The following is a 104,083-nucleotide window of genomic DNA, read 5'->3' as shown; positions in this document are numbered from 1 at the left end:
AATCCATCCAAGTTTGGTAGCACTCATTTTAGATGATGCTGGCGCTTTATTTAAAAAAGCTGCACAATCAATTTTAGAGGGGTGGTGTTCGAATGCTGGATTCACTTCGTACTTTGTGGGATTTGTGATAAAGGCAAACCATTCCGTGTGATTGCCTACAAGAGAATCAAATATTAATGAGCACTGTTGGCTTACGGCTGCTCGTGCCTATGAGGAATAAAGGTACTTTGGTCATTTTAGGTCATACTTAATTATTAAAAAAGAGAGAAAAAAAAAAAAAAACAGGTCGGCTTGGTTATAAAGTGAATATGGAAAGTGGAATGCTAACGTCTTTTGACTTACTTCCTTGGAAACAAACAAAAAATGCAAAATGTCAAGACCTCTAAAACTAATGGTGAAGTTCCTTTCATGGCAAAGTAGCCTTTCCTCCCTATGTTTGGCTTCTTCGATACTTTTTCTATGCTTTTTCGATATTTATTAAAACAATATTATCAATCAAATAATGTTATATACGCATTTTTAGATCCAACTTTTTATACCCGATTTATTTATTTTCTTATATCTTGATTTTATTCGTTTATAGCATCGTTAAATGGTTTAAATCTTATTATGTATGTTTATTAGTCACCATTACTATTATGCCTTAAGAAGTTCAAAATTGACCCGTCATTTTACAACTGTGAGCATCGGATTTAGTAAGCTTGGAGACAAAAGTTCTCAAACAAATCATGCACTTAAAAAAGCCATGCCATAATTTACTGTGAAGATAAAGATATTGTTTTTATGTGTCATAATCAAAAGTTTGTAATGGTAGGTGGCCCCATCAGTGGACTAACCTTGTCACTACCCACCACATATAATTGGTTACCAATTTTCAAACTTCCCAAAATCAAATTAATTAATGGATAAATAGTTATTCCAAAAGCTTGACTTGATGCTTCCTTTTCATCAAGTCAATGGAGACATCCCAGTATCCCAAAATCAGTTGATTTTTTTAACAGTCACCAAAATCCTTGGCATCAAGAATTTGCCTGTGAATATGGAAAACAATGAGTTCAATACCCAAAAAAATTTTTTGAAGTGCAGTTTTATTGTCTATAAGGATAGAAAACTGTTTTGAAAAACAGTTACCACACATGCTTGTAACTTCCAGCTCCCATAATGATGAGAGGTGAGTGTGTGGAGTGGGTTCATAGTCAGCTACATCGTACAGTAGCAAGTAAGGATGGGCCATGGCTCATGGTGAGATCTGAAAACAAGGGAGAAAGGTGGAAAGAGAAAAGGGTTTTATTTTGTAAAGGCCCCTTAGGGCCTTGGGTGTATCTGCCTGTCCTTTGCATGATATCTTCAATCAAATTGTGCTTGACAAAGTGGAGTGGACCCCATTCCTCCTTTTTTCCCACCACCTTCCAACACCCAATATTATCATCACTTTCTCTTCTGTACTCTCTACACTTCCAGTTTGGTTCTGACTTCAAAAGCTGTGGAGTGAAGAACCCACATCACTTCATCATCATCGCCTCTGTAAAAAGGTGCTTTTCATCTCCATCATTTGTGAAATTCCCAGTTTCCCAGAAGAGTTGAGAGTCAATTCTTAAACCCATTTTAATTTTACTGCTTAATTAATGATTTTGATCCTGAAATGGTTTTTCTTTCTTTCCTTCTTTTGGGGTAGAATTTTTTTCATGCATAATTTTTGAAGATCTTGCCTTGTCCTTCCTTTAGGGTGTTCTGGGTTTTTCATTTATTGCGGTGTCTTAATGAAGTTGTGAGAAAAGGGTCTGTTCCAAGTCATCTTACACCAATGAAGACCCTAATTTTTCAAAGAAAATATTGATTTGGTTATGATATTTCATGGGTTTGTTCCTAATTTGTGAATTTTGAACGGGCCATTAACCCATCCCGCAATCTTCATTGATGCTCTCTTCTTCATTATATGCGAAAATTATTGGTTTTCTGTGATTAATGTCTCTGTATCTTCATTAAATGGGTAAGAAATTTGCCTCTACTTTTTTTTATCTTTCACTTGTGTCAAGGATATAGGTCAGTTCTAAGTCGTTTGACCTGTGAGCTAGACAATCTGTGAGTCTTAAAACAGGTGGGAAAGGGGAAATTTTGAAGACACAGACCCTAGTTGTCAAAGAAGTGTTTTTAAAAAATGTTTGGGTGCTAATATATTTAGCTGGGTTTCTTCCCGTATATGAATCTTGCAGGTGTGGTTACTCCAGTTTATAATCTCCATTTTGGTCATTCTGATAGTCATTTTGTGTAGAATTATAGTCCATTGAAAGACCCATAACTTTTTTTTTTTTTTCTATATTTTTTTAATTCAGAAATCTTCCTGTATCATGCTTGAGACTTTTGTTTGGAGTTCATTAATGATATCTCTTATTTTTTTCATTCTGAATTTTCATTAAAATCTCATTAGCACCTGGATCTCTTTCCATTACTGCTTCTGTTTGTGAAGGCAGGGTTAATGCTAAGTCATCTCACATGCAACAGCATCATTCTTCATCATTTGTAAGTTTCCGAGTGCTGAATAGGGTTTGATTGATTAGAAAAAATATAGTTTGATTTTAATCATGAATTCAGGCCATGTACTCTTTTAATAGTTTATCATATTCTTGAATCTCAGTAGTGTATGTGTATGACAGTTTAGTTATTTCTTTTTGCATCACCTGTAAATATTTCATTATGGGTATTGAAATATTGTCTTCAGTAATATCTTCAAGTGATTAGATAAGGGTCATCTCTACCAGCATGGCAGTCAATACATGTGTCTCAGGAGAGGAGTGAACATGCCCAGAACCTAGTACTCGAGAGAGTGATTAGGTATTGACATCTTTCTGAATGGCATTTTTCTTTAGAGTTTGAATTTCTACTTTTTCTGTCTGTTTTTGCTTAATTTATGTTCTTACTTTGTGTTTGACTGATATATAATAACCAAAACTGGCTGCAAGACAAGGTAGAACCCTTGCTGGAGAGTTAGTGACTTCTTGAAATCTGTCAGTCCTTATGGTGGACCAACAAGTGGAATTCCTAGCTGATTTTGCTGAGAAATTTAAAGAATTTTCCCCTGATCATGACAGTTTTGATGATTTTCTTCAAGACCAGGTACTTAAAACTTCAGCATTTTTCCCCAATTAGTGCAGGGAAGACGCTTAAATCAATTTATGTTGGACAATCATGTTATCAATTTTTACATTTAGAGGATCCTGTTCATGTTACTTCAATTAATTGCAGGAAATTGTTTATCAATCATTACAAGCTAGCGGCCAGAATAACAGAAATAGTAATGATGATCATTGTGACCAAGAGTCCAGATATTTAGAAGACGGTCAATCTTCAAATGCTGAAAGTGTTGAATTTCAGCTAGCTTTTGATGAAGCTATTGCTAGATCCTTGGAGGAAGACTTTGTGAATGTATCCATCTCTGAACCCAGTGGAACTGCTGAAGGTAAAATAAGTAATTTTCTCTTCCATATGAGTCTTTGGTGGCAGTTGCTAAATTTGTTAGGTTCTTTTCAAACAATTTTCTACAACTTTGCTTGGCATATAACATATTGCTGTCATAATTGATTTCCCAGCCTATATTTTAATGGGATGAGTGCAATTAATTTGGTTCTAGGGATGCTTTGAAGGTGGACTATTGTTTGGCATGTATTCATATAAAGTTACAGATTAATGTTCTACTGCCAAATTACCCAATTTTCTCAAAATGCTCATAGCTTTTAAAGCCTTTCAGAGAAGCAAAGTGATGGCTATACCAGAAAATCTATGCACCTCAGCAATCTTTCAATGTGTATTTCGTACTTAAGTTTTGATATTGTTGTTGCCAAATTAGTCACAAATCCTAAACTCCAAAGAAAATTTGTTGTCAAGAGGACTTCATTATAAGAAAATACTTATTAAACTAGAAAGAAAAGGGAAAACATTAAATTTTGATTCAAGTGTGAAGATATGAAACTAATTTATGATAATATGAAAACTGTTGCTAGCAATTCATTTTTGAAACGTCACATCTTCCTTTTTTTGTTTGTTTGTTTGGTATGGTGAGTTGAAGAGATGAGAGACTATCCTTAGGTTGGAAATTTGTATGTGTCATCAATCAGGTTGTTGCCTGGTCTCCATCATTGAAGTCAAATACAAACTGCACCATCACCTCTGACCTTCTGCCAAGATATGGGCAGAAGGTTGGTTGAAGCACATTGTGGAGCAGGTGAGCCATTATGTAAAGGAATCCAAGGATTTCTTTCTCAGTTGGTTTTTTGTTTCTCAGCCGATAGAGTCTTGCCTTCTTTCAGAAAACTTGATTCTCTGCCTATAAGTTGTCCTCTCCTATTTATTGATGAGAATACCTGGAGGGGGATGTTGCGACAACCAATGTATAGGTACTGATATGGGTTGACAAATTTGTACTTGCTATTAGGTCTTGATTTTGGTAATGATACTCTATATATGGCGTAGATAATTGCTTTACCTTTAAAGGGACATCAGTCCATAATAGTCTCAAACAGACTGCATATTGGCAGCCAGTGTCCAGGTCCTTACATAATCTTATTAGGTAAAAAAGAAAAAAAAACAAAGCAACAACAATCTTTCCCGATACTAAGCCAGTGGTAGCCATGCCTCAAATTAGCCATCTCGTCTATGCTGCAGAGTTACTAATCTGGCTATTGGTGTTACACTGGGTTCATGTTTGGCTCAGATCTGAAATGCATGGGCAGCTATCTGGCAATATTTAGGTGGTTATTTGACCCTTTCAAGTATAATATTGGCTTTTTTTTGCACTGATATAACATCTCCTTGGTCTGGGCAATGATTTATTAAATCTTTCTAGGTACCTTATATATTGTTGGATGTCCTTAGTGTATTCTCACCATTGATATCCCTTGTTGTCATATTTTGGTACCATGGCCTGGTGAGTCTATGCCATTTGATATTTTAAGATATATTTCAGGACTCTGATCTCTGAGGTGTGTTATTCTTATCATGGGAAACCAATGTAGGCATGAACAGGGATACACTTTGGTGGGAATTTGTTAAAATTAGAAAGCCAATTTGGAATATTCATTCATGATGGAGTCTTATTATCCTGTTAAAGGATTCTTAATATCCTAATTGTTGTCATTTCCAACATCCTGAGCCCATGTTTCAACTTGGCAGACTCCCCTGCACTAACAACCTCAACATTCCCTCTCTCTCCCCCCTCTCCAACTGCCCTCTTAATTGCTTCCACACAAATCCTTCCTGACTCTGCCCTGATTCCAAATTTTGAACTGGTTAAATTTGCTGAATTTTTTTTCTATTATTATTATTCCTTTTTGGGAGGAAGGGGTTTGGCATACCTTTGGTTAGTTTTGTTAGCAAATGAGATATATTTTCAAAGTTTAATTTTATACCTTCTTGGTTGAATTGGATCAAGTGAAAGAATAATATTTAGATTAAGACTGTTCAATTTTTCTGTATTCCCACTTCACTCTTGAAGTTCACTATGCATTGCAATTCATTCTTCAAGCTCCTACCATTATAACTAATTGTGAGATGTTTGGGTTTTTCAAGCAAATATCACTGCTAATAACCCCATTTTTTTTACATATCCTTCAGGGGACACAGAAGTTACTGAGAATGCGGAAGTTCGTTCTGTTGAAACTTCTGTTCCAGTAAATACTATATGACTTTCTAATACCCTAGTTAACATTTCTTGTGTCTTGAAGCTGTGATCCATATGTGATACTAGGCATTTTTGCTCAATGCAGGCTGTGAATCAAGATAACATTAATCCAGATGATATGACTTATGAGGTGGGCTCACTGATGTGACTGCAGTGTTACATATGTAAATTGTGATTCAAATCAAAATGCCCCTAGATTCCTAATGTTCCTGCATAGTGGTCCAAATGATCATATACAACAAAGTCATGTGCATTGGCCTACTGATGTATCTGTGTTTTTTTTCTCTTGTGTTAGGAATTGCAAACATTGGGAGAATCCATTGGTGTTGAGAGCAAAGGTCTGTCAGTGAAGCAGATTGCGAGTTTGCAACGTACCAAGTTCAAAGAAAAGAAGGGGTTCTTTACGACTAAAAGAATCCATAAGGAGTAAGATTCATCTAAGTCTCCTCATTACATGGCATTATATGACAGAACAGAAGCTAAAAGAAAGGGGAAGAAAAGAGTAAAAAAATCACGCCTGGAAAACAACAAGCTTATTTCCAATGAAGAAGCTCAAAATTGTGAAATCCTTGTAGGCCTATGTAGTGAGATAACCTTGAGCAACACATGACATGATCATATATGCTAATAAAGAGAAGCCTGATGGGCTATTAAATCAATTATTAAACTTCCCTTTCATTCAAATAAATAAATAAATAAAGCCACTAATATCATTCATCTGCATTGCTACATGAAGGATGGTTCCTACTTATATTGGGACTGAACTCATCTTGATATACATATCAGCGCAAGTATTGGGGAAGTTAAATGCATTACGATTGAATCCAATTGCCCTTCTCTCTCTCTCTCTCTCTCTCTCTCTCTCTTTCTCTCTATGTGAGTTCTGCTTGTGAATTGAGCACATGCCACCCACCCTTATATCCATGTACCAACTGCATGAGCCCATAATCATGTATCTGGGAAAGAAGATGAATAACTTGAAGAACGCATACAAACAATTGATATATATACTAAGTGATCTATATCAGAGTTTGTTCTCATTTCTATTCACCAATTTTGGTGTAAAGGAGTTCATGCCAGCACTATGGCTCCTCTAGGATGAGGCATAAACCATGCACTTCTGATTTTCAACTCTTAACTCCTTACTATTCCAGTCCATTGATATAGCTTGGGAAAAGAACACCATTGAAGTGGGTTTACCCATGTCTGGTTCCTCTCTTTTTAAAAATATTTTTACTCATTTATTTGCTTGATAGCAGTAAATTGTCTAATATTCACAACAATCAAAGAGCAGATAAAATTGTTCATTTAGATTTACTATTCTTGTTAACTGGAGCTAGATTTTTTGAATTAAGATTAATGTTGATTGTGTTATGGATGGAGAATGATTTCCATTTTGATGAGAAGAATTTGTGTCATGATTTCTTTTTGCCCAAAGTCTCATGTTACATAGAAGAAATTATGTTTTGACTGAAACTGTGGATGACTTTTAACATATTGGACTTTGGATTAACATTACTAATGTTAGTTGTGATCTTAAATTAGTTATATTGCCGTATACTATTTTACACATAGACAAAATGCACAAGATTATATATTACAATTTATGGGATTATTTTGTGCTTGAATTTATTGTCATAAATCAATTTGAACTTGAATAGAAAGTTGAAAAAGGGGAATTTCTTATGCCTTTAAGAGGAGTGAAGTTTGAACTTGATTACTGCATTGTTGGGTATTTTAGTTGACAAAATGTTTATACTGAATGAAGCCCAAGATTTTTGAAGCATTGTTTGTGTACTAGTTACAGCCTACATTGCTGTTGAAACTTGGATGATATATGATTCTATCCTACTTAATTCTCTGAGTGGTTGATTTCTGTAATAGAAATTTAATTTTGTGGGTTTAATTAAATTTTATAAAAGGCTGTTGAATGAAATTAATGTTAAATAATTGATGACTTAATGGAAAAAAAAAATTACTCATTTTCATAGCGAAATGACATCATTTGCCCTATCATTTAAGCCCATAAGCAAGTGTTCGGTGGAGAAATGAATAACATGAAGGTTTATGCACATGCTCACATGCACACATGTAGCTCATATTTATGATTTTTCTTATTTTTACTGGGCAATTGGGTGAGGTTATTTTGCTGTATAGGTGTTTGTGGCAGCACTTCTATTGGGTTATATTCATCACATGTATATCAAGATATTTTTATAATTTTGGTTATTATTTTACTGGGCAATTGGGTAAGATCACTTTGCTGTATAGGACTAAATGACAGGACTCCTATGCAGTCATTGTATCACTGAAAAAGAACACTGCAGAACTGCCTGCATCGAGAGGGTGTATCTCTTCCTAGGACAGCTTGTTACATATGCTCCAATCCAGCCTTCTTTATTTCTATGTTAGGTTTTGATTTCTTAAAAGTATTACCATGTATTTGTTTCTCTGATAACATTCAATCTTCCCTAATAGTTTCAACAAGTGGAAACTTTTAGCTACTGATTTTGAAGCTGGTAAAATTTTGAGCCAACCAAGTTGATTCATAGCTTAGATCAGTACTTATGAGTAAAGGTCTGAACAAGCTCAGATGAGGTTCAGGGTGACCCACTGATTATCAGAAAACCTGGTTAACTATATGCAACTTGATTGTATCACGTATAAGCCAATTAAGACTTAAAACTGATCTTGTACCATCTGAGGTTCAACGAGGCATTAGAAAGTTAAAATTAGCTTTTTCAACTGACAAATAATCTTAGCTTTTCATTGCCTATTTTGAGTGGTCAATGTCCATGGTGTGCAGCCATTTGATTGTTCTGGAATTCATGCATATCCTTAAGACTGCAAAACTGGGAAATTTTCTAAACTAGCTGCAAGAGTTTCCTGCATTATTTATGAGATTCATGGTATTTTCTGATTAATTCTTTTGATAGGTGTGTTATATGCTGTGTGCAATTCAAGCACAACGAGGAGTTGATTACTTTGTCCTGCAAACATGACTATCACAAGGACTGCATTGCAAAGTGGCTGGAGATCAAAAAGGTACATTATAATGTTCAACGTTCTTCAGATTGACATTCGTTCCTTGGTCCTTGTTTAGCATTGGCTGCTAGTAGTCACGAAATCTCCTAGAAATAAACTATGTTGTTCACTGAATATGAAGGTTTTGTATCTCTGATGAAATTCAGGGTAGTGTTTGAATTCACACAGATTTTAGACTAAGGATTTAAATTTGAGTCCCCAAATCCAAACTTCTTATGTCGAGATCCATGCAACTGAAGATTTAAATTAAAAGAATTGCTCAGGTTGTTGGTCGATTTATCGTGATTTCATCTTGTTCAAGAGTTTAAACATGTGAAAAATCACATGTTTCAATTCCAATAAGGTGCAATAATATTTCTCTCTTTCATATGCAGAACTGCCCTGTCTGCCAGAGGGAAGTGGAGCTGCCCGGTTTCTGATCAAGAGAGGCTTGCTGGATTCTGAAATTTGTTCATATGTAGATGAGGGTAGTCGTTTCTGGTTTCAAAATTTCCTTGAAGAGCAGTGAAAATTTTCGAACAACAGAACAGTATAAAATGTTTCTTCCTTTTAATGATGAATTGGGTTTCCTTGAGTCTTTCTCAAAATGAATGGTTTCAGGCGGGGCCAAGTTGGCTTGAGCGTTTGCAGTTGCATAGACAACAAACTTTGGTACATAATTTTAATTTTTTCAGATTAATGTATTGGCCTGAATTGAAGCTTTCTTTTGTTAAGTGTTTTCATACTTGCTCACATTCAACATAGGCTTTAAGAAACACCCTGATTTTCAGCTCCAATCTTGGGAACATCTCTTTGAATTCCTTATTTGGTCTGTCATCTTTTTTCAGCCCAAACAGTAAATGATGTTGCAAGGTGAGTAAGAGTGTGTTTGACAATGATTCTAAGAAACGTTCCTAACCTTTTTATTTTCAAGTGTTAGAAAGATTAAGAGTGCGTTTGGGATTGATCCTAAAAAGTGTTTCTAGCATTTTTAACACTTGAATGATAACAAATTTCAAGTATTAGAAATATTAAAAACGCTTCCAAAAATCACTACCAAACGGACTCTAAAAACGTTTCCTGAAATTACTACTAAACGGGTTTTAAAGTTGGGTGGAAATAAAATATATTTATATTTTTAAAGTTTGTTTTACATTGATTATAAGAAGTGCTTTTAGTTTAAAAAGTGGTTTTTTTTTTTTAAAAAAAATATTTCCATGTACATTGTTTCCTCTACTCATAGTTGTGTAGATGAGTTGGTGCAAATTGGTCATGTGCCCTACATGGATATTTGTTACCAGAGAACCTACTTAGGTTCTTATAAGAAGCAACCTCACTTCCATTCTCATATGAGTAAATCTATCAAGTGTGTCTTGCAACTAAACACACCACCCATAAACGATATGATATTCATTAAGAGTTTGTGCTCACCCTACCCCGTTATAGAATATGTACCATATGTACACCATAGGATGTACTCTCATATATAAATAGCTAATGGAGCACAACACAATCAACAAGTGACTTGTTATTATCCATGTTAACCTATTTCTTGGGATCTCCATTCATGTAAGTTGAGTTACCATTTCTCATGACTTTATATTAGACATGAGTCTCATCTCCTTTGATGTTTCTTCCATTAGTTTCTATTTAATGGTTTCATTAGAGGATCAACTAAATTCAACTTTGACTTAAAAAATAACGCACGATATTGTGCTTTAGACGTATATGTTTGTTCTTTCCATTATATATCTTGCTTTTAGCTTTGGTTATTATAGCCTAACTATCACAATGTGTAGGCATAGAGAGTGTTGATCTCATTCATAAAGGGATATCCATTAAGATGTTTTTTATTCAACTTCATAACTTAACTTCTTTAAAGCAATAAACTTAGTCTTCATAGTCAACCAAGTAATGTAAGTTTTCTTGGCAAACTTCTAAGAAACCATACCTCCTCTAAGGGTAAAGACTTGATGAAAGACCCTTTTTGAAGACATGTCCTTAACAAGAAAGAAATTAGAATAGAAATTAACAAAACGTTATTTTCATTATAGAATTTTAACTCAGTAGATTAAAGGACAAATCAAGGACATGAAAAACATTACAAAGAGAGACAATTAAGGGAGATAAAGGAAGTGAAATAGAACTAACACGATAAGTATAAAGTTGTTTTATCATTCCCAATTGTCACTTGGTCATTGCTAAGAGAAGAACTTTCAAGAATTGAGATTAGCTACATTTGGAGCAGGATGACGAGTGGTACTCAAATTGAGCAACCAAGCTTCATTGATCACATAGGAGTGGCCAACATAAAGTAGTGAGATTGGTTTGTGAATGATAGAAATTGGTATCAAACGGTTAATAGCGAGACATAACAACATGACCAAATTTACTAGAAATTTGACACTGTAGATTCAGAAATGTAATGTTATGTCCCATTTGAAGCGCTTCCTAAAATCACTAAAAAAAAAAATGTTTTACAAAATTCATAAAGCACTTATAAAAATTTGAAAATCACTTGAAGTGTTGAAAAATCACTTAATAGACAATTATCCTAAAAAATACTAATAGAAAAAAAAAATATTTTTATTAAAAATACTTTGAAAAAAAACATTGCCAATCGCATTCTAAGAGTGCGTTTGAGAATGATTTTAGAAAGCGTTTATAGTATTTATAACACTTAATAAAAAATTTAAAGTATTAAAGGTATTAAAAATGCTTTATAAAATCACTATCAAATGGGTTATAAATCTTGAACTATTTGTTATTATTTCGCACCTTAATGTTTTTGTCATTTTATATATTTTAAGGTGGAAGATGGTCTTAAGATATTATAATTGATTTAAATGCTTACTACTTTAAAATTAAATGTGTATGAAATTTTAATCATTTTATTTTATTTTTTATTTTTTTAATCAAAATTCAGAGTGGATGTGAAAAAATTTCCCAAATTTATTTTCATTTTTAAATTTAGCGCCATTTCCTTTCCTTTCAAGTGTCTCTCCCTCTCTCTCTCTTGCTCTCCCCCTCTAGCCCCCGATGGTACTCCACCACCAACTCTCTCCCCGGAAACGGCCCGCCATCAATCACCCATTTGTACCACCCAAAATCCCTAAACCTAAACCTAAACCTACCACCACCCCTACCACCACCAATGAAGCCGACCAATCCCAGAGACCCCAAAACGATGTCGCAGAAGCCACAGCCATCGACAAGATGGTGTCACTGCTGGCAGACGCAGGTTGCACCCTCTTCCACCCCTCCGGTCCACCATGTCTCCCCTCCAATCCTCACAACTTCCGGCGCCACCTCCACCGCCTCTTCTCCTCCTCCTCCAACGCCTCTCCACGCTCCGCCTTCCTCTCCGGCTTCTCCTTTTATGTTCAATCTTCTCAGAATCTCCACAGGTTTGTCAATCCTATGTCTAATTTCCAATAGAACAGAGGAAATGGGGTGGAGATTTGAGTTTGGAATACTATGTTATGCTCAGTTTGGCTTTTGGAAAAGTCGATTTAGTCGACAATTTTCCCTTTATTCACAAAAAATTTTGTTAATACTTTGCTAGTGAAGCTAAGGAACTGGAGGAAAATTTAATTTGGGATATCAATTCTTACAATGTCTGATCTTAAAAGTTATTAATTAAGCAAATAGTTCAAATATTTGATTTCTTTTCTTTTTCCTTTATTCCGCATTTTTTTTAATCTTCCGTTTGGTTGCCTGGGAAACAGAGGCATTTCCAATATAATGTTTTTCTGTGTCTGGTTCTGAAAATATCAATTTCACCAAACAGTTCAATTCTTTGATTTCTTTCCTCTTCCTTACATTTGCTCGGCAAAAAAAACATAAAAAAAAATAAATTCAATCATACTTGATAAAATGGTAGCAGGAGGAAAAAAAAACTAGGAATCTTATTTCTGCTGGAACAAATTTGCCAATTGCAAGATTCCTATCTTTGTTTGGATCTCAGGAAAGAACCAGAGAAAGGAAAATGATATGATGGAAGTTGTTTGAGTGAAGGAATTCAAATTAAATAAACTTTTCATTGTTTTCCTGTCATTTTCCTCATTCAGACAAAAATAGCTTTATTGAATCTTCTTGGCCACCCGACGAAATGTAATGTTTTGTTTTTGAAAGAGTAATTCTTCAGACAATTCATAGAATCTAAGCTATTCAAAAGGAAAATTTTTCCGTTAATCAAGTTCAACTAATTTTCATTTGGATGCTGAGAAATAATTGGAAAGGAAACAGGGAACTTGAAATCTCAAAATGTTGGGGGAAGAATCTGGGGACTAATGCTGCATTGGTTAATGAAAAGATGCAGGAAAATAAACGAAACCTATATTTTCAGTTTGAAAATTTTCTTTGCCTAGCAGTCTAATACTTCCATTTGGTTATGTTGACATTGGTAAAATATAATACTGTAAATTTTATTTTCTTTTCCATTTATGTTTGATCAGAAACTGAAATGATTGTGACCTAACGATTTACATACTCTTCAGGGTTCTTTTACCTTCAAATCGTGATGGTTTGGGTCCAGCAACATGTGAGAGCCTGGTCCGACATCTCTTACTCGTTCCTCCAATCCAATTAGATCTTCAGAACATGCTTCTCGAGAAGCTTCCAGAATATTTTGATATAAATCCAGAATATTCTGGAAGATCATCTTCACTTGATGAGGACGTGGCCCGGCTTATTGTTAATCATTTCCGCTGGCTTGATTTTCTTGTTGATTCTTATGCATTTACCAATAAATTGATGCAAGTCCTATCAATTTGTCCTTTACACTTGAAGAAAGAGATTATTGGATCTTTGCCAGAGATTATTGGCGATCAAAACAACAAGACTGTGGTTGATTCACTTGAAAAAATGCTTCAAGAAGATTCTGCTATCATTGTGTCTGTGCTTGATTCTCTTTCCAATTTGAATTTGGATGATCAGTTGCAGGAGCAGGTTTTGTATTTTTTTTTTTTTAATGTAAAGCTCTATTTTGTTTCTTGGGAAATTGAGGGAAAGAGAAGAACAAAACCTTCCATGTTATGTCTTTGGTATTTTGGTATGTCATAATAACTCAACCAAGCAAAGCAGTTGAGTTTGAATTTTTTGAATGCCGTGTATTTATTCTGCTCCTTTTGGATGCTGAGAAGCTGAAGGAAAGAATAAAAGGAGAAATGAAACATTTTGTGTTTGTGCCTTTTTTTCTTGTTCTCATTCCTAGAACCAAAAATCATTTTAATAGAGTATTGTGGAATTATTTGGCCAAGTTAGATTGAGTCTTGCATTCTGTTAGGATACAGACTTCTCTGTTTTGTCAAAAAATGAAGCAGAGCCTTCAGATTCAATTTTTTTTTTCTTTCATCTTCTTTTCCTAAAATTTTCTTTGCAACCAAATAGAGTCATAAGCTTCCATTAAGCACAGTATGATAATAACAAGCTTTACCTATTTTCTGCTTTGTGAAGGTTGTCACCATATCATTGTCATGCATTAGAACAATTGATGCAGAGCACATGCCATATTTACTCCGATTCTTATTTCTTTCTGCAACACCAACAAATGTTCGAAGAATAATCTCACAGATCCGAGAGCAGTTAAAATTTGTTGGGGTATCAAGTTCACGCACAGTGCAGCACCGTAAACTTAAGGGAAAGTCAACTTTGGGCAATACAAATGCTTCAATTCTTGATGCCTTGAGATCAAGTCTACGATTTAAGAATGTATGTTTTATTTTCATTGTTTGTTTATCTTTCTAAAATATTTTTTTTACCTGCCATTTGGTTGCCTAGAATTTGGAGGAAAATAAATGAAAAATAAAATTGGAACCTTATATCTTCTGTTGATTTTGTTGTCAAGAGAAATGAAAAAAGAAAAAAAAAGAACCAACTTTGATGCTTCATTTTGTAATGAATAGAAGGATAGAAAAATATGATGCCTGAAAATTTCTTTTGGCTTTTGTTTTCTTCAGTTTTATTGGCAGCCAGATAATGTTAATGTTAAGATCTAACATAACTTTTTATTGGCTGGAATCATAGATGCTATGTCAGGAGATCTTGAAAGAATTAAAATGCATTGAAAGAATTCGGGACCACAAAGTGATTGACATATGGCTGCTTATGCTTATATACATGAATGGTGAGTCCTTGCAAAAAAGTGTTGAGAAGATATTCAAAAAGAAAATTATTGAAGGTTGTATTCATGAAGCTATGGTTGATCAGTGCATTGGTGGAAACATGGAATTAGTACAGGTGTGTATCTCTTTCATTCATCTTGAAAAGAAGAATTTTTTTGTGGCGGACCATATGTCCAAGAGACCCAGACTGACTGATGTAGCAAGGAGAAAGGAGACATTCAAAATTAATGGGATAATGGGAGTTGTTTTACTGTTAAGTGGAATATAGAAATGTTGTCCACATCATCTACTGTGGATTTAGTATAATTGTTTCTATAGCTTTCACTTCTGAAACTTCTTTGAGTCTTGAACTACATTTTTGTTGATACTGTTTTACTTTCTTGAATCTTGCACTTCATTTATGATTTATTTTGAGTTTTGAGTGTTACATTGATATCATTTAGGATTATTTCCCCTCATTCCTCTCCTTGTCGGAGTACTTATTGGCATGCAAAGAACAAAAAGCAAGGGACTTTGGCATTCACATGTATTCCATTCTATTTGAAGAATTTGTTGATACTTATTCAAGACAGGAAGTAAGTAACCATTGTCAACTTTTTCCATTCATCATCTATCTTGTCTGATTATCAAGGCCTTGTTCAGATATACTTGTTGGAATATGGCTTCTGTTTTTTAATGTTGTGAAACAGAATATCTGGAGAAGATATACTTGGTGCATGTGTGTTTTTGAAAGAAAAATGAAAGCAGAGCCTGAAAAAACTTAAAAAAAACAAAAGAGTTGTCTAATTCTTTTTCATTTGTGCAAAATATGTCGTTTCACATTTTGGAGTGAATAAGTAAAAGGTGGTGCAGAAATGAACTCACTGAAATGAAAATCATAAAACAAAAGAAGGTTTTAAAGACAAGGAAAAAAACAAAAAAAATGGAAAATGAAACACTGGCATAGGGGCCCTAAGAATATGCAGTCTGGGGAGTGTAAATTTCTGTGGTTTCCTAATGCAGATTCTCGGTGCATTAGTTACTCATGTGGGTTCTGGCATTAGTTTTGAAGTGACCTCTGCTTTGGACACCATGGTTCTGCTCGTCTCCAAGTATGCACATGAATTGGTTCCACTTTCTTCTCATATAAATGGTATTTTAACCACTTCGAGATTGTGCACTTAGTCTAAGTGATCCTGTGCTAAGAGCCTCTTTCCTGATGTGTTTTCTATTCTGCTATTCAGGTGTCTTGGATTACTTGGAGGGATTTAGTGTAGAAAATCTGCATAAAGTAGGTTATGCACTTTTTCTATATTATTCTTGTAATTATAAATTGAGTAGTTGGTCCTCTGTTTCATTGGCTTATCCTCTGCAGGTCTATGAAGTTTTCAGCAATCTAGCAATATCGGCTCGATCTAGTGCAAATTTTTTTGGATCATCCATTGCAAATGAACTTTTGATGATAGTAAGGAAGCAGGTATTATGGTTTATGAGTTGAGTTGGAGCATTTTATCAGTGTTTCTTTGAACTGAACATCTTTATTTCCGTTACATTGATTACCAGAATACAGTCTCTTCATTGATTTTGAATTGTTTGTTTTATGCAACCCCTCCAACGGGGCAGGTCACCAGTCCAGATTTGAAGTATAAGAAGATGGGGCTAATTGGAACTCTGAAGATAGTTTCTTGTCTTGTGGATGCTAATATTTCTACCTGCCCTGGCCCATCTCAGGTACGACCCAGTATCAATTTATTTGCATCTGATAAGATTGATTATAATTCATTTGATATTTTTTTCTTTGTAATATTTGGTAGTCTTTGTCACCAGAGTTCTATCAGTTTATTCTATTTCAATGAGCAGGAGTGTGTATTTATAAATTTCATGTCCTTCCTAATCTCAGATAGGACCTAGTATTGTTTTATGTCTAAATTCTCCATTATTATTTACATCTACTGATAGTGATTATTGTTCATTTGACTTTTTAAATATTGGCAATTTTTATAGCAACCCTATCCGTTTTTTCTACTCCAATCAGCAGGTGCATGTATGTGCGTGACACACAAATATGTAGAGAGATAGATAGATTGATAAACACACTCATTTAGATTTAAGTTATGATAATTGTTTAAACTTTAGTTGAAGTTAATTTATGACAAGTAAATTTTGAGGTATAAATATGACCACTGGAAATGTTTAATATTGGAGATAAATTCCTTGTTAAATTTTACTTTACATGAGACTATTTTCCTATGAATTCCTCTGATAGAATACTGAATTGAACAGAAAATGAATTTTTCTTGTTGGGGCTCACTGAGGCTATAGCCTATATCTCTCCCTGCTGTTATAAAGCTAAAACAATTCCTTAATATCTTTTAACATTCCGATTTAATGTCTTTTTGGTAATTTCGCTCAAAATTCAACCATCTGATCTTCTTTTGCAAGTGAGACCACATAAATCTATCATACCGCTCAACTCCATTGTTGTGCACTTGAAAAAAGAAGTTAAGTAGATTTTCTTTTAGAATGATGATCAAAGATCGGTGGTACAATAATTATGAAAGTTGAAGAACATAGTTGACTTCTTAAAATGAATATGGTTTTTCTTCTATTGGGTTGGATTAGTGTTCTATAAAGTCATGAAGCACTTGAAAAGAGATATTAAGTGGCATCTCGACTATTTGCTAAAAGGGTGTTGAACAACAGATACGATAAAAATGGGTCAATGATAAAACGCATTTATAGATTTAAGGGGTGTTGTTTACAATTATAGAACTATAGTTATGAGAAATACAAAATTTTTCTTTATGATTATTGATGAAAATCTTTCTTAGTAAGGTTCTAAGAGTTACACATTCCCTTTATAGGTAGCCAATGGAATGGGTGTTTGGCTCAAACATGTGGCATTCCTATAGTGTGGAGTCCATGCCACAAGTAAGCTACCATTGGGACTGCTGATTTTGGCTATATATACCTAAAGAATGAAATATAATTATTCTTAAAAATATCTGCTATATGATGTATGTAGTGTCAAAAATATTTGACAAACTAATTTTAATCTGATGTTCATGTATGTGGTTGATTTCTTTTGGTATTTCAGTAACCATTATATTTTTATGTTACATTTTCTCATATAGAGCATCTTAATTAATGGGAAAAGTTTAATTGATCTAATGCTTTTCTTATGCTGTAGTTTCTCCTGTTTTAATCATGGTCCTAGATTCAGGGATGTGCATTGACCATCTTGAAAATCATTTCTACAGCAAGCAAACTCTGCGGAGGCTTTGGAACTCTTGAAAACATCTTTGGACTCTTGCAAACAGTTTCCAATACCATTGATTCTGTTTTATGATGAATTAGTCACAATGTTGGACTGCAGAACAGTTCAACCTGCAATTGTGGATTGGTGCGTTAACCTCAACAGACTGTCACCATAGTAATTAAGCTTGTTTTGTCATTTAGGCAGATATTCCAATAAATATGTTTTATGTGGGAGTTGTCCATATCCTGTAGGATTGGCAAACATGTTGGAGAGTTTGAATCTATGTTTTTATCTGATCTTGAAGGTGGGCAGTTGTCTGTTAAAGACTTGCATTGTGGTTTAGAAGGTAAAGTCATGCATTCTGTAATTTCTTCCTGGTTATTAAATTTGTCTGAACTGATATGGGAAATCAAGTTGGGTATGGATTACAATTTCCTTTCTTACTCTATTTGTAGGAGAACTAATGATGAACTTGGATGGTGATATATCTCCAATTTGTCTGAACATTTTGCCACTGGTTTCCTCATCCTTGCAGTAATTTTTCACCATATTCTCCTGTGTAATATACTATCTCTGTCAAACTTGTGTCAATATAAGTGACTGCTGAAAATTTTCATTTTGCTGTATGCAGGTCCTCTTCGAATTTACAAATTCTTCCTGCTAATTTTGTTTTACTATCTACAGTAAGTGCATGGTCCCTTGCGCACTGGAAAATCTTAAGTGATGGAATAAATATTTGAACTTGATTGATTGTTTGCAGATTGAGAGGTTGGCAAATCAGGGATCTCTAGGTGGAATTGATGCACTGCTTGGCTGTCCTTTACACCTTCCTTCATCTAAGGTGAGGCTAAGTCAGATGGTCATTAAACTTATTAATTTGCTTTGGACCTTTTGTGACATTGTCTTATAGTGTTCTGCATTTGAGAGATATTACATTGACCAATGTTGCCAATTTTGACAATGTTAAAACTCTGTTACCACACTGTTGGAATTAATTCATAGTAATTTATTTCATATTATAGAAGTTCAAAAGCAACTTTTGAACTGATTCACTTGTGAACTTCCAGATTCTTTGGCTCAAAGATTTGAATTGGACCACAATGACCAATGATTAAAACTTTTGTTTCTTTGTAATCTCATTTTTTGGGTTAGCATGCACATAAGGGAAGACTCAATGCCCTTGTTTGATTTTGTAGAGTGGGTGGGGTCTCGTTGAGGGCCTGGGTGATTTTGTGCTCTTTTTGGATTGCTTGCTTTAGGTGCTCCTTGTATACGGTCCTGTGTACGTTGGTGTACTTGGCTTCTTTTTCTAATTTATATATTATAGGAAATAAGAGGAGAAATTGATGATTTTTTATAAAAATCGATAAAAAATGAAATACAACCTAGGCCTAAATAGAAATCAGAAGTCAGTTCAAATTTGAATCTGACCAGATTTCTTTCGTACTTCTATGCAACTAACTTTGAAAGATTTAAAGTTTACAATCATTCAAGTTTGGATAACAATAACTGAAACTAAATAAACTTCAAACTAAAATTAGATAATCTCCTAAAATAATTAAACAGAAACCGGATTATTCAAATGGAGATAATTTGGGATTATCTCTAGATTTGATTTTCCATATTCCCCCTCAAGTTGGTGGGAAAATATCCAACATGCCCAGCTTGGAACAAAGGTCTTCAAAAATGGGCCTAGGTAGACTCCTAGTAAACACATCGGCAACTTGCTAAGTGGTTGGGGCGTAGGTCATGTAAATGATCTCCTCAATTTTTTTCCTTTATGAAATGATGATCGACTTCCACATGTTTAGTTCTATTGTGGTGAATCGAATTATGAGCAATACTTATTGCAACCTTGTTGTCACAAAATAATTTCATAGGACCATTAAACGGAATCTATTTGATACTCTTTATTTGAACAACAAACTGAGTACTGATTATCTTGTGTAAAGCAAAGAAAACAGAATTAACATCATATTAGTTTTCCAAAAGGTATAACCAAGTGGCATGAGAACGATCATTAATGAAAGAAAAAACCAACAAGCTCCAGTGATATTTAGGATCTGAGTAGTCCAAATATTAGTATGAATTAATGTAGAGGGATAAGATGATCTATTATTACTCTAAGGAAAAGGAACTCGATGATGTTTGGCCAAGTGACAAACTTTACAATGAAAGTCATTAACATTCAAATTCTGGAATAATAAAGGAAACATAGTTTTTAACAAAGAAAGGGAAAAATTTCTCAAACGTAAATGATGTAGCTAGATTGGATTTTATTTAATGAAAAACTTGAAAGATGAGATAAAGGTATGTGACCATTGCCATTCACTCTCAGCATCAAGATAGTAGAGCCATTCGTCTTCCCTAGCATGACCAATCTCCCTCCCCATATATGTTCTAAAAATCACAATGGGATAAGAAAAATGTTACTTTGTAGTTTAGATCTTTGGTAACTTGATGAATTGACAAAGAATTTGTTGAGAGTTTAGGAATATGTACTATGGATTTTAGGAAAAGAGATGGGGTAAGGGTAATAGTCCTTTATCTAGCCACAATAGCTAAACTACCATAAGCTACTTCGATTATTTGGTTTCTCGGATATGAGTTGTAAGATGAGAAATGATCAAAGTTGTGGGTCATGTGGTCAATAGCATTTCAGTCTATAACTTAATTTCCATGCCAAATTTTTTTTGAGGCATTAAAAGAACAAGTGATGGAGTACTTTCTTGATCTAACCAAGGAGCATGATGTGTTGGACTCGTCTAGAGAGGTGGGGAAATTCCAAAGTCTTTCAATTTCTTTCTTTTTTAGACCCTCAAACTCTAAACTGTTTGAATTTCTCATGGCTAAGTTTTGCCTACAAAAGTGTCACATATGCTTAGTCTCCTCATTGTCCGAGCTGTTGTTGGTTCCAATTTCCACATTCCTACTAAGGGACTTTGGTTTCCCATGTAACTTCCAACAAATCTCCTTTGTATGCCTTGGTTTTTGCAATGATTACCCCATAGGCTATCCTTGTTACTTGGTTGTCTGAATAGCTTTCCCCTACCAAAATTTGTGCTATGAATTTGACTGTTTTGAGAGCTTAAAATAGAAAGGCCAGACCCTTTGCTTGTTATAATGTCCAACATTATACTCCTCCTTTCTTTAGCGCCCTTATGATCAAGAATACCTCATTCAAGGATGCTAGTGAATCCTTTCCAAGTACTTGATCATGTTCCACGTTAAGTCCAACCAGAAATTCAAATATTCACTCTCTTTCAATAAACGTATGAAACATAGCAACATCCTCACCATTCTTCATTTTAAGATTATGATAATAGTTCAATGCAAACTACAATTCTTTGATAGTAATATAATACTCCATTACGGATGAAGTGCCTTGCTTTGTAGAGTGTATCTTGGCTTTTATCTTGTAAATTTGAGCAACATCTTGGACTTTGGAGTTGGTCTGTTTCATTTTTTATTTTTTGATAAATGGAGTTGGTCTGTTTCATTTCCTCCCATATTTTCTTTGATGTGGTCTGGAACATACATGCTCCAATGATTTTGGGTTGCATCATGTTCTATAGTTAGGACATGATTGTTGAGTCCTCTTCATCACAAGTGGCAAACCTGGGATTATCTTCACTCAACACTGGTTCAATCAAGTGACCGAGATTTCCTTTTCTCTTCAGAAACGTGCACACATGTTCAGACCATATTGGATGGTTTTGGCCATTAAGTTTGAATGAGGGCTAAATGTTTTGATAGGAACTGGTAGATGGACTGTTTTGAAATGTAGTGTTTGATGTTGGATTTTTTTGAGATTTTTGACATAGTTGACAACAAAATAGAGACATCAATGATAAAAAAAGGCTATTGAGAAGGAAAAAATGATGATGGCAATGAAGGCCACTAGAAACCAATGGAATGAAGACCATCAGGAAAAAGATTAGAAGAGAACTTAGAGACCTTGAACAAGCTTACCATGTGGAAAATAATGATTTTAATCATTGTATTTATGAAAAAATGGTACAATATTTAATAGTATGCAATCCTGCAAAATTAGAAAACTAAATTACACAAAGAAAGTTTACCAATCCCTAGAAATACTCTATTCTACAAATCAAGAAAAATAAAATTGGAAATATATAACTATACAATCTTGGAAATTGGGGAATTATACAGCTATACAGTCCCAGAAATCAGGGAATTAATTCCTTAATATTTTCAATCAAATCTTAGAAATTAGGGAGTTAATTCCTTGGTGCGTTTAATGAAATAAGTTAACATCATTGATGTGGTAACTGGCCTCTGGATGACCCTTTTGTTTCTTTATCCAAACTTGTTTCTTAGAGGGGTGCTTGAGTAGTGAATGCTTGGTATGATAAAGGGGGTTCTAGTTGGGGGAGTCCTGGTTTCTCAAGGAATTTCTATGATTGAGAGTTGCAAATGGTTGAGGTTTTCATACAGATTATTCCTTTAGTGAGGATAATGGGCATTCCTCATATGAAACAGTGTGAAAAATTCCGAATAATATGCTTTTTTTTTTCCTCCCTCTTTTAGGTCTTATTGTAAACTTCTTTCCATGGGAGTTTCCTTCAAGTTTCCCCTGAAGGTGTTGTGTCTGAGGGGCTACCTTGAAAGTTGCTTTCTCAGTTCAAGAAGCAACATGAAAAAAAAATGGTGATAGATCAGTTGATAAAGGGCTTTTGGGTGAACTGATGTTGTTTGCCTAAAGGCAATGTGGAAACAACAATTTTCTCTTTTTATGGGTTGCTTGGGTAATAATGCATTAGTTAAGGGGTTATTACTATGTTAGCATGGAAGATTCATGGGGAAGAGATGGTCGACAGTTTGGAGGATGGCACTGCCATACTTGTTCTAGTGCATTTTGAAGGCAATAGGAGAACTTCTGATTCAGAAGTTCTGAAGACCCTGAAAACTTGGATTGGTTGTTGAAAACTCTTTTTTGAATTTGGCTTTTCGTTGGGCTAGATGTGTTGTGGGTTTTTGAGAACTTTTCCTCATTGGATTTTGTTGATTATGCAGAGAGGGTCTAGGTCAGTGTGGGTTTTCATTTGTCTTCTTAATTTTGTTGTTAAGCTCTTTGAATACCTCTTGTATACTTTGGGTATGTCCTCGCTTTTGGTAGATGCCATTTATGAATTATTCATTTACCTATCAACAAAAAGAAAAAAAAAAGGGAAGAGAATGTGATAAGAGAGTTCAGAGTTCTCTTCCACCAGGCTTTCTTATATATTATAACTGTCATAAATTCCAGGTCATTCGACATAATATATAGTAATATCTTTTGTGATGTTCATCATTGGATTGTTAGTTTAATTTGGAATAGGTTGCTTTATTTGTTTTGCCTGTTAAAATTTATGGCATGACCAGTTTGTGGGCATGTATTTGGCTTGTGTCATGGCAGTACTTCTCAGGAGATGGCTGGCAGTCTCTTACAGGAAAACAGAAACATGTCGTGTGCCTCTCCCTCTATTATGCAACTAACTGGATAAGGGAATTGGTAAGCCGAGGTTCAATGTTTTTACCCTTGGGTTGTTTGTTTTCTAATGATTATTTGATATGGATTGTAATACCTACCGCTTATGATGCCATGAGTAGCTTAATGCTTTCTGTACACAAGTCGTCGATGGTAGATTTGCATGTACAACTCAGGCTACAAGAGAGGAAACAATTGTGAAGCTGTTGAAACGTTTGAGGAACCTCTTGTATGTTTTCTCTTGCTCACTCTTTAATAATTTGTGCATGATTACTAATATTTGTTGTTTATGCTGATTGCTGATCTTCTATATGACCTGGTTATTTGGAGAAAAAAATTTAATTTTGACCACTAAACATCACTTTGATCACTAAATATCATGATGAAGAAAATTAATGTCAAGCAATTCAATATATCACTAGGTAAATTTTTGAAAGTCTGTAGACTCCATAAATGATATATGCAGTCTGCATAAAACGAGGTGCTATCCAGCAAGAATTTATGGCTTCTTGTCCATGGTGTGTTAATATAGACACTTCAGTTTTGCAGTTGTATTTCTAGTAAGAACTAAAAAATTAGTTCCTCCAGGTGGCACTTTAAAAGAAAACAGGCAGATACAGAACCATATAAGAGTACTTGCAGCACATAAAAAAGAGGCACCTTTGTTTTGTTCTGTCAATGCTGTAATTTTTACTATAACTTTTTTCAAGTTTGTAAACCACATTGAAGTTTAATTTCGTGTCACAACACTGAAATATCTTTGTTTCTTTGGCCCTGGTGAATGAATTATTAGTGCTGCATTGTCTCCCTAGTATTGCAAATATTTCTATTGTGATAAATTATCAAGCAAAGGGGAAAAAACGAATAACTGAATGAGAATTCCTTCCGTAAAATACAAAACCTGATCAGGAGATTCAAAACAGAGGAAAAGAAATATAATCCAATTGACATCAAAACATCTCAACATTGCTATTTTAACCCTTTTGATCTACATATCGAAAAAATCAAATCAAGTTGAATAATGTCGAGAGGTATGCTCTCGAAAGCTGTAATAGTAGAGGCTCAAATAAGATAAAGAGAAATACATTCTATCTCTATAAATTGATCTCTTGACTTCTTTTATTTGTATGTGCTGATGGGAAGAGTAGCTATGCAGATTTCTGGAAAGCTTGTTAAATAATTCCCTCAAACAATATCCTCTATCTCTACCTGAGCTCCACCTTCATGTGGAGCATTCTGGATTTCATCCTAATCTTGTGGGGCATGTGGAAAAGAAGAATGAGCATAAGAAAACATATGAAAGCTTCTCATCAAACAACAAAAGGAAAGATAGAAAGACGTCAAAGGCATCAAAAGATTCAGGGATTGATGGAAAACTCAGACAGCCTACTATTCTTGATGTGTTGAAGAAAGCAGGAGTCACAACAAGCCAGGGAACGCCAAATGATGATTCGTCTGCTCTATCCCCTAAATGCAGGACATCTGAATCAGCAGATCAACATACCTATGACACCAACAAGCACATACTTTTAGAAGTGTCTGCAGTTTTCAAGGTTCTGGAAACACAGAGATCCAAGTTCCGGCCTCTACTGGTTGATTGTTTTTCCATTTTTACATTTTCAACGGTATTTGCATTTACACCCTATGCCAACGTACTTGCTTTATTATGTTAAAGTCCTTTTGGCTGCCACATGCAAATTGTATGTTTCATTGGGCTTGATGTGGGATATTGCTCCCTCTAGCATGGAGCCACTTGAAGAACTGTTACTAAAAAACAATAACTCATTGCTAAAAACTGCCCTTTTATTGGTGCAATGGATAAAATCAATTTCAAATACTAAATTGCTTGAAATCCTGAAAGCAGCCCTTTTATGTTAATTTCTAATAACACATTGCTTGAAATCCTGAAAACGGGCCTTTTATAGAGCAATGGATAAAAATGATTTCAAAAACCACATTGCTTCAAATCCTAAAAACTGCCCTAGGATTTGAAACAATGAGTAGAAAGATAATGGAAATCATTTTTTTTTTTCCTTTTCTTTTTACAGTTTATTAATTTGAAAAGAATAATAATGGAAATCGGATTGGTCTTTTTTTCCTTTTTTTTTTGGTGGAGATGCAGAATCAAGATTCCTGTTGCCCTGATCCTGCAGCTGAGGTACCATGTTCATTTTTACACATTGCAGTTTATGAATTCTTCATGAATGTATGAGTTTGCAATATTGATTGATCTTTTGCTAGTTACCCCTACATCTGTACCTTCTACGTGATATTCGCTACAAGTTGGATTTCTTCAGTCCTCCAAGCAAAGCATTTTCAGCCCGACACTTGGGTTCCCCACCTGGTCTCAGTAGAGTGACACTGAGTCAATTCTTGGCCAAAATTAAACCACTGTTTCTAACATTTAAGAAACATTTTAATGCTGCAGTTTCTATTCTTAAAGAAGGTAAGTTGGTAGCATCAAAATTTTGTAGCATGAACATTACACTGCTTCATTTTCTGATGTCTTAGAGTAAATTATTGTAGGTAATGAAAATTGTGAAGAACATTGGAAAGTTCAATCTGCTTCTGCTGGGAATCCAGATATACCCAATCTTGTGCTTTCAAGATCTTCTGTTTGTACCTCAGTATTTAATGAAATACTTCATTGCTTCAATATGGTAAGTATTTGTCCTCTCCCTTTGAAGTCCATCCACATATGATTATTTAGAGGAGAAGCTTTATTTTCCAAACTACTAATAAATCTTTTATTCTCTTTCCTGATGGCAGATGTTAAGACTTGCTGATATTAATCTGGACAAACCAATCCTCACAGGTCTTCTTGAAGCCTTCCAGCCCATCAAAATGCAAGATAGTATTTTTTCAGGCTTACAACCTATCCCTCTGCCTGGGACCATAGAGTATCTATATTGTGGTGCTTATTCTTTTGTGGAAGATGTCTTGGACTTAGGTATATAGCTTTTGTCTGTTTCCTCTTGGTGCTTTATGGTGAATACTGATTTTATAGCCTCTCTGACTGCTTTTGCTTCCTGCAGCATGTTCTTTCTCTTTTATGCTGGCTTCTGAAGCTCTACTTACTCTTGAATCAATTGTAACATCAATTCTGAAATTCAATGATAAGTTAATGGAAGGAAATGATAGAAGTACAAGCATGGGATCTATTGAGGCCGTCCTTCCTACTTTGCGCAGCAGACTTGGCACTTCTTCTCGCAAAATTCTAATGCATAATTGGGATAATGAAAATTCTGAGAATGGTGTGAAGAGAAAAGTAGGACATCTATGCTATGTTTTCAGTCGTTTTTGTCAAAATATGTTTGTAGCAGTTAACATGATTTTGGCCCTTATTGCTATATTTGCTTTACCGCCAGAGTTGGATATATTGCAATCTAAAAAATATATTTTTTTTTCTCAGGGAGAAATAGTGCAGAGGATACTGCAAATATACCTGGGGAATAGTGAGTCCACTTCTGATTTGTTGCATGAGCTTGCTTTCTCTATCTTACCTCAGGTGCTTAATTTTCTCTCAATTGTTTTATTATATTATTCATAGTCAAATACTGTAAGCCAATGATGACTTTCATACCATTATGCATGCATCTTAATCATTAGGCATTGATGTAATGGCTGGTCAATGATTAAACACATACAATAGATTTTGGAAGCTCAGATCTAGGATTTTAGGTCCCATTCTAATCAAGAAGCCTTTAGTTGTGAAAGAGTGTGCTTGGTAGTTTTTGAATTCTTTAGTTTTTTTCTTTTGATTCTCAAGTTCATCATTTCTATTGGTTTAGGACTATTCTAAAGTAGGTAGCTACAATCCAACAACAGCAGACACCTCTTTAAGCTTTTTAAAGGGGGAATGGGGAATTAGTGTTTGTGGTAACAAGAAAGAAATTAAATCAAGAAGAAGAGTGAAAGAGATAAACCTTAAGAGTCTTACTAAAACATTCTAAGAGTCTTAGATAGAAGAGTAAACAATAGAATTTCACCATTAAAGATTGCAACTTTGGTAGCACATATCACTATGTTCTTTGGTTGCGGAGTGGGAAATCTGCAGCTTATTTTTTCCTTCATTGTCCCCTTGCTTTGGAGTTGTGGCAAAGGCTGTCTTCAGCAACAAGGATAGCTCTCAGAGACATCTCTCATATGACTGTTGTATTCTTTTAGAGTTTAGATAGAAGCCTCAGAAGCAAGGCTTCTAGAGGGGAGCTATCCTATGCTAGCAACTTTTTTGGTTATTTGGATGGAAAGGAATGCTAAGACCTTTGAAGAAGGTGACTGATTTGTAAGAGAATATCTGCTTTCTCACGTAACTCTGAATGCCAACTCACTTGATTAGACCAGACAAGTTCTATTAAAAATTCCAAGTCAATGAAAAAGAGAGGGCACATCCAGAGTCAAGGTGATCACAACTTATTTATTAAAAATTCTTCTATTGGAAAAGTAATTGCTTTGATTTTATATGTAGATGACATCATTGTCATTAGTGATTATATGGAAGAAATGATGGCTTTACAAACTTACTTAGCAAAAGAATTCAAGATCAAGGACTTGGGCAAACTAAGATAATTTCTTGGAATAGAGCTTGCTCGGTCTAAACATGGGATCTACATTTCCTTCCAAACAAATATCCAAGATCTTCATCAAGAGACATATATGCTTGACAACAAGTCTATTGATACTCCAATAGATCCATACCATAGGTTAGGAGAAAAAAAGGAAGAGGAGATGGCTGATAATGGAATTTATCAAAGGATGGTAGGAAAACTGATTTTCTTTTAACATATAAGGTCACACAGCCTATGCAGTAAGTGTTGTAAGTCAGATCATGCATGCTCCACTTAAATAACATCTTAATGATGTTTATAGAATTATAAGATATTATAAAGGAATACCAAACAAAACTCTTTTATTCCAATAAAATAAAATAAAATAATGAATTGAAATTAGAAGTTTATATGGATGCTGAATGGGCTGGATCCATGGTAGATAGGCGGTCAACTAATAGTTATTGCACCTTAGAAGAAAATTTTGTTACATAGAGAAGTAAGAAACAACCAATTAGTGTAGAGGTGGAATTTAGTGCTATTTCTCAATAGGATGTTTAAATTATGTTGGCTGAAAATAATAGTTTCAGATTTGAAAGTTGAAGTGAAGGAACCCATGATGTTATATTGTGATAATAAAGCAACTATAAATATAGCCCACAATCTGGTGCATCATGATTGGACCACACTTGTGGAGGTTGATAAGCATTTAATCAAAGAGACACTCGACATAGGGAAAGTTTGCACTCCCTATGTATCATCTTCGAAGTAGCTTGCAAATGTCCTCACAAAAGGATTACCTAATACAACTTTTCATTAGATTATCGACATGCTTGGGATGCAAGATATCTTTGCACTAGCTTATTAGGGAGTGTCAAAGATCTTGGGCATTCTTTCTTAATAGGAAAGTTGACAAATATCCAAGATCATGGTTAGTTCCTCCTTGATGGAAAGTTGACAAATATCCCATGAATCGAGTCGTATATTATTTAGTTTCCTATTCTTATAAAGTTGATCTATGATTTACTACATAATTTGCTAACCTAGAAAAGTTGAATATATGTATTATTGCATTTCAAATAATGAATTTATACAATCTTGTAGCCGTTCATGTAAAACAGATAGAGAAAAACTAACCTCCTAAAATATTTTCCCTAAAATCAAGTAATCATAATTACATAGAAAAAACAAGGAAAAAATAAGTAATTTCTTATAATTGAAAACCAACTAATAATCAACTATTAACTTTCCTATTCTATAAGGATTCTTAATTGATCCATTAACACTCTCCCTCAAGCTGGTGAATAAATATTATCCATTTCCAGTTTGTTCGTGATCATTTGGAGTGCTTAACTTGGAAGTACTTTAGTCAAGATATTTTCTAATTTGTTCTTCCGTTGAAACATAAGGAACATAAATCAACCCGCTGTCCAACTTTTTGAAAAAGTGTGCCAGTTTTCACATGTTTTGCACCGTCACGTTAGATGAGGTTGTGTGCAATACCAATAGTTTGACTTATTGTCACAATACAACTTCATCGTTCCTTCTCATTTAATTTTAAGATCATCAAGAATAATCCTCATCTAAAGAAACTCGTATATTCTCCATGCCATAGCCTTGAACTCTGCCTCTACACTAGATCTATAAATAACTCCTTGCTTCTTACTTCTCCAAGTAACCAAGTTTCCTCCCAGGAATGAACAATATCCTGATGTTAGACCTTTTAGCTACAATTGACCCCACATAGTTTGCATCAATGTACACTTCCAAACTAAACTCCATACTCCTCTTAAACATAATACCTTTTTCAGGAGTAAATTTCAAGTATCGAAGAATTATATAGACTACTTCAAGATGACTTTTTGTTGGTGAATGCATAAATTGGCTTATGATGCTCATAACATAGGCTATATTTGATCTAGTATGGGATAAATAAATCAACTTTTCAACTAGCCTTTGATATATACATAGATCTACAACTACCTCCTCCTTAACATCATCAAGTTTGTGATTCTGTTCAATAGGAATGTCAACTGGCTTACATCTTAGTATCCTAGATATAAAAATACCACTCTTTTAATGTGTCAGTTCAATGCTCAAGAAATACTCCAATTCCTTAATATCTTTTATTTTAAACTTTGCAACTAGGTGTTTTTAAGCCATTCTATTTCCTCCAAATCATCTCTAGTAATGATTGTCATCCATGTAGACAATTAGGGTAGTAACCTTTCTTGAAGTTGAGTGCATGCCAAAGAGAGTATTATCTCCTTGACACTGTTAGTATTTCATCCCCACCATGGCCTTGGTGAATCTACCAAACAATGCTCTAGGAGATTGCTTGATTCCATATAGAGCCCTTTTTAGGCTACACACAAGGTTATTATTGAAATTCTAATTTAATCTTGGTGGAGCTTCCATACAGATTTCTTCCTCCAAATCACTATGTAAAAACACATTATCAAGTTACTACAAGGACCAACAAATATTAGTAGCCAAACATAACAAAATATGAACAATATTCATCTTCTTGATAATCAACTCCATATGTTTATTTGTAAACATTAGCTACTAATCTAGCTTTGTATCTCTATAGAATCACATTTGTGTTGTATTTCTTGGTGAATACCTATTTACACTAAACTATCCTTTTTCCCTTTGGAAAATACATGTTTAACTCTTTTCAGGTACTCTCATTTCCTCACTCATGCCTTTTCTCATTCCTAAGTACCACTTGGATTGTTTTCGAAATTTCGATGGGATTTAGGTAACAAAGGAAGACTTTATGTGAACATGAAGTTTAGTTTTGAATATACGTGCAATGGAATGACATTAAACTACTAGATTTGTCTCCTTTCATCTGAAGGTTTGGAGATACAGTAGGTGAGATTGAAAGAGGCATTGATAGTTCAAGATAAAAAAAAGATGACTTATCTTTTACTAAAGGTTCCTCTTAAGATAAGTTTTAGGACAAAACATTTAGTTTTCCACAAAAGGTGACATTTGTGGTTGTGAAGAGCTTTTTGGAAGATGGGTGATAACATTTATAACCTTTTTTTGTTAGAGAATATCCTACAAAAAAATACACCAGGGGTCAAATATGCTACAATTTTGAGCATGAATATGAACAAAGGAGACACAACCAAACACTTTAGAAGGGAATTGATCAAAACCATCAAAATCAAAGAAAAACTTCAAGAAAACAATAGTTAGAGATTGATGATCCAAGACTCTAGAGGGTCTTAAGTTTATTAGGCATGCAATTGTTAAAACGACTCTCCTTCAATAAGACTTGGGCATATTATTTTGAAATAATAGGGTTTTTGTCTAAAAGATGCCTATTTTTCTGTTTGCAACCTTGTCTTATGTGGAGAATCATTACAAGAAGATTGTTGAGTAATGCCTTTTTCATGGAAATTTTTTTGATAAAACCTAATTAAAATATTCCCTCTCATTTTTTATTTGAATCCCAAACTAGTTATTAATCATTTTGTGGAATATAGGAAACACACTGTTCACTTCTTTATTTTTCAACAAATACAATCAAGTGACCTTAGTGCAATCAAAATGAAAGACAAACAATCGTGATCTAGAAACATTTAGGATATAAGAAGGATTCCACGCATCTGTATGAATCAAAGTAAATGGATGAGAAATTTTTTTATTATTCAATTTAAACAAGACCAATGACATTTGGCCACTTCATAGACTTCACAATGGAGTACATTGATATCCAAATTTTGGAATAACAAAGAGAACTTTTTTCTTAATAAAAGAAATGGAGGATGTCCTAATTAGAGGTGATGTAGCTGAATTTGGTCTTTATTAGATGAGAGTTTTTCTGAAAAATAAGAGTGTTTATCACCACTTCCACTACTAGCTTTAAGAAGGTAGAGCCCTTCCTGTTCTTTAGCATGTCCAATATTCTTCCATTTAAGTTGGTCTTGAAACACACAATGGGAAGGGAAAAATGTTACATTGCAATTTAAATCTTTGCTAATTTGATAGATTGATAAAAGATTGACAATTGTTTTGACATATGTAACATTGACTTCAAGGAAAACAATGGTGACAAATTTATTGTTCCCTGACAAGTTATTGTAGCTAAAGTACCATAAGTTATTTTAATCTTTTTATTTTTGGGACATGGATTGTATGTAGAGAAATGATGTGAAGAATTTGTCATATGGTCAGTAGCTCCTGAGTGAACATAGGAACTTGAGAAACAATCTTTTGAGGCACTAAGAGCATGAGAATCAGAATTCTTAAGTGTGCTAAAAAGCACGGACTACTTAGGTTTTTAGTTATGAGAGGAGATTTCTAAATCAGTCAATTTCCTTTTTATTGAACACTCCAGTTTCAGAATTGTTCTTTACATTCTCTTGGCAAGTTTCTTCATAATGAACAACAAAATACTTGTCCTCCTCATTTTCCAATTCATGTTCCTCGGTTGTCTTTGTTTTGGTTGAATGACTAAGGTTTGCTATGAAGCTTTGAACACTTCTTGGTGTTCCTTAGCATTTTACAGTAGTTGCACCACAAACCATCTTTATTAATAATTGATTTGGTTGCTTCTATTTTCCCAAATTCTATAGTAAGTCTATTGGAGTTATTTTGCAACCCTTGATTCATAATTGGCACTCCATTATTCAGTTTAGCTGTAACTAGTGTTAAACCTTCGGTGGATGGATTATCAAGCATTAGTCCGATGTCTTTCCTTCTTTATCATTGGAAAAGACTCCTTTCCTATGACTTGAACACGAACCTGGTCATATTCCACATAAAAGACCAACTAAGAATTCAAAGATTTTCTTTGTTTCTACATATTTCTGTAGCATATCAACTTTTTCACTTCCTCTTGATATTCTGGTAATGGCCTAACTCTAGCCATAGTCTCTTCATTGTATTATAATTTGACATACATGATACCTTGTTTGGTAGTCGTTATTTTTGTCTTTATTTCCTAGACTTGGGTAACATCTTGAAACTTGGAGTATATTTGTCGCACAACTTCCCAGATTTTCTTGGATGTGAACAAGAACAAATAAGTGTCACTGATCTCAGGTTGTACAGAATTCTAGCACTAGAACATAATCATTGAATCTTCTTCATCCCAAACGTTAAATTTGGGATTGTCACTGTTAGACTCTGATCTGATTAGATGACTTAGCTTTCCTTTACCTTTCATGAAGGTTCAAACCAATTGTGACCAAAGGAGATAATTCCTCCCATTTGGTTGATAGGACGCTTGAAGATTTTGATACTTCCCTGTAGGATGTTGAGAAACCACAACCCAGTTGTTTACCTTTTTTTGACATGGTGTGTTGAGTATGAGGTAAATTCATAACCACATAGAATGGTATGAAAAAAAACAATGAGCATGGTTCTTTGTTGATTGCAATGAAGGCTGACAGTTGTAGAACTCTTTGAAACCAAGCAATAACCAAAGAATGAAAGAGCCTAAAGCTCTAAAACCATGAAGTTGAATATACGTATTGTTGAATTTTAATAATGAATCTATACAATCTTATATGCATTTATATACAATAGAAAAATAAAAACTAACTTCCTAAAATATTTGTCCTAAAAATCAAGGAATCAGAATTATATGGAAAAAATAGGAAAACTAAGTAATTTCCTAAATTTGAAAATCCCTTTAACTTACCTATTCTAGAAGGATTCTTAACTTATCCATCAACACCTAGAATAGGTCATTTCCTAATTGTATGATGTAAGAATAATTTTTTATCATATTTCTCTCTCTCTCTCTCTCTCTCTCTATATATATATATATATTCTTGTACACAGTTATTAAAAAAAAAGGAACTATTTTTCTACGAAACGCATATAGTTTTTATGTCTAAAGCATTAATGAAAAAGTAAAACTATTGTCGCAACTCTATATGCTTGCATTGTTCACACTTTTGCAGTGAGGTATTGCTTTCAACTTACTCCATGAGTGAAAGTAGTGGGGAATTTTTTGCAGGCCTTTCAGTTCTTTTACTTAGGTTTTAGTTAATGATCGAGACCAGTCTAATTTAAGGGTTAGGATTAATTGTTATTATGGCTTTTATCTCCTCTATGTGAGTGAAATTAAGAATTTGCAGCTTTAAGTTTAGTCTGGAGTGTATTCTCTCTTGTCCTACTTCATCTTCTTATCTTTCTGTTTAAATTCTGCAATTATAATTCAATTTGTTGTTTGGAACGAACTCCTGTCAAGAAAATAAGACAGCAGTCACAAATGCTAATTCCTTCTTAAAACCTCTAATTGATCCTCTTCTTTCTCTTGTCCTACTTCATCTTATTCCTTTGTTAATTTTCTGCTATTATAATTTGATCTGCTGTGTGGAGTGAACTGTCTTGGAGAAAATGAAATAGCTCCCCCTAATGCTATATATATATATATATATATATATATATTTTCAACCAACTCCTGAACAGTTTCAACCCATTCTGTATCAAATCCCGACCTTAATCCCTCAGTATGGTGCCAGGTCTTCTAGAAAATGGCCCTACATTGCACATTGTTTAGGAAATTGCTAACTGGTCAAACTTATCTATTCGAATTATTGAAATTATGTTGGGTAAAAGGGAGTCAATAGTGTGTGTTTGCATGAGTTTATTGAAATACAAGTTTTTAATATCCTTGATTCATGTTTGTGATGGTCCGGCCATATTTAATTTTAGATCAGATTACCTAATATTGTCTTTGTTCTTTCTTAGGCACAATCATCCAAAACAACAGAAGATGATTGTCATGGCTTCCCAACTCTATGTCCTGCAACGTTTAATATATGGTACCGGGTACTGGTAAGGCATATTTTGTGGTCTTATGATGTTTACTGAGTTTGTTTCTTGGAAGAGATGTTTACTCAAGTTGATCTTATCTGTAGCATGAAGAGAACCTTGCTATTCTTAACAAGTTGGTAAGCTGTACATTCTCTTTTTGCATCTTCCGAGATTATAGATGAGCTAGTGAAATATTTCTTGGCCAAAGAATTAGAGTCCTAGTTCTCCTTCCTCTGATCAGGTTAAGGAAGTAGTTCACTCGGAGAAAAGCAGAGCTGGTGTTCAACTTGACACTGTAGAAGAACTTTTGATCAAATTACAGAAGTCAGCGAATGTGCTTGTATCATTAGTCAACATGTGCAGGACTCAGGACAAGGTTGATTACTGAACGGTGGCGCATTATTTTCTTCGCATTGGTTTTTGACTTGGTTTATTTTTTAAGGTTCAATTATATTGGAGTGAGAAAATGTTAAACATTATACAGGTAGCTGTGCATGCAATGGCTGTCAAGTATGGTGGGAAGTTTGTGGATTCCTTCCTCAAAGGTATGTATATGCATGACACTTGTTGCCTGATATGTTATCTGAGACATAGTTCTCCAGGGTCTTGTACTGAAATTGAAGTTCTCTCCAGTTTTTGACTTCTTACAGATCCACTTCCAAATGCACAATGAGCTTATAATCCAACTGGTAAGATATGATGAACCTATCTTTCTGCTTGGTTGGTTGTGTGATACAATCCTTAATGAGTAGATTCATCCCACTTATGCCTTAATTATTAAATCAGGTGAAAGAACTTCAGAAAGCAACAAGAACGATACAGACCCTGTGCTCTGAAGCCAAAGTTAGTCCTGCTTATTTAAGTTTACATTTTGGAGCTACATATTCTGCATCTTCACATTAACAGTGCCATTATTTTTATCTTTTCATTTTCTTTTTGAGAAGGGCTTGAAACAAACGGTTATTACCAGCAAAATTCCCAGTACAAAGAGATCCATGGAACGCTTCTTGTTCCGAGTCAAGGCTCTTCTCCACACTTCCCCGAGTGAATGTACTTTCTGGATGGGTATGTAATGGTTTCTTCCGTTAAATTATTTGAATATTCGTAACTTAAAAGGTCCTGGATAACACCTGGAGTTCTCATTGTGATCACATTCATCATTCAGCTATTAGTACTTGGCCCGTTGATTAGCAGAACCCCCTGGTTATTCCAAATCAGTCTGAAATAACCGCAACTGCTCTTTTTTCTACCCTTATTGAGATGCATTGGTTACATTCACCCTGTTTTACTTTTATTTTCTTTATCCCGGGGTTTATGTCCGAAAAAGCTTGCATGGTTGGCATTTGAACTCCATTAGAAGCATCACATATCAATCATAAAGAATGTTTCATTACCTGAAGCTCTTGTCATCCAGAACTATCCTCACATGGATGCATCTTTTATTTTGGCAGGCAATCTGAAACACAAAGATTTGATGGGTCAGGTGGTGAGCTCCCAAGCATATATGGACCATCAAAATGACAATCTTGATGAGAATCCTGAAGAGCCTATTGCCGAGGAGCAATCTGCAGGTGATGCTAGTGAAGAGGATAGAGAATTGTAATGAAGAGTGCTTCATCTATCACAAGCTTCAAACACATTCATTGGAGGCAAAACAAAGTGAGTTTTGAGGGAACCGTCTGGTGTTTGTATAGGGGCTGACTTGCAAAACGTAAATCAAGCATCAATTTTGTTGATCAAAATTTCCCAATTCCAATGGTAAAATCTTTACCATTTCATCTATTGCTAGATGGCTATCAAATACCAATTTTCCATTTATTTATTTACTTTGGCCTTTCCATTGTTTCCTTTGCATTGCTCCATATCTAGTTTCTCTCCCAAGTCACCCAATTTTTGAGTAGTTAGTTTTGGGGAGACTGGGAACCGGCAATATTTTCTTCACTTAAAACCGAAAAACAGCAGCAAAGTGAAACACTTTTATAGATGCCAATCAATTGCTGTTAAACCCTAATGCTATATTTCTTGAAAGAAACAAACAGAATCGTAGTACAAACGCCAATGGCAGTCATGATACCTCATATGGCAGGAAGGTAGAACAGTTCTGACTTCCCAGATAGCAGCAAAGCAAAACGCACTTGTGTAATAATATTCTTGAAACAAACTACTGAAAACCTATTACAAATGCCAACCCCACTGACAAAAGCAAGGTCACAATTATCAATTTTGATGAAATGCTGCATATCCTGACCACTGCCTAGCTCTCTCTGCATCACCAAGACATACTGCCTTAAAAGAGTAAATGCAATCTGTTTTGGCTGTAACCAGACCAAAAATATAGTGTGCACACTGGTTCACATGAAAGAGAGTGTTGAAAATCAAAATCCTTTTTAAATGGAAGTAAAATGGGATCCTGAAGCAGCTAAAACATAACATTGGTATTTTCAGTTCTGCTGTGGACAGCTCCATTACTAAGAAGAGGCAATCACATCCTGAAAACCTGCAAGCAAACCATACATGGTATGAACAATCTGCCTACTCCAAGCCCTCATCCAAGAGTAGGAAAAACCAAAAAGGAAGAAAACAATTATCCTGAAGTTTCAATTGTGAGTTAATAAGCAGAGACAGTAAGCGTATGACATCTAATATGACCAGTTTTAGATTTTTCAGGTGTTTTCAGTATTGTGCCTTAACATGCAGCCATGCAATAGATACCCATCACTAAAGTGGAAAATTCAGTAAGCTTTTCCCCCATTGTCATTGTATTGCCAAAATTTGAATGGTAAAACAATTTTTTTTTTTGGTGATCAGGATTTATTTTCTTTAGTTTGCACCTACACTTTGTTCATATCTAGAAAACATGTAATGGATACCACAGATTTCTCACCCTTTTGAAAATTGCTTCCTGATTTCATTTTTTTTTTTTATAGATAAAAAGGAAGTATATTAAACTAAAAGAGGAAGCACCAAAAACAGTGCCCTCCAAGTATATAGGGAGTATACAAACAAGCCCAAAGACACACCCCTAAGGGGAAAGGAAAACAACACACCAACTTCCCTTACTTAGAGCCTAACCAATCTAAAAAACTTACAAGAGAAGAAGGGCTCAAAACCAAAGAAACCCTGACCCAAGACCAAAGATTACATATAAAAGAATATTTCAATCTTTGAAGCGAAAACTCCCCATTCCCAAAAGCTAAAAAATTCATTTCCTTCTAGATTGACCAAAAAATACACAAGGGAGCCATTTGCCAAGCCTTCTTATGAGTTTTCCCACAAACGCTCCATGCCAGCCAAGAAGAGTTTCCTTCACTGTACATGAAAGAGTCCAAGTCATACCAAAAAGGGAGAAAATAAGATTCCACAAGACCCACGTCTTGACACAATGAAGTAAAAAGGTGATTCATCGTTTCTACTTCCGATAGACAAAGAAAGCACCTGTTTGCCAAAGAGAACCCCCTCCTTTGAAGTTGCTCCAAAGTTAAGACTTTACCCCAGGAAGCCTCCCAACCGAAGAAAGCTACCTTAGGAGGCACTCTCACTCTCCAAATACCATCTCAAGGGAACAAAGAAGAGCCTCTGAGCTCCAAAATAGAATAAAGAGACTTGACTGAGAAAGCGCCACACTTTGAAGCTGTCCAGAACACTCTATCTTCCTCCTCCTTTTGCACCTAGGAGGCTTGGATCCTTTGCAAAAAATGCCCCACCACCTCGATCTCCCAATCATTAAACGCCCTTGCGAAAAGAGGGGTCCAACCATCTCCATCACCAATGGGATTCCAAACATCCGAAACCCACGGATTCTTAGACAAAGAGATGGAAAAAAAAAGAGGAGAAGGACTCACAAAGTGGCACATCTCCACACCACTTGTTCATCCAGAATCTCACTCTCTGCCCACTACCCACATGGTAGGCCAATTTGCCATTTAAAAGCAACCACTCCTTCCTAATTGCTTTCCAAAGCCCAACACCATATCTCCCACTTACTTCCCGAGTGCACCATCCCCTCTCCTCTTCACCATACTTGTGACTTATGACTCGCCTCCAAAAAGCCTCTCTTTCATTTGCATACTGCAAATTCCACTTACATAAGAGAGCTCTATTCATCAGTGCTAAATTTCTCACACCTAACCCACCTTTCTTTTTATCCAAGCAAATTAAGTTCCACCTAATAAGGTGTGGCTTTTGGACGAGAGCTCCCCCACCTCACAGAAAATCCCTCTGGATCTTTTCTAATCTCAGCCTCACTTTTCTTGGCAAGTAGAAGACAAACATAAAGTATATAGGCATACTAGAAAAAGTGCTTTGAATTAGAGTGAGTCTCCCTCCTTTTGAAATATATTGCCTCTTCCACATAGCAAGCCTTCTACGAAAACACTCTTCAACACCATCCCACACAGCCATTGATTTGAAGGGTGCCCCTAAAGGCAAACCCAGATAACAGGAAGGGAGCCCACCTACTTTACAACCCAACTCCAAGGCCAAATCCTCTATATCATGCACCCTACCCATTGGGATTAACTCACTCTTCTCTAAGTTAATCTTCAACCCTAAACACGCCTCAAACCACATGAGAAGCCAACTTAGATAAGTCATTTGATCTAAAGACTCCTCACAAAAAACTAGCGTATCATCCGCAAATAACAAATGCGAGATTTGTAGCCCCTCACCACTCCTACCTCTCACCCTTCACCCAGATAAGAAGCCCCCACTAATAACCCTTCTCAATAAGCAACTAAAAACCTCTATGACTATCACAAACAAATAAGAAGAGAGGGGATCTCCTTGTCTTAACCCCCTCGAGCTTTGGAAAAAACCGGAAGGAAAACCATTTATTAAAATAGAAAATCTCATAGTAGAGATACACCATTCTATCCACTTTATCCATCTCTCCCCAAAACCCATCTTTTTAAGAACTGCCAACAAAAAACTCCAACTAACATGATCATAAGCCTTCTCTATATCCAACTTACATAACACACCCCCTACATTGTCTTTTAGCCTTGAGTCCATAGCCTCATTTGCAATCAAAACTGCATTCAAAATCTATCTACCCTCTACAAAGGCATGTTGGGACGCCAAGATCACTTTTCCCATCACCTTTTTAATTCTATTAGCCAACAACTTATAGAGGCTGCCCACAAGGCTAATTGGCCTGAAGTCTTTCAGATCTTCCGCATCTCCTTTTTTTGGAACTAAAACCAGGAAAGTAGCATTCAGTGACTTTGCAAATCTGCCCCTCTCATGGAATTCTCTAAAAAAACCCATAATCTCAATCTTCACCACATCCCAACAAAACAATCAAAAAGCCATGGTAAAGCCATCCGGACCAAGGGCTTTGTCCTTGCCTAGATTTGTAAGAGCTGCATACACCTCTCCTTCCGTAAAAGGAAATTCCAACCCCTTAGCCTCACTGCTTGCTAACCTCATGAAAGACAACCCCTCAATACAAGGACACCACCCCCCTTCTTCAGAATACAACTTTTGAAACGCCCCCACCACACTATTTTTTAAATCATTCTCTTCCGTATACCAACAACCAATTTCTTCTACTATGAGCATTCGCCATCCTGTGAAAGAATCTAGTGTTATTGTCCCCTTCCTTTAACCACAAATCCCTAGACTTCTGTCTCCAAGATATTTCTTCCCTCAACATCCAAGTCTTATAAGACTCCCTAGCCTCCTTCCTTGCTTCACAATCTTCCAGATTCAGAGTTGAATATTTCTCCATTTCATCCCAATACCCCACCTATCTGAGAGCTTCACCCTTTTTAGTGTCAATGGTACCAAACACTTCTTTATTCCAATTATTCAGAATATCTTTTAAGGCTCTTAGTTTTACGTCCAAAACAAAGCTGAAAGTCCCTGTGAAATTTAAGCTCCCCCACCACTTCTTCATTTGGTCCTTGAAACCCTTCTCCTCCAGCCACATGTTCTCAAATCTGAAAGGGGAAGGACCTCTCTTCATGCCTCCACCTTCTAGGAGAATGGGAAAGTGATTAGAATCTGGTCTGGGAAGGATCCCCTACACAACCCCATTGAACATACTGTCCTAGTTATCTGTCACTAAAAACCGGTCAAGTCTAGATTGGGACTGATTATTCAGCCCGCCTCTCCAGGTAAAAGGACCCCCCTGTAAAGGAAAATCCCTTAGCTCTAAGTCCTCTACCACTAATTTCATTTTGAGACTGTTGTTTAAAGAACACCACCGGATGATTGTTGAAACTCCATTAAATCATTACAAATCTTATCAACATTTATGAGTTAGGGATTATGGCAACATTAGAGCCCCGTCCTCACATCTACCTCTTGTCTGCACCTGTTTCAATTATTGTTCTCAATTGTAGCTATGAGTGAAGCTGTGGTGGTCAACAAGCAGTCTCATGGTAGCTTAATTAAGCCAGAGTAAGAAGTGGTTTTGCAAGATGACTAAGGTGAGAACCTAAGGGGTTCTTAGTGGCTATTTAATGATTAAGAATCTAAGGCAACCAGGATGCAAGCCCTTTTTGGACATTCAGGTAATTATTCCAGGCTCCTTGAAAAAAAAGTTAAATCATCTTCATCTATGAGCCCTTTTGTTGAACCATGGTTGTAGTAAGCCCCTTAAGCTTCTGTCAACTTTCCATAAAGTTGAAAAACAAGGTCCAACCAAATTAAAACTACAAAAATTTTGCAAGCTTTCTTTAGCTTTTGTTTTTTATTCGTTTTTACTTTTTTACAAGTAACTCATTATTAGATCCAAACCAAAGTAAAACTACTAAATTTTTTGCATCAGTTGATCAGTTCCCCTTATTTCCTAGTAATAGAATTATGATTCAAGTCCTTCAGGATTTTTTTTTTCTCTTATAAGTAACTTATTATTATTATTTTGGGTATATAGCAACCTCCCTATCCTAGCCCATCGCTTGCTATCTCAACCATGCCTCAGGGCAGTCCTTCAACAATTTATTCTTTCAAAACAATACGAATAAGATTCATTGGTGTAGTTAACCGTAAATACAAAGTCTTTATAGCATATATAAAAGCAATATATGACCTTTGCTTACTTCTATGACTGAAAGAGGGAATCAATGGTTAAACATTGCATGCAGCTAAAATGACACCAAGCTGTTTTTTTAAAGTTTTTAGTATGAAAAAGTCACAATACTCCAATTCCATATTTCTTGAATAGAAGCTACTCTAATCACAAACCACTTGGAACCCAGCACATAAAAAGAAAACAGTAAACATACCTGTATCAAATATATCAACTAGTATATCTCATCATCAGGGATATCTGGTGTCAAGAATTTCCTTGGATCCTTACTGATTTCCTCATAATTCAGTCTTGACTTCACCTTTTCTGGCACAGGCACAAGTGGAATAATGCTATCTCTATCAATAACAGCATCAATTATTCCATATTCAACTGCTTCAATTGGAGACATGTAACGATCCCTATCAATATCTTTCTCGACTTGTTCAAATGAGCGACCACTAAAACCTGCGATAATTTTTGTGACATTACTTTTATTATGCATAATTTCCTGGGCTTGAATTTCCACATCTATTGCTTGGCCACTAGCACCTCCAAGAGGTTGATGAATCATTATCCGTGTGTTGGGCATTGCAAAACGCTTGCCTTTGGTACCACCACCCAGGATTATGGAAGCTGTTGATGCAGAAATGCCAAGTGCAACTGTGGAAACATCTGCCCTAACCAGCTGTACAATGTCATAAATAGCCATTGTAGCACTAGTACAAACAATAACAACAAAAGCAAATTAGTGAAGAGAAGGAGACAAGCACAACCCAACCAAGAAAACAATTTTTACAAGAAACAAGATGACATTTGACTTGAATGAAAGATGATACAAGGAATACACCAAAAAGAAATTGAAAATTCTCTGAAATACATGCAAATGACAGATTTCTCAAAGAACCATAAAAATTTATTCAACTTTTCCTTAATGACACTGATCCCACATCAAAAGATATGCCTTTGATCTTGAAGAACAAGCTACAATTCCATCAGTCATAATACTATCTTAAAGTCAAGGCCCAAAGAGAAGCAATATACTGGACCCTATCCCAATGATCCTACAAGAGGATATTCTACAATAAAAAGATGGTGAAAGAGACACATGATCAAAACATCTTTCCAGATGGAAAATCTGCATATTAAGAACCATTCAAAATTTGTTTAGAGAAGGCCTCCTACAGAAGGACATTACATTTTTTTTTTTTTGATAGGAAACCACGCAAGAATATATTGATAGAAAAAGAAGTACAAATGGAGGATGAGGAACAGAAGGACATTACATCAATTGACTATGCTGATCTTTTGTTTAGCAAGTGCATTTTTTGCTGATGTTCTTAACATTCTTTATCTGTACTTAATAAAGGCTTATCTGTCCTATGTTGTTTGTGGGTCAATGAATTTTATCAAAGGTGTAAGGTAACAAGGGAGGAGCTGAGGGGAAATCATAAACTATTCTTTGTCTAAAGGTAATCTTGAAAGGTCAAATATTATATGTCCAAAGGTCAAAGATAAAGCATTTAAAAAATGGATCAGTCATGTCTATCAAAAAAAAAAATGATCAGTTATAATGTGAATTTGGAAAATATTTTTACAAGCCCCCAACAGTCAACTATTCTTTGTCAACCCCTAATCTCCAAATAAAAAATAGAGAAGGATAAATCATCAAATGGATTCAACATAGAAAGACAGAAATGAAAATAAAAGAGGGAAAGGAAATAACCTTACATCTAAAGCAAATGAGCAAGCAAAATGCCACAAATGTAGGTTTTTCTTAAGCAACGATGTGTCACTTAGATAACTCAAGTTACTAGAAGTTGCTAAGCCATCCTTGCCTCAAACAGTTGCCAGTAATGCTGAGCAAAGATAGACAATATAAAAGTTTAAGATGTAAAGAGAAAAAAAAAAACAAAGGGATACCTAGTAATTTTGGAAGAATGGATGCTTTTATTGCACAAGAAAACTCTCTATGAGGCTTGAATACTTAAGGCCCTCAAAGAATGTTTTAGAGACCTAAGGCTTTTGAAGACTCCCTAGAACCTTCCCTGATCCAAAGGTTTGCTGCACTTCACAGCATAAGGGTTATTTACACTATCATAATCTAGATTTTCCTACATTTCTGAAAGCTTCCAAAATGTTCCGACCGTATGAAGGAAGCTCCAACTTGAAGGGTCATTGTGGATGAGTTTTCACAATGGTAAGCAGCTTATCTTCGAGTAAAAGAATCTTCTGCCAGCTATTAATACTCAAGGGAGGGCTCATGTGTGTAGGATGTGATAAAAAGTTGCTAAAAAATGAAGCTTCCAAGAAAAAAGTTACTAAGTATCCAGCAAAGAAATCATTTCTGATTGTCTTTTCAGCATAAACATAGCATGTTTTTCTTAAAAACAAAGAATAATACATATGCTACATGGCATGCTCCCCAGAGTCTTGTGTACGGATTTACTAAACTATATTTTGACATACCCTTGACAAGACCAAGAGTAAACCATAATTTCTCTCTCTCTGCAACCACAGCCACCATCAATACAAACAGATGGAAAAAAACCCATTCATAGCCAACCTTATCAACAAGGTCAATAGAAAAATTCACACCCATTCACTAGCACAACCTTTTGATTTCTATTTCAATTTTACACCATCTATGAGGTGCTCTACCTGAAGTATCCATTATATACTTCGTATGAAACTAGACCAATCAGATAGACCTGCACAATATGGGTAAAAGGGGAAAAAACGAATGGAAATATATTTCTTTAATTCAACTCATCCAGATAGCAGTGTTATAGCCCAACCTGAGTTTCTTAGCTTCTCAAAAAGTATGGGGCACACAATAAATTTTTTTAATCCTAATTCAATTGGGCTCAGTCTCTATTTGTTTCGGATGGGAAGAGTTTCTTCGGAGAATTTTTTCCAGAAAGATTGCTCCATCTAATTTCACAAATCGTCTTCCTCTACCTTCAAAAAGAGGAAAATTAACTAGTCCGAAATGCTGTTGGTGTACCTGAGGGAGCCACCAGGGGAATTGATGAAGAGCCTGATGTCCTTGGTGGGGTCCTGAGCGTCCAACAACAGCAACTGACTGATTATGGCATCGGCCACAAAGTCGTCCACGTTGTTCCCAAGGAAGACGATCCTCTCCTTCAGAAGCAGGCCCATAGCGTCCGCCTCCGCCCCTCTGGCGCCCATGCCCGGCGTCTGAGAGCCATGGGTTAGTGGAAGGGCTAAAACTGAATCTAGGGTTTTGGGATTGAGGGCCTTGAGAGATGGAGAGGAGGAGAGTGAGGCGGAGATAAGGGGGCGCAGGGAGAAGGAAGAGGGCTTGCGGAAAGAGGTGGTGCGGAGATTGGGAAACCCTAGGGAGGGAAGTGGAGAAGAAACTGAGAGCAGGCCCATTGAAAAAGAATCAGTGAGAGTGAGGTTTCTCTTGAGTAGCTCTCCAGTGGCTGGGACTTGGGATTCAAAAATGAAAAACCCAATCCCTCCTTTTTATCCGCTTTCAGCGGTTCAGTCTGGTGTCTTAAGCTTAATGTGGATGTACGTAGGTCCTCTCTAGTTCTAAGTAGTTATTCACAATGATCTATGGGTATCAAGTTTGGGCCAAAATTAACAAAGGGTTTAGATATATGGTAAGACCCTAAAGTGGTTTTTTATCCCTATGAATTGGGTTACGATTAACGGAGACTTGTCAACAGAGACGAGACTTGTGACAATAAATATTCTTAATAGAGGTACCATAATATCTCATGGTATTAAAATAGTGTGTTCTCTTAGGTGATTTAAAGGATATGTGATCTAAAAGACTATGATCATAATAATCCCTTCAATGGAATTTTAACATGTCCCTTGGAATTAGAGTATGTCAATTGATCATATAAAGGGGATTTATAACTAAAAAACTGGAGATATAATTTTGATAAGTGTTAATACTACTTTATTAGATTACAACTACTAGTTCATAAAAAGTTTGCATGTAGTGAATAGTAGGGCATGGTCTCCAGTTATGCTCATTGTAATTTCATAGGATATTAGAATGTAGTTGATTATCTTTAGTGGAGTGTTAATCAGCTTTAGAATTAGATTACGAGGGAGCCAATATTTTCCCACGGGTTTTATTGTTCCCTATTCAGACTTTTTTTTCCATGCAGACACATTTATTTTGAGGGATTTGGGTTTTTGGTTCACAAGTGTGTATAAGGGCATTTTGGTAAAAAAATATAAGGTTGCTCTACATCTAATGAATTGTCTTTTTTATATGAGTTAATTAATTAATTAGAGCCCATTAGGGCTAATTAATTAATTAGGATTTAATTAGACTAAATTAGGTAACCCAAACCCAATTTAGGCTGAGTCACTTAAGCTCATAGGAAAGCCCTACAAATACCCATGTTAAGGGTTAGAGTTTTAGTTTTGCCCGTCATCTTCTAGTGATAACCTTTAGAGAGAAATCCTAACTAAGGATGAAAATATCGGTAATCATAGCTATATCGGTACCTTGATTTTACAGATATATCGAAGCTATATTGGTGGAAAAAAATATCGGTAGACCTAATATTGATCAAAATTCATGGCAATGTAAGAAAAATCTCATACAAATATGATTAAAAATACAATAAACATTTTAAAATTATTTAATGAAGAATTTGATATATATATATATATATATATATATATGGTTTATTATATTTAATAATAATATTGTATGTATGGATAAAAAATATGTATTTTATAAGTGTACGCTTGTTATTAGATTATATTAAATATTATTTCATAATAATATTGTGATATTTAATTATAATATGTCTAATTTTAAAATATATTTAATATTAAAATTATGATTCATTTAATTTAATTATATTAAATAATATAAAATAAATTATAATATATGTAAAAAAAAATTAATATTTAATTAATTTATTAATGATATTAAAAACATTGAAAAAATTATGATGATAATTTTTATATTTTTTATAATCAATTAAATGAAAATTTTTCATTTAATTATAATTAATTTTTTCTCTAAAATATTCTTTTAATATTTTGTTTATATCTCAAAAAATGCCGTTTTTGTTTTTTTTAGAAATATTGCCCAAAAATCAATGATAAATTACTGAAATATTGAAGATTTTTTGTCATGACAGCTGATTAATTGGGAAAATTGGCGATTTATCACCTCCAACCAATATATCAATAATATATTGATGATTTTTTAACAATATTTACCGAATTTTCTCATCTCCGATATATCACTATGATATATTGCTGATATATCGTGACATTTTTATCCCTGACCCTAACTACCCTCTGAAGAGAAAAACCCACACTTGTTAACATGAAGACAACTTGTTTAATAAATGAGTTAAGTTAAATCATATATGAATTAATCTGAATAAATTGTTAATACAATTCTAACCCATTGAACTTGTTAAGACAATTTTAATTTATTTAATTTGTTAATACAATCATAACTTGTTTAATCTATTTAAAAATTTAAATTTATGATATCATGTTAAAATATTTTTAACTTCTTTAAGTTTTAAAATTTTAAATCTTAATTAATTTAATTATTTAATTTAATATTAATTATAATATGTTTATAGTTTAGAAAGTAAATTAAATTTTGGTTTTACCCTTGTTTATATTTTAATTATAAAACATTTTTAATCTTTATAATAAAATATATAAAATTTTAATTATTTATTTAATTCTTTTAGTCATATGACATTTATAATTATTTTATAATTTTTATAATATATAAAATGAATAAATTCATATGGGTTAAGGGAAGTCATAGACAAGTTGGGTTATAAATATGCCATTTAGATGTGATTAAGTAAACAAGTTAGGAAATGACAAACAATTTTAATATGATTAAGTTAGCCCTAGTTTTAAAACACATTTATAAAGTTAAGAGGAGCTTATACTAATATAACCCCAATAATTTTTACCCTATTCGATGTGGGACATTATAATCACTCCCTATGCAAACAATAAACCTTCACGAGATTAAAGATCGACTTTGATATTATTTATAAAAATCCTCACGTTGGGATTGAAGATCGACTTTAATATCATTTATAACCATCCACATGTTTTATATTTAAATGGATTCAAAGGGCCTTATGACTATAAAACACATCTATGAAGTTAAGAAGTATTCATATTTATATAGCAAATTTTTTTTTTTCCTATTCGATGTGGGACATCACATAAGTAAATCGGTTAAACAGATCAATAGGGTTGAGTAGTCAAATTTGAATATGATTCATTTATTAAACAGGTTATATATGATTATTTAAATTGACATGATGATAACATAAACATGATTATATTTAACCTAAACCCGTGAAAATTGAATATCGTCAAAATTGCCATCCCTAGGCATGCCATGTAGGTCAACACCTCCCTTTCAAGGGGTAATTTAAAACATTCAAAAAGCGTTAAGAAAAGACATTACCCATACTTGTGAGACATAATAACGTTTTTTCATGGGACTTGGGCCTGGCTCATTGCTCATAACGGCTCTTCGTAATACAATTTGAATGATCGGACACCCATGGTACGGCCTTGGCGATACATCTTGGTAATCTATGGTCACACATCTTGGGAGCCTGTGGTGCTTTGGGCCGCATGCCTTGAGGTATCAAAAGATATTTTATTTCTAATTTTAATTTTTTTTTTAATAGAAAATATAGTTTTGAACTTTGAAGAAGCTGCCTGTGGCTTTCCAAAGGCAAATCCAAACAGCCTTTACTATACTGTTTACACTGTCACATAATTTGGTGGGCCCCAGTGTTTGCCAGCGTGGCAAGAGTAAATACAAATAAAGATCGCCAAAACAAAAAGAATAAAAGAGAACCCCCGAAACCCCAAACGCATCTCAGACCTCTTCGATCACCCTTGATATCACACTCCGTTCTTGTTTCCGGCCAACACCTCCACCGGCGGCGAACCCTTCGTCGACACTCCCTGCCGCATTCGCACAGTCCGCAAGTTCTCAGGTTTGTCTCTCCGGATGATGCCGTTTTAATCTGAAACCTATCCTTCGATTCATTTTTGCTTTCATCTGTTTTCTGAATTCAGTTTGCTTTGATTCTTTCTTGTTTTCCTTTTGTCTGGTTCATGGATTTAGATCTGCAAATTGTTCTCGTAAATCGACTGGTGATTTTAGTTTAATGGACAATTGAACTTATAATTTTACTCTATTGAGTTTTTTACGAAGGAAAATTAGGATCAGTCCACTTCTGGGATCTAGATTTAGCGTTCTGTGATTTTTTGTTATCATTTTATTTATGGAGTGATGCTATACAAAATAGAAAATTTTCAGCACATGATTTTGTACTATCCATTGCAAAGGGAACATGCCTTACCATCCAAAGAGAGAGATTTAAGTTAATTGAAATGAAGAAGGGGTGATGGAGCTACTGCATGCCTTGTAATTTTTTTCAAATTCAGGCCATTTATGTACTGTGTCTTTTGGGAAACGAATTATGTGAAGAACCGTCTTGAATCAATGGATGATGGGGCAGTTTTATTTCTAGAAGTGAGGGAAATGCAATCCACTTTCTACAAACCTTGTCAAATTGTTTTGTTTGTGTAGTATCATATTTTTTCCCCCTCCTCAGAGTAAAGGGGATTTCATGGTTGTGATCTAATTCACTTTGCTGGATAGTTGGCAAAAATATTTTATTTGTGAAGCATCTAAATATTTTTCTTTTTCTATCTCTAGGTTAAAAAGATGAAATTGCCTCTACACTGCTATTTGGTTGCTGAGAAAAGTGAGGAAAAGCAAAGTAACTTTTGGACTTTTATATTTGCCATGCAGGTTTAAACAAAAGTAAAGCATGTTTTCTTAATTGGTAAACCAGATACTTGTATTAAGCTTGGTTGAGAACAGGTTTTTGAATTCTTGGTTCCAGGTATTGAAGAACCTAAAATTAAAATTTTTTCTGCTAAATTTTTGGGAAAACCAAATGGAGCTTCTAGATTTTCTGTTTAGTAGAACGTGATGGTCTAGCCATGGACAAAGTAAATTTGGAGAACCAATGATCAAGTACAAGTGAAATTGATGAAGAGCTGTCTTTTTGGGTTTTTCAATGCTTTCAAGTTTGAGAAACTGAATGGAACTTTAGTGATTTGGGATTGTAGAATGGTAAACGGCATTGATGGTTCAGTTACTGGGCTTTGCAATCATGGACAAATTAAAGTTGAAGAACCAAAAGTGTAATTAATGAGCCTATTCTTTTTAAAATAAATTTTGCAATCAGAATTTGTTTTCCTTCTAAATTCTAGAGGAGTTCTTATGGGGAAGATAGCAGATGGTGTTTAAAAGCATGGATGTCCTTGGTGATGGGCCTAGTTAGTTACTTGGTCTTATGGTGCTTTGGTTGGAATAATTCACCAGCCATTTAGTCATCTTGATGATAGGTAAAAATGTGTTTTAGTTTTTGTTTCTTTGTCCTTGTTGGTACACTCATTGTAGGAGAGGTTTGATACCTTGTTTAATTTCTAATATGCTTTTTGTTTCCCTCATAGTGCAAACCTATTTTAGAGTAAATAAGAAAGTTCATCAGATCTATGAATATAGGATACTCTACTTTCTAGCACTATCTTACTATCTTTTTGATGCTTTGAATATGATGGCATAATGAATTTTTCAAAAGAAACAAGAGAGTTGGTGTAAAATTAGAAAATTTTGAGGAAAACAAGTGAAGGTCATTGTAACTTGTAAGAAGAAAAATTGAATAAAGTAATTGTTGTTTGGGGAGTGTTGCAAGGTAATGTTTGTTTGGGTGGGGTTATAATTGGTGAAGGGAAGGGAACGAGGCGTGAAGATTGTATATTTTTGGTGGTTTTCCTTTTCTTTCCATTTTTATATAATTCAAAGGAAAAAAAAAAAAGATGCACAAAAACAATTAATGAATTTCCTGATAGAGCTTTTAAGGTACTATTGCTCACATTTGAACTGCTAAACCACACCCACTTGTTCCTTTCACATGCATCTTCAGATCATCCCCTCTTATGACATTAGTTTCTCAAGTTAGGCAGTAGCTCCATAAAAATGGTGCCAAGAAATTTCTCTTTGTTACCAAGAAAGGCGCCTGAAAATCCATGCTGTCATCTACCACAAAAAAATCTATATAGAATACAAGGTTTACCCCTACTAGGACTTATAGAATGGCTGGGCACCTAGGGGTTTAGAATTTTCCTTCTACAATGCTATAATGCATAGGTGCCTTTTTGGTAGGTAATATAGATTACAAGTACTTTTTGTTCATAAAGCACTTTAGGGCATGCTCTTGTTTTAATTTTACAAGTCCAGTGCGTTAATAACAGCTGCAAGTTTGCGATGTGACTTCATGGAATTTTGAGGATTTTTTTCTTTTTTCCTTTTTTTTTTAACCTAGAGTTGCCATATCAGGTTTTTCATGAGTTCAAGTTGACATGTTTGGCTGTTGTGGCATTTCAGTGAAATTGCGTGGAAGTGGCTATTTTGGAAATTTATATTGCCAATTCAGTTTTCTTTTGGCTTTACTATATTGACTAGTTTAGAGTGATTTCTGTTTGCTGATTGTTCATCCAGCATGGTCTTGTACCTTTCTAAGTTAACTTCATCTTCTAGTCAGCTCCTATATTTTCTGTGGTGTGCTTCTTTCAACCCTTTTACTCACATTATATTGGAAAACTATGATTATTTATTGGGGTAGAAAATGAAATATGAGATTTATTGCATTTAGTAATGTAATACTCATTCTTGTGTGGTGATGGAATAAAGTAATTATGTTGACCATCATACTGAGGTTATAAAAATAAGGTAATATTAATTGAATTTTGACATCGATTTTAAAAATGTTATAGAGATCCATGACAAACATTGAATTTTGGATGAAAATTCCTTGTGGATAATTATAACAGATATTTAACACCATGGGTGTACTGTGGATTCATTTGTAGGGGTTTACATTAGTAACTCATAGATTTTGGAAGATTTCCTGTTTTGATATCTGAGAAGTTTGTAGAACTTCAGTAGTCCTGGTGAATTTTGAACTTGGTGTGGAGGGATTTTGATTATTTTTTTTACTTATTTTGTGTTATTGGGATAAGCCCTTTGAATGTTTCTGCAGAAGCTAATCATTTCAGCGTTGTTGTTATTATGGATTGTGAATTGATTTCCTTATCATGCCATGTGTTAGTAAATATTTGACACATTTTAAATAAGTTTTCCTGCCTCAGAAAATTAATCTGATCCTTAGCTTTCTTTTCAGCTTTTAGAATTTTGACAAGATGTCTGGCCAAAGCCAGCGATTGAATGTCGTTCCAACTGTTACAATGCTTGGAGTCGTGAAAGCACGCCTTGTTGGTGCTACAAGGGGTCATGCTCTCCTCAAGAAAAAGAGTGATGCTCTGACAGTGCAATTTCGTCAAATCCTCAAGAAGATTGTATCCACAAAGGAATCAATGGGAGAGGTCATGAAAGCCTCCTCCTTTGCTCTAACTGAAGCCAAATATGTTGCTGGTGAGAACATCAAGCATGTTGTTCTTGAGAATGTCCAAAATGCATCTCTTAAAGTTCGATCCCGGCAAGAGAATGTGGCTGGTGTGAAGCTTCCCAAGTTTGAGTATTTTAATGAAGGGGAGACTAAGAATGACCTCACTGGATTGGCTAGAGGTGGCCAACAGGTCCAGCTCTGCCGAGCTGCTTATGTCAAAGCAATTGAGGTTCTTGTTGAGCTTGCTTCCCTCCAGACATCATTCTTGACTCTTGATGAGGCAATCAAGACCACAAATCGTAGGGTTAATGCCCTAGAGAATGTTGTGAAGCCAAGGTTGGAGAATACCATAATCTACATTAAAGGGGAGCTGGATGAGCTGGAAAGGGAGGACTTTTTCAGGTTGAAGAAGATACAAGGATATAAGAAGAGGGAAATGGAGAGACAGATGGCTTCAGCGAAGGAGTTTTCAGAGGATCAGTTTGCAGGGAAAGTTTCTTTGCAGAAAGGAATTTCATTAAATGCAGCACACAACTTATTGTCTGCAGCTATGGAGAAGGATGAAGATATAATTTTCTGAGGTGGAGGTTAGGTTTATATGCTTTCTCTTAGGTTGTGTGCCCTTTGGGTATGTTGCTTGTACTAATGGTGGTAACATACGGTTATTGTTTAGATGAGCACTTTTATGTTCTGAATAAAAAGTTCATGTATGTTTTTTGTGTCAACTCTGTAATCAAACTCTCATGATTCTGAGGCTTTAAGATTATTATTATCTTTTTCTGGAGAGTGTTTGGTTAATTCAGTGCATACCTAATTTATTGTATCAATTCTTGTTTCCATGGCGGTGATCTTCCTTTATAGCTGTGTTTTCTTATCTTTTGGAATGGTGTAGGCTTCCATGGGAGTCATCTTCTGTGTTCTTTGCCCCTGTCTAGTTCATCCGGAGGTGTTCAATACATTCCAAAATCTCCTTTATTTATTATAGTGGATATGGTTTTAAGATAAGTTACAAGTTTTTGGATACTCTTATTATTCCTGGGTTTTGCTTTGCTTAGGGATGGTAATGGAGATTGTTTTTCGTGTAGGGTATTTGTCCTCCCTTGTCCCTAATAGGCCATGTTTGAGGAAATGGTAAACAGATCAGACACGGGTTTGGGGATTTTTCTTTTTATTTAAACCTAAGTCGGGTATGATTGAGTTTGGGTATTGCCTTATCCTATTTCCCTATGCCTTGATTAGATTTATGATTAATAAAAATTATTTTAATTAATTGACTAACTTTTTTTTTTAACACATAAATGGCAGAATTATTTTTCATTAAAATAAAATATAAAAATTTATAATATTTATTTATTTATAAATTATATTTATTTTTAATATAATCAATTAAAAAAAAGAAATTTAAGACACTAAACTGCATAAGATTGGTATGGGAAGATCTCGGACTCGCCTTGCCTCGTTTATTATTATTTTTTTCCTTGGGGATAAGACTGTGTTTTAAGTAATTAAGACGGTTGGGATGGGGCTGCTTTGTCTGAATGTGTCCCGTTGCCATCCCAATGTTTGCTTGAGCGCAATGGCTACAGACATTCCGGGCTGGGCCAGGCCAGGGTTAAATAAACCAATTCTAGTGTCCCAAGTGTAGGTTGTCTGAGCTCACAGCCAAACGCAGCCCATAATAATAAAGCTCTAAAACTTTAAACCTGCAAATTTAAAAGTTTTTGAACTGGAAAATGTTAATATAATTGTTATTTAATTTGATTTGAAATTATGCAAATAGAGCCATTTTATATACCTGTAATTTTGTCTCTCTCTACCTGTAATTCTCTCTCTCTCTCTCTCTCTCTCTCTCTTGTAGTAGATCAAACATCATTTAAAACTTTTCAATAAATATTTTTAATTAGTATCTTTTTGATATATATATATATATATATATATATATATATATATATATATATATATATATATATATAACTAAATGAATATAAATAAAAATAATGATTTAAAATAGATAAATTAAATTAATTCAAGAAAAACTATGAATCTAGATGAAAAAGAATAAATTTAAAAGTATTTTTTTTCAAGGGTTCTTTCAATGGAAAAATAGTTGAAATAAGAAAAAAAAAATGATGAAGTTTATTTGTCCAATAAAAAAAACGGAAAAAATATAAGTACAAAGAAGCAAAGTGATTTCAAACTTTGTGATTTTTTTAATTGTTGGATCACTTTTTGAATTTCAAAATGAAAATGAGTGATGCCTATGTATCAATTGTTGCTTTACTTGGAATTTGTTTACTTCAAAGTTTTTTTTTTTTTAGAAAAATGCAAATAGTTTATAAAAAAAAAAAATCATATTTGAAGAATTTCAGGGAGAAAGGAAAGAAAAGATACATCGTGTTATACCTTATTTTTAATGTTTTTTCTCAATGACATTAAGAAGGTGGAATCTTAATGGAAATTTTGTTGAACACTATTATCTTTTAAAGAATTTTAACAGATATAACATATTATTGTTTTTACCTTATAACTATTATAAGATCATAATGATATTCATACGATCATAATTATTAATAGGATTTAGCTTTAATATCAAGGAGACACTTATCGAGAAGTGGAATTTTTGCACCTGATCTTATTCATTTGTACTTTAATATGATTCTTTGTTCTTTAGCAGCATTATTTGTACATTCGTCTAAGGTTATACATGGTTTTATGAACTTTTAATAATATAAATCGAGAGTTCGGTGGGTATTGAATTGGTATCTTAATTTTTTTTTTATTAATTACCTTTTTAGACACTTCTTAAATGAAATTCATATATTTTTTTCCCTTTTTTTTTTTTACTTTCTAATATCTTCGTTTTTCTAGAAAGAATGATATTTTTCATTGGTAAGATATATGAAAGCGTCAGCCTGCATTTGACAGGGATATATGAATGTAAAGTGTGCAGTGAGGCCAACAATTTTGATGACCAAATGACAAAGGATTGAAAATGATATTTCTTAAAATGAGATGCCTTCCAAGACAGCCAAATATGTCTAAACAGAGAGTCGAGTGGTTATTTCTCACCTGGGTCCTGATAGAATAGACGGCAACACAGGAGAGGCAAAACCCACATTAATCTCCCTCCGATGTACTGCTTCAGTCGCTCCTACTCCTGATGAATTAAAGAAATTGTAGTCCAGATTATCTTCAACATCGATCACCCCCTCCAAGACCTTGATCACCATCGACATAGAAGGCCTTCTACCATTGTCATTTTGTAGACACCATGCAGCAAGCCTCATCAGCTCCGCAGCTTCTTCTCCATGTAACTGCATATCCTCACTGTACTTATCAACCAAATCCAACATCTGATCTTCCTCAGCCTTTCTCTTAAAAAGACTTAACAAATATTTATCTTCCCCGGGCTGAGAGTGATCCAAATTTCTTCGCCCACACAAAATTTCCAGAGTCACAATACCAAAGCTATAGACGTCCACTTTTTCTGTGATTGCGGAGATCAGCCATTCAGGAGCCATATATCCTGGAGTTCCTCTCAAGGTTGTCACAACTTGGCTTTGGTCCCTGTCCATTAGCTTGGACAGTCCGAAATCAGAAACTTTTGCATTGAAACTTTCGTCTAAAAGGATGTTCTGGGGTTTGATATCTAAGTGGATGATTTTCTGTCTGCATTCTTCGTGGAGATAGGATAGACCCTTTGCTATATCCAGGATGATCTTCCTCCTTGTTTGCCAATCAAGAGCAAGCTCTTTGTTTCTGTGGAAGATCCATTTATCCAAGGAGCCATTAAACATGTATTCATAAACCAAGCATCTATTTGATTTGTTGGCACAGTATCCTACCAGTCTCACCAAGTTCAAATGGTGAATGCGGCCTATGGTCTCAACCTCAGCTAAGAAATAATCCTTTGTCTCAGATAAACCATTGATACACTTCACAGCAACTTTTGTTCCATCTGTCAGAATCCCTTCAAAGACTGAACCAAATCCTCCTTTCCCAAGCTCCCGACTAAAATTTTCAGTGGCCGCTACCAAGATTTCGTGAGAGAATCTAGTTGGCATCCCTGGTACTTGGAGCAGATCTTTATCCTCCCCGTCTTCCTTGACATCTTTTCCTATCAAAATTAGATATCTTCCTATGATAATAGCTATAAAAACCAGGCCCACGAAAGCTCCGAAAGTAGACAACAGCTGACTAATGATAGTCTCTGGACTTGAGGAAGATGGAGGATCCCCCGGATTTGAGATATTCTGCACCTTAATGAATGTCGTCAACCCCGGTGGATGAGCATCCTTCATCAGCGAAAATATTTCAGATAGTAGATAGCAAGCTCCGACACTAGACCAAAAGACTGCAGCTTTGCAGGAGCAATTACTTAAACAGGCCTGCTTGCAACTTTCAATGTCACTTTCTTTTTTATTAAAAATCCCAAAATTGTTTGGGAGAATAAGCGCGGACACTGTGCTTCTGAGCATAAGAAGACTCTGATAATGAGAAGCATTGCAGGATAGGGGTGTGATTTCTTTACACCCAAGGTCAGGTTCCTCATCATTTACTGGCGTGAAATATCTTGTTTCTCCTGCAGTTGGTCCTGGACAAAAGCACTGCTGTTCTGAGCAAACTCCATATTTGCCACATATCATAGGGTATGCACAGCTGAAGTCTCCAAGAAGGGGATTGGACAAAACCTTCCAAATGTCATTGACAAACCCATAAAATGTCAAATGACCTTTGGGTCCCAACTTCATGTACTGAGCAGAAAAAGGGTCAGGAAAAGAAAAAACGGGCTGAGCGGAGGGAAAGAGGAGACCTTCTTTCCTGAATATGACATATCTTGATTCTGTACTATTGTGATAACCATGAGAGAGAAAAAAATAGTTATGGGACCCAATACGAGCAACCACACTATGGTTAGTGATGAAAAATGAAATCAAACCTTGAGACCAGTCTTTGTTGGATGCACTAGCTGTGAGTTTCTGACCGAAAACCAGAATCTGTCCTGGAACTAGACTGTCGGTTGGATGATCAAAAGACTGCCAGACAGATGCGTTATTGCTGTCAAACAGCACCAGGTTTCCTATCTCGGTCAAGTTTAAGCCCACAACAGACTTACCAGATGTGTTAGAGGACCAAACAAAAGTACCATCGGCATCTCTCAAGATCAAATCTCCATCTTGCGTGAGTTGCAAGGTTGCATCATCTCTAACCAGAAAGTTCTGATTAGCAGACCACACTACTTTTGGGACTTGTAGATAATTGTATTTTCCGGGTGGTGGGAATATGAGGATAGCGAAAAGGTAACCTTCACAATTATAATTGCAGTAGAAGCCACATGCGAAACTCGCATTGATGCCTTGTCCAAGAAAGATTGGCCTTAGCGTGGAGTTATCTTCAGAACCCACACTAATATCTCGAGACCCATTATTAATCCATGAAGATGAAAGATTGGCGGCAGAGTCATAGGCTGTTAGGGCATTGACAGGGAGGGAAAAAGGAATAAAAAGAATAGGACACCCAAGAAGACAACCCAGAATTCTGCTGATGCCCATAGCTTCAACGGACAAAAGGAAGTAAAAGAAGAAGATGTTATAATTATATAAATATACATGGAATAAAAATTATATGTTTATGTTTTCTATAGAGTCAGGGTACAATGCTTGGCTTCTTTGGTCGTTAACATTTAGGCATCTAAAATGGTATATGTCCAGCAATTTCCAGGTGTATTGAAACATGATGGATAGAAAGAAACAAATGATGAAGATTTGATAATATCGTGACAGTATACATATTATTTGGGGAAGGTGACCAATGAGTTTTCCTATATATCGTCGTGTAATACTAAGGATGGACAGAAACAAATAATTGAGAATTGAGAATATCCTCGCATTTCACGACGGGGATGAGTTAATTTTCCAACTGTCATCATCTTGCCCCCACAACTTCAAATAGAGAAAGAAATTTTATTCACTCGCTGGTCACCTTGATGGACCTCTCTGTTGGTGTCGAGCTAAACAGAGTCAAGTCTGTCTACCTACCTTCATTGGAGCCAGGAGGACTTCTGAAAAGGACACTTGGAGGGAAATCCCCCACAATCTCTAAATTTTTAATTAATTCCCCCAAAGTGAATTTTAGTGACCCATCCTAGGCTTCCACCCCTGAAATAGAAGGCTATCCATCAAATATCTTCATCACAAAATTCAGTTTATATCCCTACAAGAAACATAAATTTTTGTTTCTTACAATTACTTATTGATTTTGGTCATATGTGTAACCCTTGAGTGTTCAAAAGTTTGCACAATTGATCATGTGTACGACTAGTTGGACTTCAATCTATAATCTTAAAATTTAATTCCATTAAATATTTTTTAAATTAATGTTGTATTATCTAAAAATAATGCTACCAAATTGAATATTATGTAAGTTTTGAAAGAGATCAAAATAAGTTATTAGTGAAGAGATAAAAAATGGGATATTAATGAAGAGATTTATAAAAAATAAGTAATTAAAGCATACATGCACACATGTATTGAATTAACAAAAAAAATATGCAAAAAGATGTGATGTCCATAGTGAAAGAAGAAGATTGGGAAAATATGACATTCCTTCCTTATTGATGATTGATGAATATTTCTATACAAATAACGTTTGAGGGGATAAACCTCGACTATCTAAAAATAAGAGAACAAGTCTATTTTCTACTTTAATTCAAACTAATAATTATTATCTTCTATTTTAAGTTAATTGATAATAGATAAAGACTAATATTTAAATTAAAGATAAATATTAACTTTCATTAACATGCTCCCTCAAATTGGAGCTCCAATAGGGGATTCCAATTTTGTTCTCGAGAGAAAGAAAGTGATGACATTATAGCGGTTTTGTCAAATTATCCGATAGTTAATCTTTTGATGACGCATGAGCAACATGAAAAATACCATTTTGAATTTGATCATGAATGAAATGAAAATCAATGCCCACATGCTTCATGTGAGAGTGAGACAATGGGTTGGAGCACAACTGCATTGTACCAACATTGTCATAAAAATCATATATAGGTGGGTGATTAGAGCCAAAATATGTACTCCAATAGCACATATATTATATGATTTATGCAATATAAAAAACTCAAATCGTCCAACTTAACTGAAATCAATGCTAAAACCCTAATTATGGATTTAATTTCTAATTTGAGCCTAATCCTAGGTTTAAGAGAAGAAAAAAAATGATTAGTGCAAAAGTCATTATCAATCAAGGATGTAGAAGGGGTTAAACATGCATAACTGAGAGACTCAGACTTGTGAACCATGATGAGCAACTCATAGGCATGAAATACTAGCAATGCATGTTGTGGATTGAGATAGAGGGCAAGCAACAATAATGGAGGAGGTTTTGAAGCAAATGCAATCAAGTTCACATGGAAATTTGGAACTCAAAATCTAGCCATAACATATATTCTGACTTTGAGGTAAACTTTGGAGTACTTTCCAATGTCATTTTTAGGCATGCTATATATTTTTTAAAGCTTAGGAATTCAGAAGTCCAACGCTTCAAACGATGTGCAAATTGGAGCTAAAACAAAAAAAGTTATGACAATTTGAAGACAACTGCACAGAGTTAAAGGACCATTTCGAAATTATTTTGAAATTCAACTTATGAATTTGAAATTCATTTCGAAATGACCCCAATTTCGAATTAACCCATTACCACTTTGATGTTTTGCCTCCACCTTTAGAGTTGCATCTTGGGCACTCCATCCGCCTTAAGTGGCCCCACACGACAAGAAATCATCTTTTTATTATTTTTTTTTGTCATTTTTAGGTACTTTTTATCTTTTTATTAATGAATAAATTATTGTTTTTAATTTCTTTGAAATCAAGAATGATTATTTTTTATTCTTTTATGGCCTATGTAAGAACATGCCCATAAGAGGCTAAAAGACCATCTTAGGATGAAACATGAAAAAGTAGGGTTAGATCTAAAGGGAAACAATGAATGAAATAGGATTAATAATGAAATGAATGAAAGGTTAGGGGATTGGTATTAAGATCAAAATACCCTTTAAAGTTAGTTTGACTTAGGAGATGGTACAATTGTATATTCCTTCATACTAGGGATTCTTGATAATTCTTGATCCCTAGTTATCAAGGGTTTTGTCATTGTTATATACCCTAAAACAAAAACAAATCTACACAGAGTGGTAAAAGCCTAAAAATTTTAGACCTAAACCTAGATTTCATGTCCATTCATCTATTAAATAATTCAATGGAATATAATATTAAAAGTTAGGATACGGATCAATTTTGAGGTATGGAACTTAGGTTGGTCTCATTAGACCATACATTTTGATTACCCTAAGACTATTAAATCATATACCTATGTTTCGCTTAAAGATTTATGCTCAAAGTTGGATTATGGACCCCCACTCTTGATTAATTGAATTACAAATCAATAATTATTTTGTAATCTAAATAGGTTTATTTAGGAATTTTTTATATATTTTATTTTGATTTATTTGAATTAGGTATTTTTTTTTACCTTTAGCAAATAATTAATCATTTGAATCTAAAAACAAATAAACATATTAGAGCTTATTTCAGAGGACAACCACCTGGAATACTACAAAGTCGTGGTAGCTCTATCTCTGGTTTTTCTTGGCCATAGTTATTATGTATTTAAATTTTAGTATTTTATTTACAATAGAGATTTGCGGTCACAAACCTTTAAACGCTAAGTTTCAAAGCAATTACATTCCCGGTCAAGGAATGTAAAGGTCAACAATAACTTGTTGACTAAGGTTTAACAAATTATAGTTGAATTAATACTTTTGTTTCATTTATTCAAACTTAAAAAAAAAACATAATATCTTTATATTTTTCTATTATAAAAAAAATGTTAAATATATTTCATATAAAATGTATTTAATCTATGTACAAAAACAAAAATAACATTTTACATATTTCAAAATAACATATAAAAAAGGATATATATATATATAACTAAAATTTTAAATTTGATGTTTATATTATTATTATTATTATTATTATTAATGTTTCAATTTGATTATTTTTTTAATTTTTAATTTACGTAAAATTCTTGTTCCAAAGTTTGTTTCTTGGAATTTGCTATTTTTATTAATTCGTTTAAAATGAATTTCTCCAAAACTTATTCTTTTTATTTAAACAAATATATTTTCTTACCATTATTATTATTATATTATCTTTATTATGTTACCTTTCTAAGAAGTTTTAGGACTACAACCATCCCATGTGCTACACAATGCATTCTTTACATTCTTTTTCTTCTTCTTCCTCTTTTTATTATTATTATTATATATTTTTTTCACTCTCCCATGACATAACCGTGCACTCCCATCCTTTTTCACTTTTATATAATTTCTTTTATGTACATTTTATATTTTTCCACACATTTTCTCAATATCTTCATTAACTTTAGAGCTCCATATCATTACAACCTCGAGTAGTTACCAAACCTTGAGTTCTAGCCAATGGAAAAGTTTCTTAAGCGTATTTTCCAAGTAAGTATCTTTCACATATATAATTGATCTGAATGATTCATAGATGACAATCCTTATACCATTTTTTTTCTTACTCAACAATTTCAATCCTCTTAAATTAAGTTATCGATTATATTTTAAGTTGTAAATCTAAGAGAGAGCATTGACACAAAATGTTAGGGGTTTTAATTACAAAAACATTCTATTTTTTGTCATTAGCACATTTGCAATGAAGTTGACATATTGATATTTTGTTGAGAGAATTTGAATATAATAGCTCTTTTTAAAAAATTAATCCAAATTTAATGTATTGTTTTTCATGATAGACACATAATAACCTTGGAAATAAATTGATATCTTTCATTTTTTGAATTAATTAAGATTTTACCTTTGCCTTTTAAAATTTTTTTAGATACATCTAAAAGTAATTTCATCAAGTTCTAATTAAGAAAATATTTTTGAAGCCACATATATGATTGCTTGCACCAATGAGAGGATACCATGCATCTTTCTTCATTTTCCTTTATATTTTATATGCCAACAATGAAATACGTTCTTCTTGACTTGGTTTTTTTCAACATAATTGATTTTTCTTTTCATATTATCAGTAGTATTTTTATTTCATACACATAATGAGCAAATTTTTTACTATTATAATGTTGAATTTGAGATTTCTCATACCTTTTTCTTTCATCTCATGGCTACATTTTTATGGCCGTCCTCTACGACCTTCTGCACATCTTGCCAACCAAGTAAAGTATTCATCTTCATACTCCAATTGTTGTAATTATGTTTGTTCAATTGAAGGACGGTAACAAATACATCCTACTTGTCATCTTTTTCTAATGGATGGTGGGAAAGGTGGAGAGGGAATGATGAATTGAGGATAAAACCAATTACCATTTCAATTTTAATGAGATGAGAAATTGACTAGGAAAATGATTTGGAGTTCTTAGTCCAATAATAGAAATTGAAATTTCCAATTTTTGAAAACACTTCCAAATAGAGTATGTATGTATTGTGATACTAGAGAACAAAATTAAGGGTCTCGAAGTGTGAAGTGAATTGTTCTCTTTTCTGAATAAGATACATGGATGCCTATGTTAGAAACCACTGATTAAATGATGAAGACGTACATTTTTTTTTCCCTTATGGGATCAATGTGCAGATACCTTGGATAATATAAATTAAAACAAGTATTGTTTTAACGTTTGTTCATTCTGTTGTACTTGTACAATCTGAAGATGGTTATGCACCAATAAACTAGCAGACGCGCAAGGATGAGGAGGTAGCTATATGTAAAGTAGAAGCATGCAGTACAATTTGTTCAGACTTTGAAAGAATATTTGAGCAGCTTATGAACAAATCCTTGGCAGTTGCACGCCTAGTAGATTTGGCTTAATGTTTTTACACTGTGACATGGCAGGGCCTTCGTTTCCATTGTATTCCAAGTTGATGTCACCAAGTTCGACGTCTTGGCATGGTACTCCCTGGCTGCAAATAAGCTTGACAGCAACCTGAGTTGAGGTGGTGCCCCGGATATTTCTGAAGCTAACATTGCTGATCTTAATGCGTGATGGACTCTGAAAGCAACAGTAAGTTAAGTTCCGGACCGATGGAAGTGAAGGGAAAAAGAGGGAAAATAAGTAATAAAAATGGCATTTTTCATTTCCTTCAAAAGTACCTTCAAGTTGCATTGGTTATGGGGGCAGTACTCTTGATCTATGATTATGGGATTGCCAACATTATTCATGACAATATCTTCAAAATGCATTTCAGAGGCAGTGCCTTGATGGGAAGCAGGCCATGTCTTCACTCTCACGCCATTCTGGGTGTTGGTGAGGGTGCAGTTCTTGACACTAATGCCAACCACAGGCTCTTCATTGGGGTACTTTCCTAGACTTCCCACGCTGATGCCATGGCCAGGTCCGCAGGTTACTCTTTGGATATTAATTTGCTCACTGCCGTCACCAATTGAGACACAATCATCTCCGGTTTCTATGGTTGAATCGGTGATATTGATCCCCGAGGAACGTCCAATGTGAATTCCATCTGTGTTAAGGCTCTCTTCTGGTGCACTGATTACAATGTTGTAGAAAGTTAAATTCTTGCACCCCAAAAGATTAATATGAAACTGCTTGCTGTCTCTTGAAGTTATGTCCTTGACCATGCTATTGGTGATGAAGTTGAACCTCAGATTCTGTTATAGATATTTCAAGTAAAAAAAAGAGACACCAAAGCTTATAGTGTTAGTGTTCTCATTATGCACACAAACGGAAAGAATTACATAAGCATACATATACAGGAACTTACAATGGGAAGTTGGTTGCAATATGCAGAACTGAGGCATTTTGTGCCCCATACAATTTTTCCTTGACCATCAAAAACTCCATCACCAGACAATGTGAGCTGGTCGATTTGTTGAAACGTAATCCAACCAGCTTCAGCCCTGAACCTGCTGGTATCCACCGGGGCCATCACAGTGCCTTGGACAACGAAATTAATAGGAGCCTTGCAAGGGCCTGCGATGATTATTTGCCCCAGCGCATATGTCCCATCTGGAATCATAACTGTACTTGCCACCGGCGATGAACAAGCGTCTCCCCAAGCTTTAAGTAAGGCCTAAGAAAACATTCAATATAGAACCCATTTAGTATAAATTCAAGTTTAACACATGTCTTACTATATTATAATTGCATCGTCCTCACCTGGCTGATATCGGAGTTTCCATCAGTCCTGGCACCATATTTGGTAACATCAAAAATGATATCACCAGACACTTCTGCAGCAGATGCTAGCAATAGCAGAAGAGAGGTTGTTGCGATATTCAATTTCAGGCCCATCTTTTCCTTGTCCCTCTCTTCTGCTTTGTTTGGTAAAACTCGTAAGAAATTTACAATGGTGAAACCTCATTCTTCTCAAGCCATTTTATAGTGTGATTGGAGAAGCTCTTTGCCAATAAAACCTTTAACCAATTGCTAGGCTTTATTGTTTCAATTTGGTTGCGACGTTAATTTTGGGTTAATTTTCTCCTCTAATTAACTTTCACGTTCTCAAACTTTACATGGGAAACTCATTAATATTCTAAATCCTTTTTTCTGGTTTTTAACTAATCCCAACCACTCAACAACTAGGTAAAAATATTTAAGTGCAAAGAACAGTTGATATCATGGTTTTCCTTAATTGTAGAGGAAATCTTATCAGCAGCTTACATATAGTTGTGAAGGTGGCCTTTGAAAAGCTTGTTCCAAGTAAAAACAATGTTTAGGTATACATTTTTTATTTCATGGTCCATTTTCAATTTCATTGATTGGTTGGGTTGTAAGTAAGAGATTTTTTTTGCTTTTTTCTTCTTCCTTTGGCCTTGTTGCCTTGTATACTTCGTGTATATTTTTAGGTGTACTTCAGACTTTCTTAATACAATTGCTTTTACTTATAAAAATAAAAATAAAAATCAATGTTTAGGTATACATGCCATTTAAAACCTGGATTGTACCACATAATTTGATAAGTTTGGTATGTCCCCCCACATTTTCTCAATTTCTTCATTAACTTCAAAGATTCAAATCATTACAACCTAGAGTGGTTACCAAACCTTGAGTTCTGGGCTTTGGAAAACTTTCTTGAGCTTGTTTTCCAAGTAAGTGTCCTTCACATATATAAAGGATATGAATGATCTATAGAGGGCAATTCTTATACCATTTTTTATTGCTCAACAATTTCAACTCTAATAAATTAAGATATCGATATCTTAAGTGGTGAATCTAAGAGGGAACATTGACCCAAAATCTTAGGGTTTTTTATTATAAAAACATTCTAGTTCTTGTCATGAGCACCCTGCTATATCCATGGTCATATATTAATGTTCCAAAGTTGTCAATGTAGGTTAATGTTGATGTTTCATTGTCAATGTACATCTTCTTATTATCGTCAATATGTATATATATTGACCTAATTTTATGAGTCAATATAACATTACGTTGACTACTACTTTTTTGTCAAGTCTTTATTGATATTTTTTTTCAAAATTTCTACCACAAAAAAATTATTTATGTTAAAATAATATATTATTATGTTAATTTGTTTAAAGAGTTAATTCTATCACATACCTATTAAACCATATGTTAATAAATAAACTCTATTCTCCACAAATTAATATATAAAATTGAATCCACTCAACTGTTCATAAAAGTAATTCTCATACCCAATAAATTATTTACATATAATATTACAATCAATATCCAAAATTAAGCTATGATAAATATGTTCAAAGAAATTAATCTTAAATCATACATGTGTGATTGAATAAATAATTTAGTCTATATTCAAAGTTTGATTAAGTTGTTGTAGACATTAAGAGTTTTTCAAACAAAACTTATATGAAATGAAACCAAAGAAAATCTTAACAATGAAAATAACCAAAACAAGCATTCATTAACCAAAACAATCGTAGAGTGGTCACATATGATCAAGGAAATATAGGAAGATATGATTTTATTTCATCAAACAATGAAGGAATATGTCAAACCTCATATTGTTGAAGAGGACACAAAAGAGGGCACAAATGAAGACACAATAAAAGTAGAAGATACAAGTAATCTCAAATTCAATGCTATAATTGAAAAAAAAAATTGTCATTATGTATATGAATTTAGAAGTGTTGCTAACAGTATGGAAAGAAAAACCAAATATGTTGGAAAAAAAATCAAGGACCTACTTTATTGTTGGCATATAAAATATGAAGTGAGGAGAAAAATACATAATATCCTCACATCCATGCATTGCTATAGGTGGTTTTAGAACTATTTTCTTAGAACTTAATGAATATGCATGGGGAAGTAGTCATGCAACTTTTGAAGATGTGTCCAAAATTTTTGTGAAGGGCAAAGGTGAGATCTTAGTTTTTTTGAAAAATAGGGGACATGAATTTATTCCAAATATCTATCATAACCCAAACATGAAAAACGTACAATATATTAAGTTTGGATCAACTTTGAGAAAAGAGCGATGAGATTCATAGGAAAAATCGAAGTCTCCCGATAGGATATCATTATGTCAACTTTATTTCAAATGTGTCTATGCCAAGAAAAAGAATATTCATACTAAACAATCAAAATTATGTTGTATTTAAAATTCCTAACATTTACTGTCAATGATCCCTCTTGGATTTGCCACTTAAGATATTGACATCTTAAATTAGGCGGATTGAAATTGTTAAGTGAGAAAAAAATGATTCAAGGATAGTCTTTCTATAGATTACTCAGTGAAGGATGCTCACTTCAACCACATGCCCAGAAAAGTTTTCCAAAGCCTAGAGCGCGCTGAAGGTTTGGTAACCAAACAAAGTTGTAATTAATGGCCTGGAGCTCTCTAGTAAATAAATAAATAAAATTTCAAGGGTTCTTTTAATGGAAAAATAGTTGAAATAAGAAAAAAAAATGATGAAGTTTATTTGTTCAATAAAAAAAAAGGAAAAAAATATAAGTACAAAGAAGCAAAGTGATTTCAAATTTTATGATTTTTTTTAATAGTTGGATCACTTTTTGAATTTCAAAATGAAAATGAGTGATGCATATGTATCAATTGTTGCTTTACTTGGAATTTGTTTACTTCAAAGTTATTTTTTTTAATAGAAAAATACAAATAATTTATAAAAAGAAAAAAAAAAATCATATTTGAAGAATTTCAATATTAGTTAGTAAAGGGAGAAGGGAAAGAAACGAGATATCATGTTATACTTTATTTTTAATGTTTTTTCTCAATGACATTAAGAACGCGAAATCTTAATGAAAATTTTGTTGAACTCTATTATTTTTTAAAGGATTTTAACATATATAACATATTATTGTTTTTACCTTATAATTATTATCAAACCATCCTGATATTCATACTATCATAATTATTAATAGGATTTAATTTTAGTATCAAGGAGGCACTTATCGAAAAGTGCAATTTTTGCACCTAATCTCATTCATTTGTACCTTAATATGATTCTTTGTTCCTTAGCAGCAATATTTGTACCTTCATCTAAGGTTCTACATTGTTTTATGCACTTTAATTTAATAATAGAAATCGAGAATTCAGTAGGTATTGAATTGGTATCTTAATTTTTTTTTATTAATTACATTTTTAAACACTTCTTAAATGAAATTCATATATATATATATATATATATATATATATATATATATATATATTTAACTTTCTAATATCATTGTTTTATGAAAGCGTTAGCCTGCACTTGACAGGGATATATGAATGTAAAGTGTGCAGTGAGGCCAATACTTTTGATGACCAAATGACAAAGGATTGAAAATGATATTTCTTAAAATGAGATGCCTTCCAAGACAGCCAAATAAGTCTAAACAGAGAGTCGAGTGGTTATTTCTCACCTGGGTCCTGATAGAATAGACGGCAACACAGGAGAGGCAAAACCCACATTAATCTCCCTCCGATAAACTGCTTCAGTCGCTCCTAGTCCTGATGAATTAAAGAAATTGTAGTCCAGATTATCTTCAACATCGATCAACCCCTCCAAGACCTTGATCACCATCGACATAGAAGGCCTTCTACCATTGTCATTTTGTAGACACCATGCAGCAAGCCTCATCAGCTCCACAGCTTCTTCTCCATGTAACTGCATATCCTCACTGTACTTATCAACCAAATCCAACATCTGATCTTCCTCAGCCTTTCTCTTAAAAAGACTTAACAAATATTTATCTTCCTCGGGCTGAGAGTGATCCAAATTTCTTCGCCCACACAAAATTTCCAGAGTCACAATGCCAAAGCTATAGACGTCCACTTTTTCTGTGATTGCGGAGATCAGCCATTCAGGAGCCATATATCCTGGAGTTCCTCTCAAGGTTGTCACAACTTGGCTTTGGTCCCTGTCCATTAGCTTGGACAGTCCGAAATCAGAAACTTTTGCATTGAAACTTTCGTCTAAAAGGATGTTCTGGGGTTTGATATCTAAGTGGATGATTTTCTGTCTGCATTCCTCGTGGAGATAGGATAGACCCTTTGCTATATCCAGGATGATCTTCCTCCTTGTTTGCCAATCAAGAGCAAGCTCTTTGTTTCTGTGGAAGATCCATTTATCCGAGGAGCCATTAAACATGTATTCATAAACCAAGCATCTATTTGATTTGTTGGCACAGTATCCTACCAGTCTCACCAAGTTCAAATGGTGAATGCGGCCTATGGTCTCCGCCTCAGCTAAGAAATAATCCTTCGTCTGAGATAAACCATTGATGCACTTCACAGCAACTTTTGTTCCATCTGTCAGAATGCCTTCAAAGACTGAACCAAATCCTCCTTTCCCAAGCTCCCGACTAAAATTTTCAGTGGCCACTACCAAGATTTCGTGAGAGAATCTAGTTGGCATCCCTGGTACTTGGAGCAGATCTTTATCTTCCCCGTCTTCCTTGACATCTTTTCCTTTCAAAATTAGATATCTTCCTATGATAATAACTATAAAAAGCAGGCCAATGAAAGCTCCGAAAGTAGACAACAGCTGACTAATGATAGTCTCTGGATTTGAGGAAGATGGAGGAGCCCCTGGATTTGAGATATTCTGCACCTTAATGAATGTCGTCAACCCCGGTAGATGAGCATGCTTCATCAGCGAAAATATTTCAGATAGTAGATAGCAAGCTCCACCATTATCCACACTAGACCAAAAGACTGCAGCTGTGCAGGAGCAATTACTTAAACAGGCCTGCTTGCAACTTTCAATGTCACTTTCTGTTTTATTAACAATCTCAAAATTGTATTGGAGAATAAGCGCGGACCCTGTGCTTCTGACCATAAGAAGACTCTGATAATGAGAAGCATTGCAGGATAGGGGTGTGATTTCTTTACACCCAAGGTCAGGTTCCTCATCATTTACTGGCGTGAAATATCTTGTTTCTCCTGTAGTTGGTTCTGGACAAAAGCACTGCTGTTTTGAGCAAACTCCATATTTGCCACATATCATAGGGTATGCACAGCTGAAGTCTCCAAGAAGGGGATTGAACAAAACCTTCCAAATGTCATTGACAAACCCATAAAATGTCAAATGACCTTTGGGTTCCAACTTCATGTACTGAGCAGAAAATGGGCCAGGAAAAGAAAAAACGGGCTTAGCGGAGGGAAAGAGGAGACCTTCTTTCCTGAATATGACATATCTTGATTCTGTACTATTATGATAACCATGAGAGAGAGCAAAATAGTTATGGGGTGGATTGGACCCAATACGAGCAACCACAATATGGTTAGTGATGAAAAATGAAATCAAACCTTGAGACCAGTCTTTGTTGGATGCACTAGCTGTGAGTTTCTGACCGAAAACCAGAATCTGTCCTGGAACTAGACTGTCGGTTGGATGATCAAAAGACTGCCAGACAGATGTGTTATTGCTGTCAAACAGCACCAGGTTTCCTATCTCGGTCAAGTTTAAGCCCACAACAGACTTACCAGATGTGTTAGAGGACCAAACAAAAGTACCATCGGCATCTCTCAAGATCAAATCTCCATCTTGCGTGAGTTGCAAGGTTGCATCATCTCTAACCAGAAAGTTCTGATTAGCAGACCACACTACTTTTGGGTTTCGGACTCGTAGATAATTGTATTTTCCGGGTGGTGGGAATATGAGGATAGCGAAAAGGTAACCTTCACAATTATAATTGCAGTAGAAGCCACATGCGAAACTCGCATTGATGCCTTGTCCAAGAAAGATTGGCCTTAGCGTGGAGTTATCTTCAGAACCCACATCAATATCTCGAGACCCATTATTAATCCATGAAGATGAAAGATTGGCAGCAGAGTCATAGGCCGTTAGGGCATTGACAGGGAGGGAAAAAGGAATAAAAAGAATATGACACCCAAGAAGACAACCCAGAATTCTGTCGTTGCCCATGGCTTCAACGGACAAAAGGAAGTAAAAGAAGAAGATGTTATAATTATATAAATATACATGGAATAAAAATTATATGTTTATGTTTTCTATAGAGTCAGGGTACAATGCTTGGCTTCTTTGGTCGTTAACATTTAGGCATCTAAAATGGTATATGTCCAGCAATTTCAAGGTGTACTGAAACATGATGGATAGAAAGAAACAAATGATGAAGATTTGATAATATCGTGACAGTATACATATTATTTGGGGAAGGTGACCAATGAGTTTTCCTATATATCGTCGTGTAATACTAAGGATGGACAGAAACAAATAATTGAGAATTGAGAATATCCTGGCATTTCACGATGGGGATGAGTTAATTTTCCAATTGTCATCATGTAGCCCCGACAACTTCAAATAGAGAAAGAAATTCTATTCACTCGCTGGTAACCTTGATGGACCTCTCTGTTGGTGTCGAGCCAACCAGAGTCAAGTCCGTCTACCTTCATTGGAGCCAGGAGAACTTCTGAAAAGGACACGTGGGGAAATCCCCACAATCTCTAGATTTGTAATTAATTCCCCCAAAGTGAATTTTAATGAACCATCGTAGGCTTCCACTCCTGAAATAAAAACCTATATATCCATCAAACATCTTCATCACAAAATTCAGTTTATATCCCTACAAGAAATATGAATTTTTGTTTCTTACAATTACTTATTGATTTTGGTCATATGTGTAACCCTTGAGTGTTCAAAAGTTTGCACAATTGATCATGTGTACGACTAGTTGGACATCAATCTATAATCTTAAACATCGATCTATAATCTTAAAATTTAATTCCATTAAGTATTTTTTAAATTAATGTTGTATTATCTAAAAATAATGCTACCAAATTGAATATTATGTAAGTTTTGAAAGAGATCAAAACAAGTTATTAGTGAAGAGATAAAAAATAGGATATTAATGAGGAGATTTATCAAAATAAGTAATTAAAGCATACATGCACACATGTATTGAATTAACACAAAAATATGCAAAAAGATGTGATATCTATAGTGAAAGAAGAAGATTGAGAAAATATGACATTCCTTATTGATGATTGATGAATATTACTATACAAATAACGTTTGAAGGGATAAACCTCGACCATCTAAAATTTAGAGAACAAGTCTATTTTCTACTTTAATTCAAACTAATAATTATTATCTCCTATTCTAAGTTAATTGATAATAGATAAAGACTAATATTTAAATTAAAGATAAACATTAACATGCTCCCTCAAAATGGAGCTCCAATAGGAGATTCCAATTTTGGTCTTGAGAGAAAGAAAATGATGACATTATAGCGGTTTTGTCAAAGCATCCAATAGTTAATCTTTTGATGACACATGAACAACATGAAAAACACCATTTTGAATTTGATTACGAATGAAATGAAAATCCATGCCCACATGCTTCATGTGAGAGTGAGACAATGGGTTGGAGCACAACTGCATTGTACCAACATTGTCATAAAAATCATATATAGGTGGGTGATTAGAGCCAAAATATGTCCTCCAATGACATATATATTATATATGTAATATAAAAAACTCAAATCATCCAACTTAACTAAAATCAATGCTAAAACCCTAATTATGGATTTTATTTCTATTTTGAGCCTAATCCTAGGTTTAAGAGAAGAAAAAAATGATAAGTGCAAAAGTCATTATCAACTAAGGATGTAGAAGGGGTTAAACATGCATAACTGAGAGACTCGGACTTGTGAACCATGAAGAGTCTAAGCGGAGGACATGATGAGCAAATCATAGGCATGAAATACTAGCAATGAATGTTGTGGATTGAGATAGAGGGCAAGCAACAATAATGGAGGAGGTTTTTAAGCAAATGTAATCAAGTTTACATGAAAATTTGGAACTCAAAATCTAGCCATAGCATATATTCTGACTTTGAGGTAAAATTTGGAGTACTTTCCAATGTCATTTTTAGGCATGCTACATATTTTTTAAAGCTTAGGAAATCAGGAGTCCAACGCTTCAAATGATGTGCAAATCGAAGCTAACAAAAAAGTTATGACAATTTGAAGACAATTGCACAGACTTAAAGGACCATTTCGAAATTATTTCAAAATTCAACTTATGAATTGTAAATTCATTTCGAAATGACCCCAATTTCTAATTCACCCACTACTACTTTGATGTTTTGCCTCTACCTTTGGAGTTGCATTTTGGGCACTCCATCCGCCTTAAGTGGCCCCACACGACAAGAAATCATCTTTTTATTATTTTTTAGTCATTTTTAGGTACTTTTTTATCTTTTTATTATTGAATAAATTATTGTTTTTAATTTCTTTGAAATCAAGAATGATTATTTCTTATTCTTTTATGGCCTATGTAAGAACATGCCCATAAGAGGCTAAAAAACCATCTTAGGATGAAACATGAAAAAGTAGGGTTAGATCTAAAGGGAAACAACAAATGAAAAAATTTTAAAGATCATAAATCTTTTTCACGAAAATCGAAACCTCATTGTCGCTGAAATAGAACGATAACAAATACATACATCTAAAAATTTCCTTCCTCATTTTTTAGGTGTTTTGTTATATTTTGTTTGACTTTAATAATGAAATGAATGAAAGGTTAGGGGATTGGTATTAAGATCAAAATACCCTCTAAAGTTAGTTTGAGTTAGGAGATGGTAAAATTGTATATTCCTTAATACTAGGGATTCTTGATAATTCTTGATCCCTAGTTATCAAAGGTTTTGTCATTGTTATTTACCCTAAAACAAATATACATAGAGTGGTAAAAGCCTAAAAATTTTAGACCTAAACCTAGATTTCATGTCCATTCATCTATTAGGTAATTCAATGGAATAAAATATTAAAAGTTAGGATACGAATCAACTCTGAGGTATCGAACTCAGGTTGGTCTCGTTAGACCATACATTTTGATTACCCTAAGACTATTAAATCATATACCTATGTTTCGCTTAAAGATTTATGCTCGAAGTTGGATTATGGAACACCACTCTTGATTAATTAAATTACAAATCAATAATTGTTCTGTAATTTAAATAGGTTTATTTAGAATTTTTTTTCCTATTTTATTTTGATTTATTTGAATTAGACAATTTTTTTTTTTTTTTGAACCTTTAGCAAATAATTAATCATTTGAGTCTAAAAAACAAATAAACATATTATAGCTTATTTTAGAGGACAACCTCCTAGAATACTACAAAGCCATGATAACTCTATTTCTGGTTTTTCTTGGCCAGAGTTATCATGTATTTAAATTTTAGTATTTTATTTACAATAGAGATTTGCGGTCACAAACCTTTAGACGCTGAGTTTCAAAGCAATTACATTCCCCGTCAAGGAATGTAAAGGTCAACAATAACTTGTTGACTAAGGTTTAACAAATTATAGTTGAATTAATATTTTTGTTTCATTTATTCAAACTTACAAAAAAAGCATAATATCTTCATATTTTTCTATTATAAAAAAATGTTAAATATATTTTCATATAAAACGTATTTAATCTATGTACAAAAACAAAAACAACATTTTACATATTTCAAAATAACATATAAAAAAGGATATATATATATTAACTAAAATTTTAAATTTGATGTTCATATTATTATTATTATTATTAATGTTTCAATTTGATTATTTTTTTTAATTTCTAATTTATGTAAAATTCTTGTTCCAAAGTTTGTTTCTTGGAATTTGCTACTTTTACTAATTCGTTTAAAATGAATTTCTCCAAAACTTGTTCTTTTTATTTAAACAAATATATTTTCTTACCATTATTATTACAATATTATATTATCTTTATTATGTTACCTTTGTAAGAAGTTTTAGGACTACAACCATCCCATGTGCTACAATGCATTCTTTACATTCTTTTTCTTCTTCTTCCTCTTTTTATTACTATTATTATTATATATATTTTTCACTCTCCCATGACATAACCGTGCACTCCCATCCTTTTTCACTTTTATATAATTTCTTTTATGTACATTTTATATTTTTCCACACATTTTCTCAATATCTTCATTAACTTTAGAGCTCCATATCATTACAACCTCTGAGTGGTTACCAAACCTTGAGTTCTAGCCAATGGAAAAGTTTCTTAGGTGTATTTTCCAAGTAAGTATCTTTCACATATATAATTGATTTGAATGATTCATAGATGACAATCCTTATATCATTTTTTTTCTTACTCAACAATTTCAATCCTCTTAAATTAAGTTACGATATTTTAAGTTGTAAATCTAAGAGAGAACATTGGTGCAAAATGTTAGGGGTTTTAATTACAAAAACATTCTATTTCTTGTCATTAGCACATTTGCAATGAAGTTGACATATTGATATTTTGTTGAGAGAATTTGAAGATAATAGCTCTTTTTAAAAAATTAATCCAAATTTAATGTATTGTTTTTCATGATAGACACATAATAACCATTGGAAATAAATTGATATCTTTCATTTTTTGAATTAATTAAGATTTTACCTTTGCCTTTTATAAAACTTTTAGATACATCTAAAAGTAAGATAATGATCACTTTTGGATTCATCAAGTTCTAATTAAGAAAATATTTTTGAAGCCACATATATGATTGCTTGCACCAATGAGAGGATACCATGCATCTTTCTTCATTTTCCTTTATATTTTATATGGCAACAATGAAATACGTTCTTCTTGACTAGTTTTTTTTCAACATAATTGACTTTTCTTTTCATATTATCGTAGTATTTTTATTTCATACACATGATGAACAAATTTTTTACTATTATCATATTGAATTTGAGATTTCTCATACCTTTTTCTTTCATCTCATGGCTACTTTTTTATGGCCTTCCTCTACAACCTTCGGCACATCTTGCCAACTAAGTAAAGTATTCATATTCATACTCCAATTGTTGTAATTATGTTTGTTCAATTGAAGGACTATAACAAATACATCCTATTTGTCATCTTTTTTATTTTTTATTTATGAATCGTGGGAAAGGTGGAGAGGGAATGGTGAATTGAGGATAAAACCAATTATCATTTCAATTTTAATGAGATGAGAAATTGACTAGGAAAATGATTTGGAGTTCTTAGTCCAATAATATAAATTGAAATTTCCAATTTGTACAAGAGAGAAATTAAAGTACTGATTTAATGGGAAAAAAATGAAAAATATATTTCAATTAAAATTCATTTAAAAATCAATTTGAAGATTGAGTTTAAGCACCATTTCAATTTTTCATAGTAAAATTTGAGGCACAATGTTTAAGAGAACATCTTTTAGTTGTTTTCAGTTCTTTCTGCTTGTTTTCTAAGGATTATTTTCAAAAATAATTATATAAATATGAAGTATGATTAAAAATAAGACAATAAATGTAAAAATTATTTATAAAACATGTTTTAAAACATAAGAAACAATTTAAGAATAACATTTAGGTTCAAAAACAAACATTTATTCTACAAAACAATACATAACATTTTTTTAAAACTATTTTCAAGAAGTATTTTTCCAAATTGTTTTCGAAAACACTTCTGAATAGAGCCTGAAATTCTTGATTTTGCCCCACTAAAATTGATTCCAAAGAGAAAAGTTATGGCTAAAGGTCTCATCTACTTGCATATTATCTGAAGCTTTCAAAATTATCTTTACACACCAAGCACAACCTTTTAATAATTGGGAACACTTGAAATGTATCGTCAATACTTCTCATAAAATCAAATGAATGTGCTTGTATATGGAGTATATATGTATTGTGATACTAGAGAACAAAATTAAGGGATTCAAAATGTGAAGTGAATTGTTCTCTTTTCAGAATAAGATACATGGATGCCTATGTTAGAAACCACTGATTAAATGATGAAGACGTATATTTTTTTCCCGTATGGGATCAATGTGCAGATACCTTGGATAATATAAATTAAAACAAGTATTGTTTTAACGTTTGTTCATTCTGTTTTACTTGTACAATCTGAAGATGGTTATGCACCAATAAACTAGCAGACGCGCAAGGATGAGAAGGTAGCTATATATGAAGTAGAAGCATGCAGTACAATTTGTTCAGACTTTGAAAGAATATTTGAGCAGCTTATGAACAAATCCTTGGCAGTTGCGCGCCTAGTAGATTTGGCTTAATGTTTTTACACTGTGACATGGCAGGGCCTTCGTTTCCATTGTATTCCAAGTTGATGTCACCAAGTTCGACGTCTTGGCATGGTACTCCCTGGCTGCAAATAAGCTTGACAGCAACCTGAGTTGAGGTGGTGCCCCGGATATTTCTGAAGCTAACATTGCTGATCTTAATGCGTGATGGACTCTGAAAGCAACGGTAAGTTAAGTTCCGGACCGATGGAAGTGAAGGGAAAAAGAGGGAAAATAAGTAATAAAAATGGCATTTTTCATTTCCTTCAAAAGTACCTTCAAGTTGCATTGGTTATGGGGGCAGTACTCTTGATCTATGATTATGGGATTGCCAACATTATTCATGACAATATCTTCAAAATGCATTTCAGAGGCAGTGCCTTGATGGGAAGCAGGCCATGTCTTCACTCTCACGCCATTCTGGGTGTTGGTGAGGGTGCAGTTCTTGACACTAATGCCAACCACAGGTTCTTCATTGGGGTACTTTCCTAGACTTCCCACGCTGATGCCATGGCCAGGTCCGCAGGTTACTCTTTGGATATTAATTTGCTCACTGCCGTCACCAATTGAGACACAATCATCTCCGGTTTCTATGGTTGAATCGGTGATATTGATCCCCGAGGAACGTCCAATGTGAATTCCATCTGTGTTAAGGCTCTCTTCTGGTGCACTGATTACAATGTTGTAGAAAGTTAAATTCTTGCACCCCAAAAGATTAATATGAAACTGCTTGCTGTCTCTTGAAGTTATGTCCTTGACCATGCTATTGGTGATGAAGTTGAACCTCAGATTCTGTTATAGATGTTTCAAGTAAAAAAAAGAGACACCAAAGCTTATAGTGTTAGTGTTCTCATTATGCACACAAACGGAAAGAATTACATAAGCATACATATACAGGAACTTACAATGGGAAGTTGGTTGCAATATGCAGAACTGAGGCATTTTGTGCCCCATACAATTTTTCCTTGACCATCAAAAACTCCATCACCAGACAATGTGAACTGGTCGCTTTGTTGAAACGTAATCCAACCAGCTTCAGCCCTGAACCTGCTGGTATCCACCGGGGCCATCACAGTGCCTTGGACAACGAAATTAATAGGAGCCTTGCAAGGGCCTGCGATGATTATTTGCCCCAGCGCATATGTCCCATCTGGAATCATAACTGTACTTGCCACAGGCGATGAACAAGCGTCTCCCCAAGCTTTAAGTAAGGCCTAAGAAAACATTCAATATAGAACCCATTTAGTATAAATTCAAGTTTAACACATGTCTTACTATATTATAATTGCATCGTCCTCACCTGGCTGATATCGGAGTTTCCATCAGTCCTGGCACCATATTTGGTAACATCAAAAATGATATCACCAGACACTTCTGCAGCAGATGCTAGCAATAGCAGAAGAGAGGTTGTTGCGATATTCAATTTCAGGCCCATCTTTTCCTTGTCCCTCTCTTCTACTTTGTTTGGTAAAACTTGTAAGCAACAATATTCGTGAAACCTTATTCTTTTGAAGCCATTTTATAGTGCAATTGGAGAATCACAACCCCAATAAAACCATTAACCAATTGTTAGCTAATCAAGCTTTATAGTTTCAATTAGTTTGTGATGTTTGGGTTAACTCTCCTCCTATTATTAGCCTCATATTACTCTAAATTGTTTATGCAGTTCTTTTTTTTAACCAAACACAACCTCTTAATCCATGACTAAGTAAAAAGATTTAAGTGCAAAGAAGATTTCCTAATTATAGAGGAAATCTTATGAGCAGCTTACAAGTAATTGTAAAGATTGAGAAGGTTGCTCCATTAGTGCTTTGTAATGGTATATATCCATCTCTCCCGTTTTAGTGCACTGCTTACATGCCAATTACAACTTGGATTTGCACCACATAATTTGATAACCGCCAATTATTTTTTTGAGAGAGATGATATAATTTTTCTTTGGTACATTTTTTATTTTTGCCCTTATTTTCTAAAAAATTTTCTAATAATTCTAGAGAGCTCCAGACCATTAATTACAACTTTGTTTGGTTACCAAACCTTTAGCTCTAGGCTTTGGAAAACTTTTCTGGGCATGTGGTTGAAGTGAGCATCCTTCACTGAGTGATCTGTAGAAAGACAATCCTTGAATCATTTTTTTCTCACTTAACAATTTCAATTCGCCTAATTTAAGATGCCAATATCTTAAGTGGCATATCCAAGAGGGATCATTGACAGCAAATGTTAGGAATTTTAAATACAACATAATTTTGATTGTTTAGTAAGAATAATCTTTTTCTTGTCATAATGATATCCTATTGGGAGACTTCGATTTTTCCTATGAATCTCATCGCTCTTTTCCAAAGTTGATCCAAACTTAATATATTGTATGTTTTTCATGTTTGGGTTATGATAGATATTTGGAATAAATTGATGTCCCCTATTTTTCAAATAAACTAAGATCCCACCTTTGTCCTTCACAAAAATTTTGGACACATCTTCAAAAGTTGCCTGACTACTTCCCATATTCATTAAGTTCTAAGAAAATAGTTCTAAAACCACCTATAGCAATGCATGGATGTGAGGATATTATGTATTTTTCTCCTCACTTCATATTTTATATGCCAACAATAAAGTAGGTCCTTGATTTTTTTTCCAACATAATTGGTTTTTCTTTCCATACTGTTAGCAACAGTTCTAAATTCATATACGAAATGACAATTTTTTTTTTTCAATTATAGCATTGAATTTGAGATTACTTGTATCTTCTCCTTTTATTGTGTCTTCATTTGTGCCCTCTTTTGTGTCCTCTTCAACAATATGAGGTTTGACATATTCCTTCATTGTTTGATGAAATAAAATCATATCTTCCTATATTTCCTTGATCATATGTGACCACTCTATGATTGTTTTGGTTAATGAATGATTGTTTTGGTTATTTTCATTGTTAAGATTTTCTTTGGTTTCATTTCATGTAAGTTTGGTTGAAAAACTCTTAATGTCTACAACAACATAATCAAACTTTGAATATCGACTAAATTATTTATTCAATCACACATGTATGATTTAAGATTAATTTCTTTGAACATATTTATCATAGCTTAATTTTGGAAATTAATTGTAAGGGACTATCCTGATGTCCTTTCAGATGATCTACCTGGCTTGCCACCAGAGAGGGAAGTGGAGTTCACCATTGATTTGGCACCAGAGACAGCTCCTATCTCTAAGGCCCCTTATAGGATGGCACCTATGGAGCTTAAGGAGTTGAAGATTCAACTTTAGGAGTTGTTAGATAAGGGCTTCATTAGGCCTAGTGTTTCACCTTGGGGAGCTCTTTTTTTATTTGTAAAGAAGAAGGATGGATCTATGAGACTCTACATTGATTATAGAGAATTGAATAAGGTGACAGTGAGGAACAAGTATCCCCTTCCTCGGATTGATGATTTGTTTGATCAACTTCAGGGTGCATGTGTGTTCTCTAAAATTGATCTTCGGTCTGGTTATCATCAGTTAAGGGTTAGAAGTGAAGATGTACCCAAGACTGCTTTTTGAACTAGATATGGGCATTATGAGTTTTTGGTTATGCCTTTTGGTTTGACTAATTCACCTGCTGCTTTTATGGACTTAATGAATAGGGTATTCAAACCCTATCTAGATCAGTTTGTGGTGGTTTTTATAGATGATATTTTGGTGTACTAAAAGAGTAGGGAGGAGCATGAGCGCCATTTGAGTATTGTATTGCAGACTCTCAGAGATAAGAAATTGTATGCTAAACTAAAGAAGTGTGAGTTCTGGTTAGATAAAGTCTCTTTTCTTGGGCATGTGGTGACCAAGGATGGCATCTCTGTTGACCCTAGAAAGATAGATGTTGTGTCAAATTGGAGGAGACCTAATACTGTGACCGAGATTCGAAGTTTCTTAGGACTGGCTGGTTATTATAGGCGGTTTATTGAGGGGTTCTCTAAGATTGCCCTATCTCTGACCCGGTTGACTAAGAAATGGGTTAAGTTTGAGTGGTCTAATGATTGTGAACATGGTTTCCAAGAGTTAAAGAACAGATTAGTGACAACCCTTATTTTGACTATCCCTTCAGGCTCAGGAGGGTTTGTGGTGTATAGTGATGCCTCTCATCAGGGTTTGGGTTGTGTTCTTATGCAACATGGGAAAGTTGTAGCTTATGCTTCTAGGCAGTTGAAGCCTTATGAACGAAATTATCCTACTCATGATTTGGAGTTAGCTGCAGTGGTTTTTGCACTTAAGATCTGGAGACATTTTCTTTTTTGTGAAACTTGTGAGATATTCACAGATCATAAGAGCTTGAAGTATTTATTTTCCCAAAAGGAGTTGAACATGAGATAGAGGAGGTGGATTGAACTACTTAAAGACTATGACTACATTATTCAATATCACCCAGGGAAAGTGAATGTTGTGGCTGACGCCTTAAGCAGGAAATCTGTTGGTTTCTTAGCAGCTATTAAAGGTTGTTAGAGGCAATTATTGGGATATTTGAGGAGTTTGCAAGTCCATATGAGAGTTTTGGACTCGGGAGCTCTTGTGGCGAACTTTAGAGTGCAACCAGACTTAGTTGGAAGAATTAAGGCCCTACAAAAGAATGATTGAATTTAGTGCAACTTATGGAAAAGGCTAAAAAGGGCAGTAAGCCTGACTTTGTTTTATCAGATGATGGGATGTTGAGGTTTAGGACTAGACTTTGTGTCCCAAATGATGGAGACTTAAGGAGAGAGCTTTTGGAGGAAGCTCATTGTTCTAGACTTGCGATCTACCTAGGAGAGACAAAGATGTACAAAGATTTGAGACAAAATTATTGGTGGTCAGGCATGAAGCGAGATATTGCGCGATTTGTGGCTCAGTGTTTGGTGTGTCAACAAGTGAAAGCTGAGCATCAACGACCAGCAGGGTTTTTGCAACCACTTTCTATTCCTGAGTGGAAATGGGAACATATTACTATGGATTTTTTGACTAGGTTACCAAGGACCTTAGGGAGCAATAATGCAATTTGGGTGATTGTTGATCGATTGACAAAGTCTGCTCATTTTCTGCCTATGAAAGTTAATTTTTCTATGGATCGTTTGGCTTCTCTTTATATTAAGGAGATTGTGAGAATGCATGGTGTACTTGTTTCTATAGTATCTGACAGAGATCCTCATTTCACTTCTAGATTTTGGCATAGTTTACAAAAAACATTAAGTACTAAGTTGAGTTTTAGTACTGCTTTTCATCCGCAGACTGATGGTCAATCAGAGATGGTAATTCAGGTCTTGGAAGATTTGTTGAGAGTTTGTGCTTTGGACCTAAAAGGTAATTGAGATTGTGAAACCAAGGTTTGGTTAATCTTGATTTTGATGATAACAAAACAAGGTTTAGAACTAATGATTATATTTCAAGTGTGATTAGGCAAAACGATTTCCAAAGTGGCAATCACAAAGACAAATCAAGCCAATGAGAAATCATGAAGAAGAAGACCACCTCAAAGAGAAGTGCTTTTCAAAACCTAAGCTTCATAAGATCTCTTTGTAAGGTTGTTGGTTCACTAGGATTTTCATGCATTACATTCTTTACTTATGCACCAAAATCATCCAATAGTTATTTTGTTTGAAATATCTTAAGAATTGGATGATTTCATGTTTTCAACTAAAACCTTGTGTTAAATGTTTTTCAAACTTGCTTTAAAAGGTTTTTAAGTTGAAAAAGTTGGGTGTTGAGCCAAAAAATAGCTCAACTGGTTCAACCGGTTAAGAAACCGATCGACCGGTTGTGCTTGTCCGATCAAGGACCGGTTGAGGGAGGCCAAAAAGTTTCTCTCTTTCCCAGTGGCCTTCTCTTCCCTGTCGAGGTCCGATTGAGGCCCAACGGTCACCTGCCAAGCATTTAATGTTAACGGCAAATCAACTGGTCGAACCCCCAAATGGCTAGTTTGGATTTTCTCTTCTATAAAAATGCTCCAATCTTCATTGTTTCAAAAGCTTAACCTCCCAAACCATTCTTGAATATATTTGAGCCTTGGAATAGTGTTTTTTAGTGCACCATTGTTCAAAAACTTGCATATCCCTAGTGCACCTTTCAATCCTAGTTTTCTTGTATCATTTGAGCTTAAAATCTTTGTACTAGGATTTTGTGAGATCATTCATTTGTAAACCTTTGAGAGGAAGTTTCTCAAGAGTATGTTATCTCTTGAGAAGTGTAAAGGGTGATTGGAGCCAAAAGTCCAAGAGGGTGAATTGGAACCATAATCCAATTGTATTGCTTGAAGGCTTGGTTTGGAAGCCTTGAATTAGTGGAACCTCAAGCTTGGGATTGAAGCTAGAAGAGAGTGGATGTAGGTCGGGTTGTGCCGAACCACTATAAACTCCTGTGTTTGCATTCTCTATTCCCTACTCTTTAATTTATATGCAATTGTCTTTATATTACTTATTATATACTTGCATATAATTGTCTCTTACATTCACATAGTTTAAATTTGCAAAAAGAGACCATCACCCTATTCGCCCCCACCCCCCCTCTCTAGGGTGATTACCATAGGTTGGATTAACCTAATTTTCCTAATATGGATGATTATTTGCCCCTAGTGGAGTTTGCCTATAATAATAGATTTCAAGTTAGCATTGCGATGACACCTTTTAAGGCGTTTTATGGTAGGAGATGTCGATCTCCTGTTTGTTGGGATGATGTTGGAGAGAAGAAACTTTTGGGGCCTGAACTTGTGCAGTTGACTGTTGAAAAGGTCTTTTTAATTAAGGAAAGATTGAAAGCGGCACAAAATAGATAGAAGAATTATACTGATAATTGCAGACGAGATTTGGAGTTTGAGGTAGGTGATCATGTTTTCTTGAAAGTTTCACCTATGAAGTCTATAATGAGATTTGGAAGAAAATGGAAACTCAGTCCTCATTTTGTGGGACCATTTGAGGTATTAGAAAGAGTAGACATTTTGGCTTATAAAGTGGCCTTGCCCCCAAGTCTATCTAAGATTCACAATGTATTCCATGTTTCGACCTTGAGGAAATATATTTATGATCCCTCTCATGTTGTGGAGTTGGAGTCTATTCAAATTTCTGAGAACTTGACCTATGAAGAGGTACCCGTTCAAATTGTGGATGTGATAGATAAGGTACTATGACATGCTGTTGTCAAGTTGGTAAAAGTCCAGTGGAGCAATCATAGTATCCGATAGGCCACTTGGGAGTTAGAAGAAAAGATGAGAGAAAAGCATCCTCAATTATTTCAAGACTCAGGTATGTCAAGTTTAGATGACTAAACTTTTGTTAAGGAGGGGATGATGTAACGCCCAAGTTTTTTCTTTTTAGGGGCAATTTAGGAAAATATTAATAATATTAAATTAATTATTTATTTATTTTAATAAAATGGAAGAAGGGTGAAAAGTTAATTTTACAAATAATACCCTAGGTATAAATTAGAATTTTGTTTTTCCTGTTCTTTTCTGAATCGCGTTTCTGTTTGTAGAGAGTTCCTGAGAACGTAAGATTGGAGCCGAATTTTAGGCTTTGAAGAACAGATCTCTATATGTAAGATTCTAACCCTTAGATTAATATTTTAAATTTCTTAGTTAATTTCAAATACATTAGATATTTTTTTGGAAAATCCAAATCTAGGTTATGGTTAATTTGTTTATTTAACTTTTAGATCAGAATGTTTGAAAATTTGCAAGTATAGGTTGATTTATTGATGAAGATAGGAAAATTTCAAAAAAAATCAATGGAATAGAAAAATAAATAAATAAATTTAAAATGAAAAAAAAAACAAAATATATATAAAAATAAATAATGAATCATCATAATAATGATGATAGCAATGGGAAGTACTTGCTTTGCTTTAATGGTTTTGTGTCTACCGAGACAAGTGGGTAATGGTTTGGGTGGCTATTGAATTTGATAATTAATAAAATAATAGTATTTAGTTTTAAATTAATAAATAAGATAATAGTAATAATGGTTTATATTAATAAATAGAATGAGAGATTTAGTAATAAAAAAAATTATATAGAATTTTTATAATGAAATAAAATTGCAATTTAATTAAATTAGTAATGTGTTATTAGAAACAAATTGGGAATTTATTAATTTTATTTAAATAAGGAATAAATTAGTTAAATGAAAGATAAATAGTAATAGTTATTTCTCTTATGTTATATTAGGTGAAGAGTAGATTTTCCAGGATTATTTTTCTCCCGAGTTTTCGAGGACTTCTTTTGAGGTAAGGGAAATTAATGCAGTTATTATTTTTTTAGAAACAAATTTTTATATACATCTTTTGAAATATTTTGAATTAATATTCGTTTTATGCATGGATCAAATATGTTTTGTATGAAGAGTATGTTAAAACTTTATATTTTGTTTACAACAGAGAAATGTGGAGATATTATGTTTTGCAAATTCGAATAATTAAAATAAGTGTTTGACTCTGGTTTGTTTGGTCCTTGTGAACGGGATATAATAGTTGACTTATGACTTTTTGACCCTTGTCAACAGGATATAATAGTTGACCTTTACATTTCTTGGTGGGGAATATAATTGATTTGGACCCCAGCCTCTAGGGGTTTGGTTAGAGGTTACTAGTACTAGTAGTGTTTGGTTCTGTCCACCTTAAAGGAACAATTTGAGGCTAGCCACCAATTTGAAAAGTCCCACCTAACTGGGCACCCTTTGATGTTTAATGACCAGAGTAAATAAATTATTGGAATGTTTTGACTGAATTTGATATGAAAATATTTGAATCAGAAATAAATGCATACAGTTAGAAATTTTGAATGTATTGGCAAAAAAAATAAAAATAAAAATGACTCACAGGTTTATGAAATTGATTACAATATCTCCTATTTTGCAAGTGAATTTGAAATATTTGATCCATGGACTGCATTAATGTTCCTTATTGGGTTGTGAGCTCATTCCTATTTGTTGACTACTTTTCAGGTACCCTTAGTTCGGATGAAGAGTGATGGCTAGGTTGAGGAATGGTCATCATTAGGATTTGACTTAGGATTTTATGTTGAATTTTGTTTAACTGTTAGTTATGTTCATTTGGATCTTTTGGTATTTGGAAGCTATTTGGATATTAATCCTTTAAATTTTATGTTAGTTCAAAGTTGAGTTTTGGAGATTTTGAAATTTGTTTAAGTACTTGAATTGTTTAAGTTTGCAAATATTTAGACAATGGATTTTGGATAGTGGATGTTTTAGTTTTGAAATTAAATTTTGAGGATTTTAGATTTTGTTCCGCTACTCTGAACAGGTATTTGGTAATTGGTAACTTCCGATTACAAGATAATTGTTTGGGTCAGGTTACATTGTAAGCCTTCGGGTTTGAAGTATGAAATGACCGTTATGCCCTTGGAGTGGGTCTTAGGGCGTGACAGTGATTTTTTAACTGTGTTTCTAATAAGCCAATTTTCTGGTGGTGGCCAGCTGGGGTTAGATGGCTTGTGCCTCGGTTACCCCTCCTTTGACCACTCCAGAATCATGGATAAACATAGGATATGCTACAGCTGGAACCGGTTGCCAAGTGCGTCAGGTATGGGAAACCTAGGGCAGGCTTAGAGCCAGCTAAGAACTCGAGTAACCTCACCAAAATTTTCCCGTAAAAACTATGATTTAGGCCTTAAGAAACAATATCATTCACATTTGCAATCTGTCTTTTTAGTGAAACCATTGGCCCATTGCAGATAACACTAACAGAGCCACCATTACACTTGAATAATATTGTAGGTTGGGGTTTATAGAATGCATGGCCATATTTCGGTTTTTTCTTTCACTACCAGTTGAATGATGTCTCCATTCTCGAGAATTAATGGGATTTCTTGTGCATATGCTTTAGTCCAATGAGTGCAAATATTTCAACACAGCTTAGGCATTTTGGATATACCAAATACATTGTCACTGTCGACCTGAATGATAAAACCAAGCTGATTCTCAGAACAATGACATTGTGATTGTCATCTCATGTAATTCAGGCCTGCAGACAAGTAGTAACCTCATCACTTTTCCTTGGTACTCCACTCTATAAATAATGCTTCCTAGAAGCCCAAGCACTTCATTCCAGTTTGAAGTATCATACAAATACCCCACAAGCCACTCTCCTACATTTCAAGCACTCTAAGATGGCCACCAGGACCTTCAGCCTTTTATTTTCACTGGTGGTAACGTCATTTGCCCTTGTCCAAATAGCAATGGCAGGAGACCCAAACATTCTCTCCGACTTCATACTACCAGACAACCAATCGGCTGTGGATGGTAGCTTCTTCACATTTACTGATATGCGGGTTCTGATCGGGGCACCTGAACCCACAAGCTTCAAGGTTTTGAAAGCAAGCTTGGCTGAATTCCCAGCTCTGAATGGCCAGAGTGTTTCTACTGCTGTGCTTCAATTCCCAGCTGACGCAGTCAACCCACCTCACACCCATCCTCGCTCTGCTGAGCTCCTGTTCCTCATTTTTGGTTCACTTCAAGTGGGGTTCGTTGACACAACTAACAAGCTCTATACCCAGACAATTCAAGAAGGTGATATGTTCGTGTTCCCTAAGGGGCTCGTTCACTTCCAGTACAATGTTGATTCAAAGAATTCTGCTTTAGCTGTTTCCACCTTTGGCAGTGCAAACGCTGGAACTGTTTCAGTGCCCAACAGTGTGTTCACCACCGGCATTGATGACAACATCTTGGCTAAGTCCTTCAAAACAGACGTTGCCACCATTCAAGCAATTAAGGCTGGTCTTGCACCCAAGCCCTGAGAATAGAGCTATTCCATCATTGTTCATTTGCTCTTTGGCATGATCTTTTTAAAAAATGTCTGCATCATTTAATCAGTCGTTTCTCACATAGGCATCCATGTTTGGAAGAGGAATGTAAATTATTTGACATTAATGAAGTTTGGATAAGCAAATGCAGTCAAATGAAGCAAAATTCCTTGGAGTATACGTATCTGAGATTTTATCTTTTGTTGGTTACTACTAGAACAAAGAAAAACTATAGATTGATATCTGGTGTGTTGGGAATTAACTAATGTACTAATGACTTCAAGAAAAATTGAGAATGATAAAGACAACAGTAATATATGGCAAGAACCGAGAAGAATATTGAAGTTGTAATTTCCCTCAAGGTGTGTAATTTGGGATTAGCCTTCAATCCCGCCCAAAAATTAGTTTTTCTGAGTGATAATTGCAAGTCATAAAGCTGAATCGGGCCAACCTTAAAACGGGAAACATAAAAATGCAAAACAACCATGTTAATCATACATTTGAATGCGTTCCCGATGTGAAATGATATTCTCGGGAGAACTTCAGAACATGGAAAATGAATATCCATATATATGCTTTATGAGTTTACAGGTGAATCACAACACATGCTTTACAGTCTCCTCTGCATCGGCTTCGTAAGATTGGAAGTTGAAGCACAATCCTTCCCCGAAAAACTGCCAAGCTTTCTTGCAGGAGCGATGCTGTGGGACAAGAAGCGGAGTTAGACCGTTTTTATGGATAACTCTCCATTTACATGGACTAGTTTGGATTTATTTGAAGTTTACCAGCGACTTTGCAACGCTTGTTTCTTCATAGCTGCAAGATTTTTCACCTCCGGACTGTTGGAAAGGAGAAAGGAATGGTTAATTGTCTGAAAGAACCCATCTCAACAACTGAAAATCTTGAATTCAAGCACTCAAACATGTCTAAGTACCCAGTGCATCTTGCATGTGGTTTCAACAGGACTCAAACCCATCCACAAATGGGTCCAGCCACATATGTCTGCACCATTTAAGACGACAGGACAATTTTTAATCATTTGATTTTATGACATTGTTCTAGATAGTGAGGACATTCTTTCTTTTTCAAGAAATGCAGGGGTTTTTACAATCAAGTGCCTCAAGTTCTTTTAATGATGGTTTTCACATAGTCAATCCTCTGAGTGTGTCCCCGCATGAGGTGGGTCTTTGCACAACTAAAACTGGTATAAGTCCTTTAATGATGCCTGAGAACTTACACTTCAAGTTTGAGGCTCAAGTGTATTCCGCCTAACTGAAGCCAATACATATTTATGGTATAATCAAAATACAGAAATAATTTGATGTAGTTTAATAGAGGAGGAAACTAAAAAAGACCATTTTCCTAGATCAAAAACACACCAATTCAAAAAGGTCAAGCAGCATGTATGAATCATTTTATGAGAATCACCTGTTAAGACATTCTACTTTGGCCTTCTTCATCAAGTTGCTCTTCAAATTGGAAGTGCCAGGTCCGCCTACAAGTTACTGTCAGTAAGGAAACTACTAAACAACAAATTTAATATACACACTCTTACACAAGTTAGCCTCCATGAGGAACCATTAATTGCATAAATTCAAGTATGGGTCACCAGACTACATTGAACTTTAAAGGAATCATAAGTGAATGGAAGCATACCATAGAAGCATCTTTTATTGCTTGAAGGTGGAACTTTAGTGCAAATCTTAACTTGTCGACTTTGTTTTCCTACAAGAGTTGAAAACTAATTCATAATTGTAAACATGCAGAAACTATTATTATGTAGTATGCCAAGTGAAGAGCATAACTCTTCTAAGACCATAGAGTAAAATTACTTGGAATCTAATTCAGAAAACAGTAACTGCAGTAACATCAGACAAGAATCCAAAACATCTAATTCATGCTTCATTTCATGACCATAGTTGAAAACTTGCACATCTTAATTTTTTTCTTTTATAAAAAAAAAGATATATTAATCATGAAAAAGGTACAAGAGACGGATGAGAGGTCCTCCCCACAAAATACAGAATACTAATCAAAGTAAGACTAAACACCTTCACTATTCGAAAAGAACTGTACACAAAGGAAACATCCCCTCAAAACCGGATTCAACTCTCTCATTGTTACCCACCCCATAGTTGTAAACTTGTACTTTTTTTTTATCAGAATAAATCTTAATTGTTTATTGTTCCCCTATTTTTCTAAATCACATATCACATCAGATTATTTAGTGCAATTCTTTTCACTTGTTGAAAATAAATAAAAAATATATACACATGAATACATAACCAATTTTATGAAATGATAGGTGTTAAAGAATGAAAAAAATAGAGACTAACCAATATCATCATTATGTAAACATTCAATGTTGAAACTTTAAAGAACTACAAGATATGATATGCTAAATGCATAGATTCATCTGCTATTACATACCATATATGTATATATCATCTGCTAGCACTCCCATATTAACCCCCCAAGTCTAAAGGTAAAAGATGATTACAATCTTTCGGTTTGAAAACAGCCAATTCATGGATTTAACAAAGGACTTATAGGCTCCACCCCTTGCATATTCAATTTACATGAACTTATGGAATCAGTGGATGGTGGATGGGAGACCATCTTTCTCCTTAATTTATCTGCTCATTCTGGCTCCAAATTCTTGAATTATGTTTAAATTTTTCATACCTTAAAATGACATCAACATCATCAGCTGGTAACTACCAGATTCAATGCATTAAAGAAAAGAGTAAATCACTAACACAGTAAATATCGTTTCAGGATAGAATGACATAGGTTCGACACTCAAGACTGATTATGTAATTTAATAGCATACTAGAACAGGAATTATTACTATATAAGTAGCTGACTATGAAACCAACACAGTAATGACAAGATGAAGCTATAGGAGATTCTGCAAGTATCTAAAGCTCAAGTAAACATCAGAAAGAAAAGGTCTTTGCCTCAGTAAAGAGGAAAAGAATGCTGCAAATCATATTTCCAACAGAAAACCATACTATGAAGATGGAAAAAAAACAATTCAATTTGTATAACAGAAAGAATGACTTATGCAAATGTTAATTTTTGTCACAGCACAGCTGATTCAAATTAACATAGAAAGCATGGGAAAAAATGAATAAGAAGTAAGAACTATGACTGTAATAGGAATATCCAAGAAACACAGGTACCCATAAAGACTCGGCAGCATATAACTTTCATGATTTATATGCCGTCATGCGGAAGAATTAAATGAAAGATTAAAAGCTAACATATTTTTCAGTTCAGATGATAAAGAACTTACTGGCATCTTCCTTCTGGTATAATTGCTTAATTCGATCAAACGATTTCTTCTGAGCCTCATCCCTGTCTTTCAATTTTGCCTGGAAGGAAAGCAACTTATTTTAACTTCTATTCCCTTACAATTTCATAACTGAAACTCCATTCATGGTTGCCCCATCTATTACCAGAAAAGGCCAACACATAAAGAAGACAACAGCCTAAAAAGTGTTGAAAGAAGAAAAAGGATCACCTCATACAGTTTGCTCCATTTAAATGATACTTTCTTCTGTTTCATCCTCTCAACTACAAGATTAGTACTCTTCACACCAAATTCTTTGTCATAAAATTTTTTCCATAATTTATCAGTTACTTCACTCAAATCTCTTTCCTACATAGAAAAAAACCCATCATGATGCACAAGGTCAAGTATCATACAAAAAACAGAACCATGGTGATCAATTTTAAAAGCCATGCAGCTGTCTTACTTCTGTGCACTTCTCAATATGCATCAACTGATCAACTGTACAATGCGGCAGAATATGATCAAGCAGATTTATATCTGTCTCACCAACATCTCCGAGATACCTAACATTATCTATGGCTGTCCTAATACATAAATCAACCAATGAAGGAACTTTCCTCTTTACCATCATATTCATACTCACCGCAGAATGCCTCGTCAACCCTAGTACAAAAGGAGAGATACAATCAAATTTCATAGTTGCATTTGTATAAAAGTAGCATATCTATATCTACATATAATATATATATGTATACACATACACATACATACACACACACATATATAGTACAAGAACATACCAAATGGCCTCTGACAAGTACTTCTTCGAATGGATGTACAATGGGTAAATTCACTTGAATTTACACAAAATTAGATGTGATGCCAATGAGCATGTCAGAAAAACAAACCAGAGAAGTATTTCTGACACAGATCATTTTCCTGATTACTAATATATAGTAAGAAAAGCATCTCCCACCATTACAAACCATTGTCCAGAGTGCAAAAGCTTAGAAAGAAAAGCATCCCCCCAATGAAAAGGAAATAAACGAAGCTTAACCATCTTAATCCAAATCAATCGGTTACCTAGAAAATTGATGAAAGTAAAAGCAAAGAAATTTTAAGTAACATAGCTTCGATTCCTGGGAACCAAAACATTTGGAAGACACTCTTTAAATTTTCCTTTCCTTTCCTTTCCTTTCCTTTCGCAGCCGTTTCTTAGTGACCAAATAGAGTACATTGAAACCCCAACTGAATCACATTGCCGTTCAAATAGCTTGATCATATTGAGGAAACAAAAGAAAAAAATTAAAAATAAAAACTTAATACCAAATCAATTCAATCAATTCTAGTAAAATTATTTGGCCCGAAATTAAGTTGAATTTTCCGAATTCCTCAAAACCACAACGTTGCCCTTTCTGCTCCTCAGCTTTCTCTCTAACCAAACGGAAGCTAATGAAACAGAGAAAAAAGAAAAAAAAAAAAAGAAGAAGAAGATAATCTCCAAATTAAACACAAACCACAGCAATAAACCAAAAAGGAAAGAACAAAAAGAAAGCCATGAGACAGAATCCAAACTCAACCACACAAATCCTCTGATACTTTCCACAAAAATTACCACCAAAAACACACAAAATAACTCAAGAAAAATTCAATTCAACAATAAGAAGAAAATAAATCGCAGATCAGTAACAACTAAATCTACAATACCAATTACGGGTGATCTGAGGGAGGATCGTGATTGGAGGCAGAATCGCCGGCGGGAAGATTAGTGACGAAAATCGAGGGATTTGGCTAACATGCGCCGACGGTGACGGTGATGACGATGATGAGGGGTCAGTGTCCTGCAATGAATCTGGCTCTACACAAGACCAAGGTGCCCCTGCTCCCCTGCTCATTCATACTATCATATTATATATATATATATATATAAGGAAAATGCCTATCTTCTTAATTTTTATTATGATATTTTATTTTTATTTTTCTCTAACAACTTACCTTAAAAAAAAAAAAGAGATAGTCACGCCTAAAATAGAAGTGTCACAATTCTTTAGAAAATTATTACTAAAAAAAAAAATTATTTAGGGGTCATAAATCCAAGTTGAATTACAAAAATCCTGGCACGTCATTAATAAATAAATAATTTGTATTTAAAAAAATTATAAAAGTCAACCAAAGATCACTTCTCATAGATTTTATTTTTCTTTATTTACTTGTACATAAAGTTTTTCTTGTTTAATAAAAATTCTATGATATTTTAATGTTACCTTTTAAAAAAATTATGATTTTAACAACAATCTTCATAATGTCTAAATAATTAATCTAATTATTTAATATGGCTTAACAAAAAATACAATAAATAATGAAATAATTTAATATTATAATTTAAAATTAAAAATCACTTAGGTCTCAATTTATTTTTTATAAACGAAGAATCTTTCATGACTACTATTGTTACCAGGTAAGTTTAAAGTATCATCAATTATAGGATTCAAACTGAGGACCATATGTCATTTGTTGGACCACACTTTCCAATGTTCGCTCTGATCAACTCGACTATCCTTATGGGAATCGAGACAAATATTTACTTGGAATTTGGACGTGAATGGTTTATTCTAATTAGTGGCACACTCAAGCATTGATATTAATAAGAATGAAAATAGTATAAAAAAAAAAAAATTGGAATAAGGGAATCAAAGTGAATGATAATAGCATATATATATATATATATAAATTTAAATGTTAATGAAATTGAGATTTGATTTCAATCATAATAAATTTTCAATTCCCATTCTTATTCTAAAAACCGATTCCTATTCCTATTCTTATTCTAAAAACCAATCTGAACATATCAACAAACAAAAAATAAAATTAGTTTCTCCTTTTATCTGCTCCATCTTTCCAAACATGGCCTACAATCTAGACTCACTCATCTACTCCTAAATGGAAGCACACAACTTACAAAACAATACTCTCCAATCTAGACTGCATTACCATAGTGCTCTTCCTTCTTGATACAGAGCCAAAACTTGGCTTGAACCATAAAGGTTTTCTTTCACCAGACTCTTATTAGAAACAACCAAAAAAAAATTGCATTTCCATTTGAATTGGTCCAATCACCAATGGCTACAAGAGAAAACCTGCTGATAATACCACCCAAAAATGTAATTTATTGTTGCTGGGAAAAACAGCAGGCCAGTCCTCAAAGAAATGCTTTCGAAAGATTTGACGAATCGGATCCCAAGCACTTCAATGAGATATATATCAGCATATCCATTGGAATATCTTTAAAAAATTGACCACAAATTCCTCAGTATTTGAGAAAGGATGAGTAGCTAACATGCAATGCCATCAGCTAACAATGGAGGAATGAATTTGTAACCTTTAAGCATCTGCTCAAAGATATGACCCACTTTGAGCAATTTTTCCTGCAAAATAAGAAAAGAGATCTATGAGATTATCCAGCATAGGAAATGTTCAAAGTGCTAGTTCAAGTTGTAAGCAATCATATGCTCGAGTCTTGTCAAAAGAGTTTGTGCCAAGTTTCTCCTATCTTAACCACCTTCTCAATGTTCTGTACAGATATGATCCACATATCAAAATGACCAAAAGCGTTATAAGCCTGTTTACCACTAACAAAGACTTACAAGTGTAAGCTGAAGTTGCCATAAGGAATGACCAAAACACAGTAATTTCCCTACCATAATCCACTGTGAAGAATAGTACTCAATACCTCATCAAATGCTGCACCAATCATTTGAAGACCAACAGGAAGACCAGCAGGCCCTCCTTCAACGAATCCACATGGTAAAACCAATGCAGGCAGCCCAGCCAAGTTCACATTGACCTTATTAAGAATAACATCAGTTATGAGAACAACCAACAATGATAGCTGGAAATGCTTGGAACATAATCTTAGCCAAGTATTCCATACTCCAATGAGATGGTTAATGAGCTGAATGTCTAAAACAACAGACATGCGAAGGCTTTGTTTGAAAAATTCTGACCTAAAAAATTCATAAGCCAACTACAAAGACAGAAAGCTTGAGGACTCATACATGCTATTTAAAAAGGAATTTACATAAGTGACAACACCTTGCTTTGCAAATAAGAGATCTCAATACACTCTTCTTGCATGTTGCAGTGGAAGAATGAAGTATGGAACATTTTTTTTTTTTTAATTTGATGGGTGAAGAATGACGAATGGAACATAGCTCCTATTAATAATATGTAGAACATTTCTACCAGCTGATAATAGTTGCATGACATGAGACCAGCACTAGCAAACGATAGTCTTATTCTCTTTACAAACATCTACGTGTTATACATTTGTATGCTTGCCTCTAAAATGTAGAGAAGAATGTGTATGGTACTTTTTTTTTTTGTCAAACTCCTATAAGCTATTACTCTGCTCATCTGATAATGTTTGTAATTATACATTGCAATGTGGACAAGAAAACATGTTCTTTTTTCTTAACCTGCCAATAACTTTTGGTTTAACCACAAAAAACAACAGTGTTCCCTTCCATAGTCCCACCAACCATAAAAGTGTATGGACAACACAATCCAAGTCCGACACACTATTTTAGGCCAAGCATTATAAATTCCACGCAGCTTTTAGGACTTCAGGGACAGGAGGTCATTCCTGCAACTCAAAGTTTTGGCTACATGTATCTTATACTGCCATGCAACTTTGCTAAAATAAAATACTGGATTGTACTTTTCTTTCCCTTCATTTTAAACCAGTGACAAATGAACACCCAATAAAACTCAATAAATCAAACAACTGATATCGCCTTATCCCAATTATTTTCCAATACAAATCCCACTACCCCACTAGATCTAGTCAATCCTAGGTTAAAGCATGACATTTAAATCTTTTTCCCACTGACCATGTTGTCTTTTTACTTCTCTTTTTTTTTCCTTTCTCTGTGAGAAGTGGGAGGTTGGCTATCTCTTCCCATTCTAAACCAGCAATAAATAGGCTCAATATAAACCATAGTAAAGAACACTGACTACAGCAGAATGTAAAGTTATCTAGACATGCTTACAGTCATGATGTCCCCTGCATACATTGCCAGTGGATCATTTTTCTTTTCCCCTGTAAATATAGCAAGTAGCTGGTTAATCACTAAAAAATGAAGAATGTTCAACTGCACAAAATAAACAAATAAATAAAAACCAAAAAAATAATATATAAATAAATAAAATTTAAAATTTTTTTAAAAAAAATATACACACATAAAAATAAGACAAATGTAAAATTCCATACCAAAACTATAAGCAGGAGATGGTGCTGCAGGTGAAATTAGGATGTCATTTTCATTCAATGCTGCCTTGAAACTTTTCTGAACCAAGGTCCTCACCTAAAGCACTATAACAATCATAAATTTCTTCTTAAATAAAGAAGATATTGAAAAGATTATGAATGTTAACAAAACCATACTCAAGCAACAGATAATGAACCACTATGGTGGTTTTACAGGTTCCATTATTGTGAATTCCACAAATCATTCACAACATACATAACTACCATAAATAGATGGGTAACAGTTATATCAAACTGTGTGGTTCCTTTATTCCTAGTGCCATGAATCAACATTTGATATCTGGAATCATAAATGTGAGAAAATTGCATTCTCTTATATCAATGATACAACTTACAATGATGAAACTCCTGGCCATCACATCCCTTCATAAATTTATGACAGAAAACATAACATAAATGAAAATATAATCACCATAATTATGTACTACCTGCTGGGCACGCTTGTAATATGCATCATAATAACCGGCTGAAAGGGCATATGTACCCGTTAAAATTCTCATTTTCACCTGAAAAAATTTGAGCAAGTGTTACTTCAAGGCTAATAACCAGTACCAAACCATTTTGGACTCTCCTTTTGAGGCAAAATGATAACCATCCCAGCAACATCTAAGATAGTGTTCTCATCAATCAGATCTTGAAAACCCAAGCAGGATTGATTGCAAAACTGTTGCTGCAGAGCATCAATTAAACATGTTCCATACCTCAGGACCAAATCCTTTAGCTCGGGAATCGCCATATAGAGAATTTAGCCGATCAGCACCAACTTGGCTTCCATACCTAGACAATTAAGTAGGGGAACGAAGTTAAGGTTTATGTGTAGTACTTTTTATTGATTCCAGTAATATTTTATCACAGTTTCTTCTATCCAGTTGTTAATATTTATTCGAACAAGGCACATACACTCCATACTTAAACCCAAAATGTCTACTGTTGGTGTGATAAACAAAATAGGTCTATTGTAGCTTGTTAACTTCTAATGGTGGCATTTGGATACACTAGCTATTTTTCATTTTTAAAAATAGAAAATCCTATACAAAATATAAACTCTAATACAAAGAGAAAAAATTTACCTTGTCTTCTTAAAAACACTTTTCCCAATTTTGAAAATTTTAAAAAACTGCTTTCAAGTAAACAAGGCATCTACCTACTTTTTATATAAGAATTCCAACATTTTTTATAAGAATTCTATTTTTAAAAACAAAAAATAGGAAATATATCCAAACATGCACTTATTAATTAAAATAGAACCAACAAGTCTGTCCTAATAAAAACTTAATTAGAAACTACTATTAGTGTTCTCATTGAGTGCACCAACAAAAAGATTCCTCATAAATCACCTGACACCATCATAACGTGATAAGTTGGAAGATGATTCAGATGAAGCCAGAATGTAGTAGGCTGGCAACCCAAGGGAGAAGGAAGGCAATGACACCTGCAAATTAAATATTTGAAATTGGTTTAAAAAAAAAAAAAACATTTAAAAGATATGCACGAACTTTTGAACAGAAACTGATGAAGTTACTAAGTTAGAGCAGGGTGCAACAAAACAAAAATTCATAAGAAAAGAAAAACCTCTGTCACGGTGCACCCTAACTCTTCTAAATGTGAAGCTGCTCCAATGATTGAAGATACCACAGCTTTATCAACACCATCATCAAGTGTTTCACGGATCAGACCAACTCTCAGTCCCTTCAAAGGTTTAGATTCCAGTGAACTTATGGACATGAATTGAGAAGTGTAGTTGGGAACCTCCTGGAAAGCAATTTTCTTAAAAAATTAAAATAAAATCCTTAACTAGAATGCATTGAGATTATGTCTTTTATTTGAGAGTTCAATTTCAAGATACTCAAAATGACTTGTTTTAGTTTAACTATAATCAGTACAGCACCGCACAGAATCATGCATAATAACAAATAAAGAAAGCTTAGATTGTTTACACCATAGAATGCCAAGTTTCAACCAACTATTTTCCCAAGTACTAAAGATGGACAATAGACACATACCAACAAGTTCAAGTTCCTTTTTTTCCCACTTCAAAGTGACTCTATTTTAGCATATTCCATCCATACCCCAATTTAACATCCCTTTGGTGTCATTAACATAAGACATCACACTTCTAGTCTATCCATTTCTACATATGGAAAGTCAAAAAAATATCATATCATAATCCAAAAATTGTAATAGAAAAAGGGAAAGGGAGGTTTGTGATGATTTTAAAATCTTTTCTAATAGGTAATCTAGTGCCTTATGCATGAAGAAAACCAATTTGGTCATTTGGGGGGTTCAGTAAAATTTAATTGAAGGAGTCAAAACTCCCTGAAATATGAATGCTTAGTAGCATCCTTTACAAGGAATTCTACCATATAGGAAGATTCTAGAGGCACAGGCTGTTGCATAAAATCTCGCTCATATTGAAAGAATCAGTACAGCTAGCCATGAACTTAGCTGTTGCATCAAGTTATTACTTATAAACACATTATCAATAATCAAAACTAGCACAAGACATGTAAATTCCTAACAACTCCTGATTTTCCAAGGAACATTTTCTGAAGCTCATGTTATAAGAACATAATTTGGTTCAGGCAAGGGTATAGAGTAGGAAACACATGTACATATAAATACGGCTATAAGAAACCTTACATGCTTACTACTTGTAGAATCAAGTCTATCATAACCAGCAATTGCATGAAGAAGAATCCCAGTATCAGCAACTGATGAGCCAAAGCATCCAATGACATCAAGTGATGATGCATATGCCATAAGTCCAAATCTCGACACACGGCCATATGTTGGCTTTAATCCAACAACACCACAAAAAGACGCCGGCTGTCTTACACTTCCACCAGTATCACTTCCCAATGAGACCACACACTGTCTAGCAGAAACAGCTGCAGCCGAGCCCCCTGACGATCCTCCTGGCACCCTAGACACATCCCAAGGGTTTGCAGTCACCTACAAATGAACAAATGCATCACCTGAGCTAACCAACTCTAGTTACCAAAGGGAAACTTCAGAACCTAAAATTCAAAATCTGAATCTTATGAGTCTTACCAGACCACACACACACAAGGTTACTAACATTCCAAAACTTTCAAGACAGCATGTGATGATGACTTGAAACTCTAATCCAATAGGAACCAAGGAAGCGAGTTATATGGATGATAACATTAGCAATCAAACTTGGACAGCTGAGAATTGAAACTCATTTAGTTGAGAAATGGGCAATCCATCAAGTGATTGTTCAGGTAGGAAAATTAGCTTTAAAAGATACTTAAGATATATATAGCTTCAAGACAGCCTTTTTAAAAGAATTTGTGCAGTAGTACTTTAAGCTTCTTATTCAATTAAAATCTCTGTTTATTTCCTTCTGCTGAGTCCTAACAGGTAGAGAAATGGTGTGTTTAGAATGCAGTTCACTGTTGTTTGAGAGATGAGGGAAGGGACTGAATGGTTTGGTGTGGACTCAAAGTCTTTTGAAATTTCCATTGAGGAGGTTAATGGCTGTTTGCAAGGGAAAATCGTGGAGAGAGGCAGAGGTTTCTCTAACTGGATCAGATTTGGGGAGTTTAGCTTGTCACGCCTGCTAGAAAGGGTGGAGTTGTGTTGTCGGGAGGAAAAAGGGTTCTTAGGTCCTTCAGAGTGAGAGGAAGGGGGGAAAAGTTTCAGGTTGCAGTGTTGTAGTAATAATGCTGGTAGATTTATTCAAGCATAGTGTTCTCTGTGGAGGCAAAGAAATTTGTTCTGGTCTTCAGGGTGGTGCACAGTAATTGTTAAGCTTCAAAGCCTTGGGGTGGTCCCTCCCTCCCAAGGATCTAGGGGAGGTGCTAGTTGGGAGTTGCAGCTGGTAGGGGGGAGCAAGGCAGTTGCTCCTGTGGTGGAGTGTTATGCAGACAGACCCGGAAGGTTTTAGGTGAGGTGGGGGAGGCTATCCGCCATCCGGATTCAAGTAGAAGAAAGGGAGGTACTCTCAAGGGTGCGGTCCTTAAAGTTTTGTTTAGTGGGCAGGTGGGGGGAACTTGGTGACCCAGCTCCTGGCCTGAATGCTTTAAAGAAGTGGGTTCTTCAGAAGTAGCGGTTGAGAGGAGTGTTCTTCAGAACTAGCAGTGATTTCCCATATTCAATCCTGTTTCTTCTTTTTCCTTTTTCTTTATTAAGCATTTTCCATTTTTCAAAGCAGTAGTTCTGATCACGCTCCATTTTTTCAATCAAATTGAAGACCGTGTATGAAACCACATTGAAATTAAAAGAAATTTGCTGTAAAAGAGATAAACCAAAGGCAACTAACCTGAAAAGCAGAGCCTTCAGTGGTACTTCCCATACCAAATTCATCCAAATTCGTCTTCCCAACAACAATTCCTCCACAATCTTTCACTCTCTTCACTGCGGTTGCATCGAACGGCGGCCGGTAATTTTCCAAAATCCTCGACCCACCGGTCGATGGCATGTCCGCCGTGCAAATATTATCCTTAACTCCTACAAAAACTCCGGCCAAGGGTCCCAATTCTTCGTTCCTGGCAATCTTCGCATCAATCTCTTCGGCTTCTCTCAGAACAGTCTCGGAGACGCTAATGAAGCTGTGGATTTGTGGCTCGGTTAGTCGGAGCCGAGTCAGGGCGAGTTGAGCGAGTTCGACGGCGGTGGTGCGGCGGTTGAGGAGGTTGTCGCGGATGGTGAGGATTTGGGACTGGGGCGGCGAAGAAGGCAGGTCGGTGGAGGCTAGGGCTTGGGGTTGGGAGAGGAAGAGAGGCGTGGAGGAGTGGAAACGGCGCCGTTTTGGAGGGAAATGGCGACATTGTCGGAGGAGGAAGCGAGGGTTTTGGACTGTTGACAGCATTTGAAAGAGATGATGGAAAGAGGATGGCTGGCGACTGAGAGTGTGAAAAGGTCAGATTTTTCAAAACGTTGGGTTGACGCTCGACGACGTCGTATTGACAATACCACATCAAGTTTAGCAAGCTACAAGTGCATCACATAACGTTTAAATTTTTAGAAAATATACATATTGAGGGAAAATAAAATTATGGAAAATATAATGGAAATAAGAATGATGAAAAACATTCAAATAACAATCACAAAGTTTTTCATGTTGTCAATCTCTCTATTCATTTGAATATTTTTCTATACTTATTTTTGGGAGAATTACTAGATAGGGTAGACTGAATGTAATAATTATCGGGAATCAAAGGATAATTTTATTTTTAAATTTGTTTTCTTTATTATCTATAAATAATTTTGAGATTGTTAGTAATATGAAACCCTCATATAATTATAAGTACAGGTGATCAATAGTATAATCTCACATCCTAAAAAATTGTTTCACTTTTAAACAATAATCGGTTGTATAATAAAGTTTTATTTATAAAAGTTAAAGATAAAGATAATTTTAGTATTTACTTGAATAGACTTTGAAATGATAAGTCAATTGAATGTTAGAATTTTCATTAAAATAATTTAATAAAGTGTGGTTTATTAATTTAGTTTATTATTTTGTATTAATTATAAATTATTTTGTATTATCATATCAATATGGTATACTTAATAAATTTATCATTTTTTTTACTCTTTTAGAGTAATGTGGGGTTGAATGAAAATATATATATAAGAAATTAAATTATTTGAAATACACTCATAATTAAATTTTAAAAAAAAAAATTGAGATTTTTTTGAGAATATGGTAAAAAAAAATTCAATATCTCAAAAATAAAAACTGCATCCTAAGGTTAATTATTATGTTATTTTATATATGTAACATATAATTAAAATTTTTATTAGTCTAATATACAAATATTCAATGGAATAACACACAATTATTCAATGAAATAACAAGTAACTATTCATTGGGTAATATAGCATGTGAAAAAATTAAACAAAAATAAATTAAATTATGTTGTAATATATTGTAACGTTAGTATATTTGTATTATAATTAAGTATAATGTATTTATATCGTATTTATATTTCATTACAAAAATAATAATTTTAAAAATGTTTATTAATACCCTATTAGTATTAACACGTCATTATCAATATATTAACATCATTCACCCAGCACATTGAAATTATTTAATAATTTTGGTATTAAAAAAAAAACCACGAGTATCATGAATTCAAATTAGTATTTTATTTGATTTCAAAAGTGATTTATAATATAAGTATGTTATAAAATATAGTATGATCATACAAAACCATCACTTTTATAAATAATAAAAAAAAGTTAAAGATTTTTCTAATTAGGTTTTATTGTAATGTAAGTATATTTATATTATAATTACAATATATATTTTTTTTATCTATTTTATAATAAAAGTAATAATCTTAGATATCACTTTTTATACCTCATTAATATTTAACATATAATATGTATTAACATTATCCACTTGATGTATTGAGGAAAAAAAAAAGAAAAAAATTATATATAAAAATTAAGAAAAAACACTATTGTAGACCCCCATATGGGGCTTTTTTTTTTTTTTTTTCATTTGCTGCAGGTCAAACTTCTTGCCAAGTGGAGGACTCTTAAAGAGCCAGATGTTGTTTCCTGTTGGGTGGTCAGTGAATCAGGTAGTGGGTTGGAAATGCAATGGGGTGGAGACACTTGTTGGAGGATGTTCAGAAGAGCTTTTGGGCTGTTAGAGTGGAGTTTGGGTTATTCTTTTGAGGTGTGAGGGGGACCCCCCCTCTCGGACCATGAATCCCGGCCAGATGGGACAGGTAGCCAGGAAGCTGGGGGCTGGATGCCGGCTGCAGCAGCAGGGAGAGTGGTTGGGCAAGCCATGCTTGCTGACCAATGAATAGGAGGGCAGAAGAGTGGCTTGCAGGGGGGGACACCAAAAGAAAAAAGAAATGGGGAGAGGGGAGAGGATGTAGAAAAACGGAGGAGTTTTTTTTAGAGTTCGAGAGGAAAGGAGTAGGGTGGGAACTTGAAGAGGAAGCTAAGAACAAAGGAGCATGGAGTTGCTGGGGAGTCCAGGACACAGAGCTGAGAAGGGAGATTTCCAGGTATGACCATTTGTTTTTTTTGTATATTTTCCATTTTTTTTCAAACTATCCAGGTCTGATTCTCAGTGATTTTTCATTTCTGCTTATTAGGTTGTTCTGTTTTGGTGATTACTGATTAAATATTGGAAGAGTTTGCTATGTTTTATGCCCTGTTCTGACGAGTATTTTTCCATTTTAACTCACTGGATGTTGGACCCATGGATGAAATGATGAAATGGGTCCGATATGCTGGTTAAAGTCTTCATGTTCTTCTTCTTGTTGCTATCCTGTTATCTCCTTGTTTTCTTTTCCTCCCTGAGTGCTTACTCAAGGCTCCGAAGTCTCAGCTGCTTTCCGTGAAGCATCAAGCCATGGCCTCCTTGTGGCTAGAATCTGGTTTTCAGTGATGATGAGAACAGGCCTTTTCAGTTTTCTCCAAGCTTTCACAGTCAGCAAATACCCAAGGTTGCATACTACCAGGCATATTCATCGGCTAGACGTGGAGGCACATCTGTTGGTGGCCTGCCCATTGTGTTTATGTTCATGCGCATGTCTTCACTCTACATGACCCCTATCTCTATTCTCATGCAAGCGTGTCGTCATCTCATCCCCATGTTTTTTTCCCTTATCCACCATACCCATCGTTCATCTATCCACCTCTCTCTCTAGGTCGTCATACCTATTTCCTCACTCAAGCTTGTAGGAATCAAGCATCCTCCACCACACCCATTTTCCTCTCATTCATTCTCCACCTCACTCCCTCACTTACATGGAGTCTCACGGGTGCATGCTATCCTTCA

General features: G+C 34.5%; 11 protein-coding genes across 22 annotated transcripts; 4 read left to right on the top strand and 7 right to left on the bottom strand.

The window, feature by feature from the left end:
• Window positions 1-1,352: 1,352 nt before the first annotated feature.
• Window positions 1,353-9,432, top strand: LOC117926907 (E3 ubiquitin ligase BIG BROTHER-related-like). Of its 10 annotated transcripts, none has more exons than XM_034846225.1 (10): window positions 1,353-1,532; window positions 2,468-2,520; window positions 2,720-2,832; window positions 2,970-3,114; window positions 3,244-3,457; window positions 5,608-5,663; window positions 5,760-5,804; window positions 5,970-6,100; window positions 8,611-8,719; window positions 9,094-9,432. In XM_034846225.1, exons 4-10 carry the CDS (start codon window positions 3,016-3,018, stop codon window positions 9,136-9,138), a joined length of 699 nt encoding a protein of 232 aa, XP_034702116.1. In that variant the 5' UTR covers window positions 1,353-1,532; window positions 2,468-2,520; window positions 2,720-2,832; window positions 2,970-3,015; the 3' UTR covers window positions 9,139-9,432. The 10 variants fall into 10 exon arrangements, with proteins under 10 accessions (XP_034702116.1, XP_034702122.1, XP_034702119.1 ...); XM_034846231.1 differs by having other exon boundaries at window positions 1,354-1,532; window positions 2,472-2,520; window positions 2,760-2,832; window positions 2,961-3,114; XM_034846228.1 differs by having other exon boundaries at window positions 1,354-1,532; window positions 2,472-2,520; window positions 2,740-2,832; window positions 2,961-3,114.
• A 2,290-nt stretch (window positions 9,433-11,722) lies between these two features.
• On the top strand, window positions 11,723-36,711 carry LOC117926588 (Fanconi anemia group D2 protein homolog). Of its 2 annotated transcripts, XM_034845740.1 has the most exons (31): window positions 11,723-12,105; window positions 13,198-13,648; window positions 14,156-14,410; window positions 14,726-14,938; window positions 15,267-15,398; window positions 15,826-15,955; window positions 16,047-16,093; window positions 16,178-16,279; window positions 16,426-16,533; window positions 18,063-18,205; window positions 18,313-18,407; window positions 18,517-18,595; window positions 18,693-18,744; window positions 18,822-18,902; window positions 23,481-23,576; window positions 23,675-23,781; window positions 24,709-25,177; window positions 25,675-25,710; window positions 25,794-25,998; window positions 26,079-26,212; window positions 26,322-26,502; window positions 26,588-26,820; window positions 26,965-27,060; window positions 34,820-34,906; window positions 34,990-35,022; window positions 35,127-35,261; window positions 35,370-35,430; window positions 35,519-35,574; window positions 35,672-35,728; window positions 35,830-35,950; window positions 36,337-36,711. In XM_034845740.1, exons 1-31 carry the CDS (start codon window positions 11,738-11,740, stop codon window positions 36,486-36,488), a joined length of 4,515 nt encoding a protein of 1,504 aa, XP_034701631.1. In that variant the 5' UTR covers window positions 11,723-11,737; the 3' UTR covers window positions 36,489-36,711. The 2 variants fall into 2 exon arrangements, 1 of the variants encoding a protein (XP_034701631.1); XR_004653175.1 differs by lacking the exons at window positions 35,127-35,261; window positions 35,370-35,430; window positions 35,519-35,574; ... (1 more) ...; window positions 35,830-35,950; window positions 36,337-36,711 and having other exon boundaries at window positions 26,965-27,007; window positions 34,990-35,019.
• A 168-nt stretch (window positions 36,712-36,879) lies between these two features.
• On the bottom strand, window positions 36,880-45,388 carry LOC117926589 (ATP-dependent Clp protease proteolytic subunit 4, chloroplastic). The gene is made up of 3 exons (XM_034845742.1): window positions 44,905-45,388; window positions 42,115-42,616; window positions 36,880-37,382 (listed from the first exon to the last, which is right to left on the bottom strand). Exons 1-2 carry the CDS (start codon window positions 45,294-45,296, stop codon window positions 42,133-42,135), a joined length of 876 nt encoding a protein of 291 aa, XP_034701633.1. The 5' UTR covers window positions 45,297-45,388; the 3' UTR covers window positions 36,880-37,382; window positions 42,115-42,132.
• Window positions 45,389-48,747: 3,359 nt separating this feature from the next.
• LOC117927248 (V-type proton ATPase subunit D) lies at window positions 48,748-53,188 on the top strand. The gene is made up of 2 exons (XM_034846701.1): window positions 48,748-48,901; window positions 52,166-53,188. Exon 2 carries the CDS (start codon window positions 52,185-52,187, stop codon window positions 52,968-52,970), a length of 786 nt encoding a protein of 261 aa, XP_034702592.1. The 5' UTR covers window positions 48,748-48,901; window positions 52,166-52,184; the 3' UTR covers window positions 52,971-53,188.
• A 2,267-nt stretch (window positions 53,189-55,455) lies between these two features.
• LOC117926112 (G-type lectin S-receptor-like serine/threonine-protein kinase SD2-5) lies at window positions 55,456-57,942 on the bottom strand. The gene has a single exon (XM_034845189.1). It carries the CDS (start codon window positions 57,940-57,942, stop codon window positions 55,456-55,458), a length of 2,487 nt encoding a protein of 828 aa, XP_034701080.1.
• A 5,320-nt stretch (window positions 57,943-63,262) lies between these two features.
• On the bottom strand, window positions 63,263-64,750 carry LOC117925877 (exopolygalacturonase-like). The gene is made up of 4 exons (XM_034844987.1): window positions 64,616-64,750; window positions 64,221-64,529; window positions 63,592-64,107; window positions 63,263-63,490 (listed from the first exon to the last, which is right to left on the bottom strand). The coding sequence occupies exons 1-4, from the start codon at window positions 64,748-64,750 to the stop codon at window positions 63,263-63,265; spliced, it is 1,188 nt and encodes a 395-aa protein (XP_034700878.1).
• Window positions 64,751-68,295: 3,545 nt separating this feature from the next.
• On the bottom strand, window positions 68,296-70,806 carry LOC117926111 (G-type lectin S-receptor-like serine/threonine-protein kinase SD2-5). Its single transcript, XM_034845188.1, has one exon. The coding sequence runs from the start codon at window positions 70,804-70,806 to the stop codon at window positions 68,296-68,298; it is 2,511 nt and encodes an 836-aa protein (XP_034701079.1).
• A 6,082-nt stretch (window positions 70,807-76,888) lies between these two features.
• Window positions 76,889-78,376, bottom strand: LOC117925819 (exopolygalacturonase-like). Its single transcript, XM_034844910.1, has 4 exons — window positions 78,242-78,376; window positions 77,847-78,155; window positions 77,218-77,733; window positions 76,889-77,116 (listed from the first exon to the last, which is right to left on the bottom strand). The coding sequence occupies exons 1-4, from the start codon at window positions 78,374-78,376 to the stop codon at window positions 76,889-76,891; spliced, it is 1,188 nt and encodes a 395-aa protein (XP_034700801.1).
• An 8,673-nt stretch (window positions 78,377-87,049) lies between these two features.
• LOC117927378 (putative germin-like protein 9-2) lies at window positions 87,050-87,757 on the top strand. Its single transcript, XM_034846882.1, has one exon. The coding sequence runs from the start codon at window positions 87,050-87,052 to the stop codon at window positions 87,674-87,676; it is 627 nt and encodes a 208-aa protein (XP_034702773.1). The 3' UTR covers window positions 87,677-87,757.
• A 264-nt stretch (window positions 87,758-88,021) lies between these two features.
• On the bottom strand, window positions 88,022-92,877 carry LOC117927349 (transcription elongation factor B polypeptide 3). 2 transcript variants are annotated; one of them, XM_034846842.1, is made up of 8 exons: window positions 92,688-92,877; window positions 91,444-91,643; window positions 91,209-91,346; window positions 90,981-91,059; window positions 89,339-89,407; window positions 89,111-89,177; window positions 88,468-88,521; window positions 88,022-88,383 (listed from the first exon to the last, which is right to left on the bottom strand). In XM_034846842.1, the coding sequence occupies exons 2-8, from the start codon at window positions 91,615-91,617 to the stop codon at window positions 88,293-88,295; spliced, it is 672 nt and encodes a 223-aa protein (XP_034702733.1). In that variant the 5' UTR covers window positions 91,618-91,643; window positions 92,688-92,877; the 3' UTR covers window positions 88,022-88,292. The 2 variants fall into 2 exon arrangements, with proteins under 2 accessions (XP_034702733.1, XP_034702734.1); XM_034846843.1 differs by lacking the exon at window positions 91,444-91,643.
• Window positions 92,878-93,828: 951 nt separating this feature from the next.
• On the bottom strand, window positions 93,829-101,180 carry LOC117927171 (glutamyl-tRNA(Gln) amidotransferase subunit A, chloroplastic/mitochondrial). Its single transcript, XM_034846602.1, has 10 exons — window positions 100,592-101,180; window positions 98,947-99,258; window positions 97,879-98,058; window positions 97,644-97,738; window positions 97,008-97,083; window positions 96,735-96,812; window positions 96,250-96,343; window positions 96,029-96,078; window positions 94,711-94,824; window positions 93,829-94,405 (listed from the first exon to the last, which is right to left on the bottom strand). The coding sequence occupies exons 1-10, from the start codon at window positions 101,138-101,140 to the stop codon at window positions 94,313-94,315; spliced, it is 1,641 nt and encodes a 546-aa protein (XP_034702493.1). The 5' UTR covers window positions 101,141-101,180; the 3' UTR covers window positions 93,829-94,312.
• Window positions 101,181-104,083: the final 2,903 nt, after the last annotated feature.

Source organism: Vitis riparia, chromosome 12 (genome assembly GCF_004353265.1).
Source record: "Vitis riparia cultivar Riparia Gloire de Montpellier isolate 1030 chromosome 12, EGFV_Vit.rip_1.0, whole genome shotgun sequence".
Taxonomy (NCBI): Eukaryota; Viridiplantae; Streptophyta; class Magnoliopsida; order Vitales; family Vitaceae; genus Vitis; species Vitis riparia.
This window is presented reverse-complemented; position numbering and strand designations above follow the sequence as displayed.

What these genes read in the sequence shown, in the direction of transcription:
- LOC117926589 (XM_034845742.1), bottom strand. Translation starts at nt 45,296, where the DNA reads ATGGGCCTGCTCTCAGTTTCTTCTCCACTTCCCTCCCTAGGGTTTCCC. An exon ending in TCCCCTGGTGGCTCCCTCAG is followed by an intron (nt 42,617 to 44,904) that starts GTACACCAACAG and finishes TGTTTGTACTAG; the next exon opens with TGCTACAATGGCTATTTATG.
- LOC117927378 (XM_034846882.1), top strand. Translation starts at nt 87,050, where the DNA reads ATGGCCACCAGGACCTTCAGCCTTTTATTTTCACTGGTGGTAACGTCA.
- LOC117927349 (XM_034846842.1), bottom strand. Translation starts at nt 91,617, where the DNA reads ATGAATATGATGGTAAAGAGGAAAGTTCCTTCATTGGTTGATTTATGT. An exon ending in AAAGTAGAATGTCTTAACAG is followed by an intron (nt 88,522 to 89,110) that starts GTGATTCTCATA and finishes CCTTTCCAACAG; the next exon opens with TCCGGAGGTGAAAAATCTTG. An exon ending in CAAGCGTTGCAAAGTCGCTG is followed by an intron (nt 88,384 to 88,467) that starts GTAAACTTCAAA and finishes CTTGTCCCACAG; the next exon opens with CATCGCTCCTGCAAGAAAGC.
- LOC117926588 (XM_034845740.1), top strand. Translation starts at nt 11,738, where the DNA reads ATGGTACTCCACCACCAACTCTCTCCCCGGAAACGGCCCGCCATCAAT. An exon ending in CAAGTCTACGATTTAAGAAT is followed by an intron (nt 14,411 to 14,725) that starts GTATGTTTTATT and finishes CTGGAATCATAG; the next exon opens with ATGCTATGTCAGGAGATCTT. An exon ending in AGTTTCTATTCTTAAAGAAG is followed by an intron (nt 25,999 to 26,078) that starts GTAAGTTGGTAG and finishes AAATTATTGTAG; the next exon opens with GTAATGAAAATTGTGAAGAA.
- LOC117926112 (XM_034845189.1), bottom strand. Translation starts at nt 57,942, where the DNA reads ATGGGCATCAGCAGAATTCTGGGTTGTCTTCTTGGGTGTCCTATTCTT.
- LOC117926907 (XM_034846225.1), top strand. Translation starts at nt 3,016, where the DNA reads ATGGTGGACCAACAAGTGGAATTCCTAGCTGATTTTGCTGAGAAATTT. An exon ending in ACCCAGTGGAACTGCTGAAG is followed by an intron (nt 3,458 to 5,607) that starts GTAAAATAAGTA and finishes CATATCCTTCAG; the next exon opens with GGGACACAGAAGTTACTGAG. An exon ending in CAGATGATATGACTTATGAG is followed by an intron (nt 5,805 to 5,969) that starts GTGGGCTCACTG and finishes CTCTTGTGTTAG; the next exon opens with GAATTGCAAACATTGGGAGA.
- LOC117926111 (XM_034845188.1), bottom strand. Translation starts at nt 70,806, where the DNA reads ATGGGCAACGACAGAATTCTGGGTTGTCTTCTTGGGTGTCATATTCTT.
- LOC117925877 (XM_034844987.1), bottom strand. Translation starts at nt 64,750, where the DNA reads ATGGGCCTGAAATTGAATATCGCAACAACCTCTCTTCTGCTATTGCTA. An exon ending in GAAACTCCGATATCAGCCAG is followed by an intron (nt 64,530 to 64,615) that starts GTGAGGACGATG and finishes ATGTTTTCTTAG; the next exon opens with GCCTTACTTAAAGCTTGGGG. An exon ending in ATAACCAATGCAACTTGAAG is followed by an intron (nt 63,491 to 63,591) that starts GTACTTTTGAAG and finishes TGTTGCTTTCAG; the next exon opens with AGTCCATCACGCATTAAGAT.
- LOC117927171 (XM_034846602.1), bottom strand. Translation starts at nt 101,140, where the DNA reads ATGCTGTCAACAGTCCAAAACCCTCGCTTCCTCCTCCGACAATGTCGC. An exon ending in CTGAAGGCTCTGCTTTTCAG is followed by an intron (nt 99,259 to 100,591) that starts GTTAGTTGCCTT and finishes GTTCATTTGTAG; the next exon opens with GTGACTGCAAACCCTTGGGA. An exon ending in ATTCTACAAGTAGTAAGCAT is followed by an intron (nt 98,059 to 98,946) that starts GTAAGGTTTCTT and finishes ATTGCTTTCCAG; the next exon opens with GAGGTTCCCAACTACACTTC.
- LOC117927248 (XM_034846701.1), top strand. Translation starts at nt 52,185, where the DNA reads ATGTCTGGCCAAAGCCAGCGATTGAATGTCGTTCCAACTGTTACAATG.
- LOC117925819 (XM_034844910.1), bottom strand. Translation starts at nt 78,376, where the DNA reads ATGGGCCTGAAATTGAATATCGCAACAACCTCTCTTCTGCTATTGCTA. An exon ending in GAAACTCCGATATCAGCCAG is followed by an intron (nt 78,156 to 78,241) that starts GTGAGGACGATG and finishes ATGTTTTCTTAG; the next exon opens with GCCTTACTTAAAGCTTGGGG. An exon ending in ATTGCAACCAACTTCCCATT is followed by an intron (nt 77,734 to 77,846) that starts GTAAGTTCCTGT and finishes CATCTATAACAG; the next exon opens with AATCTGAGGTTCAACTTCAT.